The sequence below is a fragment of the Scyliorhinus canicula genome, chromosome 7, assembly GCF_902713615.1.
Source record: "Scyliorhinus canicula chromosome 7, sScyCan1.1, whole genome shotgun sequence".
NCBI lineage: Eukaryota > Metazoa > Chordata > Chondrichthyes > Carcharhiniformes > Scyliorhinidae > Scyliorhinus > Scyliorhinus canicula.
The window spans coordinates 53,048,386-53,192,564 of NC_052152.1; the positions used below are offsets into that span (position 1 = coordinate 53,048,386).

At 45.7% G+C, this 144,179-nt stretch overlaps 1 protein-coding gene across 1 annotated transcript; it reads left to right on the top strand.

Moving 5' to 3' along the window:
• Positions 1-27,638: 27,638 nt before the first annotated feature.
• LOC119968970 (sodium/potassium-transporting ATPase subunit alpha) lies at positions 27,639-87,952 on the top strand. Its single transcript, XM_038802028.1, has 23 exons — positions 27,639-27,818; positions 50,407-50,523; positions 50,654-50,713; positions 57,359-57,562; positions 57,675-57,788; positions 57,881-58,015; positions 62,481-62,598; positions 65,127-65,395; positions 65,595-65,793; positions 66,457-66,566; positions 68,011-68,145; positions 68,666-68,858; positions 74,163-74,338; positions 75,815-75,951; positions 77,666-77,816; positions 79,570-79,738; positions 80,592-80,746; positions 81,055-81,178; positions 84,307-84,452; positions 85,274-85,404; positions 86,829-86,930; positions 87,091-87,182; positions 87,745-87,952. Exons 1-23 carry the CDS (start codon positions 27,807-27,809, stop codon positions 87,771-87,773), a joined length of 3,078 nt encoding a protein of 1,025 aa, XP_038657956.1. The 5' UTR covers positions 27,639-27,806; the 3' UTR covers positions 87,774-87,952.
• The last annotated feature ends 56,227 nt before the right edge of the window (positions 87,953-144,179 follow it).

Genomic DNA, 144,179 nt, shown 5'->3' on the forward strand with positions numbered 1-144,179 from the left:
AGATAAACTTAATGTAATCTCCTTTGTGTCGCCACTAAGATTGTCTATTTCCATCTCTGTAACTATACCCAACTTTGCCCATCTCAGCCTATCTGCCACTGAAATGCTCATCCATGCCTTTTAGTCTTGACCATTTCAACACACTCCTGGCTAATATGACCTAAATTGTAGGTCAGTGTCAAATTTTGTTTTATAATGCTCCTGTGAAATGTCTTATGATATTTTTTATTATGTTAAAGGTGCTATATAATTGTTGTTATGTGGTTTGCAGTCAAATTTTACTTGATAGAATTATGAAGTGTTTTAGAATGTTTTTCAATGCCAAATGAGCTATATAAATGCAAGCTGTTGGATTATGACAAAATAACTTTATTTGCTCTTACTTCAGGACGGCACGTTGGCACAGTGGTTACACTGCTACCTCACAGCACCAGGGACCTGGGTTCAATTCCGGCCTTGGGTGAATGTGTGGAGTTTGCATGTTGTCCCTGTGTCTACGTGGTTTCCTCCAAGTGGGTTTTATCCCACAGTCCAAAAATGTTCAGATTAAGTAGATTGGTCATGCTAAATTGCACCTTAGTGTCCAGGGATGTGTAGGTTAAGTTAAGAGGCTATTGGGGTAGGGCAGGGAAGTGGGCTTGTGTGGAGTGCTCTTTCAAAGGGTTGGTTCAGACTCGAGGGTGGAATGGTCTCTTTCTGTACAGTAGGGATTCTATGATTCTACAATATTACCATTCAGATAAGCAGAAAGGATGGCAAGCGTCAAAGATGATGTATCGTACTGCTAGTAAATTGGTTCCAGGATTAAACCCAGCAGAGAGGCAAGGTTTACTTGAAGATATGATCAATCCTCAGCTCAGAACTAACAGTTTTGAGTTGCTTATTCTCTCTCCCCCTCTCCCCCTCTCCCCCTCTCCCGCTCTCCCCCTCTCGTGCAGACTCCACACAGGCAGTGACCCAAGTTGAAATCGAACCTGGGACCCAGGAGCTGTGAAGCAATTGTGCTATCCACAATGCTACCGTGCTGCCCTTAAGAAGTTAACCTACACTCCATTATTCTACCCTAATCCATGTACCTATCCAATAGCCGCTTGAAGGTCCCTAACGTTTCCGACTCAACTACTTCCACAGGCAGTGCATTCCATGCCCCCACTACTCTCTGGGTAAAGAACCTACCTCTGACATCCCCTCTATATCTTCCACCATTTATCTTAAATTTATGTCCCCTTGTAATGGTGTGTTCCACCCGGGGAAAAAGTCTCTGACTGTCTACTCTATCTATTCCCCTAATCATCTTATAAACCTCTATCAAGTCGCCCCTCATCCTTCTCCGTTCTAATGAGAAAAGGCCTAGCACCCTCAACCTTTCCTCGTAAGACCTACTCTCCATTCCAGGCAACATCCTGGTAAATCTCCTTTGCACTTTTTCCAAAGCTTCCACATCCTTCCTAAAATGAGGCGACCAGAACTGCACACAGTACTCCAAATGTGGCCTGACCAAGGTTTTGTACAGCTGCATCATCACCTCACGGCTCTTAAATTCAATCCCTCTGCTAATGAACGCTAGCACACCATAGGCCTTCTTCACAGCTCTATCCACTTGAGTGGCAACTTTCAAAGATCTATGAACATAAACCCCAAGATCTCTCTGCTCCTCCACATTGCCAAGAACCCTACCGTTAACCCTGTATTCCGCATTCATATTTGTCCTTCCAAAATGGACAACCTCACACTTGTCAGAGTTAAACTCCATCTGCCACTTCTCAGCCCAGCTCTGCATTCTATCTATGTCTCTTTGAAGTCGAGAACAGCCCTCCTCACTATCCACAACTCCACCAATCTTCGTATCATCTGCAAATTTACTGACCCACCCTTCAACTCCCTCATCCAAGTCGTTAACAAAAATCACAAACAGCAGAGGACCCAGAACTGATCCCTGCGATATGCCACTGATAACTGGGCTCCAGGCTGAATATTTGCCATCCACCACCACTCTCTGTCTTCTATCGGTTAGCCAGTTTGTTATCCAACTGGCCAAATTTCCCACTATCCCATGCCTCCTTACTTTCTGCACAAGCCTACAATGGGGAACCTTATCGAATGCCTTACTAAAATCCATGTACACTACATCCACTGCTTTACCTTTATCCACATGCTTGGTCACCTCCTCAAAGAAGTCAATAAGACTTGTAAGGCAAGACCTACCCCTCACAAATCCGTGCTGACTATCCCTAATCAAGCAGTGCCTTTCCAGATGCTCAGAAATCCTATCCCTCAGTACCCTTTCCATTACTTTGCCTACCACCGAAGTAAGACTAACTGGCCTGTAATTCCCAGGGTTATCCCTATTCCCTTTTTTGAACAGGCGCACGACATTCGCCACTCTCCAATCCTCTGGTACCACCCCTGTTGACAGCGAGGACGAAAAGATCATTGCCAACGGCTCTGCAATTTCATTTCTTGCTTCCCATAGAATCCTTGGATATATCCCATCAGGCCCGGGGGACTTGTCTATCCTCAAGTTTTTCAAAACGCGCAACACATCTTCCTTCCTGACAAGTATCTCCTCGAGCTTATCAGTCTGTTTCACACTGTCCTCTCCAACAATATGGCCCCTCTCGTTTGTAAATACTGAAGAAAAATACTTGTTCAAGACCTCTCCTATCTCTTCAGACTCAATACACAATCTCCCGCTACTGTCCTTAATTGGACCTACCCTCGCTCTAGTCATTCTCATATTTCTCACATATGTGTAAAAGGCCTTGGGGTTTTCCTTGATCCTACCTGCCAAAGATTTTTCATGCCCTCTCTTAGCTCTCCTAATCCCTTTCTTCAGTTCCCTCCTGGCTATCTTGTATCCCTCCAGCGCCCTGTCTGAACCTTGTTTCTTCAGCCTTACATGAGTCTCCTTTTTCCTCTTAACAAGACATTCAACCTCTCTTGTCAACCATGGTTCCCTCACTTGACCATCTCTTCCCTGCCTGACAGGGACATACATATCAAAGAAACGCAGTACCTGTTCCTTGAACAAGTTCCACATTTCACTTGTGTCCTTCCCTGACAGCCTATGTTCCCAACTTCTGCACTTCAATTCTTGTCTGACGGCATTGTATTTACCCTTCCCCCAATTATAAACCTTGCCCTGTTGCACGCACCTATCCCTCTCCATAACTAAAGTGAAAGTCACAGAATTGTGGTCACTACCTCCAAAATGCTCCCCCACTAACAAATCTATCACCTGCCCTGGTTCATTACCAAGTACTAAATCCAATATGGCCTCCCCTCTGGTCGGACAATCTACATACTGTGTTAGAAAAGCTTCCTGGACACACTGCACAAACTATTTGATCTAAAGAGTTTCCACTCAATGTTTGGGAAGTTGAAGTCACCCATGGCTACTACCCTGTGACTTCTGCACCTTTCCAAAATCTGTTTCCCAATTTGTTCCTCCGCATCTCTGCTGCTATTGGGGGGCCGATAGAAAACTCCCAACAAGGTGACTGCTCCTTTCCTATTTCTGACTTCAACCCATATTACCTCAGTAGGCAGATCCCCCTCGAACTGCCTTTCTGCAGCTGTTATACTATCTCTAATTAACAATGCCACCCCCCCCCCCTACCATCCTCCCTAATCTTGTTGAAACATCTATAACCAGGGACCTCCAACAACCATTTCTGCCCCTCTTCTATCCAAGTTTCCGTGATGGCCACCACATCGTAGTCCCAAGTACCGATCCATGCCTTATGTTCACCCACATTATTCCTGATGCTTCTTGCATTAAAGTATACACACTTCAACCCATCTCCTTGCCTGCAAGTACTCTCCTTTGTCAGTGTTACCTTCCCCACTGCATCACTACGTGCTTTGGCATCCTGAATATCGGCTTCCTTAGTTGCTGGACTACAGATCCGGTTCCCATTCCCCTGCCAAATTAGTTTAAACCCTCCCGAAGAGTACTAGAAAACCTCCCCCCCCAGGATATTGGTGCCCCTCTGGTTCAGATGCAACCCGTCCTGCTTGTACAGGTCCCACCTTCCCCAGAATGCGCTCCAATTATCCAAATACCTGAAGCCCTCCCTCCTACACCATTCCTGCAGCCACGTGTTCAACTGCACTCTCTCCCGATTCCTAGCCTCGCTATCACGTGGCACCAGCAACAAACCAGAGATGACAACTCTGTCTGTCCTGGTCTTTAACTTCCAGCCTAACTCCCTAAACTTGTTTATTACCGCCACACCCTTTTTCCTACCTACGTCATTGGTACCAATGTGCACCACGACTTTTGGCTGCTCACCCTCCCCCTTCAGGATCCTGAAGACACGATCCGAGACATCCCTGGCACCCGGGAGGCAACATACCTTTCGGGAGTCTCGCTCGCGACCACAGAATCTCCTATCTATTCCCCTAACCATTGAATCTCCTATTACTATTGCTTTTCTATGCTCCCCCCTTCCCTTCTGAGCCCCAGAGCCAGACTCAGTGCCAGAGACCTGGCCGCTGGGGCCTTCCCCGGTAGGTCATCCCCCCCCCCAACAGCATCCAAAACGGTATACTTGTTTTGAAGGGGAATGGCCACGAGGGATCCCTGCACTGTCTGCCTGTTAGTTTTCTTTCCCCTGACTGTAACCCAGCTACTCTTGTCCAGTACCTTTGGTGTGGCTACCTCCCTGTAACTCTTCTCGATAACCCCCTCTGCCTCCCGGATGATCCGAAGTTCATCCAGCTCCAGCTCCAGTTCCTTAACACGGTCTCTGAGGAGCTGGAGTTGGGTGCACTTCCCGCAGGTATAGTCAGCAGGGACACCAGTGGTGTCCCTCACCACCCACATCCTACAGGAGGAGCATGCAATTGCCCTAGCCTCCATCCCCTCTTACTTTACTGAATTAGCTGCCCCGTGGACCAACTGGACCTCCGCCCTCCGACTCTGCTTCCAGTCAGCTGTACTCTAAACTCCTGGCTCCCTTCACGCTCTTTGATAAATATAGGAAATGAAATGTAAGGAGCAATGTAAGGGGCTGGTTTAGCTCACTCGGCTAAATCGCTGGCTTTTAAAGCAGACCAAGCAGGCCAGCAGCACGGTTCGATTCCCGTACCAGCCTCCCCGGACAGGCGCCGGAATGTGGCGACTAGGGGCTTTTCACAGTAACTTCATTGAAGCCTACTCGTGACAATAAGCGATTTTCATTTCATTTCATTTCAGCTTACTCCCTCCTCACCTAACTCCCTCAGTCACCAAACTCTCACTGTGGCACTCAAATGCCACAAGCTCAGCACTCCAGTGCAAACAAAGTCTGTACTGTAACTAGCTCCTATTTATTCTGTGACTCTAGCCTCTGAAAACTGGCCTAATGCAATTAACTAATTAACAAGCTCCAGCTGCAAGTAAGTACAAGTAGAACCATTGCTGGTTGTATTCCGATATCCATTGTCTGCAGGGGTTGAAAGGCTGACATGTTAGCCTAGGTAGGCAGCAAGGTAGCACAGTGGTTAGCACAGTTGCTTCACAGCTCCAAAGTCCCAGGTTCGATTCCCAGGTTGGGTCACTGTCTGTGTGGAGTCTGCACGTTCTCCCCGTGTCTGCGTGAGTTTCCTTTGAGTGCTCTGGTTTTCTCCCACAGTCCACAGATGTGCAGGTTTGGTGAATTGGCCAGGCTAAATTGCCCTTAGTGTCCAAAACATAGGTTAGGTGGGTTACTGGGTAATGGGGATAGGGTGGAGGCATGGGCGTAAGTCTTTCCAAGGGCCGGTGCAGACTTGATGGGCCGAATGTCCTCCTTCTGTACTGTAAATTCTATGATTCTATGATTCAGATATATTCATGCTTACAATTTTCTGTTTTCCCCCATGTTAAAATCCAGTCCCGTGGAGGATCACCCCGGCTCCCTCGCTCGTCCCCCATCACCTGTCCCCAGCCAGCCTGGCCAGTTTCAGGACTGATGTGGAGATGCCGGCGTTGGACTGGGGTGAGCACAGTAAGAAGTCTTACAACACCAGGTTAAAGTCCAACAGGTTTGTTTCAAACACGAGCTTTTGGAGCACGGCTCCTTCTTCAGGTGAATGGAAAGGCTTGTTCCAGAAATGTTTATATAGACACAGTCAGAGATGCCCCGGAATGCGAGCACCTGCAGGCAATCAAATCATCAAAGATGCAGAGAGAGAGGTAACTCCAGGTTAAAGAGGTGTGAATTGTCCCAAGCCAGTTCAGTCGGTAGGCCTCTGCAAGTCCAGGCTTGTTGGTGGGGGCCGAATGTAATGCGACATGAATCCCAGATCCCGGTTGAGTCCGCATTCATGCGTGCGGAACTTAGCTATAAGTTTTTGCTCAGCAATTTTGCGTTGTCGCGTCTCCTGAAGGCCTCCTTGTAGAATGCTGACCCGGAGATCAGAGGCTGAATGTCCTTGACTGCTGAAGTGTTCCCCAACTGGAAGGGAACAGTCCTGCCTGTTGATAGTCATCCTTTCCTGTAGTCTACCTCATACGCTGCAGGAAAGGATGTCCCGAAGCGTGGTACATTGGCGAGACCATGCAGACACTGCGACAACGAATAAACGGGCATCGTGCGACTATCAACAGGCAGGACTGTTCCCTTCCAGTTGGGGAACACTTCAGCAGTCAAGGACATTCAGCCTCTGATCTCCGGGTCAGCATTCTACAAGGAGGCCTTCAGGAGACGCGACAACGCAAAATTGCTGAGCAAAAACTTATAGCTAAGTTCCGCACGCATGAATGCGGACTCAACCGGGATCTGGGATTCATGTCGCATTACATTCGGCCCCCACCAACAAGCCTGGACTTGCAGAGGCCTACCGACTGAACTGGCTTTGGACAATTCACACCTCTTTAACCTGGAGTTTCCTCTCTCTCTGCATCTTTGATGATTTGATTGCCTGCAGGTGCTCGCATTCCGGGGCATCTCTGACTGTGTCTATATAAACATTTCTGGAACAAGCCTTTCCATTCACCTGAAGAAGGAGCCGTGCTCCGAAAGCTCGTGTTTGAAACAAACCTGTTGGACTTTAACCTGGTGTTGTAAGACTTCTTACCAGTTTCAGGACTGGCAGCCCACACTGGTGCCTCTGCATCCCCTACCTCCTCTCTCTCCCTCATCAGCCAGGGCTCCCGTATCTCGATTTTTAAAAGCACAAGTGAACCTCACCATCTGGAATTCCCACGAGTGGAGATGGAGAATCACAGAGGCCCCTGAGAATACCGGATCAGGCCCACTAATGATATGCAAACGGCGTTTACTGTACGTGCGGAGTGGAAAGCGTTGATGCCACTGTCATAGCACCGGAGAATTATGATTTGGCGTGAACCCGGTGCCCCCATGATTCTGCCACCCAGACTGATTCACCGCCCAATCGCCTTTCCCGATTTCGACGTCAGCTGCTGGGGAATCCCACCCTTCGTTTCTGAAACGGAGAATTCCATCGCAGATAATTGAGCACCGATTGGATCAGAGCATGTCCTTTCCTGGACTGTGATGCATGGTTCCAGCGATTCTTTTAACAAATACTTCTCTATTTTATATATATTCAGTTATTTATTACATTATTCACTATGCAGAACAAATGGCAATATCCAAGATGATCTGAATCCTTATAACCATTCAGGAAAAACTGATCATACTTCTTATTATTTCTGGCAGCACCTTTCTTGCTAAAGTATTCAAATCTCCACATGACCATGCACCTCCTAGACAGGTTTTCATGTATGTTTAAGCCTGCAGATGTCTGGGAATGAAAAGACTATCAATCGCTACAGATCTTGTATAGAATCTTTGGAGCAAAAAAAACAGTCTAGTATGGAAAAAAAACAAACTTCAAACAAAACCTCCCACCAGTCAGTGCCCAGCGGTATCACATAAGTTTTTCGATGAGAACAATGGATTGCTGACGGGGTTTCTAAAATAAATAGGACATGGCAAGCCAACACAGCTTCCTACCAAGAGTCACAGCACTCATTCCTGTGAAGTCAGTCTTTTAGCTTCAGCGCTGACAGATAAATACAATCATTACAGCAAACTCCTCTCATTATACCTCCCAAGGCTTTGTGATTTTCCCCACTATGAAATAACATTACTGCCTGTTTCTCAGTGGATCTATTTGCAGTCTGCCAGTTAACTCTATTTGCAATGTGAGGTAGAGCTGCCTGTAATAATTTCCTGCCTACGTAGCAGGATTATGTTGATTGAAGATATCGTGGAATCACAATACACTCCCAATTTTATTTGCTTATAAACATCTGCACTGATAAGAAGCCATGTTAAAATACATTTTTATAACATTTCCTTGTTCATTTTCTCATCGCCTTCTCTTCTGTAAGCAGTGTGTAGTCCTTAGAATAATGGGAGCCAGCAGCTTTGAAATAGGCCATTCAGTCCATCATGTCAGCACTGATTCTTCGCTCAAATAATGCAACATGAATCTCACTTGTCCTGCTGTCTCCTTGTGCCATTTGTATCTTCCTTTGCTTCAAATGTTTATCTGCCTTACAAGGGCCTCTGTCTCAATGGTTCCTGCAGGAACAGAAAGCTAAATTTTGTAACCGAGTCATGGTGACGAGAGCTACCAGAAAATGGTTACAGTTTAGGTTGATGTTGTAAACCAAGTATGTTGTGAGATCTACAAAGATAAGTATTACGTATGTGGTACCAGTGTAAATTGAGCATTGCACAGGGAAAACAGTTACTGGAGCCTGGACTATTAACATAGCTGAAAATTTAAAAGATTTCTGTGTCTTTAAAAGGAACCCACCAGTCAATAACTAGTCAAGCAATTGACTTGCCAAACATGAAGAAGTGACATAACTGAAGGAAGTGCAAGTACCCTCCTTTACAATAAGGAAAGCCTTAAGCAACTCAATGCAGTGTCACTAAAGAGGACGATAGGGCATCACGGTGGCGATGTGGGTAGCGCTGCTGCTTCATGATGCTGAGGACCTGGGTTCGATTCTGTCCGTGTTGAGTTTGCACATTCTCCCCGTGTCTGTGTGGGTCTCACCCCAACAACCCAAAGATGTGCAGGGTAGGTGGATTGGCCATGCTAAATTGCCCCTTAATAGGAAAAAAAAATTTAAAAGACTAAAGGTGGCTAATTAGAGACAAATAGTTTTCTGTACCTCAAGATCTTCCCATCCAGCATTTGTGGCCTATTTACAACAATTCACTTCAAACTGTTCTACCTTGGCCTTGCACCCATATGTATCAACGACTTTCATTTAAAAAGCAGATCAAGACATTCGAAGGTATAGAAAAATCTGGAAGCTGAAACAAAAAAGAATATATTAAGTGGTTACATGGATTTTGAGGAGGGCCTTCAAGAAGCAATGGCTAAGGCACCGGAGTTTAACTTAGGAATTCTAAACATGGAGCCTAGGTGACAGGTGACATGACTGCCGGTGGTGAGGTGAAGGGCAGGCAAATACATAAAATGCCAGAATTGGAGGAACGGAGGGAGGCCTTTGATGTGGAGTTAGATGTTGGCTGTGTTTTTGATGGAGTGGATATATGGTCAGAAGCTCAGCGTTAAATCGGATACTGAGATTGCGAACGTAATGGATCTTTTCTGAACCCTTTCCTTATTCTTGAAGCCCGTCATACATTGGACACCCAGGGCTGCACACAATAGAATAGAAATTGGAACTTGTGCTTTATACAAGCCACAATTTCAGACATTATTGCCCTAAGGACACTTAAAAACAACTTCTGCAGATAGACAAAGATTATTTTTTCCATATTATTCTAATTGTGACCCAATATTATTTTTGTAGCTTTATCTATCGAATCGCTACAGTGCAGAAGGAGGCCATTCAGCCCGTCATGTCTACACTAACCCTCTGAAATGCACCCTCCCTAAGCCCACTCCGCCTTCCTATCCCCATAACCCTCTCTAACCTGTGTAATGATATGTATATAGTCAGGTTAGTGAAAGGTTAATTATTACATCTCTGTGTAATTCAAACACTAGAGGGCACCACCACTTTTCTGCACATAAATAAGACACTGAGGGAATTCTGGATACAGTGTAAGGAGTAACTGAAGGAGAGAGCATGGTGACAGCAATTAGGAGAAGGTTAGATTAGACAGAGTTAACACGAGGTTAGATCCTAGTGGATTGGCCATGCCTAGTGACTATTTAGATTATTGAGTACAGCTAGACAGATTCAATATTACTTAATTATTAGCTCAGTAGAGTGTGCGAACTTCATTTAATAAATAGTTTTATAATAAATTAGTTTTGTTTCAATCTTTTGATTGGTGGATTCTTTGTCAACAGCACATCGGATCATTCTGGAAGAAAAGACAAGGAACACAACATATTACCACAAAGGGTAATATAACAACCTGCATATTTTTGGACACTAAGCAGCAATTTTAGCATGACCAATCCACCTAATCTGCACATAATGTGCAAATACCACACAGACATCACCCAAGGATAGAATCAGACCCGGGCCCCTGGCGCAGTGAAGCAGCAGTGCTAATCACTGTGCCATATTAGCTTTACCTCTTTATAAAGCCTGGAAACCCTTATGATTTCTTGTCCAATTTTTATCAAACTATCCTTCCATTTTTTTTTTAATTAGCATATTTCAAACTCTAAATATCAATGCTCCTTTAAAACTATTTCTTAGTTATGTCATCTCATTCTTCATTACTGCCAGTTTAGCTCAGTTGGCTGGACAGCTGGTTCATGATGCAGTGATGCCAACAGTGCACATTCAACCTCTGTATCGGTCAAGGTTATTCATGAAGGCCTCACCTTCTCAACCTTGCCCCTCACCTGAGCTGTGGTGATTCTCAGGTTAAATAACCACCAGTCAGCTCTCCTCCTCAAAGGGATAAGCGGTTTATGCTCATCTGGGACTATGGTGACTTCACTTTCACTTGCTTTAAGCACCATTTGAGAATTGCGTCGCTCACCTTCCTGACTTGACCATTACCAGTACAAGCACACTTCAAACATGGCACACCAGATAGTGATCAGGAAGACGAATGCAGAACTGTTTATCCCTACTTTCTCCAAATATGCTGAAGCCATCTGTCGGGCCCTGACCGTAATACTGTCTCAAGTCAGCTATCTCGCCACAGGCTGGCCTTCCTTCTTTATTACAGCTTAAGAAAATTATTGATCATTAGCATTGCAACCACTGACAATTTTCTTATCCTCATTTGTTCAATCTGTTTTTTCTTTCTACTTCATCTTCTTCAGCTTTTATTGTTGTTCCGTCATTTTTTAAAATTCTTTCACAGGATGTGAGCGTCGCTGGCAAGGCCAGTACGTGCTGCCCATCCCAAATTGCCCTTGAACTGAGTGGCTTGCTAGGTCATTTCAGACGGCAGTTAAGAATCAACCACATTGGGCAGCATGGTGGTGCAGTGGGTTAGCCTTGCTGCCTCACAGCATCGAGGTCCCAGGTTTGATCCCGGCTCTGGGTCACTGTCCATGTGGAGTTTGCCATTCTCCCCGTGTTTGCATGGGTTTGTCTCCACAACCCAAAAGATGGTGCAGGGTAGGTGGATTGATCATGCTAAATTGCCCCTTAATTGGATAAAATGAATTGGGTAAGAAAAGAATCAACCACATTACTGTGGATCTGGAGTCACATGTGGGCCAGACTGGGCAAGAGCAGCAGATTTCCTCCCCTAAAGGACATTAGAGAACCAGATGGGTCTTTACAACAATTGATGATAGCTTCACGGTCACCATTACTGTTAAGACGATGGAGAAAAAAACTCTGCAATTGTGCATGGAAATATTGCACGTTAAAAAATGCCTACGTTTTCTCTTTTTGGAAATGGACACAGACAGGAATGGCTGCAAGGGGTTTCTCTAAGGAACAATGGAACCCCTGCCTGTGGCTCCAAACAAGTTTATTCAAAAATAATCCAAAGAGTGCACATTCTCCCCGTGTTTGCGTGGGTTGCGCTCCCACAACACAAAGATGTGCAAGGTAGGAGGATTGGACGCGCTAAATTGCCCCTTAATTGGATAAAAAGAATTGGGTACTCTTAAAAAAAAATTTTAATAATCCAAAGACTAATGGCTATCTCTGATAAGGGACATAATGGCCATTTAATTCAAAGACCCTCGGTATAATTGCCTAGAATGACTAATGGCGCCCAGTGTGAATACACAAAGTCAAGGGTTAAAAGCTAGCTGGGAGAGCGGCCTGTTAGTCTGTCTGTCAGTCTGTGGGTGTGTGCTTGAAGAAAAACAATGAGAATTTTGCCACATTGAAGATGAGACCGAAGCCAAGGCAGGGCCCCTGCAAAAATAACCATATTTTGTAGGACTATCTAAAACTCTCTCTCTGACTGGGAAAGCTGATCAGCCAGCAGAAGGATCACAGCTGAAAAATAAACTACAATCTCCATTCAAAACTACAGAACACCTGAACTGAAGATTGAACTGCTGAAATCAATCTATTGAGGCCACAACACATTACCATCTACTCCTGGCAACTCAAGGATTGTTCCATATAACTTTTTATTTATATATACTCACTATTGGACTCAATTCTTACTTCCTTATGAATCCTTATGAATGTAGGTGCATGTGTCTTGCCATTTCCCCTTACCTTTTTAGTAATTAATAAACATATTTTATCCTAACTCAAGGGAGCCTGATTAAATTGGCTCCTTTTTAAACATAACTATTGGGTCTGGGAAAGGGAACATTGTTCTAAGTATCGTAGTGAGTGGGAAATGCCGTGAGTTTCCCGTCGGGCGATCTGCGAGGCCGTCGTTGATATCTAATGTTAATTAGGCCACATAACGAGGCCCCATGGCTTCACGTCGCAAATGACCATCTCATCAGCTGATCTGCCGGGACGTTAGCGAAGGGGAGCAGCACTTAAACTGGCCCCACAGAGCATATCACAGGCGGCACACTGCCATGCCACCAAGCAGACCAGCGTTGCTATTTGGGGATATCGACCTGGCCGAGTTCATGGACGTGGTGGAGCCAAGACGGGACACCCTGTTTCCCCGAGGGGATTGGGTCAGCAACAGGGCAGCCAGTGCGGTCTGGGAGGCAGTGGCAGGGGCCATCAGCACGGGGAGTGTGACCAGGAGGACCACCACACAGTGCCAGAAGAAGCTCAACAACCTCCATCAGGCCGCACGCGTGAGTTGGCATCAGCATCACAGCACCGGTCCCTTGTCCAGCAGTGGTGCACCTGTCTATCTCCCCCCCCCATGCACCGACCACCCGTCCCCCGCCCGCACCCATGATGCATGAAGCTTGTGGTTTACGATGCCCTCTCTCTCAGGAGAATTTGGTCTACAACTGGCGGCAGGCTTTCAGACCTTAGTGTCCTCATCCCTTTCAAGGAGCGGGTCCTGGAGGTAGCAGGAGTGGCCGAGGACTGATCGTTCACTGACGTTGAGATTGGCCTAAGCTGCGGAGATGGGGATCCACCGGCCCCCACCCTGATGAACTGATACACATGAGTTGCTCATGCCAAGATGATGATCCTTCCCTCCCACTGACCACATGTTCATTCTCCTGCATTTCCAAGAGAATGCCACCATGATAGCCTCATGGCTGCCAACCCCACCCTCCGCCAGTGCAGAGACACACACCTCGGTGGGCAACGGTAGTGGTCAGGCTTCTAGGGCACATTCTGGTGAGCACCACACAGTTGTAGATGTAGATCAAATGGAGGCAGGAACATCCAGCGACGGCAGCTGGCGGAGGTCTGCTGGATCCCAGGACCCAGCTGAGGCCCAGTCAGATGCTGAGCCTCTGGACCATGTTATCCTGCAGCTGATGCAGTCAATAGGGTGCGGCCAGGAGATTCAGAGGGGGATCTCGGCGGCACTTCAGTTGATCCATAGCCGATTAGAAGAGTCTCAAAGGCTATGTGCGCAGGAGATGGGGGTGACAATTCATGGCACCAAGGCCAACACTGCTAGGGTGGCAACCGCAGTAGACAGCCTGGAGCACAACATCAGCACCATAAGTAGTGGTATCCAAGGCATTGCTCAGTCAGTGACGGCCATGGCTGAACACCTCTACAGCATGTCCCAGTTGCTGGGGGGCATATCCTTGACGCAGGTGAATCAGAGCCTGTCTCAGGTGGGTATTGCCGAGGTGCACCTGAGCATGTCCTAGTCACTGAGAGCTATGTCCCAGATACAGCTGGACATTGGCGAGGCACTGCAGAACATGGCCCCTCACAGAGGAGCATCACTGAAGGCATCAACAACATGGTGCGGAAATCGGGGAGCCACCAGGGCTGGCAAAACCAGATGTCACAGGGCAGCCAGGCTCAATCCAGCTACCCCTCCATCCTAAAATGACCCCCAGGGCCCTCTGGGTATATATTGGGCAGAGGGAGTGCTGGAGGACAACCCAGAGCCCCCCTTACAAGGAAACGGCATCGGTCAGCAGCTCTCCTGTGTCCATCCCCCTGATAAGGGCTCATCTCAGGGTCAACATGTGGAACAGGCATGTGCCACCGCTACATTTGCAGCGGCCTCCAGCGACAAGATCTCCAGAGGACGCCCGCCAGGAGTATGTTCACTGTATGTTTTAAAAAGGCTAACTTGAGTTCATAGAATAAACACTGTTTTGCTTTAAAAAATACTTTTCCATTTCTGCTGTACCACACCTGTACAGTGGGCCGTGTGCTCCCCATACCACAATCTATTAAAAGTTGTGGGTCAGGTAAACTCCATGATACACTTTGAGGTTCTCTAAACCCTGGCCCATAACACAGAACATCTAGTTCAAATAATTTGTTGTGAAACAACTGCATTGTAAAGATAACTGCAATAAATATATAACAAACTACTAACATTAGCTAATTATTCTAGAGCTACTGCAAAATACGTCTATCCACCAACACGACTTACTCCCAGCTACCCTTGGCATAGAGTCACGTGGTAGGTTTACACTGCCACCTGCTGGTCGGAGGTCGTGCATATGATTAATACAAGATTGCCTAATGCATATCATCACATTCAGCTCACAGCAGATTGTTATCACCCTCCTGCCTTGTGTATCAACCCACTGACAATGCCGACACAGGCTCATCACCCTGGAGTGATGCAGCACAGACTCTGGGAGGGTGGGTCAGGGCAATGGAGGGGGAAGGTGGGGCAGACCGGTTTGGGGAGTAGAAGGGGAAAGGGGGCGGAATGATGGGCGAAGCCACGTCCTATGTGAAGCAGGTGAAGTTGAGGGGCTCCCTGGCCCTGCGGGCAGGCAGGACCCTCACAACCGCAAGCTGTCCTCCATCCTCTGGCTGGTCCCGCGGGTCCAACCAGAGCTTATCCTCCAGCCCTTAGTGGTCTGGTTTCTCCTCATCCTCCTCCCCGGAGGTGGCATCATGTTCCTCCATCTCCATCTCTGCTGCTGTGCCAGGTTGTGGAAGGCACAAAAGGCCACCACAAAATGTGCAATCTGGCAGGGAAAGTATTGCAGTGCACCACCAGAGCAGTTGAGGCAGCAGAACCGCATTTTCAGCAGTCCGATGCAACACTCAATTAAGCCCAGGTGGCCACATGGGCCTCATAATAACGGGTTTCCGCATCAGTCACCAGCTTCTGTACTGGCGCATCAGCCAGTTCCACGAGCCACCCGGTCATCCTGAGGTGTCCTTCGAAGATTCCGGGGATCTCCAACTGTCCCAGGGTGTGGCTGTCGTGCACACTCCCAGGGAAGCGAGCACACATGTGCATGATCTTCATATGGTGGCCACACACCAGTTGGAATTTGAGTGAGTAGAACCCCTTTCTGTTGATGAAGGGCATTACCGGACCGCCCAGTGCATGTCTAGAGTGATGTGTGCCATCTATTAGTCCCTGACCTGGGGCATCACTGCGATTGTGGAGAATCCTGCTGCCTGGGCATCCTGTTGGCCCTGATGCCAAGTCAAAGTTTACCTAGTTAACTGCCCAGGCAAACAGTGCATCCATGACTTCACAGCTACACTTGTGGGCTGTTGGTTGGGATATGCCACACAAGTTCCCACTCAGGTCCTGGGATGATCCTGATATAGAAGCTCACGGCTGTGGTGATCTTGCTGGCCACTGGGAGCCACTCCTCCAAGTGGTGCCAAGTCCACAAGGACATGGCACAGGTGCCTCACGTCCCTTGTTGAGGCGGAACCTCCTGCGGCACACGCTGTCTGTCATCTGTTCGAAAGGCCTTGGGCTGTCACCAGTCTCCCCCTCTAGGTCCCTCACTGATTTGATGGGCGGCCGGGTCCTCAGGGTTTGGGGCAGCGCCATGCACATGGGCCACCAGCTCAAGCCTCTGCCGACGCTGCTGCCGCTGTTTTCCCTGGCATCTGGCCACCTGGCCTGCCAGCAGCACCACGGTGGCAGCATCCATGGGATCCCCAATATCATCCATAATGTGATATCTGTAAGGAATTGGAGAGGACTAGGGACAAACAATCAGCTATGGCTTCCATCCTCGGACCCGCGGGTCCCCCAGAATTCCTGCACCCTCCCATCCGCTGCCATCCCTCATGTTGCCATCAAACACACCCCTGCACATGCATCCCTGGCCACAGCAGGGTCCCCTGGGCACTGGACACCTGACCCTGGGCCCAGGCACTCACTGGGAATATTATCTGGACCGGGCGCTTGTTCCCTTCCCGGTCCACACACCCACCCTCTGGTCATGGGGATGTCCCCAGTGCTGTGGCCCAGCCCCTGGGTGTTCGAACGTTGATTGCTGCCTCTGTGGTGTTGCTGCCTCCGGGGTTCAGGCAGAGTGTCCAGCCCTCACGGGCTGCTTGGAATGCTTGACTTTAACAATTGCCTGCTTCATGCCACGCCTACCCATGGGAATCCACTTGGGAGCTGTGAAGTGCTCCCATTGCTAGAATTGCCAATTCCCCATTAGCAATAGCCTGCAGCCACATGGCCAGCAACAGCCATGGTCAGTGGGAGATAAAGTGACCATCACTGTCTTACCACGGACAGGCTCTGTCATGGGTCGTTCATTGGGACCACAGGCAGCAACTGGAGCTGCCCCCGTTATGGGCATGCACGATCCAGGGGGTGGCATGCCGGGCCCACGGGCACAGACCCCCTGCCCCGGGGCAAACAACTTTAATGGTGCGGCTCTCCCCCAACCTGTGCACTAGGATGTGGCCCCGATCCCCAGGCTGACTGCCCGATGCCAAAGATGACTACTGACTGCCTCGGATCCCCACAGCAACTATTCCACCAGCTTCACGTTTTTTAAAAGGTGTACTAAACGGCAGCTGCGTGACCACTCGCTGGGGAGGCGGGTAGATTACTGGTGGCCATTCGATATGGGGTCCTTCCCGTTAATTGGATGGAAATTGATCTTAACTGTTGATTATTGGTTTAGCGCCATTCCACAGCGGGATCCTGATCTCGCCAATGGGAGTGGGCCGGTTAGATTGGAAACCCATTACCATCCGGCGTGGTTACCCATTTCCCACTATCTAACTAGCCCGCCCGCTCTCTTGCCCGGCGCGACGTGGCCGGTAGATCATGCCCTAAATCTTTGTTGCTTCCAGCAGAGGTGGGTTAAATAAAAACACGGAGCCAGTCATCCCTCCTCACCCGGGTTGGTAACAATTTTGAGCATCCCAGTGGTCATAATGCGAGGGATCTCACCTGGGTCAGCAGATTTTGGGGAACCTCACCTGGCTGGTCATAACATTACAGAGGCTAGATTTATATCCCAAATTTATTTAATTGAATTTAAATTCTACCGGCTGCTGTGGTGGGATTTGAATCCATGTCCCCAGAGCACTCCCCTGGATTACTAGTCCAGTGACGCTGCCATTTATTCACCATATCTCCTGTTATATTACGAAAAACCTTTCTCCTGAATTTCAATTAGTCCCCAAATTCTGTTCAACATAAAGAACTGTAAACTCAATTACAGCACGAGAAAAATAATTTGTCAGGCTACGCCTATCAGCCACATACACTCAGGAAAACAATTGCAAAATTTTGTTCAGTAATTAAAGCAGTTAATTCTGAGGTGTGAAGACCAATGTTAAAGATTACATGCACAAACCAGCACCTTCAATGATGGCATGCTGATATAGAAATACTCAGGCTTTCACAAATCTCAGACTTGATTTTAAATAGCCAGCAGCACTGTAGATCTGTCTGCACTAATCCTGGACTCTTAACTTTCATTGTTTGCATTAGGTGCATTATTAAACCGATATTCAAATGGACCCCACCTCACCACCAACTCCATCCACCTCCATGAGAACTGTTGAGGCTGAACTAGACTATTTACAATCTTGGTGCCATACGTGTCTCTGAGATGAGCTTCCATCCATATAGCTGTCACATTACTAAGATTCTTATTTTCATTTAGATGCTGGGACAGTGAGTGAATTTAAGCAGGAGTTCGACCGATTTTTAATTAGTAATGGGTTGAAGGGTTATGGAGAACGGACAGGACAGTGGAGTTTTGTATGATTGTATTGAACAGTGGATCAGGCTCAAAATGCTAAATTGCCTACTCCTGCTCATAGTTCTTATGTTCTTATATTCGAGGAAAGAACTATTCTGTCTAATTCCACCTTGCAGCTCTTGGTCTATAGTCCTGCATCCCTGGAGGTGACAGCATCTCAAGCACAAATCAAGTGTTCTTGATTAATAAGGAGAATTCTTATTTAATAAGGGGATCAGGGTTATGGGGACAAGGCAGGAGAATGGAGTTGAGGAACATATCAGCCATGATCCAATGGCGGAGCAGACTCATGGGCCGAATAGCCTAATTCTGTTCCTGTATGTTATGATCTTATGGTCTATCTCTGCAACATTGTCCAACTCTGTCTCAGCTGATATATTGCTGAAACCTTCATTCATGGCTTTGTTACTTCTGGACTTGCTATTCTTCTGCATTCCTGACCGGCATTCCATGCTTTATCCTCTAGTAAGCATGAATCACTCAAAGCTCAGCTGTCTGTTTCTTAACCCTACCTTTGTTCCCACAATGTTTGTTATCTCTTGGTTAAGCTGCTTTTAAAATTTCAACATTTAAAATTTTAACATTTTAAAATTTCAACGTTGTTTGCTCGTCCTTATCTCTGTCATCACTCTGGCCTTACAACCCACTGAGATAATTGTGCACCTCTAAATCTGGCCTCTTTAGTATCCCCAATCTCAACCAGCCTGCCGTTGGTGATGTTGTCTTCAGCATCCAAGGTCCAAATTTGAATTTCCTTCCGAAACCTCTCCATCTAGGGGCTTTTCACAGTAACTTCATTGAAGCCTACTCGTGATAATAAGCGATTTTCATTTCATTTTCATTTTCTCTTTGCCACTCTTCCCTTAAGATATCCCTTAAAACCTAGCTCCACGTCCAAGCTTTTAGTCATCTGACATTTCTCCCGTAATATCTTCTTATGCGACTCAGTGTCAACTATTGTTTGATAACGCTCCAGTAAAGATCCTCAGGATGTTTTACTCCATTAAATTTAAATACAAGTTGTTCCTGTTTATGGAATCTTTCTGTGTGAAAATTAACTGCTGCGTTTGTCTTTGAAACAACGTGACTACATTCCAAAAGTTATTCATTGGCTTTGAAGTGTTTTCAAACATCCTGAGGATGTAAATTGGCGTGATACAAATGTAAATTATTTCTTCCTTTAATGAGTGCGTGAGAAAGTAAAGGGCAAACAAAGAAGGAAAAACCTGGGCAAGAATTATATATTTCACGAGTGTTCTGATGATGAAAAGGAGAGAAGGACAACCCTGCAGTTCAAGATCTCGATAAGTAATATTATGGCACTTACATTTTGTTTGCAAATTGACAAAAATAATTTCTATCAGTAGTTTTGCTATTCTTTCATCAAAGAAAATCAATAAAAGCTACCTGGTTCCTGTGAACCTCCTTCCTTCAGGTTCTTGCACACACTTTGAGTAAGCATGAGACAGTTGAATGTATAGAAAATACTTTATTTGTGCAGCGTAGATGAACAATCATACAATACAAAGGTAGCAATTTGAATTTCTCCAACAACCTTGCAACCCCACCCCTTCTTATACACTGCTTGTTTACCACTAAAATGGCAATTCATGTGTAGACAGGCTGTTAGATTACTAATTCCTCTGAGATTAAGCTCCTTGTTTACTTCATACCATCCATACTAAGAATCTTAGTGCTCCATTATTCTACTATACTCTGTCATGGTTGATTTACTCTAGCCAGCACTCCCCTGCATTCCCACTGATAAGCAGTTATTTAGCGCGGAATAGGCCCTCTTTATTCATGTTCTCGTGTGTTGGTCTGATTATTAACCCTCAATTCTCTAACATGTCCGACATATCCTAATACCTTTGATAAATTCAAATTATTTTCTTTGTAATAGGGATTAAAGTACTTTGAAAACATTTTATATTTATGCTTGTATATTGATGCAAAATGCAGACAATCTGATCTGATAATTAGGTGGTTCTGATCTCATGAATTACTGTGGTTGAAATACAATCTTGTTCGGAGTAAAGGTAAATGAGGAAGGGTTCAAATTACATCAACAGGTCGTGAATTGGCAGCAATTCAAATGTGGCACTCAATCTCTCTCTTCCTTTGCTATCCAAAGTAGGGAGAATTTTAGAAATGACCAACAGTACAATACGCTGTTCAATAGACCGCTCAAATGGGCAAAATTTAAGAAATGACCCACAGTACAACACACTGTTCAAGGCAGGATCTGTAGGTTTTAACCTGCTCTGGCCTGTCTTTCTGAATGTGAAAGGAATTAAGCTCATCAGGGTTAAACTTTAAACTTTCTGAGCAGGAATGAAAAAGTATTATTATGACACAACATTAAAAAAACTCTTTTGAGGAATGGGGCTAGATTTTTAATCTGGGGTAGGGACTTCTGGGTCCTGGTCCCATGCCAATGCCCATCCAGGTATTTAAGAATGCCAAGACCCTAACTGGGTTGGAGGCAAGCCCAGGGCAAAATCAGTGGCACCCAGCATTGCTTGTAGGTGGGATTCAATTCTTCCAGGCAGATAGCGGCTATGATTGGGCTTGTAGATTGGACAAGGCAGGAGAACACATGGCCAGCAGCCTCATGGTGCATACACATGGAAATGTGGTTAATCACGGTTAACTGCTTCAGCAATGAAAACTTTGTCCACCATTTGAGTGCCTTGGTTTGAATAAACCCTTTTGTTATAACACTTTAATTCAGTAGCAACTTGTTTGAGTTTTGTATCTTAATAGGTTGCCTGTTCAGCAATAACTTATTTTCAGGAGACTTTTTCTGTAACTGGGTGCAGCTGTGATGTAACTGCTACTGTATCTCTTTCTCCAGTTATTGTACTGTAGATATGTAATTCTTCCCTTTGACATTCATAGAATCCCTACAATGCAGAAGGAGGCCAATCGGCCCATCAAGGCTGCACCACCCTCCGAAAGAGCACTCTACCTAGGCCAATACCTCACACTATCCCCGTAAACCCACCGATACGTAGTGGTCATTTAGCATGACTAATCCAGCTAACCTCCACATCTTTGGACTGTGGGAGGAAACCAGAACTCCTGGAGGAAACCCACGCAGACACAGGGAGAATGTGCAAACTCCATATGGACTGTCATCCGAGGTCGGAATCAAACTCAGGTGCCTGGAGCTGTGAGGAAGCAGTGCTAACCACTGTACCACCATGCCACCCCAAAGTGAAATCCACTTTTAACATAAGTGTAAAAAAAACTCCACTTTGAAGTGACCTCTTCTGTACACCATTATTTTCCTCTAGTCACATGGGTAACACTTGCTTTCCTCGCTGATGTGCTAATTCACGTATCAAAATCCCTTCAAACATCTGTCCTTCAATTCTCTTTTTATTTTATTTTATCCCAATTTCATTTTTAACCTACATTTTCCCCAATTCTTAATGAGGTCCTCAATGTTTGTGCATCTACACCTCATGACGAACCAGCGAGTTTGCTGAGGAAGTGCTTTACGTTTCGATCTTTGCTGCTGTCTAGCTCAGATGTTTTTGTATGTCAGTATTTGGTCAAGAGTAACACCAAGATAAACGGGATGTTGTTTATGATTCAGTCCCTTGACATTTAAGGAGATGTTGAGTTCCCTCTTGGCATTGTGGAGGAGGTGACTGAGTTGTTGCTGCTGTGCTTAAGGCACCATGTCTTATAATAATTGGCCCAGCTTTGCAACATCATTGTTTAGTGTTGGCCCGAGCTTAGAAAATGTCCGAGACTGAGAGTCACAGCAGACATCGTCAGCATGGGTGGACTTCCGAGACAGGGCTAGAGGCAGGTGGTTGATATAGAGATTGGGGTTTGAACAGATCCGTGTGGAAGCCTATTTGGTTGTTTCCTCCAGGAGCCTGCCTCATCACCCACGTACACCCAGAACTCTCTATCTTGAAGTAATAGTTTGATGGTGTCAGTGATGCATGGCGGTGGGAGTCTTGAGATTTTGACAAGGAGACCAGTGTGCCAGACCATGTTTATGTTACAGTGAGATCAAGGAAGAAAGCATCTGTTTTGAGGTTATTTTCAAAACCATTTTCAATGAAGCTAGTTAGGGTAAGAATTAACATTTAATTCAATATTCTAACTGACACTTTATGCACCACGGAGAATAAAATTCAGCCCATTGGATCATGAATTTCCCAATTTGTATGCCTCAGTACTACACCAAATTGGCCAATACATAAAATGTACTGAATGAATAACCGAGAGATTTTATTAATTGCTTTGTGTTCTCTCAAACTCCATGGGCTGGATTTTCTTTTTCTTTTTTTAATAATTTTTATTGGAATTTTTACAAAATATAAACATCTTAACTCTATTAACAAACAACCGCGGTAACACCCCAAGAACAATACCCCCCCCCCCCCCAACTTCAAGAGCAACTTCAAACAAAAGGAAAAAGAAAAAAAAGATCCCCAACAACAAAAGGGAAAGAGATAGCACCCGCCACATCCCACAGACCCATGTACACAGTTCTCCCTCCCCCCAATCCAAAACCCCCCCTTCCCTCCCTCCCCCCCCCCCCCCCCCCCCCGTGTTGCTGCTGCTGTCGGCCTATTTCCCTACCGTTCCGCCAGGAAGTCCAAGAAAGGCTGCCACCGCCTGAAAGACCCTTGAACTGATCCTCTCAGGGCAAATTTCACCCTCTCCAATTTAATGAACCCCGCCATATCATTGATCCAGGCCTCCACGCTTGGGGGCCTCGCATCCTTCCATTGGAGCAAGATCCTCCGCCGGGCTACTAGGGACACAAAGGCCAGAACACCGGCGTCTATCGCCTCCTGCACTCCCGGCTCCACTGCCACCCCAAAAATTGCGAGTCCCCAGCCTGGCTCGACCCTGGATCCCACCACCCTCGACACCGTCCTTGCTACCCCCTTCCAAAACTCCCCCAACGCTGGGCACGCCCAAACATATGGGCGTGATTCGCTGGGCTCCCCGAGCACCTAGCACACCTGTCCTCGCCCCCGAAAAACCTACTCATCCTCGACCCAGTCATGTGGGCCCTATGCAGCACCTTGAACTGTATGAGGCTAAGCCTCGCACAGGAAAAGGAGAAATTCACTCTCTCCAGGGCATCCGCCCACGTCCCCTCCTCAATCTCCTCACCCAGCTCCTCTTCCCATTTACCCTTCAGTTCCTCCACCGAGGCCTCGTCTACCTCCTGCATTACCCGGTATATGTCCGAAATCCTCCCTCCTCCAACCCACACCCCCGAGAGCACCCTGTCCCGTACCCCACGTGGGGGCAACAAGGGGAACCCCTCCATCTGCCGCCTGGCAAACGCCCTAACCTGCATGTACCGAAACATGTTCCCCGGGGGGAGCCCAAACTTCCCCTCTAACTCCCCCAAGCTCGCGAACCTCCCCTCCACAACAGGTCCCTCAACCTCCTAACCCCTGCCCTGTGCCAGCCCAGAAATCCGCCATCAATGCTCCCTGGGACAAACCGATGGTTCCCCCGTATCGGGGCCTCCTTTGAGCCCCCCATTTCTCCCCTGTGCCATCTCCATTGCTCCCAAATTTTGAGGGTAGCCGCCACCACCGGGCTCGTGGTATACCTCATTGGAGGGAGCGGCAATGGCGCCGTTACTAGCGCCTCCAAGCTCGTGCCCACACAAGACGCTGCCTCCATCCTCTTCCATGCTGCCCCCTCCTCGTCCATTACCCACTTACGCACCATCGCTGCATTGGCAGCCCAATAGTACCCACAGAGGTTGGGCAACGCCAGCCCCCCCCTATCCCTGCCTAGTTCCAGGATCACTCTTCTAACCCTCGGAGTCCCATGCGCCCACACAAATCCCGTGATACTCCTGTTCATGGGCTGGTCCGGGGCATTTCGAAAATACTGCTCCTTGATGGTGCGTCAATATTCTTACACCTCCGGAACACACTACTATTTTCAAAGCAAGGATAGATCTGCAGTGGAAGGCAGTGAGAAGGCCAATCATTTTATTTTACAAGCTCCCTAACCTTCAAATATGCCAGGATCGGGGCCAAAATATCCACCCACAAGAAAATGTAAAAAAGATACCTATTACTGTTTTAAATCTCCAACAATAATTAAAATATGAATGAATGAATGAGGTCCCACGCTGCATAGGTTTGTTTTAAGTGTCAGAGAGATGTTGTCTAGATGTAATTAAGACTTATCGTACCAGTAATGACTCATTGACACTGAATGAACAGCACCTAACCATTTCTGGCAAGTCTAGTGAGAATATATCACATAGGTCCAGCAACTTCACCTCATGTATTTCAATTATATTTCTCTCAATGAGATACTGGTGAAACAAAACTCCTGAAGGAACCAGGTAACCCGGATAGCGATATTATGGTTTCTATGAGGTTTTGCCAGATGTTGCTGTCCAATTTAAATAACGGTGTGCCTTGTCAGTCTCAACTCATTTCTATAGTTAAATCTGGTCCATGTTTTGTTACGTGTGGTAGGTAACATGTGCTACTCATTCCTTGGCTAATGAAGAGGTCTTCTGAATCTCGATGAAGAAAACGCTAACTTATTCAGTAGTAACAAAAGGTTTATTGAGTAACTAGAACAATAATTGCCTGAGTTCTTTACTTTAACTTTGATACTAGTGATAAAGTTAACAAGATCTAACTACAGTAACTATACGTAACTCCACTAGCCATCTGAACTACTCTGCTATTGCCATGGTCACAGTGCACTCCAGAGAGCCAGAGACCCAATGTGGTTGCCTTTTATACCCGTTGGTCCGGCCCTCTAGTGATCATGTGGTTCTACTGATTACACTTTAACCCCTTGTGTACATGCACATATAGAGATCACTACAGTCCATTGCTCTCCCCTTCCCCACTTGATTTTATAACAAAATGCAAATGTCATGTGACAACAAGTTTGACACAATAGCTGAATATCTTGCTGGCACCTCACTCCAGGCTCACAGCATGCACACATTTGCGAAAATACTATGTAACAAGATCCGACAGTGTATTAACATCAATCTTTATTTGGTGAACATTAATTTATTATAACTCAAAAAGATTTTCTTTTTTAAAAATATTTTTATTAAAAGCATTTTGCATATGTACATAAAAAATCAGAGGACCAAGCATCAACAGGAACAGAGAACACATGCCCCAAAATCCCCCAATACCAACCCAAACTCACCCTGCCCTCTTAAATTTTCTCCCCCCACCACCCACCACCTCCCCCAACATCTCCCACCTCCCCCACCCCCCGCTGACACTTCAATTCACCTTGAAGAAATCGATAAATGTCTTCCACCTCCGGGTGAACCCATCCTCTGTCCGCTTGTAAGGCGAAGTTGACCATCACCAAATGCAGGCATTTTGCCAGGTCGCTCACCCACACCCTGGCTCCGGGTCCCACCAGCTCATCAAGATCCGTCTCCGGGCTATCAGGGAGGCAAAAGCCAATACATTGGTTCACAGCTCCAGGGTCCCAGGTTCGATTCCCGGCTTGGGTCACTGACTGTGTGGATTCTGCACATTCTCCCCGTGTCTGCGTGGGTTTCCTCCGGGTGATCCGGTTTCCTCCCACAGTCCAAAGATGTGCAGGTTAGGTGGGTTGGCCATGCTAAATTGCCCTTAATGACCAAAATTGCCCTTTGTGTTGGTTGAGTGGGGTTACTGGGTTATGGGTATAGGGTGGTGTGGACTTGGGTTGGATAGGCTCTTTCCAAGAGGCGGTGCAGACTCAATGGGCCGAATGGCCTCCTTCTGCACTGTAAATTCTATGAACATCTATGAAAGCATCATGAAGGCAGCAACTGCTATTTAGTTTCTCGTTGTTTGTTGTGTGATTAGACCACAAAAGTGTTGGAGCTCCAACACTTCTCGTGTGGTGTGTTAGTCGGTCTTACAGAACAGCAAGGCAAGCAGTTTCAATTCCTGATCTGCGGAATTTCCTGACGGTGTTAGCAAGCACCACAATTTATCACAGCGTCCTCGGATTAGGGAAAGGGAAGAGAATAAATCATCCAAGCTCCAGGCCTCCTTCCTGATTGCTATCCACCCTTGCTGGAAAGCGCATTTACAGACAATGAGGTGGACGTCCTGAGCCCAAGGATTGGGTTGATCAAAACTTTGCCAACAGTCAAACGACCTCTTGCTATATTCAAGCTTGTGGGAACATACAAGAATGGTTGTGGAAGGTGAGGCGCGGCTGGCACATGTTCTGTGCAAAAGGGACAGCTTCCAGCAGAGGGCGAACAAAGACAAACCTTCCCTGAATAATTTTAATTCCAGTCCCGTCGACAATGCCATTTTTCGAGGGTCGCTTCACTCTCCACTGCTCTTGAGATGGCGATTGCCACCGCGAACGAAAGCACCCCCCCCCCCCCCCCTCCCTCGAAACATTTCCTAGAAATCACAAAGGAAGCATTTTCTCACACTTCTGCTACTCGAAGATTTGTTTCATAAACGCGCGAAGGGAATTCCGCACAGAGTATTGTACAATACTAAAAGGGCAATGCCTTTCTATATAAACATCATCTCAATCTCAGTGTTCAGGATCGACAATCAGTTCACTGCGATCCCCCCCCCCCCCCCCCCGAGACACTATACTAAGGTTATAGTTTGAAGAGAAACAGGAGTTGTGGCTAAAATTGTGCGCCTTGAACCCTGCGGTTTGTGCATCAAGTGGATGTGCATCACTGGCTTTGCCCTCAGCACCCCCCCCCCCCCCCCCGGCAGGGGAAGTTTTGGTGGCCGGGTGAATGTGCTCCGTGTATTCCTGATGCTATGATTTTCCTCCGTTTGCCAATCGACCCCAGGGGCCAGGCTCGCGATGGCGCGGTCCTCACACCACACACACACACACCCCCACTCCGCGGCCTGCCAATCACCAAGCCCCGCCCCCGCGGCCTGTCAATCACTCCGCCTCTTTCCCCCGCCGCACACCGTGCTCCCCGCCTCGCCCACTGCGGCGGCATGCCAATCACCCCGGCCCGCCATCACAGCATGTCAGTCACCCAGCCCCGCCCAACCCCCCCTGCCTGGTCCCCGCCCCCTCCCCCGCGGCCTGTCAATCACCTGTTGCCCGCGTCACAAACCCGCGCACGGATTGGACAGCCCGGCAACGTGTCACAGCCTGGCAATGATTGACAGGCGGGACGTGAGTGCGCTGGGCGGGACGAGGCGGCGAGAGTTTATTTAAAGGCCGGCACCCGCCCTTCCCGCACATTTCATCCGGTTCCGGTGGTGAAGGAAATTTCTCTGGGTGGGGGGCCCCACGTGTGGGGGGGGAGAACGAGCATTTCATTTCTTTTTATTTAATTTTTTTTTTAAAATACAACTTTATTTATAATCTGACCATAACCTGAAGGAGACATGGGGAAAGGGGTAAGTAAAGGCGATGTTTGCATGTGTGTGGAGCTGGTATAAGTTGCTGAGGGAACCTGGGGAGGCCCCAAAAAGTTTCCGGACTCGGGGCAGGGTAATTGGGGCATTCGGGCAGGATCCATTGCATTGCCTGAGGGATGAAGTATGCACAGTAAGCACATAAGCGGTATGTACCTGGGCTTCGTGATCAGCCTGAAGGAACACAGTCCTAAGAGGAATTGAAGTTACCAATACTGGAGCCTGTGCAATATGACCATAAGAGGAGTTTGACAGCTGATTGTCCAGTCAATGGGCAGCAGATTTTTGAGGGGGAGGTTGCAGGTTACATTGGGCATCCTCTAAAGCTTGGATCGTCCTCACAACCAGTAAGTTTAATTGTGACATGTCAGATATGTGTTACGAGGAATGAGGTAAAATAATTTACTTCCAGGTTGTCATCCCAGATAGAGGGATTGTACAATGATTATCGTTTGGTGGTGAATGCATTGTGAAAGGGCATTAGTGTATAACTGGTGAGATTGTATGGGAGTGAACGATCCTGTTGTTTATATCATGATTGAACCACAAGATGCAGGGTCCTGCTGGTAGGTCTCCTATGTAACTTGTTAGCGAAAGGGATGTTTTGTCAGTTTTATAGAATGGCCATTGTTCACCGAGTAGCTACACAGCACTGATTAAGAGGTGCAGTTAATATAGAGGGAAAACTTAGACAAAACATAGGAAGGTATTTATTCATAAACTTGCAGAATAGGTCTGTATTAGGAAAGTGGAAGTCAATACAGATAAATGTGAGGTGATTACGTTTTGATCGCAAGAGTAAGGAAAGACCGCATGCATCTTGGGAAATAAATGTCTGAATGGAATAGAGGGACATAACATTGGGGTAGGGAGTGGACTTGTACAGATTCACAACATTCCCAAGACTAACAGTACATAGGCCATAGCAAAAAGCAAACAAAGCACTGAAATTATTTTCTGCATGCATAGAATTGAAAAAAAAGTGTTATGTTAACTTGCTTGGTTAGTGCATACTTGGAGTGCAGTGATCAATTCTGGCTTCCAGGTTACTAAAAAGATATAGAAGCATTGGAGAAGGTGCAAGATTTGCTATAACTATAACAGTACATCTATTGGGAATGATTAAACAGAGTGAGTCATATTCTCCCAGAAAAGAGATCAAAGAGTGGCCTGACAGTGGTCTTTTGAGATTATGAAAAAATTTGATAGATTCAAAGCTGAAGATTGTCAGTCATAGGGAATTTAGGAGGAATTGTTTTACCCAGAAAGTGAATGTGGGACTGGCTACCTCGGGAATAGTTGAGCTGATTAGCAATGGGTGTGTTTAAGGGGAAGCTAGATAGACATATGAGGGGGAAAGAAATAAAAGGATTTGTCAATGGGGTAAGAAAAAAAGAGTTGCTAAGAGGCTTGTGTGATACATCAGCATGACCTGTTGGCTGGAATGATCTGTTTCAGTGCTGTTAGTATAATGGCTCATGAATTCCGATCTCTGGAGGGTCATACCAGGAGATACCTTTCGGAGAAGTGCTGGTTAAACACCCCCCTCCCCCATACAAGGACTACACGTGAATTTCCCCGGAGGTTCAAACCTCTTACGGCCAATTATCCTGCACGGGAACTATCTGATGCTCCGATTTTAATTGGAGACTCCAATGGTTCCAACTGTCTGAGCAGTATGGTTACCCAGGAAAAGTTGAAGCGATTAAAACCACTTTTGGCTCCAAGATAATTATAATACTGACCACCACAGCACCTCTTCTTCCCCCGCTCCCATTCACCTGCACACCTTCCAAACCCTCAACTACCTTCACACCCCATCCCCAGGTTACCTCCTGACACCCCCACTGACCATCTGTCATCCTTCTAACTATTCAGCACATCTTACACCCCCACAAGTCAGCATCTAACTGACCACCCCATTCACTCTATCCTATCTGCCCCATCACACCCATTTGCCTTCACCCTGGCTTCTCGAAGCTGCTTGGACCTTCAAAACTACCTGCTTTACAGCAGCAGGTTTCATAAAAGTGGGGCATAGCTTCCTTTCCTCCAACTCTGCTGACCTAGATTGAAGGCCCCAGGAACTTGCTGCACTCCTGAGGAGGCTTGAGCCAGAGGTTTGAGTGCAAAATGCATAGCTCCTGCCTAAGGTAAGTCAAAATGAGTAGCATCATCATCGGACTGTGATTGCCACTCCTCAGAAGTTCTGACCTGTTGTAACCTTGATTATTTTTGTAACTAAAATCGTGAGTTTAATTCCACCAAACCAATGTCATTATGCCTACTACACCTACACCGGTCATATTGATTCCTGCTCTGTAAGTTGTGCTAGGCTGAAAAATTGAGGTAATATATTTTGCTTTTACCACAACCTTATTTTGTGCCTTTTGGCTTTACACTTACAGTCAGTGTCATGGTCTGTATAATTGTGACACTGATCAAGGGTCCATTTAGGATGAATGTGGGCAGAGGAATTATAGAGAAATTTTGTATATTTTAAATGTGGTGCAAATGAGGTGATGGCTGTGTAAGACTGAATGAAATTTGAAAGTTTTGTTTCAGGTATGGTTCTGAAAGCTGTCACCTTGCCATATCTAAGGCTCTCGTGTGGTAACATGATGTTCAATCACACGAGTCACATCTCATTGGCTGAGCTGAAGAAATATGGAAATAAGTAGCCTTTCTCATTTCACTTTTTCATAGAATCCCTACAGTATAAAAGGAGGCCATTAGGCCCATCAAGTCTGCACGACCCTCTGAAGAGCACCCTACCTAGTTCCATTCACCCGCTTTATCCTCCATAACCCCACCCAACCACTGGACACTTGGGGGCAATTTAACATGGCCCATTCACCTAACCTCCACATCTTTGGGCTGTAGGAGAAAATCGGAGCACCTGGAGGACACCCACAGAGACTCTGGGAGAACATACAAACTCCACACAGTTACCCGAGGTCGGTATTGAACCCACGACCCAGGCGCTGTAAGGCAGTAGTGCTAACCAGTGTGCCATCTTGCCACCACGTTTTTCCCAGGAGATCAGCTTTAAGCTTTAACATCACTTTTCTTTAAACTTTCTATAACTTTACCAGTCTCTGAATTGCATGAACGGGGTAATAATGTAAAGCAAGAGATGCAAAATAATAATTGGGATGGTGCAAAATGTAATTTGCGGTTGCACATTAATAAGTCTTTCACGTAAAAATTACTTCTGAGTTTTTTATTTTGCAGTCTCAACCTGACTCTGGGCCATAAAAAACAGGAGTAGTCCATTCAGCTCTTTTACCTTGTTTTGCTTTTCAGTTTGATCATTGCTGATCTGAACCTCAGCTTCATTCATCTGGTTTAGCTCACAAGGCTAAATCGCTGGCTTTTAAAGCAGACCAAGCAGGCCAGCAGCATGGTTCGATTCCCGTACCAGCCTCCCTGGACAGGCGCCGGAATGTGGCGACTAGGGGCTTTTCACAGTAACTTCATTGAAGCCTACTCGTGACAATAAGCAATTTTCATTTTTCATTTCATCTGCTTTTGCTCCATATTCCTTGTTATCATAGAACATAGAACAGTACAGCACAGAACAGGCCCTTCGGCCCTCAATGTTGTGCCGAGCCATGATCACCCTACTCAAACCCACGTATCCACCCTATACCCGTAACCGAACAACCCCCCTTAACCTTACTTTTTTTATTAGGACACTACGGGCAATTTAGCATGGCCAATCCACCTAACCCGCACATCTTTGGACTGTGGGAGGAAACCGGAGCACCCGGAGGAAACCCACGCACACAGGGGGAGGACGTGCAGACTCCACACAGACAGTGACCCAGCCGGGAATTGAACCTGGGACCCTGGAGCTGTGAAGCATTTATGCTAACCACTATGCTACCCTGCTGCCCCTAACTATCCTTAACCAAGAAAATCAATTCTTAAGTTTCAGTTGACCCAGAATCCACAGCTTTTCAGGGTGAGAGTTTTGGATTTAAACTAACATTTGCATGAAAAAGCGCTTCCTAATTGCACTTCTAAATGCACTCATTCTACTTTTAAATCTTGTGCCCTTTTATTCCGGATTCTCATACTAGTTTCTCTAGAACTACCCTCTTGCTTGTCTTTATTATTTTAATCACTTCCGCTCGATCACAACATGGTCGTTTAAAATCAAGAGAATACAAGCCACATTTGTATAAACGGCCATCACATTCTAACCCTGGTATCATTCTGAATAACTCCCAACTACTCCTCCAAAGCCAGAATACCTTTCCTGTGATTTATCCAGATGGCCATCACATTTGACCACCACTCCCTTTTAGATCAAGGTCAGCATTCCATTGATCTTTTGATTAAGATGTGTTCCTATTCATTAGCTTTTAATGATTGATGGATATGGACACCTCAATCCCTTTTGCTTTTCCACAGGTCCAAATCTCTGCTATTGGGAAATCAAATCAGCATATTTTCTTAAGATCCAAAGTTGATGACCTCACACTTTCCATATTTAACTCTGATGTGCTGTACCTTTCCTTAGTTAACATCTCTTTTTAACCTGCTGTTGTCATCCACACAACTTGTTGTGCCTTTTAACTTAAGCGTTGTCTGCAAACTTTATATGCAACTTTATCCCTTTATCCAAGGTGTTAATTAATTTGGTGAAATGCTGAGGCCCCAGTACAGATCCTTGGAGAACACCACTTATCACCCCACCAGTTAGAGAAAATACTTTTTATTGCAACTTTGCCTCTTGTCTCGCATCCAATCTTGCCCCTCCTTATTCTGCTAGTGGCCCCTTAGTAATACTACAAGTTCATGGTAAATATACAAATACTGCAGTCCATTTTTTCATGAATAAATGTGAACAAATACATCGGTGCTGCAGTGTACTGTGCCACAATGTATTATGTTATATGTTTATGCCTGTGATATTGAGAAGATACTGATATTTCTTCATGATGTCAATGGATAAGTCAGCTTGAACTCTTGTATGATTCCTAGTGGTTATTGTGAGAGCTCCATTTAAAGATGGTTTGTGTTCCTGATTGGTCACCCAGAGAATGATGCCCTGGGGCCAACAATGTTACATTTGTGGGAAGGATTAAAAATTAGTTTTCTCTCGTGGGTTTGTACTTTCTCACAGTCAAATTGTCATTCATGGATGTGTTTATCACGGTAGTATTCAAAAAGCAAGTTTAGGCTTGTTTCATATAGGCAATTTGGAATGTTTTTCTTTTCTCACTACTTCTGTGGTTTAGGCCAGCGGCTGCATTTGGTTTTGAAATCCTGTTGCTGAACAGATCTGGAATGTTAGCGATTGATTGTTTCTGCTTTACCTGCATTCTGAATCTGCATTCACTTTTTTGTTAGCAATCTGGTATGGGGGTCCAAGATGCAGATGTGTTCATACATGACTTCCAATTCCTCACTTGCACTTAGTTAATTCAAGGGAGGAATTGTACCTTGAAAAATATATGTACCTGTAAGGGAGTAATTGCAAGATGTGCTTACTGAAGTATTTTCGTGGTATAATAAACCTGTACACAATGAAGTGGGGAAGAGCATAGGATTATTCAAGGAACTTTATGTTAAGTGTGCTGTTCGCTCTGCTTGCTGGAATGTTGCAGCCATTGAGATACATGCACCCCTCAATACAGTGCTAAAGTTTAAAAACATCTTTATTGAGGAATGTTGCTTTGATCTAATGTGCAATGTCCTTCTGTACACGGAAAACTGAGGAACAGAATAGTCGAAAGCCATAATAATCTTTATTAGTGTTACAAGTAGGCTTACGTCAACGCTGCAGTGAAGTTACTGTGAAAAGCCCCTAGTCGTCGCCACACTCCGATACCTGTTCGGGTACACTGAGGGAGAATTCAGAATGTCCAATTCACCTAACAAGCACGTCTTTCGGCACTTGTGGGGGGAAACCGGAGCGCCCAGAGGAAACCCACACAGACACTGGGAGAATGTACAGACTCCGCACAGAAGGTGACCCAAGCTGGGAATCGAACCCGTGTCCCTTGTGCTGTGAAGCAACAGTGCAACCCACTTGGTTTGGTTTAATGCAATGAAGATTAATTTGTTCTTTGTTCCATTCCTTACGTGGCTATTTGTCCTAGGTGAATTTTTATATATTCTTTAAGTATGGGACCACCACAGCCATACGGGATCCAAATCTGAAGTCCATAAGTCATCCCTGAACCAAAGGTGCTGATGGTAATTGAAGTGCTCCTGTGGCCAGCTAACTTAGTACACATTGAGGTTTAACGGTCGGACTTTCTGATCAGTGGAACTCATTTCTGTGTTATCTTTTACATATTAGTAATTGAGGGAAATCACTGATCTTTTGAGTTAATCAAACTTCTCAAATTTGTCAGTAAGTAGGGAATTAATTCATCACCTGACTTCCTAGTTTTCATCAGGAGATTAGATCATTTGATTTTCAAAACTCCTATTGGTTGCTTTGTTCTATGTCCATTCTATTTGCAAGAACAATATAATTCAGTGTTGTCGGAGTCTCGTGCTGCCTGTCTGCTTTGAGTTGGCTGTTGCGTTTTGATTGTTGTTTCAAATTGGTGCAAAGCAGAAATGGATACTGGACTCCGTTTTATTTGAAAACTATGTAGGCTAGGTTACAACTTTGTAAATATGTGTGTTGAGTTTATTAACCGGAGATGGATAAAATCAACTGACAGGCCTTTGGCCAATTGTCAATTACTTCTCTAGTACTTCAAGCTGAGAACAATGAGATATAAAGGTGCAAAATGGTTACACTGTAATTTGTACACAAAAAATGACAGAAATGCTGAATTGCCTTAAACAGGCAACAGGAAAGTGAGGTATTTGGAAACTATTTACCCAGTACAAAATATAAATAACCTCTGAATGGAAAATGTACAGCAATATTAGCAGAGAAAGCTATCATTCTGTCATGGGGGAAATAGTGTTTAGTTTTGCCTTGGACAAGCTTGCTGTGTACAATGCTAAGCAGGCGTTGTATACAGCTGCTGGTCTGGCCTAGCTAGCACGGCATAGGGCTGATGTTTTGCCAGACATTCCCCATGGGAATCTTTTATTACTGTAAAACAGGTCAACTCGGGCTCTTTACTTATTTTGTGATTTAAGGGGTAGACTGAAGAGGTTCCAGTTAAGTAACCCATGTTGTTCTTGGCAAGCTACAAACTGCAATGTTTTCGCTTGATTGGTGTTGCACTTGAGAACAGTTCAAAGTTTGCCTCAGTCTTTCTGACCAGGTAAATCATAATTCCCTTTGTTTGTGCGCTCAGTTGTTTTGGGTCAAGATCAAAAAAAACCTGGAATTCTCTTCATTGTCTTAACACTATTAAACACATCATGAATGAATCCGAAAACCACTCAAATGACCAACCCTTTAAAAGTCCTTTGGTTAAATTTCACTCTCCTGAGGCATTTCACCGTAGTTGTTTTGGGTGTGGTGTGGAGTGAACAGGAACAAGTCTGTACAGTGCAGACTGTTCAAAGGCAGGAAGAGGGTGGTGATTCACACTAGTGCTGCAATGGAACTTACCAAAAAATGCTGATGTGATGGAGTGTTATATAGCTAAGACGATAAAGGGGTATCTGAAAACTTAGTCACAACACTAAATGGGGGCCTGAAGTGAGGTCAGAGCCCAACTTGTTAATAAATGTCCCAAATAATTAGAATTTTGGTGGAATGAAGTTAATTTTATTCTGTCAAAAACTTTGGTATTATGAATGTTACCAGTTTATTAAATTGTACATATGGCAAAACTCTTAGGAATATGGAAATTCGGAGAGATCTGGGTGTGCAGGTCCATGGATCTTTGAAAGTGGCAACACAAGTGGACAAGGTAGTCAAGAAAGAATACGGAATGCTTGCCTTCATTGGATGGGACATAGAGTATAAAACTGGCAAGTCATGCTGCAGTTGTATAGAACCTTAGTACGGCCGCACTTGGAATATTGCGTATAATTCTGGTCGCCACACTACCAGAAGGATGTGGAAGCTTTGGAGAGGGTGCAGCTATGTGGAGAAGCGGAATAGACTCGGACTATTTTCATAAGAACGACGGAGGTTGAGGGGTGACCTGATAGAGGTCTATAAGATTATGAGGGGAATGGATAGAGTGGATGGCAGGCATTCTTTCCCAAGGTGGAGGGGGTCAGTCCACCAGGGGGCATAGGTTTAAGGTCTGTGGGGCAAAGTTTAGAGGAGATGTATGAGGCAGATTTTTTACGCAGAGGGTGGTGAGTGCCTGGTACGCGTTGCCAGGGAAGGTTGTGGAAGCAGTTACATTAACGGTGTTCAAAAGGCATCTTGACAAATACATGGATAGGATGGGTATAGAGGGATACGGCACAAGGAAGTGCTGAAGGTTTTTGCTAAGGTTGGTATCGTGACCGGTACAGGCTTGGAGGGCCTTTGTTCTTTCTTTTTTAAATTTAGAGTACCCAATTATTTTTTCCAATTAAGGGGCAATTTAGAGTGGCCATTCTACCTATCCTGCACATCTTTGGGTTGTGGGGGTGAAACCCAAGCAGGCACGGGGAGAATGTGCAAAACTCCACACGGACAGTGACCCAGGGCTGGGATTCGAACCCGGGTCCTCAGCGCAATGCTAACCACTGTGCCACCGTGCTTACCTTTGTTCTTAATCCTGATCATCCCATCGAATCTGAAATTTTGGTTGCTCTCAAATGTCAGTATTTGGTGCAAATAAATATTCTGAAATATTCTCGTACCAAATTGCTTGAGCAATGGTTAAATTATTTGCAAATGATGTATCTTTTTTTAAAAATAATTTTTATTGAAGAGATTTTTTACATGACAATATTTACCCCCCCCCTAACCGTAGACTATTACACAATATTCCCTCTTAACAGATATCCCCCCCCCCGACCCCCCCGCGTGCGCTGTCCCTCCCCCCCCCCCCCCAAAAAAACAAACAAAGCAACAATTAACATCAAACATGAACTGCGAACAAATTTGTCCGCATTACACCCTTAAATACCCACCACAGCCCGTTGTTGCCACCCCCCCCCCCCCCCCCCCCCCCCGGGTTGCTGCTGCTTGCGACCTCTGCACCCTATCTTTGGGCCAAAAAGTCGAGGAAAGGCTGCCACCGCCTGAAGAACCCTTGTACCGACCCTCTCAGGGCGAATTTGACCCTTTCCAACTGGATAAAGCTGGCCATGTCATTAATCCAAGTTTCCACGCTTGGAGGCCTCGCGTCCTTCCACTGTATCAGTATCCTTCTTCGCGCAACTAGGGACGCAAAGGCCAGTATTCCGGCCTCTCTCGCCTCCTGTACCCCCGGCTCCACCCCAACCCCAAAGATCGCTAGTCCCCATCCTGGTTTGACCCTGGATCCCACCACCCTCGACACCGTCCTTGCCACCCCCCTTCCAGAACTCCTCCAGTGCCGGACATGCCCAAAACATATGGACATGGTTCGCTGGACTTCCCGAACACCTGACACATCTGTCCTCACCCCCAAAGAACCGACTCATCCTTGTCCCCGTCATATGGCTCTATGTAGCACCTTAAATTGAATGAGGCTAAGCCTCGCACACGAGGAGGAAGAATTAACCCTCTCCAGGGCATCAGCCCATGTCCCATCCTCTATCTGCTCTCCCAGCTCCCCCTCCCACTTGGCTTTCAGCTCCTCTACTGATGCCTCCTTAGCCTCCTGCATTACTTTGTATATGTCCGATATCCTCCCCCCTCCGACCCAGACCCCCGAGAGCACCCTATCGCTCGCCCCCCTGCTGGGGAGCAAGGGGACCCTTCCACCTGGCGGCTAGCAAATGCCTTCACCTGCAAATGTCGAAACACGTTTCCCGGGGGGAGCCCGAATTTCTCCTCCAGCTCTCTCAGGCTCGCAAACCTCCCATCTACAAACAGATCCTTCAGCTGCCTGATGCCCACCCTGTGCCAGCTCTGAAATCCCCGTCCATGTTCCCCCGGATGAATCTATGGTTCCCTCTTAACGTGCCTCCATCAGACCTCCCACTTCCCCCCTGTGTCGCCTCCACTGCCCCCAGATCTTGAGGGTGGCCGCCACCACCGGGCTCGTGGTGTACCTCGTGGGAGGGAGCGGCCATGGCGCCGTTACTAGGGCCCCCAGGCTTATGTTGCCACAGGACGCCCTCTCCATTCGTTTCCAAGCTGCCCCCTCCCCTTCCATCATCCACTTGCGCACCATCGCCACATTAGCCGCCCAGTAATACCCCGAAAGGTTGGGTAATGCCAGCCCTCCACTCTCCCTACTCCGCTCCAAGAAGACCCTCCTCACCCTTGGGGTGCCATGCGCCCACACGTAGCTCATGATGCTGCTCGTCACCTTTTTGAAGAAGGTCCTAGGGAGGAAGATGGGCAAGCACTGAAATAAAAACAAAAACCTTGGGAGGACCGTCATTTTAACGGACTGCACTCTGCCCGCCATAGACAGCGGCACCATGTCCCACCTTTTAAATTCCTCCTCCATCTGTTCCACTAGCCTAGAGAAGTTCAACTTGTGGAGAGTCCCCCAGTTCCTTGCCACCTGCACCCCTAAATATCTAAAACTCTTTCCTGCTCTCTTCAACGGGAGTCTCCCGATTCCCTCTTCCTGGTCCCCTGGGTGTATCACAAATACCTCACTCTTACCCAAGTTTAGCTTGTACCCCGAAAAGTCCCCGAATTCTGCTAGCAGTTCCATCACCTCCGCATTCCCCCTTCTGGGTCTGCCACGATAGCAGCCAGGTCGTCCGCGTATAGCGATACCCGTGCTCCTCCCCGCCCCTTGTCAGCCCTCTCCACCCCCCTGAGCCCCTCAGTGCCATCGCCAACGGTTCATTGCCAGTGCAAAGAGCAGGGGGGACAAGGGGCAACCCCTGTCTGGTCCCCCGGTGGAGCCCAAAATACTCCGATCTCCTACCATTCGTCACTACACTTGCCGTCGGGGCCGAATAGAGCAGCTTCACCCATTTAATAAATCCCTCCCCAAATCCAACCGCTCCAGCGCCTCCCACAGGTACTTCCACTCCACCCTATCAAATGCTTTCTCCGCGTCCAATGCCACCACTATCTCCGCCTCCCCCTCCACTGCCGGCATCATGATGACGTTTAGCAGTCTCCGCACGTTCGTATTAAGCTGCCGCCCTTTCACAAAACCCGTCTGGGTCCTCGTGTATCACCCCTGGCACACAATCCTCTATCCTGGTAGCCAGGATCTTTGCCAGCAGCTTGGCGTCCACATTCAGGAGCGAGATAGGCCTATATGACCCACACTGCACGGGGTCCTTATCCCGCTTCAAGATCAGAGAGATCAGTGCCTGCGACATTGTCGGGGCAGAGCCCCCCCCTCCCATGCCTCGTTGAAGGCTCGCACCAGCACAGGGCCCACCAGATCCGCATATTTTTGTAAAATTCCACCGGGAACCCGTCTGGCCCCGGCGCCTTCCCCGACTGCATATGCCCAATCCCCTTGACTAGCTCCTCTAGCCCTATCTGCACCCCCAGCCCCTCTACCAGCTCCTCTTGGACCTTGGGGAACCTCAGTTTGTTCAAGAAGCCCTCCATCCCCCCTTCCCTCGTCGACGGCTCTGACCGATACAGCTCCTTATAGAAGTCTCTGAAAACCCCATTTACTTCTGCCCCTTCTGCACTATGTTCCCACCCCTCTCCCTCACTCCCCCAATTTCTCTAGCCGCATCCCGCTTGCGGAGCTGATGCGCCAGCATCCTACTCGCCTTCTCCCCATACTCATAAATCGCGCCCTGCGCCCTTCTCCACTGTGTCTCCGCCTTTCTGGTGGTCAACAGGTCAAACTCAGCCTGCAAAACTACGCCGTTCCCCCAGCAGCCCCTCCTCTGGTGCCTCCGCATATTTCCTATCCACGTCCAGAAGCTCCCCCACCAGCCTCTCCCTCTCCTGTCTCTCCCTCCTTTCCCTATGTGCCCGTATGGAGATCAGCTCCCCCCGGATCACCGCCTTCAGTGCCTCCCATACCATCCCCACCTGCACCTCCCCCGTGTCATTAATGTCCAGATATCTCTCAATGCTCTTCCGGACCCTCTTATACACCTCCTCATCCGCCAGCAACCCCACATCCAGACGCCACAGTGGACGCTGGTCTCGCACCTCTCCCATTTCCAAATCTACCCAGTGTGGCGCGTGGTCTGAGACCGCTATGGCCGAGTACTCCACTTCCCGTACTTTCGGGATCAGTCCCCTGCTTAATACAAAAAGTCAATTCTAGAATAGACTCTGTGGACATGGGAGAAAAAGGAATACTCCCTCGCCCTCGGCCTCCCAAACCTCCAGGGGTCCACCCCTCCCATCTGCTCCATAAACCCCTTTAACACTTCTGCCGCTGCCGGCCTCCTACTTTTCCCTTGAACTCGATCTGTCCAACACGGGGTCCAGCACTGTGTTGAAGTCCCCCCCCATGATCAGGCCCCCTGCCTCCAGGTCCGGAATGAGGCCCAGTAGGCGCCTCATGAAGCCAGCGTCGTCCCAGTTCGGGGCATACACGTTAACCATCACCACTTTCTCCCCCTGCAGCCTACCCTTCACCATGACATATCTACCCTCTTTATCCGCCACCACCTCCGCCGCCACGAACACACCCTCTTCCCTACCAGGATCGCCATCCCTCGGTTCTTTACATCCAGTCCTGAGTGGAACACTTGTCCCACCCACCCCCTTCTCAGGCGGACCTGGGTCCGCCACCTTCAAATGGGTCTCTTGTAGCATTGCTACATCCGCCTTCAGCCCCTTCAAATGCGAGATTACTCTCGTTCTCTTGACCGGCCCATTCAGCCCCCTCACATTCCAAGTGATCAGCCGGGTCGAAGGGCAGCCCGCCCCTTTCCCCCGCCGACTAGCCATATCCTGTCACCTGCTCGCCCCGAGTCAGCCTCCCTTTCTGACCCGCTCCCCATGGCGATGGCGCCCCCCCCCCCCCCCACCCCTCCAGTCCTCAACTTCTCCTCCCTGGCCTTTTCAGCAGCAACCCGGTGCCCCCCCCTTCCCCCCTCCCCCTTCCCCCCCCCCCCCCCCCCCCAGGCTAGGACCCTTCCTAGCCGCGACGCACCCTCCATAGTACTTCCGTGAGTCAGCTGGTTTACGCTGACCCGGCTGCCCCTGCCACACTCAGGCTCCTCCCGGCATGGGGGGACGTCCCCCCCCTTACCACCCCTCCTTGACCCCGCTCCAGCGCGGGAAAGGGAGCCATTGCTGACCACGCCCCTTACTCCCACCCCCCTCCCTCCTCTGCCCCGTGCGCGGGAAACCAGAGGAAAGCCCGCGCTTTCGCCCTGCCCCTCCCCGCCCCTCCATCTTCAGTTCCACCCCCGTCCCCGATCTCCCACCGATAAATACAAAACAACCAAACACCCCACAAGAAACACATACCCCCGGCACTCCCCCCCCCCCCCCCCCCCCCCCCCCCCCCCCACCCCGCCCTCCCACCATAACATTATAAATAACAGGAAAAGGAGAGAAAAAACTGGTATAGAGAACAAAAAGGGTCCAAAAATACGGCCAAGTGAAAATCCAACCAACAGAAAGCCACGTGTCCAGCTTAAAGTACCAGAGCGGCAACGACCGCCAAGTATCCCCTGGTTCTAGTTCGAGTCCAGCTTTTCTTCCTGGACAAAGGCCCACGCCTCCTCCGGGGACTCGAAATAGTGGTGCTGGTCCTTGTAGGTCACCCACAAGCGCGCTGGCTGCAGCATCCCGAATCTAATTCTCTTGGCATGCAGCACCGCCTTCGTCCGGTTGAACCGGGCCCGCCGCTTTGCCACCTCCGCACTCCAGTCCTGAAAGATCCTCACCGTCGAGTTCTCCCATTTGCTGCTCCTCTCTCTCTTGGCCCACCTCAGCACCCTCTCCCGGTCACTGAATCGCTGGAACCGAACCAGCACCGCCCTCGGGGGTTCGTTTGCTCTTGGCTTCCTGGCCATTACTCTGTAGGCCTCCTCCAATTCCAGGGGCGAAGGGACGGCCCCTGCCCCCATCAGTGAGCCCAGCATTTCTGCTACATACCCCTGGAGGTCCGACCCCTCCAGCCCTTCTGCCAGGCCCAGGATCCTCAGGTTTTTCCGCCTCATGCGGGTATCCATCTCCTCCAATCGGTTTTGCCATCTCAGGTGGAGTGCCTCGTGCACCTCCACCTTTCCCACGAGGACCGTGGCCTCCTCCTCCCTCACAGTCATCTCCTGCTGCAGCTCCCGAATTGACGCCTCTTGGGTCGCCTGTGCCCCCATCAGCCTGGTGGTCGTCGCGTTCATCGACTCCAGCAGCTCCACTTTCAGCTCCGTGAAGAAGCGCAGGAGAGCGGCCTGCTGCTCCTCCGCCCATTTCCTCCAGTCCTCGGGTGCGCCGCCGGCCGCCATTTTGGATTTCTTCCCCCGCTTTTTTCGGGGAGCTGCTGCCGCTTTTTTTCCTGCCCCACTTCGGGTGACGACCATAAATTTGACGGGGTTCTCCTCTGAGAACCTTCCCCCACCGGGAATTGCCGTTCCAGCGCCGTTAGGGGCCCTCCAATCGGCCCGAAAACACCTTCCTAACAGGAGCAGCCAAACGTGCGAGTTAGCTGGTCATAGCCGCAACCGGAAGTCCCAAATGATGTATCTTTTGATAAGTGAAGTAAATATGCCGCATGTCCTGTGTATTCAAGAAACCGCTTTTAACAGTAACTTGCATTTATATAGCCCTTTTAAATTAGTAAAATATTTAACTATGGTTCACAGGCACATGTCAGCCAAAAGTGTACACTAAGCCAAACAAGGAAAGATTAGGACAGATGATCAAATGCTTAATGGTAGAATTTGAGGAGGGGCGAGAGACCAATGTTTGGATGATAACTGTTGGTGCACGCACTTCAAACATGCCGTTTTTCTTGAGTCATGTAAAAAGTTGACCCCCATGATTTCTGGCCCTAAAAATTTAATTTTTCAAGTACCTTGTGTAAAAACCCAACTTAGTTTTTCAGGGATCAAAGCTCAGAAATTTCAGATCTAATGTATAATCCTAGAGATGTTAATGATTCATCTTCATTGTAAATGCATAAATACTAATGAAAATGAATTTATGCTTAAAACATTTATACGTTGAAGTTTTATTTTTACTAATAAAATGATCAGATTATGAATGATAATTAATGTCGGTCATTTAATGTTGTTGGTTTTTACTTTGTTCCATTGCAACAGTCTGTTTTGGGCCCAAATCTAGCACTGTTGAAAATGTTACCCGTGTTAAAGTCTTGGGCGGGATTCTCCGGTTGGCAATGCCAAAATCTTGTTGAGCCGGAGAATATCAGATCCCAACCAAATCTGAGGCGGCGCCCTTTTTGCGATGTGCCACTCCCTCCAACGCCGCGCCACGTATCGACGGCCTCAGGACATTGTCTGAGGCCCGTCCCGATGCTCCGCCCCATACCGGCCGAGTACAAAACATTGTGGGCTGCGTGTGGTCTCACCCATCGGGAACTTGGTGTGGCCGCTGTGGACTCAGTCCAGCGCCGCCACAGTTGGGGGAGGACCGATCTGTGGGCAGGGGGGGGACATTATTTGGGGTTGGGGGCACTCCTTCGTGCACGAGCTGGTGGAAGAGGGGAACTATTTTGTGGCCTAGTCCGCGAGCAGCCTCTGCCATGTTGCATATGTGGCCGCTGCAGACTGCCTCCATGCACATGCGCTGCCACGGACCTGGGTATTCTCCGGGGCATATTGGCAGCTAGAGCCGGGTCCTCTATGCTGCCATCCTGCTAGCCCCCAGCAAAACGGGGAATTTGATGTTTCGCACCATTTTGTCTGGCGTAAAATGCCACCGTTCTCACACTGGCGTGGGGACATAGCCCGAGAATCGGAGATTCCAGCCCCTTGACTTTTGGCTAAAACACTCTCCTCAAAATTTGATTTTTACATTGGTATATACAGTGAGTGAGAGGTTGCATTTCAAAGTTTTACCTAGACACGACTAACTGAATACCTCTGGAGAATTCCTCTTGAATTGAGAAATTTGGCAAGATCGATTTCTCCCAATTTTGTACACGCGTGATTCTACAGGTGTAGAAAAAAACATATTTTTTCATTGCCATGCTCATTGGACATACTGTTCTGACACGAATTAGCAGCCAGTGGGTAATGAGCAGAGCCAAAATCTAATGCACTGCATGCCTGCCAAATTCAGCTTTTAATGTGCATGTAATGTATACTACTATTGTGATCCCGTGCTTACAATGCATGCCCATGTTATTCAGGATAAAAGATCAGCTCTGCTTCAAATGTACTGACCCCAGTCAAACTGAAGATTGACTGTATATTCCTTGTTTCAGTGCAGTAAAGACGTTTTAGACATTTGTGCAGTTGGCTAGACTTGTCACCTTTCAAAAATTAAGACCTTATCCAAGTGAACTGTTTATTCGAATGGACTGGAGTGGTGTTATCCGGGCTCATTAAAAAGGTTACTTAATGTGTATCAGCTGACTTTAAGTTGACCCAAATTACAATTCCCAGAATCTAATCCTCAAAGGCATCTTTTCAGTGTTCATGTTTCTGAATGCTCCTTTATTGAACTGAGCGACGAGGCTATGTGGAGTGGGGTAAATCTCCGAGCTCCTTCACCAAGTGTGAGGACAGGGAGATCATTACATTTTCCTTTTGTCCAATTTGTGGGCAAGAATGTAAGGTCACTGAATTCCTTCAAAGTTTTCCTGATTCCATTTTTTTTTCCCGCTTGATGCTGTTAATATCTATTCTGGGGTGCAGAGGCTGCAGTTTTCAAAACATTTAGCTATTATCTACAAGAATTTGCTGAGAAAGCTCATGTTTAGACGGAGGCTGTGAAAATAACACAATTTGCAGGAGGAAGAAATTCTAACCCTTGCAGTCTCGCCAGAGATTAAAATTTCTCAATGTCTTGTACTGACATTGAGAGCAGTTTGTCTCTTATTTGCTTGGATTGTTTGTTCTCTAAATAACCAATTTTTGCAGAATATTTACTTAATAATTTTGCCATTCTGAAGTGACAAAATGGAGGATAGTCCCTCCATTTAAATCATTCAGATTTATTAATCGGGTAAATTGTTACCACTGTAAAATGGACTTATCAAATGTTAATGACTGCTGTATTTGCGTTTTACTTTTATGAGCATACACTAGTGTTGTAAAGTGACTAGGCACCAAAGATGTCAATTTTTAATACAATTAATTAGATTTTCTTGTGGGTTGAAGTGTAATGCTCTGGTTTCACTTCATTCCATATAGACCATAGTTTTGTAGTACTTTTTGTAAGACGTTCAAGTGCTGATAAAGCATAGAGCATAGAGCATAGAACAGTACAGCACAGAACAGGCCCTTCGGCCCTCGATGTTGTGCCGAGCAATTAACACCCTACTCAAACCCACGTATCCACCCTATACCCGTAACCCAACAACCCCCCCCCCCCTAAACTTACTTTTTAGGACACTACGGGCAATTTAGCATGGCCAATCCACCTAACCCGCACATCTTTGGACTGTGGGAGGAAACCGGAGCACCCGGAGGAAACCCACGCACACACGGGGAGGACGTGCAGACTCCGCACAGACAGTGACCCAGCCGCGAATCGAACCTGGGACCCTGGAGCTGTGAAGCATTTATGCTAACCACCATGCTACCGTGCTGCCCTTAGATGCTGCATCTTGGTGTGAGATTGATAGATTTTTGTTTAGTAAGGGGCTTAAGTGATGGGAATAAAAGGCAAGGACGGAGAGTTGAGATATGGATTGTCATGATCAAATGAATTGCATAGCAGGCTCAGTAGCTGACTGGCCACTTTGTTCTACAGTGAAACTTTTGATGTTGGAAGGAAAGCTGGAGGCAGCCGTAGTTAATTCAACTGATCATGATTATCGTTAATTCCCCCTCAAGAACCCACCCCTGCAGCTGTTGAGAGCTATATACTAGGATTGTAAAATATGGTAATGATCGATTCCACCTTGAAACATCACTTGCATTAGGCAACTGTCGAGAGATTCTTTTGTATACAGTGTGTTCTCGGGTTCTGAACTCCCCTACCTTGGAGGGTAGGTTCTGATTTGGGCTGTTTTTCTGCAGTGCAGGTGAGAGAGGCTGCTCGGTAGCAGCATTCACTTAAACTTTACATGAGAGTAAATTAAATCTTGAGACTGGTGCCAACGTGCAAGCGATTGGAAGAGGTCTGGTTGTTAAATAAGAGATCAGCGTAGTTCAACTATAAAGCTACCTACAACTCAAATTATAAGTCTGGTTTGGGCTCAGAATAAAAACACATCTGGCACTATCAGGAGAGAGAAACATTGTTAATGTTTTAGGTTGATGATATTTACCCGAAACATTAACTCTGCTTCTCTCTCCACAGATTCTGCCAAACCTACTGTATAATTCCTGCATTTTTCATTTCAATTTTAGACCTGGCAGCGTCCTTAGAATTTTGCTTTCATATGGGATTCTGAGTAGTCATGTTTGCTGAAGTCCGTCTCGTGAATGAGACATTTTTTTTAATGGTAATTAAACCCAATAGAGCCAAGGTTCTAACTAGGAATATGTGCTGCTAATTTTTTTTTAAACCAGAAAAAAACAGCATTGTCTGTGGGGATGAAAAATGCAAACCCTTTACATCTCGTGATTATAAACGTTGGAAATTTTCTTTCAGTTTAACAGTCAATCAAGTTGCGGAGCAAATGGTAGATAATGCTTTCAAAACCAATCTGAGTTTTTAGCTGATTGAGTGTAGGGACCAAACACATGTGGAGCTGTTAAGTGAAAGTTTTTACATTTGACTCTCTTGACAGGAGGGCTGTTCCAATCCACGACTCTGACTTGAGTTAAATATGGAGCAATACAATTGTACTGACTTTTTTTCCATATGCCCTTCTATTCCCTCAAAATACAAATACAATCCATGTCAATTTATAGATGTACAGATTTATATTAAGCACCATTCTAGCTGAATTTAATCTAACCAATTTACTAAACCATAACCTATAATCCCCTTGTCTCCATTAGAACTCTTGCTCTCTTTCATGCTTATCGTCCAACCAGATTTCCCTCAGCTTGGCTCCCTTAAAAACCGGGGAGGAAGATTTGAACACCTTTGGTAAACAACTTGTTTAACCATCTATGGCCAGATCTGCTTGGACCACTTGAATCGCTGCCGAATATGCTTTCCATTGTTAGAACTGCCGTTTATTGTAAAATCGCATGGGATTGCAAAGATAATCCACACCTTCACTTCACCACTAAGCATCTACTTGAACCACATTCTCTTCCCCACAACCACCTCCACCAATGAATGGGAAGGAGCTTACGGATTTTGTTGTCACCAAATATATGGACCATCCACTGAGCTACAGCTGCTACTTCTCTTTTCCCCAGTCCACAGGGAGAAACTCCCTAAATGTTCTCTGGTTTTTCCTGCAGACTCTTTCCCATCTTATTCAACCTCTGGCATTTTGTCCAATCCCAAATCCGTGCCCATCTTTTCTACAATTCTATGTTCAAAACCCTCCAGTCAGATTTCCGGCTTATACATAATGACATTTTATATGACTTTGACAAACTAACCTCCCTCATCCTTTGTGTCTTATCTGCCATTTTTTGACGTCATTCTCCTCCAGCACCCCTTTGTCATCCAGCTGAGCGGAACTGCATTTGTTTGGTTGCATTTGTATTTATCAAAAAAATGTAGTTGGGATTGTCTGCAGTATTTTTTTCCATTCTTGCACTGTTACTTCTGGAGTCCTCGAAGGACCCATCCTTGGCACCATTCTATTTCTCATCCTTCAGTGGTATCATCCAAAAACACATCAGGTCCCACATGTGCCAGCAACAGTATGCTCTGTTTCACCACCTTAGATCCCCTCGCTCTCTGATTTGTCATACGTCATGGCCAACATCGGATGAGCAGTAATTTCTCCCAACTAAATATTGGGAAGACTGAAGCTTTAGTTCCGTCAGAAACTCCATAACTACGACATCAATCCCTGGCATCACTTAAACTGGGTGAGATGTCTTAACCTTGGTGTTATGTTTGAACCAAGATGAGTTTCCAGCCACACATGGCACTATCACCAAGACTGCTTATAGCTGCATAGCTTAGCTTGACTCAACTGTGGCTTTGAATCGTCTGCTGAAACCCTCACATGTAGCTTTATTATCCCTAGATTTGGTTATTCTCATGCATTCCTGGCTGGCTCTTCATCTCACACACAAACTTGGGCTCATAGGTTACTACTGCATGTGACTTAACCTGTTCTGAATTTCATTCACCCATTGCCTGTATTTGCTGACTTTCATTCCGGCAATACCCAGGTGTTAAAATCATAGAATCCCTACAGTGCAGAATGAGGCCATTCAGCCCACTGAGTCTGCAACAGATGTCCTAGCCCTGTCTGTGTAGCTTCCTAAAATCCTACAAGTCTTTGAAATCTCTTTGCTACTCCAATTCAGGACTCTTGCTCATCACTGATTTTAATCTCTCCACCATTGTCAACTGTGCTTTAGCTACCTTTGCCTGAACTCTTAAAGTTCCCTCTAAAATTTGCTGCATCTTTTAAGATGCTCCCTAAAACTTATCTTTTTGATACCTTTTTGGGCATTGGTTCTAATATCACCCTACGTGGCTTGGTGTGTTTTCTTTTAAATTGACAATTCTTGTTAAGCCTCTTGAAGTGTTTTACTGAATAAAATGTTACGTAATTCATGCCCATGAGAAAATGTCCAGTGGGCCAAACCTGCAACCAGAATGGTTTCAGCCGGACATGTATATGCAACATTTACTGTTGGTAGGGCAGCACAGTGGTTAGTACTGCGGCCTCACAGCACCAGGGACCCGGGTTCAATTCCTGCTTTGGATGACTGTCTGTGGAGTTTGCACTTTCTCCTCGTGCCTAATTGGGTTTCCTCCGAGTGCTCCGGTTTCCTCCCGCAATCCAAAGATGTGCAGGTTGGGTGGATTGGCCATGCTAAATTGCCCTTGGTGTCCAAAATTGCCCTTAGTGTCGGGTGGGGTTACTAGGTTATGGGGATAGGGTGGAGGTGTGACACGGACCTTGGGTAGGGTGCTCTTTCCAAGAGCCGGTGCAGACTCGATGGGCCGAATGGCTGCCTCCTGCACTGTGAATTCTATGATTTCCCTAGAGGCACTTTCTTGTTTCAGAACAGATTATTGGTTGCTGCTAGTGTCAGTGATTTGAGCCGGAAATTAAATCAGTGGCGCTGTGGGTATGGTGAAACAATTGAGATCAAGACAGCGAACAAGAAATTGCAAAAACTGAAAAATTTGCAAAACAGAAGGAAGTGAGAAAAAAATTAAAAATACAATGTGTGAAAATCTGGCAGCAAATGCAGAAGGTGGCAGAAGCGTGTGAAAAGTTGACCCCAACCTCTCATTTACTGTTCCTCAATTGACGGCTACTGTAGATAATTATATTCCCAAACAGACATTCATTTGTGGCCATTTTGTGTCTCTTACAATCAGCTCTATTTTCTATTCAAAATAATTGATGAAAAAGAAGCAACACATTAAAACTTGAAGAAAATCTCTAATTTTTAAAAGATCAATTTTCTAGCCAACTAAATATTTGGTTGCTATTTTATCTATTCATTGACCTTAGTGCAGTGAAGTCATTAATGGGTTCACTCAGCTGTGCCTATTATATTGCTGGATGATTCCAGTAATTGTTTTGAATCAAGGCATATCACCTCATTAATGTTCACTGCTTTGTTCAAAGGTGTACTTTTGAACTCTGTATAACCTGGAAAAAGTGACTCTGCAAAAATTGTTTTTAAAAAAAAAAAAAAATAACCACAACCATAATGAAATATTGTAAAGGAGGGAATTTAGAGTCTGAACAGTGGAGGGCAGCAGGCAGCACAACTGGCAGACTTGAGTGGATTCCTTTCCCATTAGGATGTTGATGTATTTACATTAGCTGCACACAAACTCAAACGCTCGAGCATGCAAAGTGCATTCTGAGTAGAATGAAGATACTGATCCAAGTGATTTGCTCAGCTGCACTGTAAGTCACTGCCTTCAGCAATGATCAAGCAGGTCAGAATGAAGTTGGTAACAAACTACAGTTTGAGGAGCTCAAATTGGAATACAATCTCTCGGGCTGAATTTCAAGTTTTGCTAAAGTTAAATCTTCCACGATACCTTGCGAATCAGTGGTTTCAAGGAACAGGCAAGAAAGTAGAGTTGGGGCCACAATCCGATCAGCCACGATCTTATCAAAAGACTATGCAGCCTCAGTGGGCCAAAAGGCCAACTCTTACTGCTTATGATCTTATGAAGAGAATGGAGCTTGTGGTGGGAGCTAAAAATTATAATTTTTGGACTTTGCAATATCTTGAAAATATCCAAATATCTCCTTGGGTTTAAGGTACGGCCTCTTGCAAGGGTGAATTGCATGGTGCACAGAATTTTGTGGCATTGATATAACTATTTAACAATCGACTGTGGTTAAAGAATAGCGTTCTTGTAGTTTCTAGGTAGATTTTCCAAGATGTGATTAGTTGTGTGCATATGCGTCTTTATAATATATTTAAATTATTTTCTCTCCAGACTGCAAGTGACAAATATGAGCCTGCAGCAACATCAGAAAATGCCACCAAATCCAAGAAGAAAGATAAGCAATCAAAAAAAAAGAATTTGGATGAACTTAAGAAGGAAGTCTCTCTGGTACAGAACAATGTTTCATTTTTTTTGGTCTTGAGAATGCGCATATTAATTTTATTTGGTGTTTTTAATGTCTCCCTAATCCATGTGAAAACTGTTTGAGATTATATAATACTCAACTTTTCTGTTCCAGGACGATCATAAAATTACTTTGGATGAACTTCAGCAGAAATATGGTACCGACCTGAATCGGGTAGGGAATGCTTATCAATGGTTATTTGTTCAGTAACCTTCTGTCTGTATTTTCTACAAATGTCATGTTTAGTCTGTAGACCTTTAACTCATGTTGTTGAAAAAAAATGACGTGTGCCATTTTAATAGGTTACTAGTTCTACGTTCCATTCTTCATACGCACACTACCAATACTCAGCTCTGCCAACTCAGTTCTTCTGTTGTCTCTGCACTGTTCTGTTCCTTGTCTGCCACCTGTTTTGGGATGTGCTGCCGTTTTCTGCAGTTTAAGCATCGAGAAGTCCAAAATCATCATTTTCAGCTCCTAACACAAACTCCATCTTCATAAGAAATAGTAGCAGGTGTAGGCCCACCAAGCTGCCTTTGCTATTCAATAAGATCATGGCTGATCTTATTGTGGCCTGAACTTCAATTCCTTGCCTGTTCCCATTTGGCTCCCTTGTCAATCATAAGTCTAACTCTACCTCAAATATATTCAGTGACCCAGCCACCAGTCCTTTTTGAGAAAGAGAATTCCAAAAACACTCCGAAGAAATTCCTCTTGATCCCTTTGAATAGGAGACCTATTATTTTTAAACTTTGCTCCCTGGTTCTAGATTTCCCCCACAAGAGAGAACATTCAGCATTTACCCTGCCAAGCCCCCTCAGAGTCTTGTATGTTTCAAATAAGATCATCCTTTGGTCTTTTCTAGAATTTTCCCAATCTTCTACCTACCACTAATCACTGCATCATTGAAATCTTTTGTTTCAATTTAATACTGTCCTTAACTTTCCTTAGATAGCACAGATGGTGCATCCGCCTCAGAGTCTTTCTTTATCAATAATAATAATCTTTATTGTCACAAGTAAGCTTACATTAACACTGCAATGAAGTTGCTGTGAAAAGCCAGAATATATCTTTGTTGAGAGTTACCAAATATCTTGTTAAGTGTCTGCCATTGCTTCTCTACTACCTTTTAACCTATTTTCCCATCCTAATTTAGCCAAGACTGTCTTCATACCCTTGTAATTGTCTTTACGTTTAAGACACTAGTTTTGGTCCCAAATTTCTCATTCTCAAACTGAATGTGACATTCTAATGTAATCACTATTACCTAGAGGATCCTTTACTAGAGGTCATTTATTAATCTTGTCTCATTACACATTACCAGGTCTAAAATAGCCTGTTCCCTACTGTACATATCTTGACCATAAACTCATCATCCAGGTTATCTTTGCCAATTTGATTTGTCCAATCAAAATGATCATCCGGATTGCCCACTATTATTACAGAGCCTTTCTTTAAGGCTCTATTATTTCTTAATTTATGCTACAATGTAAAGACTGTTAGGGGCCGATAAACCATTCTCACCTGTGACTGTTTTCCTTTGCTATTTCTTAGTTCCATCCATTTTGATCCTCTGAACCAAGATCAATGTACTGATCCCTGATTGGAGCTTCCCAACCTCCTTTTCCTTCTTATTCTTCCGAAATGTCCAATTCCCTTGAATGTTCAGGTTCCCGCTGTGGTCACTTTGCAATTATACCTTTGTATATATCACATCATAGTGAGCGAATCTGGTAGGAGGAAAGAGCGAGACTGAGTGGTGCCAGGGGCGATAACCTGAGCACGAGAAAGAATAGAGCTGCATGAATTGAAACCATAACAATCCCCCACACTAATCTTTGAGCCATGCATTCAGTTCTCTGATCATATTTATCCTATGCCAGTTTGCTTGTGGCTAAAATAGTGATCCAGACATTTTGCCCAGACACGATCTAGTTTGCAAGCTTGGTATCCTGTTACATACTGATCTCTGATTATGATGTCACTCCTTCAAATTGTCTGTGCCCTGCCTTGCACCATGTTCTTTTGCCCATCAACTTGCTTGTTGCTGACCAACATTGGTTCCTGAATTTGAAACACTACCCAATTTAAAATTCCTCCCTGGAGTGTGAGCCCCTTCATAGCTTTGCTGTTCCCCATCCTTGTAACTGCCTCCAACCCTAAACCTCCTCACCTCTCCCATAATTTTAATTAACTGATTATTGTAAATTTCATCCTCTTCAAACCTTGTTGGTTTGTCCTGTCATTAGAAGTCGAAAGTCGCTCCAAAAACCTCTCAGCATCTTCATCCCCTTTGAGGCCCTAAAGTCCACCTCCAAGTATCTGGCTTTGTCCATTTTTTTGCTGAATTACATTTCTGTGAAGTAAATAAGCGAAAGTTATTGACTATTTAAAATTTTAGGTCCTGTACTTTCTTTCTCTTAACAAAATATATGTGTGGCCCTTACTGTCTGATGAATATGTTGAGAATAACTTCCACTCTGCCATTCCACTGCTACTTTCTTAACTGGAAATCTCTATTCTATTTCGCCCGACCTTTCGACTCTGCGAGGTCTACATAGGACAGTGCAATCCTGAGGCTTTCAGTCGAGCACTGCAGAATTGGAAGTAAGGAGGCCGAGTCCCTGTTTTTTTTTAACCACACCAGCTGCCGTAAATAAGATGAGTTTAGGTGCAGCCACTTTCAAGCCAGGCAGGAAGGTAGCTTTGTCGGGTGAGTGCTTAGAATTTGGAGAGTAGGGACTTATCGGGTAATCAGGGTAGGGGGGTGTGGCAGTCGAGGAAAGAGGACTGGACAGTCCGGGAAATGGAGGGTGCCAGGCAGTCAGCGGGGGGAGGGCCGGCATATGATAGGGGAGTGGAGGGCGGGTTAGGACCGAGGAGAGGTAGTCGGGGAACGGGGGAGTCTTGTGGGGGAGGATAGCTGGGTATGGGAGAGTCTCTTGGGGTTTAATGTATGTCCCTTGTGGGGTGAGGTTGTGTGAAGAGTCCTCTGGCGGGGGGGGGGGTAGCATGGGCCTTTACAGTGGCTACCAAGAAACTAGAAATGGTTTTAACCTTTCCTGGGTAACCTGATGTAACACAGTGAGAAGTTGCTAGTGCAGGGTTGTTGCCTGCCGGAAGTTTGCGCTTCCCCGGATCTTTACCTGGAAACTTCTGGGGGAGGGGGGTTTAACTTTGAGGACACATCACATTTGAGCATTGCTCTGTTCCTGCCTGATGTTCAAATATGTTTTTCTTTCGTAGAGACTTGTGGTTTGAAGAAGAAACTGTAGCACTTTCAAGCACCCAAGTGCTATCCAAGTTGGTGTTTTTAGTTGATCCATTTAATGTGGCGAGCTCATGAGCTCATCCACTCAATATTTCGAGAATAGACAATTTAATTATGTGACTTTCTGTACTGCAGTAAGGAAGTAGTCATAGGGCAAGCTTTCTGGTTTACATTGTCACGAAAATGATAGTTTAAAGTCAAACCAAAGAAATTGCTGTTCACTGCACATACTTTTATTTTGACTATGGGCCATAACCTCTGAGCTCCATGGTGTTATTTTTGAGAGGGGTACCCCGAGATCTGCTGGGGGACACATGCCCCATCCGGACATTTCCGGGTAAGGATTGCACAGCAATTGCCCTGCACTGGAAACCACCTGATAATGTGATTTAAATCACAAACCTCGGATGGTTCTGACTGTCAGAACTTTTGGATTGGATTGGATTTGTTTATTGTCACGTGTACCGAGGTACAGTGAAAAGTATTTTTCTGCAAGCAGCTCAACAGATCATTCAGTACATGGAAGAAAAGGGAATTAAACAAAATTCAAGAAAATACATGAGAATACATAATAGGGCAACACAAGATATACAATGTAACTACATAAGCATTGGCATCGGTTGAAGCATGCAGGGTGTAGTGTTAATGAGGTCAGTCAATAAGAGGGTCATTTAGGAGTCTGGTGACAGTGGGGAAGAAGCTGTTTTTGAATCTGTTCGTGCGTGTTCTCAGACTTCTGTATCTCCTGCCCGATGGAAGAAGTTGGAAAAGTGAGTAAGTGAAAAGGGAGGGATCCTTGATTATGCTGCCTGCTTTCCCCCAGGCAGCGGGAGGTGTAGATGGAGTCCATGGATGGGAGGCAGGTTTGTGTGATGGACTGGGCGTTATTCACGACTCTGAAGTTCCTTGCGGTCCTGGGCCGAGCAGTTGCCATACCAGGCTGTGATGCAACCCAATAGGATGCTTTCTATGGTGCATCTGTAAATGTTGGTAAGGGTTAATGTGGACATGCCGAATTTCCTTAGTTTCCTGAGGGGGTTTAGGCGCTGTTGTGCTTCCTTGGTGATAGCGTCGACGTGAGTGGACCAGGACAGATTTTTGGTGATGTGCACCCCTAGGAATTTGAAACTGCTAACCATCTCCACCTCGGCCCCGTTGATGCTGACAGAGGTGTGTACAGTACTTTGCTTCCTGAAGTCGATGACCAGCTCTTTAGTTTTGCTGGCATTGAGGGAGAGATTGTTGTCGTTATGCCACTCCACTAGGTTCTCTATCTCCCTCCTGTATTCGGACTCGTCGTTATTTGAGATCCTGCCCACTATGGTCGTATCGTCGTCAGCAAACTTGGGTAACTATTGTACAGACCCACACTAACTCCCTCATACCCCTGATCCCCTACAGGGCCCCAGCTACTCCTCACCATCCCCCTCGCCCTGGTCTAAATGCAGATCTCTCTTTCTCCCCCCCCCCCCCACCCCAAACTAATATGCACTGACCTCCCTTCACCAACTGCGTGGTTTCCCCACCTCCACCCTAGACTTGCTGACCCATCCCTTTTAATTCCCCCCACTCAAACTCTTAACAACTTATCTGACAAACCTGCCTTCTCCCTGATTAAAAGTGGCTGGACCTTTTAAATCATCTGATTGTCGGAAACCAGTGCTGTAAAAAAAAAAGATTGGGGGGGGGGGGGGTTGGGTTGGTGAAACAGGATTCAGAAAAACCTCAAAGCAAGGAAGTAGGACCTGAGTGGCAATCCGTCTCTGATTGTAACCCGGTGGAGATTCAGGCTGTTTCAATTTTCATTGAGACATCGCGGTACGCAGTTTAAACTAGCCGAATTGTGAAGGAGTGTTTTTTAACCTCCAGAATTAGCACAGATGTCATCAAGCTATGTTTATTTCATATGAAGGAAAACTGCCTATGTAGCACTATTTATATAATGATAGGAGAGTTCAGGAGTTCAAGGTCATTGTATCCTCTTCCTGGAAGAATCACATGCACAACAAAGTTTGTATCAGTAGTTTCCGCTATGAATAAGACTTCCTGGTTTAGTGATTTGGAATTTTGAATCCTGTCATGTTGCAGATCACTTCCTGCTTGCTTGTGCAGATTATCTATTGCCGAAGAGTATGAGAACTTTAAAATCTCGTGGCTTCTTCAACAGACTACCTTCTTATTTTGATTGTCCGGTTAAAAGGAGAAATTCTTTTCAATATTTGGGAGTTTCTTGATATGGAGTCTTACAGACCAAACATAATGTATTGTCAGTTGTTTTGTATCACATTTACTGGCCTAAATCTTCCAGTCCAGCCCACTGCAGGAAGCACTGTGGGCAGTACGGTAAGTACAATGACCTCGGGTGGAATTTCTGGTCATGGGATGGGTGGGACTGGAAAATCCCACCAACTAAGTGGGACTTTGTTCGATCTCACCCTTATCTAATTTGTTGCCTGGTCACTCTCTGAGATCATTTACTTTGATAGTGTTGCATTTTATCATTAAAACGGCTTGGCTCACAATCATGGAAAACTAATCTCAAAAGTTATGCTATTCCATTTAGCTAAAACAGAGACTCGATTGACTGACATGACTTGAATCTAGTTGGGCAAATTGTTCAGTCTCTCTCACATGAAAGGATTCCAAATCCTTAAAACTGAAAACAAGTGTTTCTGTAGCCAGTGTTTGGTTGAGTGACATTGATTATTGGCCACAGTCTCAGTAAAGGTCTGCGAACTAAGGATACTTCAAGCCCGCCCGGGACTACCTGTGAGTTTGTTGTGAAGGAAAGGAGGAGACAGAATTGCCCTATGTTTCTGCACCTTTTGCCCTCATTCATTTTGTCCAAACAACGTGTGCTTACTATTTTTCTCATTGAGCTTTTTGGATCAGGGAAGTAGTTCCTACTCATTTGGTAAATGTAGCTCTAACAATTCCTCTGGTAAATATGTTGCCCATTCTGGAACAGTGTCATATAAAACAAGAAGATCTCAAATATAATCCCCACTGCTAAGAATTTGTTGAGGTACAACAGTGCTCCTGAACTAGGGTAAAGGGTGGAATTGGCTAAGGATCCTAATCTACCTTTTTCCAGTGATTGCATGCATAGAGTTTTCCCTTAATGAGAATTTGGTTTGACTGTGAAGATCTAGTGGTTGAAGAGCATGGTAACATTTGTAGTGGTTGAAGAGCATGGTAACATTTGGGTTTATCCATGAAGAATGGCCAGTTAGCTGAGCAGCTGGGGGTAGTGGGGCATCTGGTACCTTTGGAACTCTTAATGAAGTAAGAAGTCTTACAACACCAGGTTAAAGTCCAACAGGTTTGTTTCGAATCACGAGCTTTCGGAGCGCAGCTCCTTCATCAGGTGAATGACTTTAACCTGGTGTTGTAAGACTGCTTACTGTGCCCACCCCAGTCCAACGCTGGCATCTCCACATCATGGATACTATTAAAAGAAGGGAGAAAAAGTATTTAAAAATTGAAAGTTAAAAATATGAAAGAGGATTGCTGTTTCATTAGTGCTTATGTGATATTTGTCCTTTTAGGGTCTCACGCATGCAAAGGTTAAAGAGGTTTTTGCTCGTGATGGTCCTAATGCACTAACACCTCCACCCACCACTCCTGAGTGGATAAAGTTCTGTAGGCAGCTCTTTGGTGGCTTCTCAATTCTACTGTGGATTGGTGCACTTCTTTGCTTTATAGCTTATGGTATTCAGGCTGCAACAGAGGATGAGCCAGCCAATGATAATGTAAGTGAAACTATTTTCCTACCCTATAGTTGAAATTATGCTGTATGAATTATGTTGCCATCTTGGTTTTGATATATTTCTTCTCCTTATGTGTATCTTGTGATTTCTGCAGTTATACCTTGGAGTTGTATTGTCCACTGTGGTCATAGTAACTGGTTGTTTCTCATACTACCAAGAAGCTAAGAGCTCAAAAATCATGGAGTCTTTCAAGAACATGGTGCCTCAGGTATGTAATCTCTGTGATCCAACTAAACGAAAGATATTTTTCTGAAAAGTGTAAATATGGCTGCTGTGACAATTTGATTCTCTCCATTCCAGCAAGCCCTTGTTATCCGAGAAGGTGAGAAGAGTACCATCAATGCTGAGCATGTAGTTGCTGGAGATTTGGTGGAGGTTAAAGGTGGTGACAGGATCCCTGCAGATTTGCGAATCATCTCTGCACATGGTTGCAAGGTGTGTATGGCTATTGCAATATGAGAATCTTTCAGTGGGTCGGTGCAGACTCAATGGGCTGAATGGCATCCTTCTGCACTGTAGGAATTCTATGAAATTGAGATTAGTGTATGCAGCTTGTGTATGCCTTTTGTTTAGTTGTGTTCAGAGTTTTTATTTACTTTATTCATTAACCGGATGTTAGTGTTGCTGGCTAGACCAGCATTTATTGCTCATTGCTAATTGCCCTCAAGAAGGTGATGAGCTACATTCTTGAACCATTGCATTCCATATGGTGTAAGGCCACACAACATGCTTTAAGAAAGAATGTTCCAGGATTTTGACCCAGCAACAATGAAGGAGTCTCGGCAAGTTATCTACCAGTGAAAGAGGGAATGACTGTTTAAAATGGCAAGTGGGGTGGGGTGCGAGTCATGTGGGCTGCTTTGTCCTGGATGATGTCAAGTTTGAGTGTTGTTCGTGCTGTACTCAGTCAGGCAAGTGGCAGTTTGCCACCACATCCTGAATTAGACAAGAAGAATTAGGCCATTCAGCCCATCGGGTCTGCTCCGCCATTCTATCATGGCTAATATGTTGCTCATCCCCCATTCTCCAGCCTTTTCCGTGGGGGGGGGGGAGGAGAATAGCGGGAGGGCGTGAAAATTGTCGGGAAGGCCCTCCCGGTATTCTCCGACCCGTCGTGGGCAGCGGAGAATCGTGCCCATGGTCTCTCGTTCTAGAATTCCCCACAAGAGGAAGCATTTGCTCCACATCTATTTTATCCATACCTTTTATCATCTTGTTTGCCTCAATTGGATCTCCCCTCATTCTTCTAAACTCTGGAGAGCATTGGCCTAAGCTGCTCAATCTCTCTTCATAAAACAAACCCCCTCATCTCTGGAGTCAATCTAGTGAGCCTCTTCTGAACTGCCACCAATGCCACTGCATCTTTCCTCAAAATAAGGGGACCAAAACTGTGCACAATGCTGCAGGTGCGGTCTCTCCAATGCCTTGTATGTTGCAACAATGCTACCTTGTCTTTATACTTTATTCCTCTAGCTACAAATGCCAATGTTCCATTTCCTTTCTGTATTATCTGCTGTACCTTGAAGTTAAAACTCACCACTATTCTTAGAATTCCCCCTATACAAAAAAAAAGGTTGATATTCTAAATGGTGAACAGGGATTCTCACTCCCTGACTCCAATGCAGGCTTCTGTGGGTGCTATTCAGGTCAAACTATCTTTTCAAGTTATCCCCCAGTATAACCCATACCTTCACCGAAGAATTTTACCTACTTACCCCTTAATAGCATCGATGTCCTGGGTCCTGCGTTATTAAGGAAGTGAAGTAAGCTAATAACAACTTTTTCAGGTTAAGTTAAGTTATTTTATTATTATAATTTTTTCTTTTAAAAGCTGCAAACACTTTCTTTACAGAAAGGTAAAAAGATCTTGCTTCTGGATGCTGCTGCTGGATGCTTCAGGCCCACCTTGGCAATCGATCTTCTTAAAATCTGGTCTTCTTGAGTTGTATTCGCTGGTGAACTCGGTTGCTGTGTCCTGTTCTTCCCATGCACCGAGCTGTGAGAGCTGGCTCTGCTAGCTATCTCTAAGCTGACTCTGACTCCTGTTTAAATTCTAGTCTTCCTTAGATGTATAACTGTTTAAACTCGGCTGCTTGCCCTGTCTTTCCTATGACCGAGCTCTCTCTCTCTCTCTCTCTCGCTCTCTCGCGCTCTCTCTCTCTCTCTCTCTCTCTCTCTCTCTCTCTGCTGTTGCTGTTCGGCTTCTGCTGGCATCTTCCATCCTTTCCAGCTGTTTACTAAGAGAGTTTATTTCAATTAAGGTGTGAAACGTTGCTCTTAGCTGTATGCTAAAATTTAACTTGGTTATGACTTGAAAGACTTGCCTGTTTTAAACATTCGTCACTTAATGCTATTGAAACTCTCATCCATGCTTTTCCAGATGCTTCCTGAGATAGTTACATTCCATGAAGGTGTGAGCCATTGTTTTAGCTTCCCACATGAAACCTGTGTGTTTGCTAAAGCTTGTGAGCAAGAATCTGCATTTTACAACCCTGCTCTTTGCAGCTGCTATGAAACTTTTGTGGGATCTTTCCCTGTACCCTCTCAAACCAGATATTGCCAGACTTCCATGTTTCAAATGACACATTTTTCTGTATTTTCAAGAACAACCTGCATGCTAGTTTTCTGTGACTCATGCACGAGGACACCCAGATCCCTCTGCACCGTAGCACCCCAAAGTCTCTCCCCATTTAGATAATAAATTGCCTTTCCATTTGTCCGCCCAGAGTGGGTGACCTCACACTTATCCCCATTAAACTCCATCTGCCACATTTTGGCTCACTCACCTAACCTATCTATCCATAGTCATTTGTAAGATCCTTATTTCCTCATTGCAACTAACTGTCCCACCTATTTTAGTGTCATCAGCAAATTTGACTATAGAACCTTCTATTCCTATATCCAAGATTGTAAATAGTTGGGCCTAAGGGCTGACCCTTTGGCATCCCACTACTTACATCTTGTCATCCAGAAAAAGACCCATTTATTCCGACTCTTCTGTCCATCAGCCAGTCTTCTATCCAAGCTAATAAATTAACACTAACCCCCATATTATCTAAGCTTGTGTATTAACCTTCTGTGTGAAACCTTATCAAATGCTTCCAGAAGTCAGCACGGTAGCATGGTGGTTAGCATAAATGCTTCACAGCTCCAGGGTCCCAGGTTCGATTCCCGGCTGGGTCACTCTCTGTGCGGAGTCTGCACGTCCTCCCCGTGTGTGTGTGGGTTTCCTCCGGGTGCTCCGGTTTCCTCCCACAGTCCAAAGATGTGCGGGTTAGGTAGATTGGCCATGATAAATTGCCCGTAGTGTCCTAAAAAGTAAGGTTAAGGGGGTGGGGTTGTTGGGTTACGGGTATAGGGTGGATACATGGGTTTGAGTGGGGTGATCATTGCTCGGCACAACATTGAGGGCCGAAGGGCCTGTTCTGTGCTGTACTGTTCTATGTTCTATATACTGCATCTACAGGATCCCCCTTAATCCACTTGACTTGTTACATCTTTGAAGGCGTAATAGTCAACCACTATTTACCCTTCAGACAACCATGCTGACTCTTAATGGATTACGCTTTGACTTTCCAAATGTCCTGATATTACTTCCTTAGTAATGGATTCTAACAATTTCCCAACAACAGATGTTAAACTAACTTTCTGTAATTTCCTACATTCTGCATCCCTCCCTTTTTGAATAAGGGCATTACATTAGCATTTTACCCAATCCATTGGAACCTTGCCCGTGTCCAGGGAATTTTGGAATATTGGATCCACTATCTCTGCTGCCACTTCCTTTGACACCCTAAGATGTAGGCCATCAGGCTATGGGGACTTGTTTGGCTTCCATCCCAATAGTTTGTTGAGTGCGGTTTCCCTATTGAAGCTGATTGTTCTAAATTCCACCCTTTCTATTACCTCTGAATTACCCATTCCTGTAAGGATGGTACTAGTGTCCTCCACCATGAAAGCTGAGGCAAAATATTAGTGTAGCATCTCTGCCATTTCTGTATTCTCCATTATCAACTCTCCGGTTTCATCTTCCAAGGGAACTAACATTCACTTTAGTGACTCTCTATACTTTTATGTACTTACAGAAGCCTTTGCTATCCTTTTTGATACTTTGGGTTAGCTTTCTTTTGTAATTTACATTAGCTCTTTTTATTACATTTTAATTAACTGTTTGCTTATGTTTGAAAGTTTCCTAATCTTCCAGCCTGCCACTGACTTTTACAACGTGGTATACTTTAGTTTTTGTCTTTGTATTGTCCCTAATCTCCTTGCCTAGCCATGGATTTTTTTTTTACCCCTCTTACCATTTTTCTCTATCTCTAGAATATATTTGAGTGTGAGGAATTGTGTATCTCCTTAAACAACTTCCACTGCTCGTTATCTGCCCACCTTTTAGCCTTCCTGTCAACTCTACTCGCACCAAATATGTCATTGTGCCTATGCAATTACCTATGTTTAATTCCGGAAGACTAGTGTGGGACCCCACTTCCTCGTTCCCAAACTGAATCTCACAATGGTTACTATTCCCTAGAGGATCCATAACTATGAGGTCATCAATGAATCCCTCCTTGTGCCTTGCAGATGGTCAACACGCTTTGTAGAGTCAGAAGATGAGAGCTCCTAGCTTTCAACCTGCTTTTGTAGCCACAGTATTTATATTGTTGGTCAATTTCAGTTCCTGGTCAGTGGCAAGGTCCCAGGATGTCACCAGGATAACTATGTTAAGCAGCTCTATATGTTCGGAGTGTAGTTATTTGCTTCTGAAAGGGGGTCTGCAAAGAGCAGAGGATATAAGTACAGCCTCAGAGTGAATTTGGAATTCCAATTCGTGATTCAATTGTATAAAAGCAAAATGATCCTTGCTACCCAAAACCTACTGCACTTTTATGTTTTCATTTAGGTGGACAATTCTTCATTGACTGGAGAATCTGAGCCTCAGACCCGGTCACCTGATTGTACCAGTGATAACCCCCTGGAGACACGGAACATTGCTTTCTTCTCCACCAATTGTGTTGAAGGTATGACTACAATTCCTCTTGACTGGAGAATCTGAGCCTCAGACTCGGTCACCTGAATGTACCAATGAGAACCCCCTGGAGACACAAAACATTGTTTTCTTCTCCATCAATTGCGTTGAAGGTATGACTAGATTCCTATTAGGAAAATCCAGTCAGATTTGGCTTATTAGTAGCACTCTTGCTGCTGAGTTAGAAGATTGTGGGTGCGGACAGCACGGTGGTGCAGTGGTTAGCACTGCTATCTCAATGCGCTGAGGACCCGGATTCGATCCCGGCCCTGGTTCACTGTCCATGTGGAGTGTGCACATTCTCCCCATGTTTACGTGTGTCTCACCTCCACAACCTAAAGATGTGCAGGGGAGATGGATTGGCCACGCTAAATTGCCCCTAAATTAGTTAAAAAAAAAGAATTGGATGCGAGAAGATTGTGGGTCCTAGCCATACTGAGACCTGAGCACCTGATTTGGCCGACACTGTTGTTGTCTATAAATTATCATCCACAGCAATCGATCCGTTTAAATGCGATCGATTAGCTTCCAATGTCCTGTTTAAAATTCTTTGGACTCTGGAATGGTTTCTACAGATTGGAGGGCAGTGAATGTAACCCTGTTATTTAAAAAGGAAGGTAGAGCGAAAACAGGGAACTATAAACCAGTGAACCTAACATAAGTAGTAGGGAAGTTGCTAGTGTACATTATCAAGGATTTCATAGCACAGCATTTTTAAAGCATTGGTGTAATCAGACAAAGTCAGCATGGATTTATGAAAGGAAAATCATGCTTGACAAATCTACTAGAATTCTTTGAAGATGTAACTAGTAGAGATGACCAGGAAGAACCAGTGGATTTAGTTTATTTAGACTTTCAGAAGGCTTTCGACAAGGTCTCCCATACCAGATTAATCTGTAAAGTTAAAGAGCATGGGATTACAAGTAATGTCTTGAGATGGATAGAAATCTGGTTAGCAGATGAAAAGCAAAAGGTTGGAATAAATGAGTCTTTTTCTGATTGGCAGGTAGAGATCTAGTGGGGTACCACAGGGATCTGTGTTAGAACCTCAACTGTTCACATTATATATTAATGATTTGGACGAGGGAAGTAAATATATTATCTCCAAATTTGCAGATGATATAAAGTTGTGTGAGAGGGTGAGCTGTGAGGAAGATGCCGAGATGCTTCAGCGGGATTTGGGCAGGCTGAGTGAGTGGGCACATGCATGGCAGATGCAGTATAATGTGGATAAATGTGAGGTTATCTGCTTTGGTAGCAAAAATAGGAAGACAGATTATTATTTGAATAGATATAAATTGAGAGCGGTGGATACTCTCTGCAAGACCTTAGTGTCCTTGTGCATCAGTTGCTGAAAGTAAATGCGCAGGTGCAGCAGGCAGTAAAGAAGGCAAATGGTATGTTGGACTTCATAGTGAAAGGATTTGAGTATAGGAATAAAGATGTTTTACTGTAATTGTGTAGGACATTGGTGAGGCCATACCTGAAGTATTATGTGCAGTTTTGGTGTCCTTATCTGAGGAAGGATGTTCTTGCTATGGAGGGAGTGCAGCAAAGGTTTACCAGGATGATTGCTGGGATGTCATATGAGAGACTAAATCGGTTAGGGCTAGATTCATTGGAGTTTAGAAAAGTGAGAGGGGATCTCATAGAAACTTACAAAATTCTAACAGGATTAGACGGAGGATATTCAGAGAGAATGTTCCTGATGGAGGGGGAGTCCAGAACGAAGGGGTATAGTTTGAGGATAACGGGAATACCTTTTCGGACCGAGGTGAGGAAGAATTTCATCACCCAGAGTGGTGAGTCCGTGGAATTCGCTACCACAGAAAGTAGTTGAGACCAAAACGTGGTGTAATTTCAAGGAAGAGTTAGATATAGCTCTTGGGGCTAAAGGACCACAGGATATGGGGGTAGAGTCCAATTCTGCATTGGGTCGACAAAGTTGGGCCATTGGCCTTATTACTGCACTATAGAGGGCAGCATGGTGGCACAGTGGTTAGCATTGCTGCCTACGGCGCTGAGGACCCGGGTTCGAATCCCGGCACTGGGTCACTGTCCGTGTGGAGTTTGCACGTTCTCCCCGTGTCTGCGTGGGTTTCACCCCCACAACCCAAAGACGTGCAGGTTAGGTGGATTGGCCATGCTAAATTGCCCTTTAATTGGAAGAAATAATTGGCTACTCTAAATTTTTTTTTTTTTTAAATTACTGCACTATAGTGCTGCACTGAGAGTGCTGCAACTACTTTCAGTGTATCTCTTGAGAGGGATACAAGAACTCCTTGGCATTTATTTGAAAAAGATCATTGCAGTCTCCTGATTTCCTGGCCAGCTATTATTCTTTCATCAACGTCCTCCGAAAGATATATAATTTCTTACTGCTGATAGTGGCGGGCTTACATGAAAATTGGCTATCCAACAGTGACTACATTTTGAGCGCATTCAATAGGATGTGTAAAAGTTTTGGCAACCTCGAGATATTTTCTTGAAATATTAATATCAAACTTGCTGTTCATGTAGGTACTGCTCGTGGTATTGTCATCTGTACAGGTGACCGTACTGTCATGGGTAGGATTGCAACTCTAGCATCTGGACTGGAGGTTGGACGAACTCCAATTGCCATTGAAATCGAACATTTCATCCACATCATCACCGGAGTGGCAGTGTTCCTTGGCGTCAGCTTCTTCATTCTGTCCCTCATTCTTGGATACAGCTGGCTTGAAGCAGTCATCTTCTTGATTGGAATCATTGTTGCCAATGTGCCAGAGGGCTTACTTGCTACTGTCACGGTATGAGATGGCATTGAACTTAGTGGGCCCATTTTCATCTTTACCTCGGAAGTAATTTGGTGGCACAGATTGTTGTAGAACCTGTTCAATGTTCGTTCTGTTGATTTCAAAATACAAGCAGCATCTTTTGAAGAAATAGGGAGCAAATTATTAGGGAGGTGAAGCAAATAAGAATTTGAACCTTTTATCTCCTCTCCAGGTGTGTCTAACCCTGACTGCCAAACGTATGGCTCGGAAAAATTGCTTAGTGAAGAATCTTGAAGCTGTGGAAACACTTGGATCAACCTCCACTATCTGTTCTGACAAGACTGGAACACTAACACAGAATCGAATGACCGTCGCTCACATGTGGTTTGACAACCAGATCCATGAAGCTGATACTACTGAGAACCAGTCAGGTGAGAGGAATAGTTTCCTTAGTATAAGTGCTCAATCTTTTAAAACATAGATTTCACTGGCTGCATCATTTTAGATAAGGAGACCTGTTCTAATCTCAAAGATTTGGGCTTCCTCGTTTGAAACACTGAGATAAGTTGGTGCGCATAGTTATTTGGGGAGAAATTGTCATAAGCCCTCAGTAATCTTGGATGGCTTTGAGTTTTGTACTCGAGTACTTGTCTGCTGGTTAAATGAATTTCGTCAGCTTCCAAATTTTGAGTAAAATTCATGTGATAGCAGTCATTTTTGGTAATAAAGTACAAAAGAGGAAAGGAAGGTGGCAACCAGGCTGATCTATTGCCAGGCAATGATTATTTCGCAAAGTTTACAAACCTTCAGCACTTGGGACAGTTGAGTTAACTGCCTTTCTCTTTTCATGAGACTGTTCTCTGCTACATGTATGAACATGTGGACTAACTGCAGTTAACTATTCTGCAGACTGCTTCATGTTGGCTTGATCCTTTTTTTTTAAACTCGCACCTAAACGCTGTCCTTATAAATTAATGTTTCAAAAGTTGCATAAGATAAAATGGCATAAATATTGCTTGCTTTGAAATTATAAAAATTTGAACCCTCGAAAATGGTATAATTGAGATTTAACGATCAGTGCCTGACTTTTGTAGGTGCTGCCTTTGACAAGACTTCTCCCACTTGGTCTGCACTATCCCGTGTTGCAGCATTGTGCAACCGTGCTGTTTTCCATGCAGGTCAAGAAAATTTGCCAATTCTGAAGGTGAGTTTAATTTTGTGACATAAATTCCGATGGTTTCAAACTTGTGCTCTCTCCACTGGAAATTTCATGATTACGACATAATACAGCTCAAATTTGAGGACTAGGTTTGTCAGATTCCATCAGAGGTGATGATTAATTACCTTTGATGCATAATGGTGCAATCTGCAGTGAAGATAGAATAGAATTCCTACAGTGCACTAGGAGGCCATTCTGCCCATCGAGTTTGCACCGACCCTTCGAAAGACCACCCTACCTAGGCCCAATCTCCCACCCTATTCCTGAAACTCTACCCTAAGGGGCAATTTAACATGGTCAATCCACCTAACCTGCACATCTTTGGACTGTGGAAGAAAACCGGAGCACACGGAGGAAACCCACGCAGCCATGGGGAGAAAGTGCAAACAGACAGTTACCGGAGGTTGGAATCGAAGCCAGGTTCCCAGCGCATGACCCTAGGTCTCCGGATTACTAATACAGTGACAATAACATTACGCCACTGCCTCCCACTTTCATACTTGCATTCAGACTGTTCTAAACAATAAAATTGTGTTGTTGAGAGATTTTATTTAAAAACTGGCCGTTGGAGGTGGCTACAAAATTAAGTCTTTTGATTTGGATTTTTCACCGGCTGATATCACCTATTTGTGTATTGATACTATTTTAATTTGAGTTCTTGCAATGTGATAAACATGAACTGTTCTCATTCAAACAGATAATCCTTGGTCGCAGGCTTGCAATTTCTTATTCATCGGCCGCTGAGATAAGAGTCTAATTTAGCAGCACAAATGCCAAGATCAGAATTAAGTGTAATGTAAAAGCTGCTTAACGTTTTGCATTTTACTCCCAATTTCTCTGACATTGCTTGCATTCTGTATACTAGGTAATAGCTAATAGCTATGAAATTCCTACAGTGTGGAAGGCAGCCAATAGACCCATCAAATCTGCACTGAACCACTGAAAGAACCCCCTATCTAGCGCACCCCCACCCCCCCTCCCCCAATGGCCTTCATCCCACCTAACCTGCACACCTTTGGACACAAAGGGGCAATTTATCATAGCCAATCCACCTAACTTGCACGTCTTTGGACTGGGAGGAAAACGGAGCACCCGGAGGAAACCCACACAGATACGGGGGGAAAGTACAAATTCCACACAGTCACCCAATGCCAGAATTGAACCTGGGTACCTGGTGCTGTGCAGCAGCAGTGCTAACCACTGTGTTACTGTGCCACCCTTGAGGTGAGTATGTAAATTGCAAACTGCATTCAGGAGCACATGGTGAAACCTGACGTACTATTACATTTAATTTTGGGTAATGGGGATTTATTGAGAGAAAACACTTGATTACTGCATTGAAACTTTTACTTACACCCATTGAGTGCAGATATTTGTTTTTCTGATGTTAAATCGGCCACCATTAATTGTATTTCCTATTTTCATGTAGCGAAGTGTTGCTGGAGATGCTTCTGAATCTGCCCTCCTGAAGTGTATTGAACTTTGCTGTGGATCAGTTCAGCAAATGAGGGACAAAAACCCAAAGATTGTGGAAATTCCATTCAACTCCACCAATAAATATCAGGTATCGAGGACATTCTAAAGAGCTGAGCATTACTTTCGGGAAACCTGGATCCAAGTAGAATGCTATGCTAAGTGGGTGGTAGACCAGGAAATAAACCTTTGGGGCTGTGCTGCAGTATTTGCTGATTCTTGAGACCATGAGACTGAAGACTAGATCAACTTCTTTCAATTGCACCAAATAGTTTGTGGTGGTGGAAGAATGTTTCTCTTACCCAAAGTTAACAACCCAGCACAAATTAATGTGAAGTGTCATGGTTGGTGTAAAGACTGCCTTTATAACCTGAGCTTTCCAATTCCATTTAAATTTGCATGAATAACTGACCTGGTCGCATCGGTTGAAAACTTTCCTTTTTGCTCCCTACTTCTTTGCCCTGTTTCCTCGTTCCAGAAACTTTATACCTTGTAACAGTTTAATTCTGTCTGGTGAGGTTAAAATAAATTTTCACCTGATGGAACAATTTTTAGCAGATACAATTAAGTGATGTTTCTGACTTTCTAAATTTCAATGATTCTGCCTTCAGCTATCCATCCATGAGTGTGAAAAACCCGGTGAAAGTCGCTACCTGTTAGTGATGAAGGGGGCACCAGAACGAATTCTAGACCGTTGTTCCAAAATCCTTCTGAATGGTGAAGAACAGGAATTGACTGAGGAGATGAAAGAAGCATTCCAGAATGCTTACTTGGAGCTGGGTGGCTTGGGAGAGCGAGTGCTAGGTAAGGAATGAGGTGTGGGTCAGTGGCAGGGGTAGACGTGCTGGAGAAGGTAATGACACAAATTCAACGAACCTTTGAGCACTTAAGCCTCTTGAATCTTAAACATTGAAAAAAATGAAACAAAGCTGCAGATTTAATTCTTAGTCTCTGAAGCATCAGCTGTTGTGATAGGATGAGGATTGTCACATTTGACCTTTGTGATCAGAGAGGAAAATCAACCCAAATTTTTTAAATGTTTTTATTTTAATACCTGCAGTTATATTTGTATCTTTTAGATCAAAACATCCTACAGTGGATTGATTTTTTGATGTGCAATAAATGTTGCATAGGCAAAATTTTTCTGAAATATCCCAAATTGTGAGTAGTTACAAACTGTGAACAAAGAACATTACGTCACAGGAACAGGTCCTTTGGCCCACTAAGCCTGTACCAATCCAGATTTGTTATTTAGACCTACTACTTATTGCCTAAACGATCTGTATTCTTTCATTCCCCGCATGTGTCTTATCAAGATGCATCTTAAAAAATTGTTATCACCGCTTTCACTGGATGATGCGTTCCAGGCACCCATCACCCTCTGCATAAAAAAACCTTCCCTGCTAAACTTCCCAAACCTTTCTCCCTCTGGCCCTGAAACTTATGCCCCTTTGTAATTGAGTCTTCCACCCTGGGGAAAAAGCTTCCGATTATTCACCCTATCTATACCTCAAAATATTGTGCACCTCAATCAGGTCTCCCGTCAGCCTCTGTCTTTCCAACGAAAACAATCCGAGTTTATTCAACCTCTCTTCATAGTTCACATCCTTGAGACGAAGCAACATCCTGGTAAACCTCTCTACAAAGCATCCACATCCTTCTGGTAGTGTGGCAACCAGAACTGCACGCAATAGTCCAAATGTGGCCTAACTAAAGTTTTATGCAACTGTAACATGACATGTCAACTCTTGTACCCAGTGCCCTAGCTGATGACGGTAAGCATGCTGTGTGCCTTCTTGGGTACCTTATCCACCTGCATTGCTACTTTCATGGAACTATGGACCTGAACAGCCATATCCCTCTGTATGTCAATGTTCCTGAGGGTTCCTTTTACTGTACAATTCACACCTAAATTTGATCTTCCAAAATGTATCACCTCACGTTTCTCCGGATTGAACTCCATCTGCCATTGCTCATTCCAACTCTCCAATCTATCAATATTCTGCTGTACTCTTGGACCGTCCTCTTCACTCTCTGCAACTCCACCTATCTTAGTGACTATCTGAGAAGGAGCTATGCTTCAAACACTCATGATTCTAAATAAACCTGTTGGACTTATTTGTATGTATATATTACAAAGTGATCTGAGCACTTATCCCTTTGGAAAACCTCCCTTCTCTCTGTCTCCTGTTGCCAAGCCAGTTCTTTATCCATCTAGCTAGCACACCCCGAATCCCATGCCACTTTACCTTTTGTACCAGTCTGCCATGAGGGACCTTGTCAAACGCCTTACAAAAGTCCATGGAGATGACATCCACAGCCTTTCCCTCATCAATTAATTTTGTCACCGCCTCAAAAGACTTTACCAACTTGGTGAGACATGGCCTTCCCGCACAAAACCATGTTACCCATCATAGAACATAGAACAGTACAGCACAGAACAGGCCCTTCGGCCCTCGATGTTGTGCCGAGCAATGATCACCCTACTCAAACCCACGTATCCACCCTATACCCGTAACCCAACAACCCCCCCCTTAACCTTACTTTTTAGGACACTACGGGCAATTTAGCATGGCCAATCCACCTAACCCGCACATCTTTGGACTGTGGGAGGAAACCGAAGCACCCGGAGGAAACCCACGCACACACTGGGAGGACGTGCAGACTCCGCACAGACAGTGACCCAGCCGGGAACTGAACCTGGGACCATGGAGCTGTGAAGCATTGACGCTAACCACCATGCAACCGTGCTATCACTAACAAGTCCATTCGCCAAATGTGAATAAACCCTGTCCCTCAGTATCTTCTCCAACAGTTCCCCACTATTGACATCAGGCTTCTTGGTCTATTATTACCTGGATTATCCCTGCTTCCCTTCTTAAACAAAGGGACAACATTGGCTATTCTCCAGTCCTCTGGAACCTGACCTGTGGTAAACGATGGTTCAAAGATATGTGTTAAGTCCCCAGCTATTTCTTCTCTTGCATCTTACAGTAATCTGTGATATATCCCATCCCATACCTTAATGAATTTTAAGATAGTCAACACTTCCTCCTTCATTAAACTGACATGATCTGGAATACTCACACATCCATCCCCTTTTTTTTTAACAATAATTTTCATTCACATTTTCACATTTTCACAAAAAAGAAAACAATAACAGAAAATTCTAACAAAAAAAACAGCCCCCCCCCCCCCCCCCCCCAGGTAAATACAAAAGAGAAATAATAAATTAACACCGTCATTGGCAAATAACAGATATTCAACCCAAAACAAAAACAAAGAGACAACACCCCCCCCCCCCCCCCCCCCCCCCGACCCGCCAAGGTTGCTGCTGCTGCTGACCTTTTGTTTTTACTGTTCTGCCAGGAGATCTAGGAATGTTTGCCATCTCCTGAAAAACCCCTGCATTGACCCCCTTAGGGCAAATTCCACCCTCTCCAATTTAATAAACCCTGCCATATCGTTGACCCAGGCCTCCACGCTTGGGGGCCTCGCATCCTTCCACTAAAAGAATCCTCCACCGGGCTACTAGGGACGCAAAGGCCAGAACACCGGCCTCTTTTGCCTCCTGCACTCCCGGCTCCACTGCAACCCCAAATATTGCGAGTCCCCAGCCTGGATTGACCCTGGATCCTACCACCCTCGATACCGTCCTTACTACATCCTTCCAAAATTCCCCCAGCGCTGGGCATGTCCAGAACATGTGGACATGGTTTGCTGGGCTCCCTGCGCACCTAATACACCTGTCTTCGGTCCCAAAAAACCGGCTCATCCTTGTCCCGATCATATGAGCCCTATGCAGTACCTTAAACTCTATGAGGCTAAGCCTCGCACACAAGAGGAGGAGTTCACCCTTTCTAGGGATTCCGCCCACGTCCCCCCCTCAATCTCCTCACCCAGCTCCTCCTCCCATTTATCTTTCAGCTCCTCCACAGAGGCCTTGTCTACCTCCTGCATCACCTGGTACACTTCCGAGATCCTCCCCTCTCCAACCCACACCCCCGAGAGCACCCTGTCCTGGACCCCACGCGGCGGCGGCAGGGGGAACACCGCCACCTGCCGCCTGACAAACGCCCTTACTTGCATGTACCTAAAGGTGTTCCCCGGGGGGAGCCTGAACTTCCCTTCCAGCTCACCCAGGCTCGCAAACTTCCCGTCTATGAACCGGTCCCCCAGCCTCCTGACACCTGCCCTGTGCCAACTCAGGAACCCGCCATCAATTCTCCCTGGAACAAACCGGTGGTTCCCCCGTATTGGGGACCCCATCGAGGCCCCCACCTCCCCCATGGGCCGCCTCCATTGCCCCCAAATCTTGAGGGTAGCTGCCACCACCGGGCTCGTGGTATACCTCGTCGGAGGCAGTGGCGCCGTTGCGAGCGCTTCCAGGCTCGTACCCACACAGGATGCCATCTCCAGCCTCTTCCATGCCGCCCCCTCCCCGTCCATTACTCACTTACGCACCATCGCTGCGTTGGCAGCCCAATAATACCCCCAGGTTGGGCAACGCCAGCACCCCCCCCCCCCCCCCCGCTCCAAGAACACCCGTCTCACCCTTGGAGTCCCGTGCGCCCACACAAACCCCGTAATGCTCCTGTTAACCCGCCTGAAAAAAGCCTTCGGGATAAGGATGGGGAGGCACTGGAAGAGGAACAGAAACCTTGGGAGCACTGTTATCTTGACTGACTGCACCCTACCCGCCAAAGACAGCGGCAGCATGTCCTACCTCTTAAACTCCTCCTCCATTTGCTCCACCAGCCTTGAGGTTTAGCTTGTGCAAGGCCCCCCAGCTCCTGGCCACCTGAACTCCCAAGTACCTGAAGCTCCTCTCCGCCCTTCTCAGTGGGAGTCTCCCAATCATCACTCACCCCCCCCCCCCCCCCCGGGTGTACCACAAACAGTTCGCTTTTCCCAAAGTTAAGCTTATACCCTGAGAAATCCCCAGATTCCCGGAGAATCCCCATCACCACCGGCATTCCCCCCACCGGGTCCGCCACATACAACAATAGGTCATCCGCATAGAGCGACACTCTGTGCTCCTCCCCACCCCGGACCAGCCCCCTCCAATCCCCCGACTCCCTCAGCGCCATAGCCAGGGGTTCAATTACCAGCGCAAAAAGTAGGGAGGACAGGGGATACCCCTGCCTCGTCCCTCGGTATAGTCGAAAATACTCCAACTTCCTCTTATTCGTGGCCACACTCGCCATCGGGGCCTCATACAACAGCCTCACCCAACTGACAAACCCCTCCCCAAACCCGAACCTTTCCAGCACCTCCCACAAGTACCCCCACTCGACCCTATCAAAGGCCTTCTCCGCATCTAGCGCCACCACTATCTCCGCCTCCCCTTCCACCGCCGGCATCATCATAACGTTCAACATACATCCATCCCTAACATCAACATCCATCATGTTCCTCTCGGTGGTGAATACCGATGCAAGTACTCATTAAGGATCTCGCACTTGCTCTGACTCCACACATAACATTCCTCCTTTGTCCTCGAGTGTGGCTACTCTTTCCCTCTTGCTCCTTAGATATAATATTTAAAAGACCATGGGATTTTCCTTGACCCTATTTGCCAATGATCTTTCATGGCCCCTTTTGGCCCTCCTAGCTCCCTGCTTGAGTTTGTTCCTACTTTTCCTATATTCCTCAAAAGCTTTGTTTGTTTTTAGTTTCCTAGACCTTGTGTATGCTTGCTTTTCTTCTTAACTAGTCTCGCGATTTCCCCTGTCATCCATGGTTACTTAATCCTGCCAATTCTGTCCTTCATTTTCACAGGCACATGCCTGCACTCTAATCAACTGGTCTTTAAAAGGCTCCTACATGTCAAATGTGGATTTAGCTCGGCCATGAAATGAAAATTGAAATGACTCCCTAAATTGAATATATATTGGGTCTAACTGCTGGCAGACAAAACTTTAGTTCTGTCTGAGATGGGTTGCAATCCACGACCCATCGCTCACTGCACCACATCTTTGTACCTTCTAAATAATTTATTCTTCTCTGAAGAAAATCTTAAGTTGGACTTGTAGTTATTTGTTTTGTATAAATAATTGAGAAATCAAGTGCAATTTTCCCTGATGAACTCTCATTATTTGCTTGTAGGATTCTGCCATTTTGCATTGCCTGAAGATACATATGGAGAAGGATTTCCATTTGATGGAGATGAGCCCAATTTCCCCCTAACCGATCTATGCTTTGTTGGACTGATGTCTATGATTGATCCACCCCGTGCTGCTGTACCGGATGCTGTTGGCAAATGCAGAAGTGCTGGGATCAAGGTAAAAATGATTTATTTTGAGTTACACCAAAGCACAGGAAACTAATGTAAAATGAGCTCTACATAAACACTCAGCTAGAGGTTAGCCAGGTGATAATTGTACAGTAGTGAGGCAGCTCCGATACTGGCATCAGTTTTCATGTGATACAAAATGCAATGTATTTTTGAAAACCAGTTCAAAAAACCAATTCAGAGGGGAAAAAGCAACTGGGAAATTATTCTTGACCGTTTAATGCGAGTTCCATGTATCACATAGCCTAATACCTCACTTGTTTTTTTTGTACTGCAATATCAGCTGCATTCTGAGCTGGAGGAGATTCATTCCCTTTGTAATATTTGCACTGTATCCACCTTCAATACATGACCTGGTAGCTTGTTCCAAATGTCAGTGCCCCCGTGAGAGAGAGAAACCTGGCATTACCTAGTTCTATGCTTGCATAACTTGCACGTGTCCCCTATTTTTCTCCCGTTTCCAAGACAAATAGTCATACTGCTGGACATGGACTGATTCCTTAGATCTCCTTTCTATTTGCCTAATGTTTATGCTTTTTAAAAGCAGATCCAGCTCTAATCTGATCATGATAATCTAAGGGTTTTTAATGTCATTCATTAACTGTTTCTAGCTGCCTCTGTCACCCATTCTGTGAAAGGACAAAAACTGAACACAATATTGTATACAAAAGGGCAGAAATGATGTTTTTACTTTATATTGAATCACTTTTGTAATGCATCCTATTACTCCCATTTGCTATGGTATAGCCTCATGCTTCTAGTTAATTAAACATTAATGCTCTATAACATTTAAATCACTCTTGCTGAATATTCAGCTTTGAATGTTGCGTGTTATAAATATGGTTGATATTAAGCTAACCAACAGAGGTAATAATACATTGGGGAGGTAGTGGCCTGGTGATATTGTCACTGGACTAGAAACTAGAAACCCAGGGTAATGCTCTGGGGACCCGGGTTCGAATCCCACCACTGCCTATGGTGAAATTTGAATTCAATAATAAAATCTGGAATTAAAATCCTCATGAGGATCATGAAACCATTGCCGATTGTCGTTAAAAACCCATCTGGTTCACTAATGTCCTTTAGGGAAGGAAATCTGCCATCTTTATTTGGTCTGGCCTACATGTGACTCGAGGGCAATTAGGGATGGGCAATAAATGCTGGCCCTCATCCTATGAACAAATTTTTTTTTTAAATTGTGTTAAATTACATCAGTCCACTTCTTCTCCAAGTTCAAAATTCTTTGCATCATTGGAAACTTCTGACTAATTCTCCCAAAGCCACCAACCGGATAGCTAACAAAGATTGAGAGAAATGTTCAAACACTGATAACTGCAGGAAACTATTGGTAAATTGGTCTCGCGCAGAACCACTACCATTGATAATTTGCTTGCCAGAGACTGCTCCAATTATCTCTAAGCAAAGATATATATTCTTTTCCTGTTTTTCAACTTGTATGTTATAGGTGATTATGGTAACTGGTGACCATCCAATCACAGCTAAAGCCATTGCTAAGGGTGTGGGTATCATCTCTGAAGGAAATGAGACTGTAGAAGACATTGCTGCTCGTTTGAACATTCCCAGTAGTCAAGTTAATCCCAGGTAAGAAGAAGCTGGAAGCTTGGTTGAGTTTTCCTTTCATAGCTCTGTGTTGCTGAGGCCAATTGTAATATCTTTGCTGCCACCCAGACTAAGATTGCCCAACTCAGAACTGGATGGATATGGAATCTGAGTTCTTTCAGTGTACAAAGCAGAGTTTCTCTCTTTCCTGAGATCCACTTAATTTAAAACTCACTGCAACTCCTTCAATGACTTGATAAATAAAAGCACACGTAACTAGGCTAACAGATCATACGGTTCAATTCCTAGTATATGCTGTGAATTAATTTCAATACTGCTCCCCAGAGACTGGATTCTGTCCCTGAAGCTAGATGGTGGGAGGGAATCAACAGGAAGCTTGTTCCTAATTGCTATCCAGTGACCCCCCCCCTCCCCCTCGTGGGAAAATATCAGGTGAGGGTAGGATCAGTCTCACCTGCGACTCTTTTCAATGGCTCGACAACCTATGTTAAAATGTGAATGCTGGTACACGAAAAGGTTTATTTCTTGGGGAACACTAAAAGATTTATTTCTTGGGGGATGGAAATTTTCAGAGCTGGGAGGAGAAAGGAATTAGAACTCTAAAAGTTTTATTTCATGGGTGGGTTGTTTTGCAGGATTGAAGGAGCTGGGAGCGAAGCATGGGCTGGAGCAGGGGAAAATAATTAGATTTATGCAGGTTTGAGATTTTGCCAGAAAGGAGATACAGAGCTTCCCAGTAGAGCCGGCTTCCACATTGCTGGAGGAGGTGCTGACGACAGGGGGAAGGGGGTAGTATCGCCAGTTTACAGGGGCTATATTGGAGGAAGAAACGGTGCCACTAGAAGGGATCAAGGCAAAGTGGGAGGAAGAGTTGGGAGAGGGTATGGAGGAGGGGTTCTGTGTGAGGTGCTCCGGAGGGTGAACGCCTCCACCTCGTGTGTGAGGTTGGGGTGATACAGCTGAAGGTGGTGTACAGAGCGCACCTTACAAGGGCAAGGATGAGCCGGCTCTTTGATGGGGTAGAAGATGTGTGTGAATGTTGCTGGGGAAGCTCTGCAAACCACGGTCATATGTTTTGGGCCTGTCCAAAGCTAGAGGATTACTGGAAGGAGGTGTTTAGGGTAATCTCTAAAGTGGTGCACGTGAAACTGGACCCGGGCCCTCGGGAGGCCATATTCAGGGTGTCGGACCAGCCAGGGTTGGAAATGGGCGCGGAGGCAGATGTTGTAGCCTTCGCCTCGTTGATCGCCCGAAGGCGGGTCCTGTTAGGGTGGCGATCAACCTCTCCACCCTGTGCCCTGGAATTCTTAATGCTTGAAACGGTCAAATTTGAACTGAGGGGAAGGATGGAGGGATTCTAAAATTCATGGGTGTTATTCATTATGCACTTGCAAGAATTGGATTACATCGAACATTAACGGGGTTGGGGGGAGGTGGACTGTATGTGTTAATGGTGACTGTGGATGATTCCTGATTCCCCTTTGTCATTTGTTTATGTTGACATGCGGGCCAATGTCTGGGGTTTGGTGTGAGGATGGGATCGTTGTTAATGATATGGGGATTGATGTTGCATTCGTTGCTGATTATTGTTTATTGTTGGGTGTAAATTTGGGAGAAATGTGAAAAAGGAGGAGAATAAAAAAATATTTTTTAAAAATGTAAATGCTGGTCAAAGAATAGTTTCCATAAGTATTGCCATGTTACTGAGCCTCCTGTTGGAATTCTTGTGACATAGGGATGCCAAAGCCTGTGTTATCCATGGTACAGACCTCAAAGACCTAACCGTCGAGCAACTAGATGACATCTTACACTATCATACCGAGATAGTCTTTGCTAGAACTTCTCCCCAACAGAAACTGATCATCGTGGAAGGTTGTCAGCGACAGGTAAGAAACCTCTGAATGAGATGCAGTTCTTTTTCCCTCCCCATTCATCAAATGATTGTGCAGTATTTTGTCATATTGCAATCTACTCCATATAATAGTTGAGAGTGGAAAAGCAAGAGAAAGACTTGCGTTTAAACAATATTGCATTGTGAGCATTAACTTGTGTAATGCAGAAATTATTCAAGTGAAGTCTCCTATTCAAATGATATATGCAAAATCTTAGATTTTGCTCAGGGTTCACGTCTTGGGTGTGATGAAACCTCTGCCTGCAGCATAGAATAGCCTCCCATCATGATGCACTTGCAAAGTGTATCATGATGGGAGGCTAGTCTATGCTGCAAGCAGAGGTTCCATCACACCCAAGACGCGAACCTGAGTAATTTACATCACTTTGATTGGATTTTCAACCTTTGCTGCAGAGCCAGTCTTGTATAAGGCCTAAGAACGGTCAGCTTCCAAACTGTGCCACATTGTGGCACAGTCAGCAGCCTTTAAGCTGCAAGTAAACCTTAGAATTTATGGTTAATAGAATTCGACTACACAAATCTTTTGAGGTCCAATGCACAGACTTTCTGAATTTGAAAGAAAACTAAATTCCACCTTTCACCTAGCAGTGCAAGACACTACGTATGAACCAGGTATCTTGTCCAGGGTTACCCTATCACTAATGTCACTGGTGGCAAACACAGCAGCGAAGTTTGCCCGAGGATAGTGGGGAGAGAGCGGAGTTTTCTTGTAAAATCTAACCCTTCAAGATGGGAGTAGCTATGAAAGACTGAGTTTGAACAAGTATTGGGTGTAGAGTGGCGCAGTGATTTGCAGTGCTGCCTCACAGCACCCGAGTTCGATTCTGACCTCGGGTGACTGTGGAGTTTTCACATTCGCCCCATGTCTGCGTGGGTTTCCTCCGGGTGCACTGGTTTCCTCCCACAATCTAAAAATGTGCAGGTTGTATGAAATGACCATGACCATGATCAATTGCCCCTTCATGTCCAAAGGCTAGGTGGGGTTATGGGATAGGGTGGGGGATTGGGCCTAGGTGGGGTGCTGCTTCAGAGGGTCGGTGAAGACCTGATGGGCCAAATTTATTGTCTCATCCAAATGATGGCACCTCCGAAAGGAGGCTTTGACAAAGTCATCCAGACTCTACATTAGCTCCCTTCTCGTTCCACAGATGCTGTGATGAGATTGTCCAGTATTTTCTGTTTTTGTTTCAGATTCCAGCATCTGCAGTCATTTTGCCTCCGCAAATGTACTTTCCTCATAAAGGACATCACACAAAAAAAAACTTGCATTTATATATTGTACCATTTACAGCCCCAGATTGCCACAAAATCACATTAAATGAATGACATACTTTTGAACTGCAGTGATTCTTATGATGTAGGCAGTGCAGAAGCCAGTTTATGCATGGCACAAATAACACAGTGAACACGACCAGAATATTTATTTTTGTGATGTTCGTTCAGGGATAAATATTGCCAGTTGGGTAACTCCCCAGGTGTTCTTCAAAATAGTGTCATCGGATCTTTTATATCCTCAAGGGAGCATACAGGGCTTTGGGTTAGCATCTTGCCCACGAGCAACCACCTAACAGCACAGCAGCCCTTCAGTACTGCAGTGGAGTGCAACTTTGGGTTTTACGCTGAACTGCTGGAGTGGGACTTGAACTTGCAACTGAGAGGTGAGAGTGCTACTAATTGAACCAAGGTTGACACACGGTTTGATGATATTGTGATTTATATCTCTGCAGGGTGCCATTGTAGCTGTGACAGGTGATGGAGTGAATGACTCTCCTGCTCTGAAGAAGGCTGATATTGGTGTTGCAATGGGTATTGCTGGCTCTGATGTGTCCAAGCAAGCTGCTGACATGATCCTGCTAGATGATAACTTTGCTTCCATTGTCACCGGTGTGGAGGAAGGTGAGGGTAATATTTGAAGCTGATGCATAGTTTTGGCGTTTGGAATTTTTCCATTTCTAACATATAAATGGAAAATTCTGAAGATCTAAAACAATGCTATTTACTCCCAGCACTTTCCATTTTTATTTCAGATTTGCAGCACCTGTACATTTTTCACTTTTTAATCCTGTGCTTAACACATGTCTTCCAGTTGGTCAAGATCTGTAGAGAATACTTAATACAAATAGGGAATACACAACTTGTTTAAGTTAGCTGACTGCAACTTGGGTTGTTGTGGGATATTAATGTTTAAGGCTTAAGTGAGGAAGGGGGGGGGGGGGGGGGGGGGTCAATCAGCAGGACTGCGGTTCTTCCTGTGTTCTGTAACTCTGCAAAAAAATGTGCACGTGTTTTTTAAAATCAGAATGACATTAACTCGGCTGTGATGTTTTAATGATAAATAACTTCTTGGGCACTTGGCTGTCCTGCTTCATATGAAGAATGCCTGTAAGTAAGCTACTGCAGGTTTGCTGCCAGCTGCGGTAATGTGCCCAGCGTAACAGACCACCTTGAGATGAAGGACAAGGGCAGAAAGTTGGAAGGGAAATAAATGAGTTTTTTGATATTCAGGGCATGCTTAATATTTAAACCTGTGGAGTGCCCATCACTATTTTGTCTTGGGCTAAATAATGCCGATGCCTTTTTCAAGATTAACAATTTAATGGTCTATCTTTGGTGTTTTATGTAACTTCCCATAGGCAATTGTTGTTTGGAGTGCCTTGCAGTTTTACAAGAAATACAAAATCAGAGCCCAGCTTGTGCAGGTGTGGTGATTTATTTAATGACTTCAAATTTTGATCTGATCATTTTACAGGTCGCCTGATTTTTGATAATCTAAAGAAATCCATTGCTTACACTTTAACCAGCAATATCCCTGAAATCACACCTTTTCTGGTTTTCATCATTGGAAATGTCCCACTGCCACTTGGAACTGTTACCATCCTCTGCATTGACCTGGGTACTGACATGGTGAGTTTGTAGTCGATTCCTTTTCGAGTTATTTTTATTGAGGGGGATGTTTTAAGCTCTAAGATTGGGTTGATATTTTCTTCTCTCTTTTTCAACCAGTAGGTTTATCCTTCTTTTGAGTCAGCGATAGGAGAATGACCCACAAACAATTTCCCCTTTCTGTAATGACATCTGCACATTGCTGTTCTGCTGCCCTGACAATTAAATGGATAACTGCAAATTGTTGAAGCTAGTTGCATGTAAATAAGTAATGCTATCACAGTGGAGTTTGGTACAATGGTTTCACCAATGGTTGCTGTTCTTTGCAGGTCCCTGCCATCTCTCTTGCTTATGAACAGGCTGAAAGTGATATAATGAAGAGAGAGCCCCGTAACCCCAAGACCGACAAACTGGTGAATGAGAGATTGATCAGTATGGCCTATGGACAGATTGGTGAGCTATGATTTGGTTGGCCATTCTAACTTTTCACTATTTTGATAAATCTACAGATATTGCGCACAATAAAATGGTTAATTTGTTCCACATAGCCTCCAGCATATTCAGTATGGCAAAACGCACAGTTCCATTTAGTGCAGGATACCCAGGCCAAGAATGACTGTTTCAAACTTCAGTCTGGGTTGAGTCCAGCCAAGCTTGCAGTGGTGCTGTATTTGTCTTGAATGACACTAGCCTTGGGCTGGAATGTTAGCCAAATTGTCCATTCTTGGACTGCAGCTCTGACCCTGGGAATGACTGTCACATAAGAGCAGGATAGAGCCCTATACTCACAATATGCAGCTCCTGCTCACTAGAGTTTCAGTGGACATTTAAATAATGTACTTAGAAGGTGTATAACAATGCACTGCAGCAAATTGAGGCAATCCCAGAACAATACCGGGTCAGCACCTGCAGAGGAAGCATGTATGAAATTCAGGGAAGAGACAAATGGCACACTTTGCTGTTGAAGATGAACTGAGTAGCAGCATGATTGGAGCAGATTATTTGTTCCAGCAAGTGACAAGGTTTTGATCAAACTAAAATCCTCTCTATCAGTTTTTGGACCCATTTATCCAAAACTGTATAATAATAATCTTTATTGTCACAAATAGGCTTACATTAACACTGCAATGAAGTTACTGTGAAAAGCCCCTAGTCGCCACATTCAGGCGCCTGTTCGAGTACACTGATGGAGAATTCAGAATGTCCAAACAATTTATCTAACAGCCAGTCTTTCGGGACTTGTGGGAGGAAACCGGAGGAAACTCACACAAACACAGGGAGAACGTGCAGACTCCGCACAGAGTGACCCAAGCCGGGAATCGAACCTGGGGCCCTGGCTCTGTGCAGCAACAGTGCTACCCACTGCTACCGTACCGCCCACTGTAATGCTCGCACAAAATTGCCTTGTACTCAGAAATACTGTTCTCATGCCAGATAATTTCCCCAAACTATGCCTAACATGAGTCTCATTGATTTTGAGTGACTGCTTTATGTTTGGATTTATTTCAACAGTTAGTTCAGTTGGAATTTGATGAGTGCAAATTGGTCATAGAATTTACAGTGCAGAAGGAGGCCATTCGGCCCATCGAGTCTGCACCGGCTCTTGGAAAGAGCATCCTACCCAAGGTCCACACCTCCACCCTATCCCCATAACCTAATAACCACACCCAACACTAGGGCAATTTTGGACACTAAGGGTAATTTAGCATGGCCAATCCACCTAACCTGCACATTTTTGGACTGTGGGAGGAAACCGGAGCACCCGGAGGAAACCCACGCACACACTGGGAGGATGTGCAGATTCCGCACAGACAGTGACCCAAGTCGGAATCGAACCTGGGACCCTGGAGCTGTGAAGCAATTGTGCTATCCACAATGCTACCATGCTGCCTAATTCAGTACATACTCCTGTACTGCTTCTGGCGGCTTCTATACAATTACATTTGCTATGTGTTGGCTGTTTTTGAAACAATTCTAGAAGTTAGTTCAATCTATCTCTGAAAGGTCCTGTTATATAGGTAGGCATGCTCTGCACTCAATGCTACCGCTGCTGTCAGGATGGAGAATTTGACGCTCAGCCAAATCTCCCATTCACTACAGCGGGACCAGAGAATCCCGCCCATAGTGTGAAACTTGAGAAATCTTCCAAGACCCTGAAATATCTTTTCTCAAATGTTACTGTTTTGCAACAGCAAGTAATATGCGTCAAATCCAACCTTTGTTGCCAGACTTAATGGTGGGCATGTTTGAGAAGAGCTAAATAAGCTGAAAGCAGAGTCTCCAGTACAAATCCTTAGGGGAACACTGTTGGTCACACCCTGCCAATTGGGGTGCATACCCTTTGCCACAACTCTTTTTTTTATCTCCACTTCTCAACTGATTTGCCTCTATTTGTGTCGCTCTTATTTTTGCTTGTCAATCTCTTGCATGAAACCATAACAAATGCTTTCTGTCAGTATGTATAGACAACATCCTGTAAGTACACTCCTAAACAAGTTAATCTTCTCAAAAACATTTAACCAGATTATTCAAACATAATTACTTATCACAACTCCACAGTGACTTTCTGACCAGCTCAGTCATTGTCCCCGATGACAGATTGTAATCAAGTTTCTCCCATTGATTTAGTTTTAATAACCTGCAGGTATTTTGTCCTTCGACTGTGTAGATGCAAAGTACTCCTTTAACAAGCTGCCTTTCCTTTATTGTCAATAACTGGGGGTTGGTTAGCTCAGTTGGCTGGATGGCTGGTTTGTCATGCGGAGTGACAGCAACTGTGCAGGTTCAATTCCCGTACTGGCTGAGGTTACTCATGAATGTCCCTCCTTCTCAACCCTGTCCTTGCCTAAACTGTGGTGACCCTCGGGTTAAATCACCACCAACCAGCTCTCAAAGTGGAGAGCAGCCTATCATCCTGTGGGACTGTGGCACCATTTACATTGTGATTTACTGCATCACATCAGTCTCTCTTTTAAAAGTCTACATGTTCCTTATTTGCTTTTATATAACAATTTTATTATTTGTATTTATAGCCTTTTCAAGTACTTATTCTCATATATTTCTTTTGTTGCAGCTCTTAAAACTTAAAAACTTTATTGCTTTTTATATCTGTCAGCTGGATTTTTACATTTTTATGCATTTATATAAATCTGTTGTAGATTTATACTGTATCTTATCTCATTTGTTGATTACACAAGTGGTACTTTTGCCTTGATAGGTCTTGGATTGTACCAAATATCTCCTTCAGTAAGGCAGGTTTGCTGTAGCAAGTTCATGCCTCTGCCCTTAACCTTTGTTAAGTTTTATACTCTTCGCTGTCTCATAATTAAGATTAAATTGATCATGTTATGGTAACCGCTTACAAGATGTTCCCTTACTATCCGATTGCTAATTCTGGCTTGTTACACAGCTCGTATTGCCTGTTCCAATGTTGGAGTAAGCATTGTCAGAGGAAACCGTTCCAAATATACTGATACCTCTTTTTTTCAATTGTTGTAATAGTGTACTTTTATCAATGTTGCTGGACTTCATTGTATGCTTAGGGGCAAGAATTAAAGACAACTGTAATTCCTTTTATCCAGGAATGATCCAGGCTTTGGGTGGTTTTTTCACATATTTTGTGATCTTGGCTGAGAATGGATTCCTCCCAGGGGATCTACTTGGAAAGCGTGTGAAATGGGACGACCGATGGTTAAGTGATGTAGAAGATAGCTATGGTCAACAGTGGGTAGGTACTAGCCTCCTACTAATGTATTGGTGAGAACCAATGGCTGGTTTCCTGTAATATAGTCAATTTAGACTTTGGGGACACGGCATCCCTCAATAATTACTTTGGAAGCTGATGATTGTAATAGTACCTTTTCTAACACACCGCTTTGAGCATCATCTAGGGCAACTTATTGAAAGGAACTATTTTTGTTTTACAGTGGAACCGGGAAATCGTTTATGCAGTTTGGGCCTAATTTACAAAATTAAACACTTTTAATTAATTAAAGCAGACTCTTGATCTTTCAATACAAATGATTATATCCAAATCCTTGTGGAATTTAATTCTGTACATTCCTGCTGTTGAGCCTTGAGGCTCTAGGACAGCAGTGGGATTGACGATGCTGGTAACTTCTCTTTTCAAGACTCTTTCTAAGATGGAAAAATTGGAGTCAGTAGGCACTTGATTACTTAATATTCCATCAGAAAATAACCAATTCACTTTGTGGGAGGGTCCCTCTATTATAATGAATAATCAAGGTTTTAGGATGGAGATAAGAGGAGCAGTTACATTTTCACTCTGGAAAGAAATCGAAGATAAAGGGGAAATGTAATTAGAATGTGTGAACTGCTTTCTTATCTGAGCTGGAATGTTGTATTTGCTGCCCCTAATGCACAAATTTCCATCACTGGGTTGGAGTTTGTCCAGTGAAATAAAATAAATACTTCAAAGTCTTATCACACTACTTTGTCTTATCAAGATTGAGTTCCCTGACTGTATCATCTCTGAGCATATTTAGCATTTAAGTCAACTTCCCTCTTAATATTTCTGTCCTTTTTCAGACTTACGAACAGCGGAAAATTGTGGAGTTCACGTGCCACACTTCATTCTTCATCAGCATTGTGGTTGTGCAGTGGGCTGACTTAGTAATCTGTAAGACCAGAAGGAACTCTGTCTTCCAGCAGGGAATGAAGTAAATATTTAACTAATATTTCCAGGGGTGGTGGGGGGAGAAGTTACAATTGACACCTTTGACAAAATCATTTCAGAATTAAATCTTCTCTTTCTCATTTATTCCAATGGATGTAAATGAGACTACTGCAGGGTAGAGTCTGGCATGGACAAACCTGATAGAATGGAACCAAAGAGAAAATGCTGGAAAATCTCAGCAGGTCTGGTAGCATCTGTAGGGGGAGAAAAGAGCTAAAGTTTGGAGTCCAGATGACCCTTTGTCAAAGCTAAAAGACTTAGATTTAGAACAGTACAGCACAGAACAGGCCCTTCGGCCCTCGATGTTGTGCCGAGCAATGATCACCCTACTCAAACTCACATATCCACCCTATACCCGCAACCCAACAACTTCCCCCTTAACCTTACTTTTTAGGACACTACGGGCAATTTAGCATGGCCAATCCACCTAACCCGCACATCTTTGGACTGTGGGAGGAAACCGGAGCACCCGGAGGAAACCCACGCACACACGGGGAGGACGTGCAGACTCTGCACAGACAGAAATATTTATACTGTGGAGTGAAAGAAAGAAAGACGAGTCAGAACCACAGAAACCGAGGGAAAGGATTGCTAATGGCAGTTCCCAGAGAGAATAAAAAGTGTGAAAGGCCGAACATCAAAGGATAAACTGTGACAGATGTAGATGTGGGGGGAGGGGAAGCGGGAAGCAATGAGGAGGAAAGGGTGGATAAGGTGGGGGGATATATAGAAAGAAAGACAAGAAAGAAAGAAATGGTAAAAGACAGTTAAAATGAAATGGGATGAAAACAAAGGGGTTGAGGTGGGTAGAGCTATTCATCTGATAGAATGGATTCACCTGAGGAAGGAGCTGCGCTCCGAAAGCTCGTGTTTGAATCAAACCTGGTGGACTTTAACCTGGTGTTGTAAGACTTCTTACAATGGATGTACGGTCACCCATTTATGTTATAAGCGAATGTGCTGTATGCTGCAGTATGTTGCTGCAAATTGTCATCATTTCAGTATCTGGTCTGTACCAAGTTATCTGATCCAAGTTGCGATATAATTGGCATCTATACCTTGGACCAGGGAGAGTTGAAATCAACCAGGTTTCATGGAACTGGTTATCCATTGGTTTAATATTGTCCTCCCAACTCCTTTTTCAGTAAAGTGCATTGTGACTTTATTTCAGTAAAGTGCATCGTGAAAGTAATTCAAGGATTGAGTCAAAGTCACTGATGGAATAACCTGATGGCGCCTAGCTTATAAATGGATAATGGCCATTCAGCTTGTTACCCCAAGTTGCCAGCCCCAATGAAACTGCCCCAGTTTTGAGTTTGTGTTCAGTAATGGGAATCCTAGTGCTTTGGGTGCTGAGTGCGCTCTGTTGCCTTCCTTCCTTCAATAACACATTTCATTATTTCACAGGAACAAAATTCTCATCTTTGGTTTGTTTGAAGAGACAGCACTTGCTGCTTTCCTTTCATACTGCCCTGGTACTGATATAGCGCTGAGGATGTACCCACTCAAGTAAGTAGTTCTCATTTTCTGTCCTGATTCCTACCTAATGGCTGCTTTTAGTTCAAAATAACAAGCACCTTCTCGTGTTCCGATTTTCTGTGCTGTGGCCGTTCTACTTTTGGTAAGCATCCTCCTCCTTCGGTCTTTAATCTATTTTGCTTTCTTTCAGGCCTAGCTGGTGGTTCTGTGCCTTTCCATACAGTCTTATCATATTTCTTTATGATGAAATGCGAAGGTTCATCATCCGTAGGAACCCTGGAGGTAATTTAGAACCGTTTGTAACATTGTGTTTGGAAGTATTTAATGTAGATTTGTAAATAAGCTAGATAGTTGTGCTATGGGACATATAAAGCAGGTGTCTCTGCTGATCAGAAACAGGTGGTCAACTAGCTCTCCTGGGCTAGGGATATTGGCAGAGGTGATAGGAAATCACCTAGATTTGGCTCCCAATTGTTGTCCAGTGAAGTCTTGGAAATGCATGAATGTGGGAGTTGAACAAGTACAAGTTCACCTCAGGTGGGAAATGACTGCAACCTTCCTGCTGGCATTTGCTGTCTTGCCTTAGGCATGAAAAACAGCCATATATAGGTGGTATATTTACTGGGCAATGCCTGTTTGGCTGTGGAACCACCACACTGTAGGACCACCACACTGTTACTTCCTTCAGGAGAGCAAGAGGGGATGAACAGAAAGAGGGCAATAAATTGTTGCAAAAAAAATATGAGTTATGTAATGACTTTTGAATTGACCTCAGTTTTGTTTATCTTGGACTTTACCTTTCATAAAAATGTGTTGCCTAACTTCTTTTCCTTTTTGTTACTAGGTTGGGTGGAGCAGGAAACGTATTATTAGAAGAACAAATGCTCATACATTTCATCAGTTTGTTTGTCTGCCTTAACTATTAAACATTTACTAAAGTGCTAATTGTGGTGAATGGAGATGGACTGTTTTGTAAGAAACAAAACTGAAAACGTCAGTGGTTTTATATAAACTTTTTACAAGTATAATTTAAATAAATTGGATTATGTCAGTCTGTGTGCAATGCTTTCATATTTTACTTAATTACACAGCTGTTTAATTCACACCATTTGCATTAGGTATTGGTTTGTTTTTCTTTTACTTACCAGTACTGGTTATAATTCCTGTCTGAAATAGGCCTGTTGTGGGTATCTTATGCATCCTTAGACTGAACAGTACTACTTCTACAAAATATTAATATACATTGAAATCACTTCCTGATAGCAGTTAGAAGAAGATCCATTTTAGAACTACGTGGATATACATTTGAAATTCATGAGAGTACAGACCAAGAGCTTCAAAATGAGATTAGGCTGGATAGCTTTCTTCAGCCAATGCAGATCAAGATGGCTGCGTTTTGTACCATTAGTTTCTGATTTCATCCCTGGCTCTCATTTATTTTATTTTTTTTAACCATATCAGCAATGAATGGATGGAATTATATCTTTTTACTGTTGGAAATGTGCTCTCATTAATAACGCAGGAATGTCAAAAGTACACTGACTGCAGTTTTTGACTTCTCACTTGTTCATTAGCACGCACTTTTGAAACCTTTAGACTTTGCATAATCATGAAATCAACCTGCTTTGTGCTTTACCAGGACTCTGGATTAGTGAATGTTTATCCAGGTTTATTGTGCAGCTTTACACCACCCGCCTCTTCCGATTAAATGTGCACGCTGGGGAGGTGATGGGGGAGGTTACAATGATATTCGTGCATTAAGTTTAACTTATTTTCCTCACTGTTTACTAGCAGTTTCCAACAGCCCCCTGTAATTGAATTAGAAACCTTTCTTCAGACTTCCATATCATCAGATCAAATCTGAACCTTTCTAACGTTTCATTTTTTAAATATCAGACTATCGTCTGTTATTTAGAGATGTACTTTGCTATACACTTAAACTGTCAAAAAACAGTTGACAAGGTCTGCAGTTACCAGACTGCACTATTTTATTCCTGGCCACATCCTGGTTGTGTTGTGTTGGAAGTCAATCATCCCAAGCCCGGGCCCGACATCGCTGCAGGAGTTCCTCAGAGAACTGCCATAGACCCAACTTCAGCTGCTTCATCAATGACCTTCATAATCATAAGGTACGAAAGGGATGATTGCACTATGTCAGCACCATTTGAAACTCCTCAGATACTGAAACAGTCCAAGTCTAAATGCAGCATAGCCTGGACAATTTCCAGCCTTGAGCCGATCAGTGGCAAGTAACATTTACGCTACACAAGTGCTAGGCAGTTACCATCTCCAACAAGAGATATCTAACCATTGACCCTTAACATTCAATGGCATTACCATCGCCGAATCCACTACTTTCAACATCCTGCGGGTTACCACTGACCAGAAACTGGTCCTGCCATATAAATACTGTAGCTACAAGAGCAGGCTAGGAAGTAAAACCACAGTGGCACAGTGGTTAGCACTGTTACCTCACAGCGCCAGGGCAGGGTTCAATTCTGGCCTTGGGTGACTGTGGACTTTGCATTTTCTCCCCGTTTCTGTGTGGGTTTTCCTCCCGGTGCTCCGATTTCATCCCGCAGTCCAAAAATATGCAGGTTTGGTGGATTGCCCATGGTAAAATTGCCCCTTAGATCATAGAATTTACAGTGCAGAAGGAGGCCATTCGGCCCATCGAGTCTGCACCGGCTCCTGGAAAGAGCACCCTACCCAAGGTTAACACCTCCACCCTATCCCCATAACCCAGTAAACCCACCCAACACTAAGGGACACTAAGCGCAATTTATCAAGGCCAATCCACCTAACCTGCACATCTTTGGACTGTGGGAGGAAACCGGAGCACCCGGAGGAAACCCACGTGCACACGGGGAGGATGTGCAGACTCCGCACAGACAGTGACCCAAGCCCGAATCGAACCTGGGACCCTGGAGCTGTGAAGCGATTGTGCTATCCACAAGGCTACTGTGCTGCCCAGGGATGTGCAGGTTAGGTGGGGTTACGGGGATGGGGCAGGGGAGTGGGCCTACACGGGATGCTCTTTCAGAGGGTTGGTGCAGACACGATGGGCTGAATGGCCTCCTGCACTGTAGTGATTCTATTTTTTTAAATTCTATGAAAAGAATCCTAAATCCTGGCTCTCCAAAACCTGTCCACCATCTGCAAGTCACACATCAAGAATGTGATGGAATGCTCCCCACTTGCCTTGATGAATGTAGCCCCAACAACACTCCAGAAGTGCGACCCCATCAGGAAAAAGCAGCCTATTCACAAACAGTCACCCCCTTCACCACGGATACACAGTAGCAGCAGTGTGTACAATCTACAAGGGCACTGCAGGAATTCACCAAGGCTCTTCGGCAACATTTTACAAACCCACAACTCTTACCACCTAGAAGGGTAAGGGCTGCATAAATATGGGGACACCACCACCTTGGAAGTTAACCTTCAAGCCACTTACCATCCTGCTTTGGAAATATATTGCTGTTCCTTCAAAATCCTGGCACTCTCTAACAACACCATGGGTGCACCTACACCACAGGGACTGCCAGTGATTCAAGAAGGCAGCACTCCCAATACCACCTCAAGGGAAATTAGTGATGGGTAATAAATGCTGGCCTAACCAGCAACACCCAAACCTGTAAATGAATTTTTAAAATCCTTCCCCATGACAGTTGACAAGGTAACAGGCCAATATACTGTTTTCTGCCTTCCTTCTTAAATCAGGGGGGTTATATTTGCTACTTTATAGTCTGATGGAACGTAGAGAATTTTGGAAAATTAATACCTCATTTGGCACCTCCTTTTAAGACCCTAGGATGGAGTCTTTCAGGATCCGCAACTCCATCGGTTTGCTCAGTCCAGCTTCCCTGGTGTTTGTAATTTCACTCCCACAGCTACAGTATTATGTGATTGTTTTTTGTACCCTCAAGTGAAGACAAGCAAGCTCAGTTCAGTTTGTCTGCCATTTCCTTATTATCTACTATTAACTCAACATTGTCACTCTAGAGGACCAATACTCACTTTACTTACTCATTTCCCTTTTTTTTAACAGACATGTTATTAAGACATTTACGGCTTTATAACCACAAAAGATAGAAATACAAATGTAAGCATAATTCAGTGCGTAATACACTCCATCTCCCACTGTTCCTGCCTAAGCTAGCCAAAAATAACCTAACTCCCCCTGTCCCTCCCTAACCCCACCCCACTTCTTAAATCTGCTAACAGTTTAGTTTTCCCCGAAGAAGTCAATATAACGGCTGCCAAGCATGGTGGCCTAGTGGTTAGCACAACTGCCTCACGGTGCTGAGGTCCTAGGTTCGATCCCGGTTCTGGGTCACTGTCCATGTGGAGTTCGCACATTCTCCCCGTGTCTGCGTGGGTTTCGCCCCCCACAACCCAAAGATGTGCAGGGTAGGTGGATTGGCCACGCTAAATTGCCCCTTAATTGGAAAAAATAATTGGGTAATGTAAAAAAAAAATTTTAATTTAAAAAAAAAATAAAAAAAACGGCTGCCACCTCCGAACGAAGCCTAACATTGATCGTCTCGGGGCGAACTTTATTTTCTCAAACCTTGGAAACCCAGCCCTTGATTTTAGGGGCTTCGACTCCCTCCGTGCTGGTAAGATCCGTCTCTGGTCGACCAAGGAGGTAAAGGCCAAAACATTGGCCTCTCTCGCCCCCTGGACTCCTGGGTCTTCCTACACTCAAAATCGCCACCTGTGGACTTGGTGCCACCCATAGAACATAGAACATAAAACAGTACAGCACAGAACAGGCCCTTCGGCCCTCGATGTTGTGCCGAGCAATGATCACCCTACTCAACCCCACGTATCCACCCTATACCCGTAACCCATCAACCCCCCCCCCCAACCTTACTTTTTTAGGACACTACGGGCAATTTAGCATGGCCAATCCACCTAACCCGCACATCTTTGGACCATATTTTTAGTACCGTAAACATGACATCTGCAAATCCCTGTCAGAATCCCCTGAGCTTCGGACATGATTTGCGGGCCCTCCTGCACACCTGTCCTCCACCCCAAAAAACCTGCTCACCAGGCCACCGTCATTTGTGCCCGGTGAACCACCTTGAATTGTATCAGGCTGAGCCTGGCACGTGATGAGGTCGCATTGACTCTGCTTAGAGCATCCTCTCACAGACCCGCCTCTAACACCTTTCCCAACTCATCTTCACATTTACGCTTCAGCTCACCTATCTAGATTTCCTCCCACTCTATAAGTTCTTTATAGATTTCGATACCTTCCCCTCTCCCACACCCGTTCTAGAGACTACCTTATCCTGTATCCCCTGCGGTGGTAGAAGCGGAAAGGTCGAAACCTGCCTTCGCACAAAATCCGTCACCTGCAGATAACAAAATCCATTCCCTCCCAGCAATTCAAACTCCTCTTCCAGATCCTCCAAACAGGGAAAGCTCCCATCGATAAACAAATCCGTCAGCTTCTCACTCCCTGCTCTCTGCCACCTCCGAAACCCACCATCCATCCTGCCTGGTGATTACCACAAATTGGAGCCCACACCGACGCTCCCTCCAATCCAATAAGCTTCCGCCACTGCCCCCAAATTCTCCGGGCGGCCATTACCACTGGGCTTGGGGAGTACCAGACCAGCAAGAACGGCAGAGGAGCGGTTACCGGTGCTTCTAAACGTGTGCCCTTACATGTGGCCGCCTCCACCCGCTCCCATACCGACGCCTTCCCACTACCCACCTCCTAATCATGGCTATATTTGCCACCCAGTAGTAGTTTCTACAGTTCGGCAGTGCCAATCCTCCCCCCTGACCACTCGGCTCCGCTCCAGCAGCACTTCCTTTACTCGCAGGCATTTATACGCCCACACAAACTCCGAGATCACCCGCTTAAAAAAGGCATTTGGTATAAAAATAGGGAGGCACTGGAAAACAAACAAAACTCTCAAGAGAACCATCATCTTTACGATCTGTACCCTCCCGCCAGTGACAACGGGAGCACATCCCAACACTGAAAATCTTCCTTCATTTGCTCAACTAACCGGATCAAGTTTAATTATGTAGCTACTCCCATCCCTGTGCCACCTGAATACCCAAGTAACGAAAACTCCCTTCCACCACTTTAAACAGCAACTCCCCCAGTCTCCTCTCCTGCCCCCTCGCCTGGCTCACAAAAAGCTCACTCTTACCCATATTCAACTTCTACCCCGAGAACCAACCAAATTCCCTTAAGATCCGCATAATCTCCCCCACCCCCTCCCAACGGGTCAGAAATATACAGGAGTAGATCATCTGCATATAACGAGATCCTGTGTTCCATCAGCCCCCCACCCCCTGACCCCAGACTAGCCCCTTCCAATCCTTTGACACTCTCAGCATCATTGCCAATGGCTCTATAGCCAAGGCAAACAACGGTGGGGTGAGAGAACATCCTTGCCTTGTCACCCGGTGCAGACTAAAGTTGTCCGAACTCACCCGGTTCATTTGCAAATTCACCACCGGTGCCTAGTTAGTCAATAAAGCCCTGCCCAAACCCAAACTATCCCAGGACCCTCCCATATATAATTCCATTCCACCTAGTCTAAGGCCTTCCCTGCATCCATAACGACAACCACCTCCACCTCCCCGCCTCAGAGGGCATCATGATCACATTCAGGAGCCTTCTGACACTGGCGGTTAGCTCCCTGCCTTTGACAAACCCCGTCTGGTCTTCCCTTATCAACCCGGCACACAATCCTCTATCCTTGAGGCCAGAATTTTGGCGAGCGATTTGGCGCCGCCATTCAGTAGGGAGATTGGGCTGTATGACCTACATAGCTCTGGGTCCTTCTCCCGCTTCAGGATCAGTGAGATCAAAGCCTGTGACATTGTTGGAGGAAAAACACCACGCTCCCTTGCCTCATTAAATACCCTCACCAGCAGTGGGCCCAACATTCCAGAAAACCTCTTGTAAAATTCCACTGAGTAGCTGTCCGGTCCCGGGGCCTTACCCTACTGCATAGCCTCCAATCCCTCCACTACTTCTACAATCCTGATCGGGGCTCCCAACCTGTCCACCAACCCTTCCTCCACCTTCGGAATCTTCAACCCTTCCAAAAACTGCCTCTTCCGCCTCCACCCCAGCTGGGGGCTCCAACACATGCAGCTGACTGTAAAACTCCTTGGACACCCCATTCACCCCTGCTGGGTCCAAGACCGTATTTCCCCCTTGTCTTTCATTCTTCCTATCTCCCTGGCCGCCCCCCTTTTCCTGAGCTGGTGTGCTAGCATCCTACTGGCCTTCTCACCATACTGATATATCGCCTCTCTCGCCTTTCTCAACTGCCCCACCGCCTTCCCTGTGGATATCAGACAAATCGCCATCTGCAGATTCTGCCGCTCTTTCAACAACCCTGCCTCTGGGGCTCCAGAATACCTTCTGTCCACTTGGAGTATCTCTCTAACCAACCTATCCATCTCTACCCGCTCATCTTCTCCCTATGAGCCCATATCGAAATTAGCTCCCCCCCCCGAACAACTGCCTTCAGCGCCTCCCACACCATTGCTGCCGAAACCTCCCTGGTGTCATTTATCTCCAAATAATTCTGGATGACCTCCCTCACCCGCCCTCACACCCCCTCATCTGCTAACAGTCCTACATCCAATCTCCATTGGGGGCGTTAACTTCCCCTCCTTGCTCACCCGTAAAACCACCCAGTGTGGGGCATGGTCCGAAAGGACAATCGCCGAATATTCGGCATCTACCACTCCGCCAGCAAAGTCCTGTTCAAAATGAAGAAATCAATCCGGGAGTATACTTTGTGAACATGGGAGAAAAAAAGAAAACTCCTTCACTCTTGGCCATCCGAACCTCCATGGATCTCCCCCTCCATTCTGCTCCATAAACATTTTTAGTCCATGCACCACTGCTGGCACCCTCCCTGTCCTTGAACTCGACAAATCCAACCTCGGATCACTGACCGTATTAAAGTCCCCCCACCCCATGATCAGCCTATGTGAGTCCAAGTCCAGGATCTTCCCCAACACCCACCTCATGAACTCCGTGTCATCCCAGTTTGGTGCATAGATATTCACTAATACCACCGGCATCCCCTGCAGCTTCCCATTCACTATAACATTCCTAGCCCCTGAGTCCGGCACTAGATTCACTACCTCAAATGACACCCGCTTATTGATCAAGATCACAATGCCCCTAGTTTTGGAGTCTAGCCCCGAATGAAATACCGGCCCAACCTACCCCTTCCTCAGTCTAGTCTGACCCTCAGGTGTATCCGCTGTAGCGTTGCCACGTCTGTCTTCAAATGCATGAACACGCAATCCCTCTTGACCGGCCTATTCAGCCCTCCATGTGATCAGCCTGGTCGGGGGGCAGCCCCCCACCCCCTGCTGATCAGTCATCACCCTCCTTAGGCCAGCCTCCAGCCCGTGTCCGCGCCTCCTCAGGCCCGCCCTCGGGTGTCCACCATCATCGACCTCCAATTTGTCTCCAAGCACCAGCCCCTCCCCTGTCAGCAGAACAATTCCCTCCTCCCTCCCCTCCCCCACATAACAAAATAGCAATCCCAATACCCCTCAACAAACTGATCACCTGCTCGTCCCCACTGCGCTTCCGTGAGCTACCCCGCCCAGCTAGCCCATTGTGCCAAGCATCCTACCCCCCACTGATCTCCCTCCCCACCCCCCCCCACCCCGCTCCAACATACATATGCAAATCATAACAATCTCCAACAAACACAAAGAAAATTCCACCCACCGTCCCCCATTAAGAACAAAGTTAACCCGCACACAAAACTGACCAACGGCCCAAACATTGGTACAAAAAGAATACATACAAAACCCAAAGAGCAAAGAAATTTAGCAGCATAGATACAGAATTACTCGCCCTCAATGTCCTCCATCATCCGCCAGTCCCCTGTCCTTAACAAAGTTCATCGCCTCATCAGGCGATCCAAAATAAAGTTCTTGACCCTTGTAAGTAACCCACAAACGAGCTGGGTACAACATGCCGAACTTCACCCCCTTCTTGAAGAGGGCCGATTTAACTTTATTGAAGCCCGCCCTTCTTTTGGTCAGTTTCGCACCCAAATCCTGGTAAATGTGCAGCTCATTATCTTCCCATTTGCAGCTCCTCATCTGCCTGGCCCACTTCAAAATTTGTTCATTGTCCAGGAATCAGTAATTCGTACCACCACCGCCTCTGTGGCTCCGGGAGGCCAACGATCCTCAGGTTCTACCTGCGTGACCTGTTCTCCAGATCTTCAACCGTCGGCAGCCTTTTCTGGTGGTCCCTCATCAGCCCCACCTCCGCTGCCATCACGGTTAGCTGGTCCGTGTGCTGAGCCACTGCCTCTTCCACCTTCTGGATCGCTTGGCCCTGGGCTTCCAGTCTTTGCTCCACCCGATTAATCCGGTCTTTTTTTTTAAATTTAGAGTACCCAATTATTTTTTCCAATTAAGGGGCAATTTAGCGTGGCCAATCCACCTATCCTGCACATCTTTTGGGTTTGTGGGGGTGAAACCCACGCAGACACGGGGAGAATGTGCAAACTTCTCACGGACAGTGACCCAGGGCCGGGATTCGAACCCGGGTTCTCAGCGCCGTAGGCAGCAATGCTAACCACTGTGCCACCGTGCTGCCCTCTCACCCCGTCTTAATCGGGTCCTGGTACTCTTGTCTTTGCTTAGCAAATCTCTCCTGAAGGAATTCCACCAGCTGCTCCGTTGACCACTGGGCCGGCAATCCCAGTCCATGAGCCTCCGCCATGTTTTCCTGTGCTGCAGACCCCACTCTCTTCTTTGCCCAACAATCTCTCCTTTTCCCACGACTCCATACACTGGTGGGGAATTCTTCTCCTCTACCTCACCAGTCTCCTATTTTGCCGATCAAATCCCCCATAAGTCGGGGAAAAAGATCTCAAAGGTCCACTACGAGCGGGAGCTACCAAATAAGCGACCACTCACTCCATGGCCACCATCAGAAGTTTTCTTTTCCTTTTTAAATATCTGCAGAAACTCTTGCTATCTGTTTTTACTTTCCTATCTAGCCACCCTTCATTCTCTAATTTCTTTCTCTTGATTAACCTTTTAATCATTCTCTGCTATTGTTCATATCCTGACCAATCATCTGACATGTCACTCAACTTTGTGCAGTTATATGTTTTTTCCTTAAGTTTGATTCTCTCCTTCAGATGGTTGGTCCTCCCCTTAGAATTATTCTTTATAGTAGGAATATGCTTATTATGAGTGTTTTGAAATATCCCCTTAAATGTCTGCCACTGCTTCTCTATTGACCTAGCCTGTAACCCAGTTCACTTCAGCTAGCACAGCTTCCATGCCCTCATAGAGGCATTTATGTTCCCTTCCAGCTTCCTTTCGTAATGTACTTTCCCCTTCTTAATCAATCCCTTTGTCCTTCTTTGCTGAATTCTAAACCGCTCCCAATCCTCAGACCTATTATTTTTCTTGGCCAATCTGTATGCTTCTTCCTTGTATCGGATACTATTTCTAATTTCCTTTGTAAGCCATCGATTGGCCCTCTTATCCCCTCTGCTTTTGTGCCAGACAGGAATGAACAGTTACTGTAGTTCCTCCATGCGTTCCTTGAATGTTTGCCATTGTCTATCCACTGTCATCCCTTTAAGTAACTCTCCCCAATCTATCAAGGCCAACTCACGCCTCATATCCTCATAGTTCCCTTTATTAAGATTCAGCACCCGAGTCTCCGAATCAACTACTTCACACTCCATCTTGATAAAAAATTCTATCATGTTATGGTCGCTCAGCCCAAGAGGTCTCATACAGCCAGATTGGCAATGATTCCCTTCTCATTACACAGTGATGGCCTGCTCTCTAGTTGGTTCCTCCACATATTGGTCAAGAAAACCATCCTATATACACTCCAGGAATTCCTCCTCTACAGCATTGTGGCTAATTTGATTTGCCTAATCTATGTGAAGATTAAAATCACCCATGATCACCGATATTCCCTTATTACATGCACCTCTAATTTCTTGTTTAATGCCAATCCCAACCTCACCAGTGCAGTTTGGGGGTCTATATATGACATCCACTAATGTTTTTTGTCCCTTGGTATTTCTCAACTCTACCCATACAGATTCCACATTGTCAAAGCCAATATACTTTCTCATTATTGTGTTACTTTCCTCATGAACCAGCAGTGCCATGCCACCACCTTTAATTTTATGCCTGACATTCCAAATTATTGAGAACCCTGGGACATTCAGTTCCCATCCCTGTTCACCCTGCAGCCATGTCTCCGTAATCCCAATTATATCATACCCATTTATATCTATCTGTGCGATTAGTTCATCCACTTTATTGCAAATGCTCTGTGTATTAAGGCACAGAGCCTTTAAGTTTGTCTTTTTCACAATGCTTGTCTTGCTCCCAATATTTTTCTCTACTGTCCTGTTTGAATTTTGTCCTTGGTTTCTCCGCCTATCACTTTTCTTATTCACTTTTCTACCTTTTGCTTTTGTCCTTGCTCCCTCTTTCTCTGACTCCTTGCGTAGGTTCCCACCCCCCTGGCATTTTAGTTTAAACCCTCCCCAACTGCTCGAGCAAATAGCCCCCTAGGATATCAGTTCCAGTCCTGCCCAGGTGTAACCCGTCCAGTTTGTACAGGTCCCACCTCCCCCAGAACCGGTCCCAATGCCCCAGGAATCTGAAACCCTCCCCCTGACACCATCTCTTCAGCCACGTATTCATCCTATATATCCTGTCCTTTCTACTCTGACTAGCAAGTGGCACTGGTAGTAATCCTGAGATCACTACCTTCGAGGTCCGATTTCTTAACTTCCTTCCTAGCTCCCTGAATTCTGCTTTTAGGACCTCATCACTTTTTTTTACCTATGTCGTTTGTACCGATGTGTACCACGACCATTGGCTGTTCACCCTTCCCCTCTAGAATGTCCTGTACCCGCTCCGAGACATCCTTGACCCTAGCACCAGGGAGGTAACATACCTTCCTGGAGTCTTGTTTGCGGCCACAGAAACACCTGTCTATTCCCCTTACAATTGAATCCCATATAACTATTGCACTGTCACACTTGTTACTCCTCCCCTCTGCAGCAGAACCAACCGTAGTGCCACGGGTTTGGCTGTTGCTGTTTTCCCTTGAGAGGCCAGGTGAACTCCACGATACACTTTGGGGTTCTCTAAACCCTGGCCCGTAATATTCCTGTGTTTGTGAAGACAACGGAAAACGTCTCATCAGACATTCAAAAACCTCCTGTTGATTTACATCTCAGAATGTGTCAAAAGGGTTTCTGGGATGAAAACAAAATGGACTTTGGATGCAAATCATAACTATTTCCCCTCCTAGGAAAATACAGAGAAATTAATTTGGATCTGGCTCTGTCAGGAGCAAGAAGAAACACTAATCTAAGTCACCCCTGCAGGGACAAGCAGGCCATCTCTCTTTCTCTTGCTGCGCGCAAGTGTGTTTTAGCAGAGACTGACAGCAAGCAGGAAAAAAACAGGGCAGCTTCCTCAGCCACGCCTGCAGCGATAAGCAGCACAACTCTCCCTCTGGCGACAAGCCAACAAGTGTCTCCAACAGGCTGCAAAGCTGACAAGGACGGCTCTAAGTTATACCAGAATCATATAACTTGCGGCTGATGGACAAGCCAAGGACTCACTTGTCGATTCTTTTTAACTTTTATTTGGACTCAACTTTCTTTATGACCTGTGTGAATCTGTTGCATCTTTTGTTATCTTTTTGTGACAACTAAACTTCCTTTGACTCAAGAAAACCTGGTTGGATTGGCTTCTTATTAAAAAGTAAATATATTTGGAATGAGAAAAGATATCCATTGGGAGAGAATTTTAAACAAACCTTCGTTCTGACCAACCAAGGGGGTCGACTTAAAAGGGGAGCCAACTAATTTCTCCTCACCCAGTCGTCACACAATATACAACTACCAAAGCAACATAAAGTAAAATCAACTCAGCAGGTCTGGCAGCATCTGAGAAGTCTGAGAACATGCACGAACAGACTCAAAAACAGCTTCTTCCCCACTGTCACCTGACTCCTAAATTACACTCTTATCGACTGACCTCATTAACACTACACCCTGTATGCTTCATCCGATACCAATGCTTATGTAGTTACATTGTATATCTTGTGTTGCCCTATTATGTATTTTCTTGGAATTTTGTTTAATTCCCTTTTCTTCAATGTACTGAATGATCTGTTGAGCTGCTTGCAGAAAAGTACTTTTCACTGTACCTCGGTACACGTGACAATAAACAAATCAAATCCAATCTGTGGAGAGAGAAACAGAGTTAATATTTCAGGTCATGACCATTCATGATCAAAAGTATTCAACCTGTGACATTGGGCGCTATTCTCCGCCCCCCACGCCGGGTAGGAGAATTGCAGGGATTCTGGGCGTTTCCCGCCACGCTCCCCGGCACCCGCACGCGATTCTCCCACCCCCACCCCCCAAAACGGTGTGCCGCATTTTACGACAGGCTGTGTGGAGAATCGGCGCTCGCCGTTTGTAACGGGCGAGCGGCGATTCTCTGGCCCGGATGGGCTGAACGACCTGCCCAATACGATGGGTTCACGCCGGGACCAACCACACCTGGTCGCTGCTGGCGTGAAAAGAGCGTGCACGCTGTGTGGGCGGCCTGTGGGGCGGGGAGGGGGATCGAGCAACGGGGGGGCACTCAGTAGGGGCATGGCCCACGATCGGTGCCCACCGATCGGCGGGCCGGCGTCTCTAAAGGACGCACTCTTTTCCTCCGCCGCCCCGCAAGATCAATCCTCCATGTTTTGCGGGGCGCCTGCAGGGAGGACGGCAACCGCGCGTGCGCGGGTGATGTCATTTATGTGGCGCCGGCTGCGTAATTTACGCAGCACCGCTTTCACGCGGCGCCAAGGCCTGGCGCGTGTAAATTATGCGGCACTGCTCCTAGCCCCCTGGAGGTAGGAGAATAGGGAGCGAGGAGCCGCCTCTGACACCAGAGTGAAACACTCCGGTTTTCACTTCGGCGTCGGCACTTAGTCTCCTGTTGGGAGAATCCCGCCCATTAACTCTATTTCTCTTCATATATGCTGCAAGATCTGCTGTATGTTTTCAGCATTTTCACGGAACATTTTAAATAATATTTAATAATCTTTATTGTCACAAGTAGGCTTACATTAACACTGCAATGAAGTTACTGTGAAAAGCCCCTCGTAGCCACATTCAGGCGCCTGCTTGGGTACACAGAGGGAGAATTCAGAATGTCCAAATTACTTTATTGCACATCTTCGGGACTTGTAGGAGGAAACCGGAGCACCCGGAGGAAACCCATGCAGAATCCACACAGACAGTGACCCAAGCCGGGAATCGAACATGGGACCCCGCCACTGTAAAGCCATAGTGCTAATCACTATGCTACTGTGCTGCCCCTTTACATTTCCAGCATCTGCAATATTTTTGCTTTATACCAAAGCAATGATGCACTGGGCTTACTTGCCCTCCTCACGGGGTAGAAATAAACACATGCATCTGTTGCATTAATCTGTAATATTCTCACACGGTGCGTCAAAACTAAATGGCTAGAGTAGGAATGATTTCAGACAAATTACTTAATGGGAACAAGGCAGATTTGATGGGGACAGTTTAATAAGGTTTACTTGCAGAAAAATACTTTTCACTGTGCCTTGGTACACGTGACAATAAACAAATCCAGAAATAAATCCATCCATAAGGACACAGGGAGTCCACACCGAGTAAAAATAAGAACAACATTTTATTTACAAACCATACATATATATAGACTTCCCAGAAGATCCTGAGAGGGGTTCTGGGTTCCTGCTTGGTCGGTGCCTTACCGGCCGACTTTATTTATTTATTTATTTATTTATTTATTTTAAGTTCCGAGTACAGACCAATTATTTTTTCCAATTAAGGGGCAATTTAGCGCAGCCAATCCACCGAGCCTGCACATCTTTGGGTTGTGGTGGCGAAATCCACGCAGACACGGGGAGAATGTGCAAACTCCACAGGGGCAGTGACCCAGGGCCGGGATTGAACCCGGGTCCTCAGCGCCGTACACAACAATGCTAAACACTGTGCCACTATGCTGCCCCTACCGGCCGACTTTATTTACACTGGGTAATTGAGAATCTTGCCCCTAGCGGAGGAGCTTGTACTCCGCAAGGAGGATGGGGAAGACAAGCATTCCCACCCCGTAGGTATTACAGATCTGGATTACAGACAGGATAATTAAATATGTATCTCTGAAACTCAACGCTGCCAGTGAAATTATTCCAACAAAACCAATGAGATTTTTGCATTTGAATTGAAGGGTTTGGTTCCTCCCTGTCAAAGAAAGGCCTCAATACTCAACCATATTAGTATACTCGCATTCTATCACTGAGCATATTGAAAAACCAGGAAACTAGGTTTGGAGAATCTTTACTAATCTGCATGGAGCAGATCATCAGCCCATCCCAAATGTCATCATGCTAAAAAGGATTAGGCCACCAAAGGTTATACCATATTGGGGATCGTCTTTTCTGTGTAGAACAATGAAGTAGCAATGTTGAAGACACATCTCCAATCGTGAAGTCCTCCGAGAGTACTGCGGATTCCTTGTCCATATTCGAGGCCATGCCATCCACGTCCTGCTGGTCCGGACATAGGTTGCTGGCAGGAAGTGCTTCCAGACTATAGGATGGCAGACAGTATGTTCAAGGTACCGATTCATCCAGCATGGCGTCCACCGATGTGGGTTCCCTGCCACAAAAGATGTGGTCCTTTCTCAGGTTTTGACCATGTAAGAGACTGGCCCTGTTTTCTCCACCGCAGTCCCTGGGACCCATTGAACGGCGTCCCCAAAACTTCGAACATACATGGCATCCCCTGGTTTAAAATCTCTGTCACATGTTTGGTAATTGTGGTACCTTTTCTGGAGGTCTTGCTTAATTTCTACCTTCCTGGCAGGACACAGAGACGTTACCTTAGTCAAGTCCGGAAGCACGTCCCATGAGTAATTTTGCCTCCGTCACCTCGGTCATGACCTGCAGCGCCATTTGTAGTTTTGTTTTGATAAATTTAGAATACCCAATTATCTTTTCCAATTAAGGGGCAATATAGTGTTGCCAATACACCTAACCTGCACAACTTTGAGTCGTGGTGGTGAAACCCATGCAGACAAGGGAGAATGTACAAACTCCACACAGACAGTGACCCAAGGCCGGGATCGAACCCGGGCCGTCAGCTGTAGGCAGCAGTGTTAACCACTGTGCCACCATGCCTCCCCCTGTTCGTAGTTGATTAAAAACCATACTAGCTTCATTTCTAGGGAACTCGTGTTCTGTTTCCTCATACTCTGTTTAAATGTTTGGACTGCCCACTCAGCCAAACCATTTGAGGATGGATAATATGGTGCAGGCCGGATGTGTTTCACCCCATTGGCACGCATCAATACCTGGAACTCCTCGCTGGTCAGTGGGGTTCCATTGACCTTGACAAGCACATCTGGAATTCCATGGGTGCTGAATGGATGCTGCAATTTCTTCACAATGAGTCGCAAGGCGGTAGAAGGCATTTAGTGCACGTTCAGCCATTTTAGATTGTAAGTAAGTAAGTAAAGTCCCAGATGACCATCGGCTGCTTTCCCCTTTGAGGGGGAGAGAGCAGACTGGTAGTGATTTAACCTGAGAATCACCACACCTGAGGCGAAGGGCAAGGTTGAGAAGGCAGGGCCTTCATGAATAACCTTAATCAGTACGGGAATTTACATTCTATGCATAGATGCATTTACAATGCAGAGCACTGCAACTCATACCAAGTGCTACTCATCTTACGACACATCTTCAATTTTGAAATTCTCATCCTTGTTTTCAAATCCTTCAATGGCCTCACCCTTCTCTATCTGTATAATCTTCAAACCTACAACTAGTCGATTTAGCCACACTCCACCAATTCAGGCCTCTTGGTTACTTCTGATTTTGATTGCTCTATTGTGGCCGGCTGTGCCTCCAGATGCCAAGGCCTATGTCTGAAATTTGCTCCCGAAACCACTCTGCCTTGGTACCTCTCTTTCCTCCTTAAAGATGCCCCATAAAACCTACTTCTTTGAGCATGCTTTTGGCCAACTGCCCTAATGTTGCTTGGCGCCATATGTTGGATAACGATCCAGTCAATGCCTTGGGACATTTTGTTACGTTAAAGGCATTGCATAAGAGCAAGTTGTTATCCACTGCAAATGTACAGCATTTGAAAAGAAGTTGGAAGTTCATGCACACAGACATATGTGAAAAGGGGAACAGAATAACCTGTAAAATGCTGAACTGGAAGATGGTTAAAAAGCAGAAATTACATGAGCATGAGACAATAAGACTCACCTGAGGATTCATGCCAGAATGGGAGCTCATACTGTACATCCAGAGGATCACAGCTTGCAGTCCTTTACGAAGGGGGTCAATGGGACCACACTCAATTTAATTCTTGGGGGATTTCTGGTGTCCACAATTGGTATCATAATGAAAAGACCAAGCCTGAACCTTCTAAATTAGAAATCGAGGTCACAGTGGGATTCTACCCCTCCCCGCTGGATTGCAAGGCTCCAGGGGTGTTCTGGGGCAAATATATGTATTAAAACAAGCAGGCCAATTTCCTCTAAATTAACTTGCTTTTTAAAGTTTAATGTACTGTGCCAGGGAGATTAAAAAAAAGAAGCCAATAACTTGATGCATGACTGATAAAAGTATTTGATCTCCTGGGAAGAATGTCTATAAGCTAAATCTAGGGGTAATGGGAGTGCCTGCTGTCAGTACTACCAACAGATGGTGAACAGGTCTGATCAGGAAATCCCATTTACATTTGAATTTAGCATTTGGACATTTTTTACTTCATTAATTTTTAAATATTCCTTTAGTGGATTTTAATTAAATGAGATTTGTCTTTTGTCATGGTGAAACATTTGAGTTGTGTATTGGCAATTTGAAGAAGCACATCAGGAAATTAAATAGCTGGTTGATAAACAGCTAGTTTAAGCTTAAATCAGGTCAAGTGTGGCATAATTACAGCAGAATTTAGTTCTAATCATTCTGGCAGATTCCAGGCACATCATTACATCCGGAGGTGACAGCTGAGCAGTTTGCAGTGCTCATATTACAGCTAAACTTTCCACACAGTTTCCATAGAAAAGATCAACGGTGTTAAATTAAAATCCACCCAACAGCATAATGTTAATGAAAAAGGGACAATACCTCAAAGTTAAATTTGAATATTGTCTACTCAGCCATGCTCATATGTTGGAAGTGTCAGTCAACTGCACTAAGTAGGTATTCGCCACTTGTGAGACATGTTTTTCTTGGGGAAAGCTTTATCCTGGGGGAAGAAAAAAATTAGGGGGGAAATTGGAAATAATGAAACTGACTGCATTCCTGTTAAATTTTACATGAAATATACTTTCCTTCAACACTGATGTGGGACTTCCGCTTGTGACCATGGAGTGATTGTTCACATAAAGGGCTGTTCCTCTTCAAAGTCACAGAAAAGGGCTCTTTTTACCCAGGTCCAGGTGGAATTTTGATGAAAAGGCGTAGGTGAATGTTAGAGGAGTAGTTTACCCCTGGAATGGTATGTCTTCTGATCACCGGACCCGGCAGAAAACAGTGAGAGGTTGAAACAGTCTTGTGCTTCACAGAAAGTCTCTTCCAGCATACAGGCGGGGGAAGGGCAAGCTGTAAGGCTCCAGATGCAGGAACTGATGACTTTTATTAAGGAGGAATTCCATAAACAGAGGAAAGAAATGCATGAGGATCATGCAAAGGCCTTGCAGAAGCTGTGGCACCCCGGAGCGGATGGAGAGGTGTTTGGAGGTAAAGGGGTCACAGATTTGGGAGATTGAAGGAGTGATCTCTGACCACAGCGATCGTGTGGTGGCTCTGGAGGCGGAGGTGGGGCTCCTAGGAGACCTTTGTAAAACGCTGAGGGCAAAGGTTGAGGAGCAGGAGAATACCTCGAGAAGACAGAACCTGCGAATAGTGGGCCTGCCTGAAGGAGTGGAAGGTGTGAGTACCACGAGGTACGTCTTGAGGATGCTGGCGGGACTGGTGGCAGAAGGGGTGCTAGATAAGGCACCTGAAGTGGACCGAGCGCATAGGTCACTGAGGCAAAAGCCTAGAGCTGAGGAGCCGCCATGGGTGGTGATCGTGGGACTCCATAAATTTGTGGAGAAAGTGAAAATTCTACGGTTGGCCAGGGAGAAGCATAGCTGCGACTGGGAGGGAAATAACGTCCAGATTTATCAGGACATCGGAGCCGAGTTGGCAAAACGGAGGCAGGTTTCAAAAAGGCCAAGGCGGTGCTGTTCCGGCGGCAGATCAGATTTGGGGTGCTCTACCCGGACAGAGGACATCCTCTACAGGACATCGGAGCCGAGTTGGCAAAACGGAGGCAGGTTTCAAAAAGGCCAAGGCGGTGCTGTTCCGGTGGCAGATCAGATTTGGGGTGCTCTACCCGGCGAAATTATGGGTGACGTTCGGAGGCCGGGAGTATTATTTCAAGGCCCCAGAAGCGGCCAAAGACTTCATTAAGGAGCATAAACTGGGGGAGAACTGAACGGACAATGCTTGGGAACCGGGGTGCTGGCACTATGTAACGGTCGGGAGCATGTTTGAAGTGGGTGTAAGGATTGGGGGATTTTCGCCTTTTTTTGTGGGGGGGAGGGGGTTTCTGTTCAATGTTGAGATTGTAAGGAGTTGTAGGGGTGAAAAGTTTCTGTGAAGATGGATGTTCCCATCCCCCCTCCTGTTTTATGGGACTGTTTGTGTTTAACATCTGTTTGTTTGCTGTTGGAGAAGGCTACCTGGAGTTCAGGGGAAGTCCTTGTTTGGGTGGGGGAGGGTAAGGCCAGCAGGAGGCCTTCCTCCTTGAGCTGAGGAGTAGGGGGGGAGAGGGATGGGGAGGCCATTAGGAGGTGCCTTTGGGCAGGGGCAGCTGTGCTAGCAGGTTAAGCTGGTGAACGGAAGTGAGGTGGAGGGGGAGAAGGCCAAGAGGGGTGGCCGGGGGGAGGGGGGAAGGGGAAGTTGGGGGGAAGAAGGGGAAAAGCAGAGGGGGAGTTCTGCGACGTGGCAGGGGGTGAGAGATGACATGGTCAAGGGCGAAGAAAGGGGCTATCTGGGATGCGCTAGGTACAGACTGGAATTAAAGGGGCAGGAGTTAAGTGGGGAAGATGACAGACGGTAGAGGGGATTGGAGGCGGCGGCTTCCGGTAAGGTTGGTAACATGGAACATCCGGGGACTGAATAGGCCAGTTAAAAGGTCGCGGGTGTTCGTGCATCTCAGGAGCTTGAAAGCGGGGGTTGTCTTTTTGCAGGAGACACACCTCCGTGTTAACCAGGAAGGGATGGGTCGGGCAGGTTTTTCACTCGGGGTTTGATTTGAAATCGAGGGGTGTGGTGATTTTAATGAGCAAAAAAATGAGATTTGTAAGTGCGAGGGAGGTGAGAGATCCAGGTGGGAGATATGTGATTGTGAGTGGGGTATTGGAAAGGGCACCGGTAGTATTAGTAAATGTGTACGCCCCAAATTGGGATTATGTGGGTTTTATGAGGGGGTTGCTGACAGCAATCCCGGATTTGGCCACGTACCAGTTGACCATGGGAGGAGATTATAACTGTATCCTGGAGCCGAGGGTGGATAGATCGAGTCCCAGGTCGATGGGTAGGTTACGAATGGCAAGGGAGCTGGGAAGGTTTATGGAGAGGATGGGTATGGTGGATCCATGGCACTTTCAGAACCCAGGGGAAAGGGCGTATTCCTTCTTATCACACGTCTATAAGATTTATTCAAGAATTGATTACTTTGTAGTGAGTGTGGAGATTTTGGTTGGGGTGGAGGGGGCAGAGTTTGCGGGGATAGTTATCTCGGACCATGCACCCCACTGGCTGGATATTCGGTTCAGTACGGGATGAGAGCAGAGGCCGGGGTGGAGGTTTGACTCGGGGTTGTTGGCGGATGGAGGTTTTTGTGATAAGGTGTGGTTGGCGGTTAGGGATTATGTGGAGTTCAATCAGAATGGGGAGGTGTCGGCGGGCATTTTTTGGGAAGCACTGAAGGCAGTGGTCCGGGGAGAAATTATCTCATTTACGGTTTGTACGAATAAGGAAAGGAGGGCGGAACATGGCTGACTAGTGAGCGAGATAGTGGAGGTGGACAGGGAATATTAGAGGGTGCCCACCGTGGAGGGATTGGCGAGGAGGAAAAAGTTGCAGGGGCAATTTGACAGGCTGACAATGGGGAGGGCAGTAGGGCAACTGCGTAGGCCAAGAGGGGAGCAATATGAGTATGGGGACAAGGCTAGCTGCATGCTGGCGCACCAGCTGCCGAGGCAGGCTGTGTCCAGGGAAATATTGAAGATCCGGACTGGAGTTGGGTTTTTAGTGTCAGAGCCAGGAAAGATAAATGAGGCACTAGAGAAGGGGGAGTTGCCGGAGACGATGAAGCAGGCAGTAATCACACTAATCCCAAAAAAAGGGAAGGATCCGGTGGAATGTGGGTGGTATAGACCCATATCACTATTGAACACGGATGTGAAAGTATTGGCTAAGCTGTTGGCGGAGAGGATGGAGGATTGTGTCCCGGGGGTGGTTGCAGAAGATGAAACAGGCTTCGTGAAAGGCAGACAGCTCGCGATAAATATAAGACGGCTGTTGATTATCACAGATTATCATAGAATTTACAGTGCAGAAGGAGGCCAAATTTGGTGATGAATCCATTGAGAGCTCTGGTGCCAGAGGTGGTGGTGTCCATGGACGCGGAGAAAGCATTTGATCGGGTGGAGTGGCGATACTTGTTCGAAGTTTTGGGAAGGTTTGGGTTTGGGCTGAGATTTGTGGCATGGGTGCGGTTGCTGTATGTGGCGCCAAGAGCTCACGAAGCTTTGATTTACACAGGGGTATGAGGCAGGGGTGCCCGCTATCGCCGTTGCTGTTTGCGCTGGCCATAAAGCCATTGGTGATGGCTCTCAGGGGGGTGGCAGAGTGGCAGGGGATAATGAGGGGGCAGAGGGAGTGTCGGGTGTCGCTCTTTGCCGATTACCTCTTGCTGTATGTTTCAGATCCGTTGGGGAGTATGGGAAGGATTATGGGCCTGTTGGGGAGGTTTGGAGGGTTCTCAGGATACAAGCTGAATGTAGGGAAAAGCGCGATATTCCCGGTGAATGAGCTGGCAAGCGGGCTAATTTAGGGGGGGGGCGCCATTTACGGTAGCGAGAGATAGGTTTAGGTACTTCGGGGCTGGTTTAGTACAGGGCTAAATCGCTGGCTTTGAAAGCAGACCAAGGCAGGACAGCAGCACGGTTCAATTCCCATACCAGCCTCCCCGAACAGGCGTCGAAATATGGCGACTAGGGGCTTTTCACAGTAACTTCATTTGAAAAAGGAGAAAAAGCTGTACAAACTGCATAGTTCATTGTTGGGAAGAATGTTTCCCGGGGTGTTTATTTGCTGTAATCTACTGAATAAAATGGGTTTTTAAAAAAACACTGGTGTGAACAAATCGGTAATCAAAATGTCTACCTGACGCATGGCCTTCTCCATCACCTTGTTAGAAATTTTGAATCAGTGTGATATCTTTGCTCTGGAGGCAGTGCAGAGAAGGTTCACTAGGTTGATTCTTGGAATGAGGGGGTTGTCTCATGAGGAAAGTTTCAACAAATTGGGCCAAGCTGGGTACAGAAAACATTTGGAAGACCTTCCATCCCAGGCTGCGCTTAAACATCTATCAGAAAGACCTAAAATCAGCGTGTTCTTGGCCAGGGAAATGCAGAATGTACTAGATATTGAGGTATGGACAATCAGGCATGTATTCCAAGAACTGAAAACATGGATATTTACTCCTCCTTAAATACAATAACAATGTTAGAAACTTTAAGCACCTTAGTGTTTCTGGGATAAATTGCTTCTATATTGTCAAAATATCCCCTTAAAACAATTCTCATTTTACAAGAAACAACTTTAATCAGTATATGTATAATGTAAAAATTAAAACTGCAGCTAGACAGTGTTGCAAACCTGTCTGTGTATCAGTATCTAACTACAAAATTCATTATTTCTTGCCAAAACAATCCGCTCTCGGAAATTGAATTCAATGTTTTATAAATGCATGATTTATTTTTACAGTCCATTACATTTAATGTCTACTTAACATTTGTTTCATTATTGCATAGCCAGGGCTTGAACTTGAAAAAGTAATTTGCTCTAGTTACCTTTGAAATACGTCATACTCTGCACTTCCCACTGTGTTCCACACCCTACTGTGGTATGTGCCCAATCATTCCCTTTGTTTAAATGCTGTTCCCTCTAATCTTGCTTTGTTGAATATTGGAATGTGTTAATTGGCACCCTGGAACATGGTAGATTACTATTTGCTTTATATTTCTGTTTTATCCCCTAACAAACTTCTCCCCACTTTGGGCAATGTTTCCTTGGTGGTTAGTTCCAAGAATTCCTAAAACACTTTACAGGCAATTAAATGCTTTCAAAGTTGTTGACACAAAGCACACCTTTCTTGATACCTTCACCTTGTCATCCGCACCTTGGTTTCAAAAACCTGTAGATCCTGTTGTTTTTTTTTAAATTTAGAGGACCCAATTTGTTTCCAATTAAGGGGTAATTTAGTGTGGCAAATCCACCTACCCTGCACATCTTTTGGGTTGTGGGGGCGAAACCCACGCAAACATGGGGAGAACGTGCAAACTCCGCACGGACACAGAGCCGGCATCGAACCTGGGACTTTGGTGCTGTGAGGCAGCAGTGGTACCCACTACGCCACCGTGCTGCACCATGGATCCTGTTGTTTAACCAGTGTTTTACCTCTTAACCTCTGCCTCTAGAAAGATAGAAAGCCGAGGGATGTATTTTATATCCTTTTTCTATGTAAGGCATCATTTAATGCATAATTTTTCTATAGAAATATGGTACCCACCATACCTCTCTGAATTGGAAGATAAACATTTATTCCTCCATTATAAATGTAAAATGTAAAGTCACCATAGTCCCAGATGGCCAGAGACTGCTTTCCCCTTTGAGGGGGAGAGCTGACTGGTGTTGATTTAACTTGAGAATCACCACACCTCAGGAGAGGGGCAAGATTGAGAAAGCAGGGGCCTTCGTGAATAACCTCAGCCGGTACGGGGATTGAAGGCTGTTGGCCTTGCTCTGCATCCCGAACCATCTCCCCAGGCAACTGAGCTAAACGAGCCTCCCATTATAAAGAATATTCAGAAGGTCAGAAACTCAAGATAAAAATAGAACAGCTAAATTTGTAAATGAAACCTCTTTCAATCTGAACAGTGAAAGAAACAAAATGGATACAAAATTAAACAAAATTACATTTGTTTAAAATGTCCTGTAACATTGAACTTAATGTACAGTTCCTTGCGCATATGATATGTAAAATTATTCATAAAATGCTTCAAGATGATTGCAGCAAAGCTGCTTGTTAATTATTGGGATGGGGTCTGTTTTAGGCCTTTCTGTTTTGGTGTTCTGTTGAAGTCTGGAATTAGGTCCAACTAAGAAACTGGGTCCAACCAATTGGCAGATCCTGATCTTCAAAACAACCTATCAAGGAAAAGAAAGCAACGCCAAAGACAATTAGGTCAATTATATTTTTAATGCCCATACGCACTAGTTCATGGGTCAAAACAAACCAGGTAGAGTAAAGGTCATGACTTGTAAGTTGGATCACTGCCACTTTAATGTTTGATGTGAATTTCTTGTAGGCCACGTGCAGGAATTTCAAAGAGGTGTTTTATTATAACCCCACTATATCTTTTGGAGGAGTTTTAGACTACCTAGGTCAGCCAGAACTGCCTAGCTCATGCTGAGTTGTATATCACAGTGATTTTTAAGGACCAGGTAAAAGTATGCATTTAACAGTTTTAAGGTTGCCATCGTTTTCATTTGTTCTTTTTTAAAATTTAGAGTGCCCAATTATTTTTTTCCCAATTAAGGGGCAATTTAGCGTGGCCAATCCACCTAACCTGTACATCTTTGGGTTGTGGGGGTGAAACCCACGCAGACATGGGAAGAATGTGCAAACTGCACATGGACAGTGACCCAGGGTCGGGATTCAAACCCGGGTCATAGAGTCATAGAATTTACGGTGCACAAGGAGGAGGCCATTCAGCCCATCGACTCTGCACCGGCCCTTACAAAGAGCACCCTAGAGAAGCCCACGTATCTACCCTATCCCCGTAACCCAATAACCCCCACTTAACATTTTTGGGACACTAAGGACAATTTAGCATGGCCAATCCACCTAACCCGCATATCTTTGGACTGTGGGAGGAAACCAGAGCACCCGGAGGAAACCCACGCAGACACGGAGAGAAGGTGCAGACTCGCACAGACAGTTACCCATCCAAGAATCGAACCTGGGACCCTGGAGCTGTGAAGCAATTGTGCTAACCACTATGCCTCTGTGCTGCCCATTTTCATTTGTTCTTGATGGTACTCAGGTTCTTGCCTCCAGGGTTCATCACCTGGGACCTTGTGTCCATTAATATATGCTTCTTTGTCGAAGCAGGATTTTTCACAAGCTGGGGTGTTTAGAAGTGACACATAATCATTTCTTCTTCCACAACATTTCGCTCTTTTTACAGTCAACTTGTTTCTCGGATGAATTGCATTGATAAAAAAAATCCTCCTATTTTCCCTCTACATTCTTCCCTTTAAATAGTTATTTTAATTTGGTTTCTTCTGTGCAGCATTCCCCACGCACCCCCCACCCCCATCATTTCCTGCTAAAGTCCTCAAAACTAATCTCCAAATGAATTTTATCCGTTCTGTAATTTCAATCTTACATTTAACAATTTTATGATTTTTTTTCATACGTTCATGGGATGTGGGCATCGCTGGCTGGGCCACCATTTACTGCCCATCCCAAGGGGGTATTTAGAATCAACCACATTGTTGTGGATCTGGAGACACATATAGGCCAGACCAGGTAAGGACAACAGGTTTCCTTCCCTAAAGGGGATTAGTGAACAAAATTGATTTTTATGTTCTCTCAATTGAGCTTAGCTTAATTGTGTCTGCTTTGTATATATCCTTAATAAGATCATTCTAATTATTAAAACGATCATTCACAAAATCTGCCTTTATTTTTTTTTCTAAATTTGGACAGCCACTTGTCTTTGGGTCAACTCCCAGTGTTTATTTCATTAAACCTGTTGCCTGTAGGTCAGAATCATTTTGATCCTGGTTCACCTTCATGAAAATAGCAATCACCAAACAAAATGTCAAGGTCGGTAGCAGAGACAAAACCTGTGAATTATGTCAGAAACAATTGGATACCTGGGGCTGGATTCTCCCCTACCCGGCGTGACGGAGGGTAGGGGAGTGGCGCCAACCACTCAGGGGTCCCCACCTTTGGGGTCCAGCCCCGTGCCGGAGCGGTTGCCACCAGAAGACCGGCGCAAAAAACCGGCGCCCCCGGCAGCGGGGCTGGCCGAAAGGCTTTCGCCGGTCGGCGCATGTGCCGGCAGTGACATCAGCGGCAGCTGGCCGCTGACGACACTGCCGGCGCATGCACGATGTAGGGTTCTCTTCCGCTTCCGCCATGGCGAAGGCCGTGGCGGGCGCGGAGGAAAATAGTGCAGCCAGGGCACTGGCCCGGAGTCTGAGCGGGGGGCCCCAATCATGGGCCAGGCCACCGTGGGGGCACCCCCTGGGTTCGATCGCCCCCCGCCCCCCCCCCCAGGACCCCGGGGGCCTGCTCGCGCCGCTGAGCCCGCCGTTCCAGAGGTGGTTTAAACCTCGGCGGCGGGAGAGGCCTCCCAGCGGCAGGACTTCGGCCCATCCGGGCCGGAGAATCACCGCAGGGGCCTCTCCGATCGGAGTGGCGAGATTCCGCCGCCGCCACTTCCCGGGTGGCGGAGAATCTCTGCCACGGCGGGGGCGGGAGTTTAGGCGCCCCAGGCGATTCTCCGACCCTGCTGGGGGTCGGAGAATTTCGCCCCATGACAGAGGCTTTTCTGGATGGATAAGCTAAGACGGGCTAAATGATTCGGATCTTGAGATCTTGAATTGTTTCTTACTGTATCAATTATATCTTGAACTTAAATTTGAATACAACAAGCATGATTCTTCTCCGAAGATCCTCAGATTTTATGGAATCCAGGAATCTCCTAAGGGTAGTCTTAGGTTCGAGAGCATCAAATAACATAACCATACATCATGCCTAAAGGCCTCTGCTCCCACATGCAAAACAAAGGCACCGGAGTGTGGCGACTAGGGGATTTTCACAGTAACTTCATTGCAATGATAATGTAAGCCTACTTGTGACAATAATAAACGTTATTAAGATTATTAAATGAGATCAAGCAGGAACCTTGGTTCTTATATCCCATTTGACATATATTTAATATATGATTGCATGATTTTGCTATCTATTCTAGGCACATACTTTATGAATAGTTTCCTTCCCACATCTATTCTGCTATTCGGAATTTAACTCAAACTCCCCATTCTCCATTGTTGTCAAAACACAAATCCATGGACACAATTTAACGGCCTTGCCACTCCCGACTTGGTATCGGCATGAGGCCATTGAATCTCAGGAGAGGCCTCTCACGAGATTTGTGATGCTCGAAAAACTTTGCAAGATTTAACGGAATCTCGTGCGACATTGCGTTCTGGATCTCGCTCTCACTGGCGCATATTTAAATGAGTCATTAAGTGCATTTAAATATACGTTCACAGGATTCTTCCAGCGCCCGGGACCTAATGACCGCACCTAGCAGACCTCGCCAGGGCGCAGTTTACCACTGGTTTCCACAAATGTGGACCAGTCATAATGGCACCTTGGGGGGTGGGGGGATCCTCCCAGGCCATTGGAGATCCCCAGGTGATTGGGGACAGGACAGGGTGGTACCCTGACACTCACTCTGGCACCCAGGAACTTTGGCACTACCAGCAGGGCAACCTGGTAGTGCCATGCAGGCACTGTAGCAGTGCCACCCTGTGTGCCTGAATGCAAGTGCACTGCCAAGGTGGCAGTGCCAGGGTTCCCAGGTGCCAAGTTGACACTACCAGGATTGGGCACAGGGAGCCTTATCAGATGGAGGGGGGGGAGGTGAGGGGCTGTTCCCAGGGGTAGATGGAACAGTCAAAAACCGGGGGAGAAAACGGCTCCCCAATCTGCGAGGGGCCTTTGCTGGTTGGCCCACTAGCAGGAAATCACTCTCAGTGCGGCCTCAATGGAGAAAAACTCGCCAAGGCTAAAGAAAAGGGCACAATGCCGTTGAATAGTAAGGTGTTTCTCAGTGCTGCAGCCACTGAGAAACACCCTGCTAAAAGTGCCCAAAAGCGGACATTGATTTTGTCCGGTTAATTGCACCCCATATCTTTATCAAGTTCAGTACTGACTGTTTTAATGTTCTTCCTACTAGCCTCTACTCTCTGTAAAATGAAGCTCATTGAAAATACTTTGGAACATAACCATGCCCATGCAAAATATTGTACTCCTATTATTTCCATCCTTGTCAATTGCACCCCAGAGGTAAGACCCGGATATTTAAGTTTTCCCAGTCTTACTTAACCCTCCTTTAGTAACCTGTTTCAGGATTAATAGAGATCAAAATCAGAAAGGCAAAGGAGAGCTGGAACAAAGATTTGATGCAGCCAAGAAAACCAAATGGGGGAAGCGGGCAAAGGATTGCAAATTAAGAAATAATGAAAGATTATTTGCTAGTTAACAGGCCTTCTTATTTTCTGGTTTAATTGACCAAGATCATAAACATTCCACGCTTGTGGCGTTAATTTTTTTAACTTCATAAAGCCGCTTGATCATGTCCTGACCTTCCTTCTTGTTCCAGGACATAAACAAAGAGTGAATGTTCTTTTCATTAAGGCTATTAAATTACTCATTCATCAATATGAATAAATAACCTTGATAAACTTTGTTGAAGTGCTTGTGACTGGATTTTCATCAGCTCTTCATTATATTATCAGGCCAATTTTATTGCATTTCCAATATAAACTGTTGATTGAGATGGAGGTGGATGTTTATGTTTGGTTTTGAAGTTCAATCTGTCTTTTGCCATTTTTTGTTAAAAGAAGAGATAAATATGGAAGAATAAAAGCCATTTCCCATCAAACAAATTCATGGGGGAGATATATCTATGTAAAATGAATTTATGAAAAGCAAGACTCTGAAGGTCCACTAAACACAATGGATCTATCTGTCATGGTTGAGGGGAGGTGGGGGGGGGGGGGGGGGGGGGGGGGCTGGAGCTGGCTAGTGGGTTAGAATATGGGAGGTCTAATAATTTACTCATTTTTCACACTCTGCAAGGTCAGCAATACATTTCATTGGAGATGAGTGAGGATATAGGATGCATCCAGCCAGATTAAGATGAAGCCATACAAATGATAGATGGGATGGCATCGTCAGTCCTCAATGTAGCCTTAGGATCTGTCCATCCAGTTTATGCCACTATGAAACAAGGATGATGTAGAATAGTTGATGTTTGGAACCCAGGAATGAATTGTTGCATTTCATTGTTCTATCACGAGGGTCTCACAACTTTCCTCTAGATAAGACTTCAGTCCAAAAAAAAAGTTTTGCTCCTTATTTTAGTTTCTTATGTAACTCTTCCTTGTTTAGACATTTAACAAAGTTTTCTGCAACATTGCCTCCGCTCATCTGCGGCCGAAGCCCTCATCCATGCCTTTGTAACCTCTAGATTTGACCATTCCAATGGTCTTTGGTATGACCTTCCAACTTGCATACATAAACCAGAACCCATCCAGAATTCTGCTCCCTGTATCTAACTGGCAGTAGGTACCATTTACCCATCACCCACTGTACTTGCTGACCTGCATTGGCCCCAGATTCAGAAATGCCTCAATTTTACATTTCCTATCTTTATTTAGAAAACACTTCATAGTCACACCTTTTCCAAATCTCTGTAATAAGACCATAAGGACTAGCAACAGGATGAGACTGTCATGATATGCAGACACACACATAATGATATACAGACAAGCAGCTAATGGACACAGAAAACAGGACATTACCAATAAGCAGGCAGGACACTCAGGGGTGGGATCTGACTATAAAAGACAGGAGGCACTCACACTCCGCCTCTTTCCACTGATGAACATCTAGAGAGTCAGTCAACGGTGTTGTTACAATCTCACACCTCCACCATGTGACTAAGAGCTAGTCTGGTTTAGTCAGACACTTAAGTTAACAGAGAGTCGAACTCACAGAGAACTGTGCTAACTGTGCTATTAGTTCAATAAACCTGATTGAACTAACTTCAAAATCTGGAATATCTTTCTGATCTAAGCTGCAGCCAGTGTTAGACCAGTGTACCTCTCACGACAGAGGCCATTCAGCCCTTCGAGCCTGCCTCGCCATTTAATAAGACCATGCCTGATCGAACACTCTCCAAGCCTTATCTCCCTAACCTTTAATTTTCCTACTGATTAAACAACCTAGCGATCTCGGCCTCTCTCTGGAGTGAAGAATTCTAAAGATTCATCCCTTTTTGAGAGCAGAAATTCTGCCTCAAATTGGTCTTAAATGAGCTCCCCCTTATTCTGTGACCATTCTGGCCCGATACTCTCCCATGTGTGGAAACATCCTCCCTACATTTGCCCTCTCTAACCCCCCTAAGATTCCTATCTGTTTCAATCATATCACCTCCTCATTCTTCTGAACTCCAGGGAGTACAAACTCAACCTGTTTAATCTCTCCTCTTAGGGCAGTCCCACCAACCCGGTATCACCAGCCCTATAATTCTGCTGTGCTCCTCTAATTCTGACCTGTTTTGTATCCTCAGTTTTAATTACTCCACAATAGGCCACATGCCTTCAGATGCCAAGGCCCTAAACTCCATAATTCCCTCCAGATGCCTCTGTGTTTCTTTACCTTTCTCTCCTCCTATAAGGTGCCTCTTGTGACCTAGTTTCAGTCATCTCTCCTGATATCATGGCTAAATTTTGCTTGCTATTATTCTTTTGATTTTGCTATGTAAAAAGATGTATATTGTTTTTGTTACTGTTGGAAAATACATTAGCAGACTACAATATGGATACTTAGTGGGATTCCCCTCTTTCTGGGATACAAAGATTTTGCTGAAGGCTCACCAGCAAAACCTGGAGGCCCGATTCATAGAGCAACTGCACAAATGACTCAGACCCTCCCTGAGTGTACAAACCCAGAGATCTTATTTTAATATTTTCCTGGAGTTATGTGTAAGGATACAATAAAGATCATAAGACATAGGAGCAGAAGTAGGCCACTCAGCCCATCGAGCCTGCTCTATCATTCAATGAGATCATGACTTATCTGTTTTTTTATAAATTTAGAGTACCCAATTCATTTTTTCCAATTAAAGGGCAATTTTACAGTGGCCAATCAACCTAACCTGCTCATTTTTGGGTTGTGGGGGCGAAACCCACGCAAACACGGGGAGAATGAGCAAACTCCACACAAAACAGTGACCCAGAGCTGGGATCGAACCTGGGACCTCGGCGCCGTGAGGCAGCAATGCTAACCACTGCGCCACCGTGCTGCCCTGATCATGACTTATCTGATATGATAAACCTCAACTCCACTTTCCCACCTTGTCCCCATAACTCTTGATTCCCTGACTGATTAAAAATCTGTTTAACTCAGCCTTGAACATACTGATCAACACAGCCTCTACAGCCCTCTGTGGTAAAGTATTCCACTATCATCTCAGAGAAGAAATTCCTCCTCATCTCTAGTCCTAAACTCTCCCACAAGGGCAAATGCCCTCTCAGTATCTGCCCTCTCAAGCCCCCTGATAATCTTAGATGTCTCAATAAAGTCTTCTAAACTCCAATGGGTACAGGCCCAATCTATTCTACTCCTCATAAGAAAATCCCTCCACACCCAGGAATAACCATGCCACATGTGGCGCAGTGGCTAGCACTGGGACTGCGGTGTTGAGGACCTGGGTTCAAATCCCGGCCCTGGGTCACTGTCCGTGTGGAGTTTGCACACTCTCCCCACGTCTGCATGCGTTTCACCCCCACAACCCAAAGATGATCTGATTAGATGGATTAGGCATGCTAAATTGCCCCTTAATTGGAAAAGCAAAATAATTGGCTATTCTAAATTTTTTTTAAAAACCTAGTGAACCTTCTCTGGACTACCTGCAATGCCAGTATATTTCTGCTTGGACAAGGGGACCATATATGGTTCAGCTCATAGCCCCCTTAAGAATATTGCACCATATTGCAGGGAGATTTACAAACTTCCTCAATAAGCCCAGCATTGTGTAATTGTACGTTGCCCTTGTGATGTCATTAAATCTTTCACTGCATGGAAGGAGTTTAGGGGGGGGGAGGTGCGGTTTAAAACATTGTCATTCACTGCCTCCTCAAGCATTGTCTTATTGCTGCGTTGGAAGTTCTCTTCCCAACTTTTGCTGTGTACAACTACACAAAGTGCTGTTTTTACTCAATAAGGCGCTATTCAAGTTGATACCATAAGTACCATTAATCTAGGATTTAATGTTAATGTTATAATGGTACCTAATCCAATCTACCTAATTGACTGAGAATCCAAAAATGCTGAATGTGAAATCTGAGAAAATAATGCTTCTTTTACCAAGTTCCCAGAATTGAATTGGGAACAAAATTGTCACATTAACCACAGAACCTTTCTGTCAACATGTCTAAGCATTCCTTTGTAACAGCAGCCATTGTTCTAATGCAGTTTACTTGTCTCTTATGATTGTCAAAATGCTTCTCCCAGACATAGGTTATAAATTATTCATGCCATGCTCTTTCCTCTTGTCACACATTATGCTCTGCTCCTTTGAATTGCTTCTTTGTAAAGGTTGTGGCATATTACTTCCTGTCTCCTGATACATATGCCACAAAGAAACATTTCATAAACATGAATATAGAACAGTAAAGTGGTGGGTTTGTACTCACACTGTGATTTGGACTAAACATAATACATTCACTGTCGTTTCTAATCCCGTGGTTGTTTTTTTTTAAAGTAGCCTTCTTTGCTGAAACAGAATGTAAGTATGTGGAGGAATGTGTGTGAATACAAATATAGCCACTGAGAACTAAATATATTTCCCTACCTCCAGTTGTTTCATGAAGCAAAACTGTTGAAAGTGTGCACACTGCGATGGGCTTCAAATCCCTCTGACTAAAGAATGGAGAACATAGCCATTGATCACGAGGGATCCCTGTTGGAAGTGGCACGACTCTGAACTTCGGATGAAGGAGGGACGAGGTCAGATTTGATGCTGTTTCATAAACTGATAGAATCCCTACAGCGTAGAAGGAGGCCCATCGAGTCTGCACCGGCTCTCTGTGAGAGCACCCTATCTCGGCCCATTCCCCACCCCATCCCCACAACCCCACCCAACCTGCATAACCCTGGAAACTAAGGGGCAATTTTGTCATGGACATCTTTGGACTATAGGAGGAAACCGGAGCACCAGGAGGAAACCCACGCATATACGGGGAGAAAGTGCAAATTCCACACAGTCACCTGAGGTCGGAACTGAACCCGGGTCACTGGTGCTGTGAGGCAGCAGTGCTAACCACTGTGCCACCGTGCTGCACCTTCAATACTCACTGAATAGGGTAGCCTGCAGAGAAAGGTTGTCTGGGTAAATTCTGAAAGGCTGCTGGTATATATGGATTGTAACTGTTTGACCCAGTGTTCCTCAACGGGAGAAAGGAGAAAAAGTAAGAAAATTAGTGTAAATGAAGGAGGAACAATAATAATAATAATCTTTATTAGAGTCACACGTAGGCTTACATTAACACCGCAATGAAGTTACTGTGAAAATCCCCTAGTCGCCACACTACGGCGCCTGTTCGGATACACAGAGGGAGAATTCAGAATGTCCAAGCACGTCTTTCGGGACTTGTGGGAATAATCGGAGTGCCCAGAGGAAACGCACGCAGACATGGGGAGAATGTGCAGACACCGCACAGACAGTGACCCACGGACGGGGTAAGGGATAATTAAATTTCAAATGTCTGAAACCTAACACCACATATGTACCCACTTTCAGTTTTAATAAGTGTGGTTGAAGGGGAGGAGGGGCAAGTGGTTAATCTACTTTCGAGAGGCATATCAGTTATTTAAATCTGCTAATGAAGCTGTGTGCCTCACATTTTAACAGACTTTTAGATTTAAGGAATGTGAGTCAGCTGTCAAGGGCTTAAGAGGACCAAACAGCTGAAGGGAGCAAGAAAGGTCAGACTCAGCAGAGAAGTTCCTTCTTACAGCACTCCTTGCCGGCCAGGTGGAGCAGGAATGCATCCCACACCAGAACCCCAAACCTACCAGCTTCTCTTCTCACAAACCCACCAACCAACCCATATGATCCAAAGTCCCCTCCTTTGCCACAGCTTTTTCCTTTATAAATATCAATGCCAAGTATTCATTTTGTTATCTCAGTTGTGCACCTTGCCTCCATCATTAAATCCAAGTGTACTACGAAGCTGGATTCTCCGCCTTCCAACTCCGGGAATGTGGGGCTGGATTCTCCATTTTTGAAACGAAGTCCCCACGCCGTCGGGAAAACTGTGGTCTTTTACGCCAGGAAAATTGGCGTCAAAAGGCCACTGATTCCCCGTTTTGCAGGCAGCCGTCGTAGAGCTCGCAGCTCTAGCTGCCGATACGACCCCCGCACTTCCGGGTCAGAGGGCGCGCATGCCCGCGGATGTGGACCTGGACCGGCAAAATAGTGCCCCGCATCAGCCGCTCGCGCGCCCCGGACCACCCGCACACATTGCCCCCAGGCCCGAATGAAGCACCCCCTGCCTGCCGATTGCCCCTCCCTCAACTGTGGCGGCCCTGGACTGAGTTCACTGTCGCCAAGTGAGGATCACAGACGGTGGGACCATGAGGGCCAAGCCGTCGGGAATTCGGCCGGTCAGGGACGGAGCATCGCGGGGTGGGCCTCTGGCAACAGCCCGAGGCGGTGGGTACTCAGAGGGGCATACTCCAAGAGTACGCCGATTTTTGGGGGGCGGAGAATTGAAGAACTGGTGCCGCTCCCGATTTTGTGCGCAAACACGGATTCACCATCCCGTCGCCGAACGCGATTTCGGTGTCGAGGTGCGGAGAATCCAGCCCCGGATTCGCGGTCGGGTAGGGAATTGGACGTCATACTCAAATTGAGGTTTATGTCCCGCGCCGGGTATACAGGAAAGTTAATTTGAGACCACAATCCAGTGAGTCATGTCATTACCTTACCAAAAAGCGGAATGGATTTGAAGGACCTAATGGCCGACTGCTACTCCTAACCCCATGTTCTAATGAACTCTACCCCTGCTCAAGCATGTAACATCTACAAAACGGAAGTAGAGGAAGAGAAACTGGAGGATAAAATGTTCATCACATTACTCCGTTGAAATTTCTATTTATTGTCCTGCTGTGTGTGCAGCACTTGCAACTGCTGTTCATAAAGGCTTTCCTATAATTGTTTCAAATTGCCCCAAGTGCTCCTTTGCTGCAGCTTCATCCAACAAATATAATAATAACTTACCGTCACAAAGGGCAGCACGGTGGCCTAGTGGTTAGCACAACCGCCTCACGGCGCTGCGGTCCCAGGTTTGATCCCGGCTCTGGGTCACTGTCCGTGTGGAGTTTGCACATTCTCCCCGTGTCTGCGTGGGTTTCACCCCCACAACCCAAAGATGTGCAGAGTAGGTGGATTGGTCACGCTAAATTGCCCCTTAATTGGAAAAACTAATTGGCTAATCTAAATTTTTTAAAAAACTTACTGTCACAAGTAGGCTTCAACAAAGTGAAAAGCCGCCAGATTCCGGCACCTGTTCAGGAAGGCAGGTACAGTAATTGAACCCACGCTGCTGGCATTGTCCTGCATTACAAGCCTTTGTTTAGCCCACTGTGCTATATTGGATATATGATGTGGTGATACCAGCATTGGACTGGGGTGAGCACAGTAAGAAGTCTTACAACACCAGGTTTGAAACAAACCTGTTGGACTTTAACCTGGTGTTGTCAGACTTCTTACCATATTGGATATATGTAATGGTACTGCGAACATATTAAATATTTCTTATATCATGTTTCGCCGGGGGAAGGGTGGAGTCAGAAAATGTTTTCTGAAAGGCTGTAGAAATATCTAATGTTTCTGTTAACAGTAATGCGATCCTCAAAATGGCAGACTTTGCACATGTAAAGAAACTTCAAGAGTCACGACAAAGCAAATAGAACTTAAAACATAGCCACACAAATGTAACATATGAGAACAGATGTTCATATGAGACGGATGATTCGTCCTGCTGCAGATAATATTGGCATTCACACATACAAACACGGAGCAGGAGTAGGCCATTCAGCCCCTCGAGCTTGCTCCTCCATTTAATAAGATCATGGTAGATCTGACATAAACCTCAAATCTGCATCCCACCTATCCCCAATAACCTATCACCCCCTTTGCTCTTCAAGTATCTATCCACCTCTGCCTAAAAATTATTCAAAGACCTGCTTCCACCGCGTTTTTAGGAAGTGAGTTCCAAAGTCTCGAGACCTTCTGACAGAAATAATTTCGCCTCATCTCCATTTTAAATGGCGACCCCTTATTTTAAAACCGTGACCCTCAGTTCTAGATTCTCCCACAGGACAAAGCATCACCCTGTCACGATCCCACAGGATCTTATATGGCTCGGGGAATGCCCTTGAATTTGATGGCTGCTTCATGGATGACCTTATTAACTGCCGAGGGCCATATCTCAGCCGACAAATCTGACCCCCCTCAGACCAAGTGCTTTTGCTGATTCTGCCTCTTCTCACAAGTGAATATCAGAATAATAAGTCCAGTCGTAGCTGTTATACCTGTCGGAACCGAGTGTGTCGATAGGGGGAGTATTGGAGCTGCTACGGGTGTTTGGTCTTTCTCAGGGTACAAAGTAAATCAAGACAAGAGTGAGTATTTTGTGGTGTCGGCCAGGGGTGGGGCAGGAGTGGGGGGAGTGCCATTCCGTAGGGCAGGGACTTGATGTGTTGGTCTAACATCAACTGCAACTGGATGCAGTAAAACGAGAAACAGGCTTCCGACACTGGAGATGGTCTAATACTGTTTTATTGAACCTGTTGATTGTTGTACATAATCTGTTGTGGGTTGACACTCTATTAACCTAACGGATAACCTCCTACTGGCTTGACCAGACTAGCTCTCTATCACATGGTGATGATGTTCATTGGCCTGTGCACTAACTATCTCAGTAGCTGTGTCTTGTGAGAGAGAGAGAGAGCCTTAATGCCCTGTGGGCTTTATAGTGGTGGTGTCCTGTCTGGTGATTGGTTGTTCTGTGTTGTGTTTGCTCATTGGTTATCGTGTGTATCAATCACTGCCTGTCTGCATCTCATGATATACATGAGTGGATATTATGACATCTCCCCTTTTAAAATAAATTTTGGAATGTGGCTGTATATGCATGCATAACTATGTACAAGTTGGGAATGAATGAACATATGTACATGGGAAGGTGTTTATCGTGCAGATACAGAGCAAACTGAACAAAATTTACAAGATTTAAGTCTATAGATTCAATCTTTGTGATGGGTGACAAATTCTCGTTGATCGCCGCAGAGGTGGAGGGGGGGACGCCAGTACCTGGACAGGAGGGATGGCTGCCATCTCGGTGGCCTTGTGGAAAGGTGGGATCGCTGCCAGATCGGTGGCCTTGTGGTGCAAGAGGTCCGGAGGAGGCATGATGACATGCTGTAGCCACCTGGGGTGGCCACGTCCCGATTACAAAATGGACACTTGCCGAGAATAAAGGAAAATTGGACAATGCTGAGAAAGCAAGCAGGTGCAAGGTTTGTCTGTGGATTGAAGTTTGCAACTCCCAGACAAGACCGATACTGCAAAGCCATTGGCATACTAATGAGCCATCTCCGGGGACAAAAGAGAAACATTTAAGCAAACAATACCAAAGCAGACACCCTGGCGCCAATGGAGACTAAAACAAAGCAGGCCAACGGTCACCTAAGGCCCGCCCAGCGATCAGGCAGCCACCCCTTTATTGGAGAAAATCAATACCGATGATTAGGATACGGTCCAATTAATTGGGGTCAAGTTCAAGGCCTGCCCAAAAGTGCGCGAAGCCCCTTTGGGGTATAAAGGAATCCCCCAAGCAAGAATTGTCCTTCTTGGCCTTGGCTCTCAGCAGCGAGAGACCTGCCTAGCAGCTGCACCAGACAAGACAGTCCAAAGTCTTTTTTTTTTTTAAATTTAGAGTACCCAATTATTTTTTCCAATTAAGGGGCAATTTAGCGTGACCAATCCACCTATCCTGCACATCTTTTGGGTTATGGGGGTGAAACCCACGCAGACACGGGGAGAATGTGCAAACTCCTCACGGACAGTGACCCAGAATTCGAACCCGGGTCCTCAGCGCCGTAGGCAGCAATGCTAACCACTGTGCCACCGTGCTGCCCCAGTCAGTCCAAAGTCAACGCACGCTACGAGATAGACGCTCCTAGCTACTATTCTATACAAGTTCGATGCCAGCAGCCTCAGAACCGGACGACGGCCATTGTTCCTCTGACTGAGTGGGCACCCGAAGCTAAGTATAGGTTTTTAGTAGTAGTTATAGTTTAGTTAGTAGAGTTTGTGCATGAGTATAATTGACTGTGTGTGTAAATAAATGAATATTGATTTTGAACTTACTAACTGTTGTATCGAGTCTTTGATCAATATTCGGTTTTGAACCTTGTGGCGGTATCGGAAAGATACCTGGTGACTCTTGGGCAAGCATAATTAGAATTAAGGACGGCGACCATATTAACCGTCATAAACAGAGCCAATTAAGGAGAGAGCATAACGAGCAACAATGCGGAGAAGTGCGGTCGGGTGATGGGCAGGGAACTTTACGCAGCACCCTCCTGTTGCGCCGTAAAATGGAGCCATCAGCCATTTGGACAACGAAAGACCTGGGAGCAGCCTGTCTGACAACAACAGCTGGGGCTGACCAACCTCCCTCAGGCAGCTGAACGTGAACAACATCGTCTGGAGCCAGCGCAGGCAGATCCGTGGCATGAGCATCATACATGATCTTTTGCTGGCCCCTGTGTCACTGCACTCTCTGCAGCACCGTGAGATGGTCAAGGTTTGGAACATGAATGGCTGGAACAGTCGTCCTCAGGTTGCGGTTCATGAGCAACTGCGCTGGAGACAAACCAGTCGACAGAGGGGTTGCCCTGTATGCCAATAGCGCCAGATTGAAATCCGAGGCTGAGTCTGCAGCCTTGCACAGCAACCACTTGACAATGTGGGCCCCTTTCTAGGCCTTCCTGTTTGATTGCGGATAATGGGGACTGGATGTGATGTGACTAAAGTGGTACGATCGTGCAAAGTCGGACCACTCTTGGCTGTAGAAACATGGACCGTTGTCACTCATTACCGTGAGTGGTATCCCATGCCTAGCAAACGTCTCTTTGCAGGCTTTGATGACGGACTTTGACGTGAGGCCCGACAGTTTCACCACTTCCGGGTAGCTGGAGAAGTAGTCGACCAGGAGCACGTAATCACGCCCATTGGCGCAAAAGAGGTCTATCCCCACCTTGGACCACGGAGAGGTCCCAATCTCGTGCTGTTTCAGTGTTTCCTTGGGCTGAGCTGGTTGAAACTTCTGACATGTTGTGCAGTTGAGGACTGTGTTGGCAATGTCCTGGCTGATGCCAGGCCAGTAAATTGCCTGCCGAGCTCTGCGTCGACATTTCTCGACCCCCAGGTGACCCCCATGGATCTGTCTGAGCACCATATTTTGCATGCTTTGTGGAATGACGATTCTATCTAGTTTAAGAAGGATCCCCTCAACAACTGTCAGCTCGTCCTTAACGTTGAAGAACTGGGGGCACTGCCCCTTTTGCCAACCATGAGTGAGATGCTTCATCATGCACTGCAGCAGGGGATCTTTGGCAGTTTCTTCGCGTGTTTGTACAACTCGTTCATCAGTGGCTGGGAGGTTGCTGGCACACAGCTGCACCTGTGCTTCAATGTGGTGAATGAAGTTGTCCTGTTCACACGGCATGGTGACGGATTGGGATAGGGCATCCGCGACGATCAGCTCCTTACCAGGTGTGTAGACAAGTTCGAAGTCATATCAGTGGTGTAGCCACCTAAAATGGATGCTGAGCTACAAAATAGGTCAAGCGCTAAGACTGCTGGGAAACAGACAGTTTAGCCAGAACAGCAGTCTGCAAAGAGCATTTTGCATTCTGCAGCAGCAGAAACCAGTTTTGGGCTCAGGTGAGAAGACCTTAGCTAGGTGCAAATGGCAAAACGCTTTGCATGCTAATGAGGCAATCAGATTTGAACACCCACACAATAGATACATTTGGTTCTGAATGGACACATTCTAATCAAGGCCCAGACATCGAGGCACCAGAAACCTCCAAACAAAAGGACATAAGAAACGCCCCCTCCATCACGGAGACCCCCTCGCATTGGGGAATTAATCCAGTATCGATAAGAAATTGATCCAATAGGTAGAGCCCGCCCAAGAAGAGGGAAGGACAATGGAACCCCTATAAAAGATAGGGACCTCGTGTTGTCCGGTCTGTTTTTCCGTGCTCCGGCTCTGACCACGACTTAGAAGATCCACTGACTCCAGCCGTTGAGCACCAGCCGCCGAACCGTAAGTGCCAGTACGACGCTCGCTACGCGAACTAAGCCCGCTAGAACCCCCAGTGACCAGAATGCTTGCTGAAGGTTGCAGCCCAAGACCAGGACGAAGGCCTCGCTCCCTGACCTTGCCTGTTCCTGTTAGATAAGTATTCTGATTTCTTTAGTTTAGTCATAGCTTAGTCTCTTAGTGTGTGCATGAATATTTATTATTACTGTATAATAAATATTATCGTTTGGACCTTACTAATCGGTGTATCGTCTTTATTACTTTGAACTTGACCTTGGAATACTAGTGACGTTGTCTATACGGCAACTGGCGACTCCTAAAGCTGAATAAATACATACAACAGAGCCTAGCGGTGTTAAGCACTTGGAAGTTAATACACCCCAATAAACGCGTTTTACGCCCATAGTAAAACGTGCAACAGTGGAGACGAAGAAGAATTTGCTGCAGCCGAGGTGTCATGTCATTTAAATCCTTTTGGATTATGTGGACTAAAGGCCTGTGGTCTGTTTCCACCGTGGGCTTTGGCAGGCCGTACACGTAGTCATGAAACTTGACAATTCCCAAGCACTCCTTTTCGATCTGGGCAGACTGTCGTTCGGTTGGAGTCAAGGCCCTGGAGGCGTATGCCAGCTCGCGCGTGGTGATTATGCCCACCCGATATGGAGACTCGAGGCAGTCAGCATCGGGGTCCGTTGGGCTGTCGGGATCCGAATCCTGCATGCCTTGTTGTACACAGCGGACACGTCTGCACTGCAGCTGGGATCGCTGGCTGTTGGCTGGTGGAGCGGACCTGCATAAGGCTGCGAAATGCCCAGGCTTTCCACACTGTAGACATTGCCTTCCTTTGTCTGGACATTGCCACTTTAAATGGGCGGAGCCGCAATTTGGACACGTCATGACGCTGACGTCAGCGCGTTCCGTGCGCCATCGCGCATGCGCAGTGCGGTCGGCCAACTTTGGCACATGCGCATCGGGGTCTTTGGCCATGTCATCCACTCAGTCGTGGCGTGTAGGGACCCAGGAAAAGCGCGCAAAACGGCCACTCTCCTCGATGCTCAGGCCTTGCATTTTTGCTATGGCCTGCACCCTTTCTGCCTCGTGGGAGACTAGTTTTTGCATTTTCTGCCGCCCTGATGCGGGAGTAACGATTCCTGGCACGCTCATGGACAATGCATGTTTCGATTGCGATGGAGAGGGCCAACTGTTTGATTTTGAGGAGCTGCTCCCGCTGGGAGTCGGACTGGACCCCGAAAAAGATCTGATCCGGATCATGGAATCAGCCGTCGCGTCATAATTACATGACTGCGCTAGGATGCGGAGGTGGGTCAAGAAGGACTGAAAAGGTTCATCCTTACCCTGAAGCCTCTGTTGGAAGATGTACCGTTCAAAGCTCTCATTCACCTCAATGTCGCAGTGGTTGTCGAATTTCAGCAGGACCGTCTTGAACTTCATCTTGTCTTCGCCATCGGCAAACGTGAGCGAGTTATAGATGTGGATGGCATGGTACCCCGCAGTCGACAGGAACAGCACGATCTTTCAGGCATCTGATGCTGCCTTGAGGTCAGAGGCCTCGATATACAGGAGGAACTTCTGTTTGAAGACTTTCCAGTTGGCGCCAAGGTTGCCGGAGATCCGGAGTTGCGGAGGAGGTTGGATCTTATCCATGCCGCTGAATGGCTGCGTGCTGGTCGTTGTAGATTCACTCAAGGTAGTTTCGTTAGAGTTAATATCTCTGGTACCATGATGTGTTATTTGTGTTGGTCTAACATCGACTGCAACTGGATGCAGTAAAACGAGAAACAGGCTTCCGGCACAGGAGATGGTCCAACACTGTTTTATTGAACCTGTTGATTGCTGTAGATAATCTGCTGTGGGTTGACACTCTATTAACCTAACTGATAACCTCCTACTGGCTTGACCAGACTAGCTCTCTATCACATGGTGATGATGTTCATTGGCCTGTGCACTGCAACTATCTCCCTGGCCGTGTCCTGTGAGAGAAGGAGAGCCTTAATGCCCTGTGGGCTTTATAGTGGTGGTGTCCTGTCTGGTGATTGGTTCGTGTGTGTTCATTGGTTATCCTGTGTGTCAATCACTGCCTGTCTGCATCTCATGATATACATGAGTGGATATTATGACCTGGGGGTGCAGGTTGCCCGGGAGTGTGGGGGGGGAGGGTGGGGGGGGGGGGGGGGGGGGGGGGGGGGGGGGGGGCTGGGCCCCGCAGGTACAACATTTCTAGTTTGGTGGGGAGACTGAAAGCTGATCTGGCAAGGTGGGATGGTCTCCCTCTGTCACTGGCGGGTCGGGTTCAGGTGGTTAAAATGAACGTGTTGCCGTGATTTCTCTTTATTTTCCAAATTTTCTGCCGATTTTCCTGCCAAAGGCTTTTTTTAGAGAGATTGAGGGAATGATTACTTTGTTCAAATGGGGAGGGAAGGTGGCCAGAGTGAGAAAGGTGCTGCTACAGAGGGGAAGGCAGGTCGGGGGCTTGGGCCTTCCAAACCTGATGTATTACTACTGGGCGGCACATGTGGAGATGGTGCGGAGCTGGGTCAGAGGGGTTGATTCCCAGTGGGTCAGAATGGAGGAGAGTTTGTGCAGGGGGTCGGGACTGAAAGCACTAGCAACAGAGCCGCTCCCGATAGCCCCGGGGAAATACTCAGGGAGTCCGGTAATAATAGCTTCGTTGAGAATTTGGAGGCAGTTTCGCAGACATTCGGGTTGGGGGCAGGGTCAAGCGAAATGCCGATTCGGGGTAACCACAGATTTCAGTCAGGGAGGTGGGATGGAAATTTTCGTAAATGGGAGGAGATGGGGATTAAGACACTAAAAGATTTGTTTCTTAGGGGTCGGTTTGCAGGATTGAAGGAGCTGTAAGCGAAGTATGGACTGGAGCAGGGAGAAGTGTTCAGATACATGCAGGTTCGAGATTTTGCCAGAAAGGAGATTCAGAGCTTCCTGGTGGAGCTGACGTCCACATTGCTGGAGGAGGTGCTGACGACACGGGAACTGGAGAAGGGGGAAGTGTCGGCGGTTTACGGAGCTATTTTGGAAGTGGAGAAGGCACCACTGGAAGGGATCAAAGCAAAGTGGGAAGAAGAGTTGGGAGAAGATATGGAGGAGGGGTTCTGGTGTGAGGTGCTCCGGAGAGTGAACGCCTCCACCTCGTGTGCGAGGTTGGGGCTGATACAACTGAAGGTGGTATACAGAGCGCACCTTACAAGGGTGAGGATGAGCCGATTCTTTGAAGGAGTAGAAGAAGTACGTAAACGTTGCGGGGGGGGGGGGGGGGGGGGGGGGTGCTTATCACGTTCATATGTTTTGGTCCTGTCCAAAGCTAGAGGATTACTGGAAGGAGGTTTTTAGGGTAATTTCTAAAGTGGTGCACGTGAAACTGGACCCGGGCACCCCGGGAGGCCATATTCAGGGTGTTCGACCAGCCAGGGTTGGAAAAAGGTGCGGAGGCAGATGTTGTGGCCTTTGCCTCATTGATTGCCCGAAGGCAGATCCTGATAGGTTGGAGAGCAACCGCTCCACCCTGTGCCCAGGTGTGGTGGGGGCACCTGTTGGAATTCTTGACTCTTGAGGTTAGGTTTGAAGTGAGGGGAAGGATGGAGGGGTTCTACAATTCATGGGCGTTATTCATTATGCACTTTCAAGAACTGGATAACATCGAACATTAGTTGGGGCGGGTGGGTGGGAGAGTTTGGGGCAGGGGGCATGTGTGTGTTAACGGTGACGATGGGTGAGTCTTGATTCCTTCTTGTCATTTGTTTATGTGAACATGCGGGCTAATATTTGGGGTTCAGTGGGAGTGTCATGTGAGAGTACCTTTACGAAATGGGTGTTTATCAGTGATGTCAGAGTGTGGGTGGATCTGGGCCATCTGTCAGCTTTTTACTTTCATTTTAGGCTGTTTGCTGCAGGGTGTGTTTTAGTTTCGTTTTCAGAGCTGGATATCTGCAGTCACAGGCAAAAGGTATATTATAGTCTCTCCCTGTAATCTAAAGACTGTAAATCGATCATTTGGTGATTCAAAATTAATAACTGCTCTCAGTAAACTTTAACCTGATGTGCTTCTGTTAAAAGATTTGTTTTAAGTCTTATGGATGTTAAAAGGACAGCTTAAGGATTACTTAGTGTTGTATTCTTTGGGGGTTATATTTCAATTGATGGTTGCTAAGATGTTCACTGTATGTTTTAAAAATGTTAACTTGAGTTCATAGAATAAACATTATCTGACTTTAAAAAGAAATGTTGAGGCGTAGAGAAATGGACGGATCGTGTAAAGACCTTTTTGTTCAAAGAGACTGTCAATCAAGAAGGATTCCAGTTGGAGGAAGAACAAAAATGGACTATATTATTATACCTGTTTGTGTGTGTTGTTTTTTGAAACAAAAAAAGTATATTTACTGTGTGCATTTCTTAAAGGAAATGCTGATTTAGGGCTGGATTTAGGGGCTGATTTAGCTCACTGGGCTAAATCGCTGGCTTTTAAAGCAGACCAAGCAGGCCAACAGCACGGTTCGATTCCCGTATCAGCCTCCCCGGACAGGCGCCGGAATGTGGCGACTAGGGGCTTTTCACAGTAACTTCATTGAAGCCTACTCGTGACAATAAGCGATTTTCATTTTCATTTTCAAAAGGTGAAAAATGAAACGATCTTGAAGTTGATGGTTTATTTTTTTTCTTGGGGGGAGGTGTAATGTGAGAGTACCTTCAAGAAATGGGTGATTAAGAAATGTACCTTTAAGAAATGGGTGTTTCTCAGTGATGTCAGAGTGTGGGTGGAGCTGGGCTGTCTCTCAGGATTTTACTTTTGTTTTAGGCTGTTTGCTGCAGGGTGTGTTTTAGTTTCGTTTTCAGAGCTGGATAGCTGCAGTCACAGGCAGAAGGTGTATTAGCCTCTCTCTCTCTGTAATCTAAAGACTGTAAATCGATCCGTTCAGTGGCTTTAACCTGATTCGCTTTTGTTAAAAGTTTTTTAAGAAGTCTTATGGATGTTAAAAGGACAGTTTAAGGATTATATTTGGGGGTTATATTTCAATTGATGGTTACTAAGATGTTCACTGTATGTTTTAAAAATGTTAACTTGAGTTCATAGAATAAACATTGTTTTGCTTGAAAAAATACTTTTCCATTTCTGCTGTACCACACCTGTAGAGTGGGCTGTGTGCTCCCCATACCACAATCTATTAAAAGTTGTGGATCAGGTGAACCCCATGATACACTTTGGGGTTCTCTAAACCCTGGCCCGTAACAGGAGGATGGGATCGTTGTTATTGATATAGGGGTTTACATATTTGTTACTGATGATTGTTTATTGTTGGTGGGTGTAAAATTTGGAGTAAATGTTGGAAAGGAGGAGGATAAAAATATTTTTTTTAAAATAACGTCCAGTAGTAAAGATGCTGCATCCTTGCTTGGTCTTGAGGACTGGAATTTTATCGTTGAATGTCAGCAACAGTTCTTTCTCAATCATTACGATCACTGTTAATTATTGACTGAAATCTTTTTGCGTAAGATATTTCTTGAGAAATGCTATACTGTACATTCAGACTTGACCTCAAACAGTATTGCTTAATTATCACTATTATTATGTATGTGGCTATTGAAAGGTTCCTCCCGGTATTGCTTAATATCCATTGAAATGAAATGAAAATGATAATCGCTTATTGTCACGAGTCGGCTTCAATGAAGTTACTGTGAAAAGCCACTAGTCGCCACATTCCGGCGAGGCTGGTACGGGAATCGAACAGTGCTGCTGGCCTGCTTGGTCTGCTTTAAAAGCCAGCGATTTAGCCCAGTGAGCTAAATCAACCCCATGATACATTCCTTTTAAATTCTTCCTCACAGTACATGAAATGTTTTAGGTTTAGCTCTGCAAAAAGGAAGCATGGGTAAGCCACGTGCACAGGTGGACAACAATATAATGAAATACATATTGGGAAATGAACTCCAAATCAGCCCGTGTTCTTGTGATGAGTGTCTGTTTAGATGTTGTGAGTGGATCTGGAACAGTGGACCTGTGCTTCTGGTGTAATGCAACAAAAATGGATGCCAATGTCCTTAAAATAAAGATTTGCCTTTAATTTCCATATTGGGAATTGGATCAGACAGACACGGTGAACTGATAATTATACTAAAGTTTCCTGGTTGACTGCTCAGGGAAAAAGCTCCGCCGGTGCAGCCTGCAATTGATTCCTGGTGGACTTATAGTTGCGAGTAAGAAATGAGAAGGTTTGTGGCAAGGAGGGCATCTGTCAGTAACCCCCCACTCCCCCTGCCGACAAATCCAAAATATGGTCGCTATGAATGGAAATGGAGAAGGGTGATTTGTGGTGACCCCCTGTAACATGGGAAAAGCCAAAAGAGAGAGACAGACAGGCTGACCAGGCTCAAATCAGAAAAACTGCCACCTCAATTTTATAACTCATTTGTAATGTATAAGCAGCCAACCTCTCCCACTGACCTTCATGTGGCATCTGGGAGAAGCACCAGAGTAAGTCAAAGAGGGACATGGGGAGCCGCTTGGGGGAAGCACAGTCATAGAGTCATACAGTCATAGATGTTCACAGCATGGAAACAGGCCCTTCGGCCCAGCTTGTCTATGCTGCCCAGTTTCTATCACTAAGCTAGTCCCACTTGCCCGCAATTGGCCCAAATCCCTCTATACCCACCCTACCCATGTAACTGTCTGTTTTTTAAAGGAAAAAAAATGGACCCTCCTCTGCCACTGCCTGTGGCAGCTCATTCCAGATGCTCATCATCCTCTGAAATAATTTCCCTTCTGGTCTCTTTTGTATTTCTCCCGTCTCACCTTAAACCTATGCAAGGTTTATAATTGGATGGATGGCAGTGGATCAGATTTTCTTAAAATTAATTCAACAAGATGTGCAGTCCAAAGATGTGCGGGTTAGGTGGAGTGGCCATGCTAAATTGCCCGTAGTGTCCTAAAAAGTAAGGTTAAGGGGGGGTGTTTGGGTTACGGGTATAGGGTGGATACGTGGGTTTGAGTAATGTGATCATTGCTCGGCATAACATCGAGGGCCGAAGGGCCTGTTCTGTGCTGTACTGTTCTATGTTCTATGTTCTAAGATGCGGGCGTCGCTGATTAAGCCAGCATTTATTGCCCATCCGTCGCTGCCCTTCAGAAGGTGGCGGTGAACTGTCTTCTTAAAGTGTAGTCCTTGAAGTGTAGGTACACCCATTGTGCTGTTAGGGATGGAGCTCCAGGATGTTGATCCAGTGACAGTGAAGGAACAGTAATATATTTCGAAGTCAGGGTGGTGAGTGACTTGGAGGGGAACCTCCAGGTGTTGGGGTTCCCAGGTATCTGCTGGTCTTGTCCTTCCAGATAGTAGTGCTCATGGGTTTGGAAGGTACTTTGGAAGGTGCTGTCTAAGGAACCTTGGTAGGTTACTGCAGTGCATCTCGTAGATGGTACACATGGCTGCCACTGTTCATCGGTGGTGGTGGAATGTTTGCGGAAGGGGGAGCGATCAAGAGGGCTGCTTTGTCCTGGATGGTGTCAAGCACCTTGAGTGTTGTTGGAGCTGCACGCATCCAGGCAAGTGAAGAGTATTCCATTACATGCCTGACTTGTGCCTTGTAGATGGTGGACAGGCTTTGGGGGTCAGGAGGCAAGTTAAACACCATTGGATTCCTATCCTTTGACCTGCTTTGGTAGCCACAGTATTAATATGGCTAGTCCAGTTCAGCTTCTCATCAATGGTAACCCCCAGGATTGTTGCCAATGGCATGGGGTTTGATTCCAGTTCCAGCTGAGGTGAATATGTGGCCTGCCTTCTTATTCTACCTGTGATGGAGCTCATGGTGCTATGGGTTGGACCTGCCTTAGAGAAGAAAACTGCAGAAGAAGATGATCCCTAGCCCAAGGAGGGGGCAATCCAATAAAATTGCTGTCCAATGATTCTTGCTTAGAATTGGATTTGTGTGTGTCTGAAAACCAGATGAGGTAAATAAGGTTCAGCAGAGATGCCGGCAACCTGCTCAAAAACACCCTCAAAGCTTATTCACAGGCTGGTGCAAAGTTAAGACATGACAACTGAGGTTCTTTACAGTGGCAAACAAACTGAACAAAACCAACTATTTTTATTACGGGAGGTAATAAATATCATGCAATTTGCAAACTAATTGCACTAAAAATGGAAAGCTCTCTAGCTGTAAATGTGTGCCAATCTGAAGTTGTTCATTGATAATCTTGGTCAAGGAAAGGGTTACTGTGAATGAGCAGCTGATTGTTCTTGCTCTGCAGGAGTCCAACCCAACACCAAGTTAATATTTGATTTTGAATCTGATCCAACTCACGTAAAACTTGGAAAGGTCATTGTCTACAAGAGGTCATGGAGACTGAAGGTAGAAACTAGGTACAATAAAATTTCCTCTTAGACGCCTACCGATGAAACAATTAACTTCACCCTTGCAGATTTTACCAATGAGACTAGTGCACTATAAACTATATCCAGTTAATTTTTTACCCCAATCAGAACTTGTTGGCACTAATTTATTCTGCTTCAGCATTAAATAATCAATAAACGTGATTATCATGGTGATAAGACACGATTTACTATCAAACAAAAATGTACACAAGTGTAGTAGGCAAGATCTTGCCAATTTTCTTCTCCTTTTCTGTTGAAGCAGTTGGTGATTTATTGGGTTGTACTCTGTCACCTCACCCTAGTGTCCAATCATACCTGGGAGCCTTGACAATGAGGGTCAATAGGGCGTATATCATGGGGTACATTAAAGCTGTCTCTCACCTCATAGCAACACATGCATGGACATTTCCAGCAAGTATTGTTTGTTATTTAAACCTGTTTTAGTGTTTTCTTTATAGTTTATGATTGAATGAAAGGTCACTGAGTTCCAGATCCAGGTATTACACCTGACCTCACGCTCAGCTTAGCCAAAAGGCTGAGAAACGATACCCTCCTCATCTTAATGCAAGAATTCTGGTCCGCCAACAGGCCGATATCTAGCCTCTGTGCCAGCCTCTGGGCTGGACCCTTCTCCAAGACCACTTCCATTCAGTGCAGCACATGATCCGATATGATGATCAGTGAGTACTCCGCCTTCTTTACCCCAGCCAGCAGCGCCTTCCCTGCCACAAAAAAGTAGATCCTCGAGTACCCTTTGTGTACTGGAGAGAAGAATGAGTACTCCCTATCCCGTGGGTGCAAAACCCTCTACGGATTCGTCCCACTCATCTCCTTCATAACCCCCCTACTCCCCCGAAGGAACGAGTGAGCGCAATGAGACCTATCTATCCTTGGGTCCATCAACATATTCCAATCTCCCCCACCGCCCCCGTATTAACTAGTGAGTGTCCAGGTCCGGTATGGCTGCCAGAATTCTCCTCACAAAACCAGCGTCATCCCAGCTTGGGGCAAACACGCAGAACAACACTACTAATCTACCCTATAATGCACCTGTCACCATCACACACCTGCCCCCCTGGTCCTCCGCCACCTTCTTCATCTGGAACCTCACCCATTTACCCACCAGCATCGCCACCGCCCGTGCCCTACTATCAAAGATAGACTGGAATACCTGGTTCACCCAGCCCTTCCTCAGCCTCAACTGGTCCTTTACCCTCACATGGGTCTCCTGCAACAGCACCATGTCCACTTTCAGGCTCTTTAAATGCGAGAAAACTTGTGCGCTCTTCACCAATACTCCTAACCCTCTTATGTTCCACATCACCACTCTGACAGGGGGTCTCTCATCAACCCCCCCGCCCCCCCCCCCCCCCCATTCCCAGCAACTCCTCTATGACTTCTCGAAAACACCTCACCCCCAATATAGACCCCATTCCCCCACCATTCATATCTCCCAGGCCCATCGAAATCTGTCTATACAGGTTCCAATGTCTGTGGTCCCTCCCCACACCTCGCTCCCATTCACGTTATGTTTGCTAGTGCGACGGCTAGTGATGATTTTAAATCAATCACCCATCATCATTGATTCTTAGCTAAAGAAAGTATTCAAAAAACAAAGAATAATACAGCACAGGAACAGGCCCTTCTGATCTCCAAGCCTGCACCGGTCATGATATCAACCTTGGCCAAAACTCTTGTGTCGTATCCCTCTATACCCATCCTATCCATGTATTTATCAAAATGCCTTTTGAATGCCATTAATGTATCTGCTTCCACAACCTCCCCTGGCAAAGCTTTCCAGGCACTCACCACCCTCTGTGTAAAATGCCTACCTCGCACACCTCCTCTAAATTTTGCCCCATGGACCTTAAACCTATGCTCCCTGGTGACTGACCCCTCCACCCTGGGAAAGAGTGTCTGCCCATCCACTCTATCCATGCCCCCATAATCTTGTAGACCTCTATCAGGTCACACCTCAACCTCCGTCGTTCTAATTAAAACAGTCTGAGTCTATTCAGCCTCTCTGCATAGCTAACACCCTCCAGACAAGGCAACGTCCTGGTAAACCTCCTCTGCACTCTCTCCAAAGCCTCCACATCCGTCTGATAGTGTGGCGACCAGAATTGCACGCAATATTCCAGGTGCAACCGTACCAAGGTTCTTTACAACTGCAGCATGACTTGCCAGTTTTTATACTCGATGCCCGATCCAATGAAGGCAATCATTCCGTATTCTTTCTTGACTACCTTGTCCAATTGTGTGGCCACTTTCAAAGATCTGTGGACCTGCAGGCCTAGATCTCTCTGACTTTCCATATTCCTGAGAGTTTTTCCATTTACGGTATATTTCCCCGCTATGTTAGAACTACCAACGTCCATTACCTCACATTTGTCTGGATTAAACTCCATTTGCCATTTCTTTCAACTCCATTTGCCATTTCTATATCTTTCTTTCAAATCACTTCATAACCTTAAAACTTCTGTTAAACCTGACCTTGTTGCTTCAATAAGAATAGTTTAAATATTTCAAGATATCCTCATGCCTGTAATTTCCTATCTCTGATATAATCCTGGCAGATTTGTGGTAAACATTCTCACTGGCCTTAATACCCTTCTCTAATGTTGAGTTGACTTTTTTTCTCCACATCTACTATCCCATCCCTTTTTAAACCACTGCCATCATTCCACTCTGTAAAAAAAAACATCTCTTGATCCCTCTGTCCTCTTCCTGCAACTGAACTCTTGAACCTCTCTAATCAAGTTTCTGCCGCTGCCACAGTCCTGAATCAGCTCTAGTCACAACTGCATCCGTGTTGACTGATTATGACAGTGCACTATCCCTATTCATCAATCTTGACCTCCATGCAAGTCATGCAAGTCATTCGTGGTGTTGATCACAGCATCCAGGATCTCCAGCAAAGATTTCTCTATTGGCCACTGTGCACGTGGCTCTGGAATCTTCCAAAGAATTAACCATGGGTCCTTTCCTCTTCATTATCTACATGCTGCTCCTTGGTGACATTGTCCAAGGATTTGTGGTCAGTTTCCATTTGTACTTAGAATTACAGTGAATATATGGCACAGGAATACACTATTCAGCCTCAAAAGTTCACGTTGGCATTTATGCACCACTCCTCTCTTCTATCCTGATCTAAATCTATCATTATAACCATCTATTCCCTTCTCCCTGATATGCTTCTCCTTAAATGCATTAATACTATTTGCTTCCACCACTCCCTATGATTCAGAGTTCCATATATTCACCACTCTTTGGGTATAGAATGAATAATAAAAAATGAACAAAGAATATATGTTGACAATATCCAGTTCTGTTCCTCCATAACTTTTAGCAATTCTCCACTGCTTGCTCAGTGTTTGGTCCTGGGTGAGCCGTAACTCCTGCAGATAAAATTGGAAAGTTTGAAGACGTTTGACTGGATTCTCCGTTCCTGAGACCAAGTGTTGATGCCGGGGCATGATTCATGGACTTTCACAACAGCAAAATTGACGCTGAACCTGGACCTGAGCAGCACGCTAGCACAGTGGTTAGCACAGCTGCTTCATAGCTCCAGGGTCCCGGGTTCGATTCCCAGCTTGGGTCACTGTCTGTGCATCTCTTCCAATTTGGTCTATTGCATTCGCTGCTCCCAATGTGGTCTCCTCTATATTGGAGAGACCAAACACAGACTGGGTGATCGCTTTGCTGAGCACCTTCGGTCTGTGTGCATTCAGGACCCTGACCTTCCCGTTGCTTGCCATTTTAACACAAGACCCTGCTCCCATGCCCACATGTCTGTCCTTGGCTGCTACAATGTTCCAGTGAAGCTCAACACAAACTGGAGGAACAACATCTCATCTTCCGGTTAGGCACGCTACAGCCTTCCGGTCCCAACATCGAATTCACCAATTTCAGATGATAAGCTCTACCCCGCCTCGACCCATTTGTTTTCATCCCAATTCATTTGAACTGTTTTTTACCATTTCTTTCTCACTTGTCGTACTTTATATATATTCACCCCCCCCCCCACCTTATCCACCTTTCCTTACCCTTTCTCCCCTTTGCTTCCCCCTTCCCCTCCCCCTGCATCTACATCTGTCACAGTTTACCCTCTGATGTTAGTTTCTCTGCAGTTTGGCCTTTCACACCTTTTGTTCTCTCTGGGGACTGTCATTAGCACTCTTTCCCCTCGATTTCTGTGGCTATTAGCACCCCGTTTCCCTGGGTTTCTGTGGCCGTGACTCATCTTTCATTCTCTCACTCCACAATATAAATATTTCCCACTTCCTCTGTCTTTGGTTTTGACAAAGGGCCATCTGGACTCAAAACATTAGATCTTTTCTCTCCCTATTGATGCTGCCAGACCTGCCGAGATTTTCCAGCATTTTCTTTTTGGTTTCAGATTCCAGCATCCGTAGCAATTTGCTTTTAATTAAGATTGTCAGCCAGGCTCACAGTGTGACGTATTTGCGTGAATTGGAAGCTACATATCCTTGGCAGACAGAAAGAACTTTACACAGTTTGCACCTGTTTCAGCAAAACAAAGTAAGTGACAGCCATTCGCTAGTTCATTCCACAGGGCATTGCCTTGACCAATGAGAGTCAGGTTACTGGTTTAAATTTCAAGCAATGCTTGGCATTAAACTGTCAGTCACCATCAATCGGAGCATTCTCTATAGCAATGCCTCTCCCAGTCAGACTCAACTTTCCAATCAATCACTCTCGCCTCATACAGTATAAAGTTGTTGTTTCCTCTACCACTGGTATTCTTGTGATTGATCTGATGAGTGCAAAATGAATAGCTTCACCAACATTAGCAAAGACTGTCTGTTTCTACCTTTGTATCACTAATCAGTTCTGTCCATGCCTCAGCCTTTTTGCAGCTGAATCACTCACCCATGCTTTTGTAACCTCTGAACTTGACTATTCCAGTGGCTTGCAATCTGGCTTCTACATTACATAAAATTCAGCTCCTGCAAAACACTGTTTCTTGTATCTCTCACCCAACAGCCAATACCCCACTCGAGTTCAGAAGAATGAGAGGTGGTCTTATTGAAACATCGGGTGGATACCAGGAGGATGTTTCCACTCATGGGGGAGACTTAAGACCATAAGACAGGGGTGGGCAAACTATGGCCCGCGGGCCGCATGCGGCCCACCAAAGGTCTTTATGCGGCCCACCAAGTCATTAAAAAAAAGAAAAAAAAAAATTTTATTTAAAAAAAAAATTTTTTTTTTAAGGTTAATGGGGGGTGCTGTTGGGTTACTTACTGGTATAGGGTGGATACGTTGACTTGAGTAGGGTGATCATTGCTCGGCACAACATCGAGGGCCGACGGGCCTGTTCTGTGCTGTACTGTTCTATGTTCTGTGTTCTATATGAGGCGCCCAGAATCATAACCGGGTGAAGTAATTATTTTACTTAATATACTATGCGGCCCTTTAAAATTGTGAATTTCTGAATGTGGCCCTTGCACGGAAAAGTTTGCCCACCCCTGCCATAAGACATAGGAGTGGAAGTAAGGCCATTTGGCCCATCGAGTCCACTCCACCATTCAATCATGGTTGATTTCAACTACTTGAACTAAGTGACACAGTTAAATGAGGATAATTTTTTCTAAGAGGTTCATTAGTCCCCAAAGAGCAATGGAGGCTGAGACATTGAAGTTATTCAAGACCAGTGGGCAGCACAAGTGATTAGCACTGTGGCTTCACAGCGCCAGGGTCCCAGGTTCAATTCCCCGCTGGGTCACTGTCTGTGCGGAGTCTGCATGTTCTCCTCGTGTCTGCGTGGGTTTCCTCCGGGTGCTCCGGTTTCCTCCCACAATCCAAAGACATGCAGGTTAGGTGGATTGGCCATGCTACATTGCCCTTAGTGACCAAAAAAGGTGAGGAGGGGTTATTAGGTTATGGGGATAGGGTGGAAGTGAGGGCTTAAGTGAGTCAGTGCAGACTCGATGGGCCAAATAGCGTCCTGCACTGTATGTTCTATGTTCTATGTAAGACTGAGATAGATAGATTATTAATAGACAAGGGAGTCAGGGTTATTTTTTCATCTAATTTACAGTGCAGAAGGAGGCCATTCGGCCCTTTGAGTCTGCACTGGCTCTTGGAAAGAGCGCCCTACCCAAGCCCATACCTCCACCCTATCCCTATAACCCAGTAACCCCACCTAACACTAAGGGCAATTTGGATCCTGAGGGCAATTTAGCCTGGCCAATTCACCTAACCTGCACATCTTTGGACTGTGGGAGGAAACCGGAGCACCCGGAGGAAACCCACGCACACACGGGGAGAACGTGCAGACTCCACACAGACAGTGACCCAAGCCGGGATTCGAACCTGGGACCCTGGAGCTGTGAAGCATTTGTGCTAACCACTATGCTACCGTGCTGCCTATGGTAGAGGGAGGGGGGGGGGGGGGGGGGGAGGAGACCGGAAAGTGGAGTTTAGACTATATACAAATCAACCATGATATTACTGAATGGTAATGCAGGCCCGAAGTGCTGAATGGTCTACTCCTGCTCCTAAATCTTATGTACCACTGGCTGACATACGCTAGCTCCTGACTGCTCATCATGTTCAATTTTAAATTCTTATCATTACGTTTAAATCCCTTCATGGCGATGTAGCCATCTCAGATGGCCACCTGCAATGGACCATGGGAATTATGGCCAATCCAGGACTCAGAGCTTGTGTATGTATTTGCAACCCAGATAGCTAGACGTGATCGAAACCCCCGCTCATTTGCATCCTAATGGCCCATTTCCCTAGAACAAAAGAACTATACTCAGGTAACCGATACAGGTACAGACTAATCGGCGCCACTCCCTTTACCCAGGGAGCCTAAACAGCCAAGGTCAATGACCGCTAAGGACACACCCAGCCATCAAGGCACCCGCCCCTTTATTGACCAAAATCGAAGGCAGGTGATTGAAGCCTGTTGAATTATTGGGTCCAAGTTAAGGAATGCCCAAAGAGCGCAAAATTCCAGAGGGATAAGAAGAGACACAGCCATGTGCTCAGTCTCTATTGGATCCGGCCTATACCAACCCAAGTGCAGCATAACGACCAGACAGACAAGTTCAAGACTAACAATCGCTACCAGAAGGATAAGGCCAGCAGAAACAGAGCCACTTCTTCCACCCAGCCACGCAAGATCCGGACAATGGCCTTGTCCATCGGCATAGAGCCAGTTGCCCTGAAGTGAAGTATATGTTATTGTAGTTGTTAGGTGTAGTTTAACTTGTAGTGTTTTGTGTTACATGTTGAAGTAATCCCTGTGTGTAAATAAACCATCTTTGAACTTGAACTGACTAACTGGTTGTGTGGTCCTTTGATCGATATCCGGTAAAGCCTTGTGGTGATATCATTTGATAGCTGGCAACTCTAAAGAGCATTATTATTAATTGGCAACACTACCAGTTCTTCAAAGTCTTGGAGTCCGGGGCTGTGGGAAACGTGAAGCTTTTTATGCTGAAGGTGGGGGCTCCACAGGTATTACTGTCTGTCGCTCATCACCACTTATAGGGTTAGCCCTGAAAAAGCATTGCAAACACTCTGCGTATTACGTTCAATCCTCCATTTTAGCATTGTTTCCATCACGTCTCCCAAAGAGCAGCATTTTGAAATCAGTGCAAATCTTATTCGAAAGGAGATGACTGTTCTTCCAACAGCAAGCAGCACTGACTGTAGCTCCACTTTTACCCTCGTCTCCAATTTAGTGGCCACAAAGGGGTGCAAATGAGAGGCGTGAAGAAAGCAGGTTTTGTTTTACACAGTACATTTCAGGTTCCAGTCGGGTCTACACGTGCACGACTCTCATCTGGGTAGGTTTTTAAGCTAGAGTCTATTTACTTCGCTAATGGGCCACCTTCCCTCAGCAGGGGAGCTTATATTCAACGAGACTCATAGGGAGCCTAATTGGTCCATCCCTTTATAACACCAATCACCCACCTCCTTGTGTGTTGTTGGAGTTGCACTCACCCAGGCAGGTCAAGAGTATTCCATCAGATCCCTGACCTGGATCTTGCAGATTGTGGACAAACTTTGAGGAGTGAGGGGGTCTGTTACTTGCCTCAGAATTTCCAGCCTCAGATCAGTTTTTTGTCAATAGTAACCCCCAGGATGTTGACAGTGGGGGATTCAGCAGTCATAATGCCAATGAATGTCAAGCTGGGGAAGTAGTTAACTTCCCTTTTGTTGGAGATGGCCATTGGC

Excerpts from the sequence above, each read along its gene's own strand:
- LOC119968970 (XM_038802028.1), top strand. Across the intron at positions 58,016-62,480 it reads TCTCTGCACATGGTTGCAAG|GTGGACAATTCTTCATTGAC; the intron begins GTGTGTATGGCT and ends GTTTTCATTTAG. Across the intron at positions 81,179-84,306 it reads TATGGCCTATGGACAGATTG|GAATGATCCAGGCTTTGGGT; the intron begins GTGAGCTATGAT and ends CCTTTTATCCAG.